The following is a 144,179-nucleotide window of genomic DNA, read 5'->3' as shown; positions in this document are numbered from 1 at the left end:
TTCGAAGTAGAAGTCGCTACCGGAAGAACCATTGCTGTCAATTCTGTGCTCCGTGATTGTACTCTCAAGCTCAACAATCATATATTTCCGATTAATCTCATTCCAATGCAGCTCGGAAGTTTCGATGTCATAGTAGGCATGGACTTTCTTCGTGAAAACCATGCTGAAGTTGTGTGTTCCGATAAGATGATTCGTTTTGTGCTAGCTAGTGGTGATATTCTATGTGTTTATGGTGAAACTACTGCAAAAGATCTCAAGCTCATGTCCTGTCTTCAAGCTCGCAAATATCTCCGCAAGGAATATCGAGCCTTCTTGGCCAACATTGTTGTAGCAGAGACGGACAAGAAAAGGAAAGTTGAAGTCAAGGATGTTCCTGTTGTCCGAGAATTTCCTCAGGTGTTCCCTGATGATCTTCCTGGATTACCTCCAAGTCGTGATATCGACTTTCGAATCGACCTTATTCCAGGAGCCAACCCAGTGGCCAAAGCTCCGTATCGACTCGCTCCATCTGAGATGCGAGAACTCTCAAACCAACTCCAAGAATTGCTTGAAAAAGGCTTCATTCGCCCGAGCACTTCTCCATGGGGCGCACCAGTCCTTTTCGTCAAAAAGAAGGACGGGTCGTTCCGAATGTGCATCGATTACCGGGAATTGAACAAGCTGACCATCAAGAACCGATACCCCTTACCAAGAATCGATGATCTGTTTGACCAACTACAAGGTGCTCAGTGTTTCTCCAAGATTGATCTACGTTCAGGCTACCATCAGTTGCGGATTCAAGAGGAAGACATACCCAAAACCGCTTTTCGAACCCGATACGGCCACTACGAATTTGTTGTCATGCCTTTTGGTTTGACCAACGCACCCGCGGTCTTCATGGATCTGATGAATCGCGTGTGTAAACCGTTCTTAGACCGTTTCGTCATTGTATTCATCGACGATGTCCTGATCTATTCCAGATCGAGGGCCGAACATGCGCAGCATTTGCGATTGGTTCTCGAGTTGCTTCAGGGAAACCAACTCTACGCCAAGTTCTCCAAGTGTGAGTTCTGGTTGGAGGAAGTTCAATTTCTGGGTCATATTGTGAATAGTCGGGGTATACACGTTGATCCTGCAAAGATTGAGGCAGTCAAGGGATGGGTTACGCCAAAGAATCCGTCAGAAGTTCGCTCTTTTCTCGGATTAGCCGGTTACTACCGGCGATTCATCGAAGGGTTCTCAAAGATTGCTGTACCGCTTACCTCCCTTACTCATAAAGACAAGCCTTTTGTGTGGGGAACCGCGCAGGAGACTGCTTTCCAAACCCTCAAACACATGCTGTGCCATGCACCAGTTCTTACACTGCCGGACGGAAGCGATGACTTCGTTGTCTATTGTGATGCTTCAAACCTTGGACTTGGCTGTGTTCTCATGCAACGAGACAAGGTTATAGCTTACGCATCTCGACAGCTCAAAATCCACGAGAAGAACTATACAACCCATGACCTCGAGCTAGGCGCAGTTGTCTTTGCCTTAAAGATTTGGCGACACTACCTGTATGGTACAAAGTGTACGATCTTCACCGATCACAAGAGCCTGCAACATATCTTTAACCAGAGAGAACTCAATATGCGTCAACGCCGATGGGTAGAACTTCTCAACGATTACGACTGTGAGATCCGTTATCACCCAGGCAAGGCGAATGTAGTTGCAGACGCCCTCAGCAGAAAGAATTACGTGATAGGTGTACGAAACATCCAGGCTCAGTATAACCTCGAAGCTCTCATCCGCGAAGCACAACACGCTTGCTTTAACGAACGTACGTTGAAGAAAGAACGAATCTATCACGATGGAACTCAGCTCGTGAGCAAAGCCAACGGGATATTCTATTATCTGGACCGAATCTGGGTTCCGAGGAGGACAGATTTGCGAAAGATCATCATGAACGAAGCCCACAAATCCCGATATTCCATTCATCCCGGTGCGGACAAAATGTACCAAGACCTTCGCTACAAGTACTGGTGGCCTGGGATGAAAAGGGATATTGCTCTATATGTTGGTAGCTGTTTAACTTGTGCAAGAGTCAAGGCTGAACACCAAAGACCTTCAGGCTTACTCGAACAACCGCCGATACCCGTATGGAAGTGGGAAAGCATAGCTATGGATTTCATAACTAAACTTCCGACCACGCCATCAGGTCACGACAGTATTTGGGTTATAGTCGACCGTCTAACCAAATCAGCCCACTTTCTGCCAATACGAGAAGACTATAAGGTGGCCAAGCTAGCCCAAATCTACACCGACGAGATCATTAAGAATCATGGTACGCCTCGAGACATCATTTCTGATCGCGATGCTCGGTTTACATCGAGATTGTGGGAAACTTTTCAAGCAGCTCTTGGTACGACGCTGAATTTGAGTACCGCATTCCACCCGCAAACCGACGGGCAGACTGAAAGAACGATTCGTACTATTGAAGACATGCTCCGTGCGTGTGTTATCGATTTTGGTGGTAGTTGGAGCAAACACCTACCGTTGGTCGAATTTTCGTACAATAATAGCTATCACTCCAGCATCGAAATGGCACCTTTCGAAGCCTTGTATGGTAGGAGATGTCGCTCGCCTATTGTATGGCACGAGGTCGGTCATTCACAATTGACTGGGCCCGAGATTCTGCAAGAAACGACTGACAAGATCCACCAGATAAGGGAAAACTTGGTAAAGGCCCGGGACAGACAAAAGATGTACGCCGATAAACGACGCAGGCCCCGCGAATTTGCAGTTGGCGACTACGTGCTCCTAAAGGTATCGCCTTGGAAGGGAGTAGTCCGATTCGGCAAAAGAGGGAAACTTGCGCCTCGATTTGTTGGACCTTTTAAGATTCTGGAAAGGATCGGTAAGGTTGCCTACAAACTCGAATTACCGGAGGAACTCAGCAATGTCCACCCGACTTTCCATATTTCAAACCTTCGAAAATGTGTAGCCGACCACGACGCAATAATACCACTCGACGATCTTCAGGTCAATGAGACGCTACACTTCGTGGAAAAGCCTGTCGAAATCATGGACCGACAGACCAAGCAACTCAGACGCTCTCGCATTCCTATTGTAAAAGTACGATGGGAAGGCAAACGAGGCGCGGAGTTCACTTGGGAACTCGAAAGTGACATGAAGGCCAAGTACCCGCAGTTATTCAGATAGATCTGAAGCATCAAATTGGTAAAATCACACGGCGATGTACGGTTCTCGGCCTAATTTCGGGACGAAATTCCCTAAAGGAGGGGAGACTGTAACACCCCGTGTTTTCCAAAAGTCAAAGTCAAAGTCAAGTGTTGACTGTTATTGGAATTAAAGATCAATAAAGATTAATTTCATTTTAGTTTCATTTTGATTTTCATATTATTTGGAGTAAGTGTTGTAAATTAAACTAATCGGCCGATAATCGAACTGTGAATCAACGACCGACTGGGAATGATAGGAAGTAACAATGCAATAAAGCTAGTCAATCAATAATCAAGCTAATCAAATCAATCATCGAACTCAAGTGTGGATAATTTTAATGCTTTTATACGTGTGTGTGTGCCTTATGTGTTACTTGTGCATGTTTACTTTTATGTTAAAGTGTGTGGTGAATCAATCAAATCAATCAAGACTCAAAGGTGAATCAAACTCAATGGAAATCGAACCCGAAATGGTTGTAAGGATGCTTGTACGTTAGATATAGTAGTTGAGACTAAAAGTAATTTGATTAGGAATTCTATCATTCTCAAATCATCGTTCAACGAAGTCGAACTATCAAAAATCGTCGCGAAACACTCAAAACCAGGCAAGCCGATCGAACAGGGCAACCTGATCGAACAGGCTAGTCGATCGAACAGGGCAACCTGATCGAACAGGCTAGCCGATCGAACAGGCTGTTCGATCGGACAGCCGCTCGATCAGGGATGCTGTTCGATCAGCTGACCCTTTCCTCTTTTGGAAGCCTATAAATAGGGCTGTCCTTGTCAAACTTTCCACTTTTGGAAAAGCTCTGACCGACCAGCCTCTTCTTCTCACTAAATCTCAGATTTCTCTCAAACCGGTAAGTATTTCGCTCTAATCCTTGTACGTTTTTGTTCATTAATCGATTCTCCATCTTTCTATCTTTCAAAACTTGGATTTCATCCATGAAATCACCAAGATCTAGGTGTTCTTGGGTGATGTCATCATGTGTTTTTCAAGAACACTAAGTTTTGGCATCATTCCACCATGAATAACTTAGATCTAACCGATTTCCACATAAATAACCTAAAATCTACCAAAGATCTTAACATTTCACGGTGGAAAAGGATTGGAAGATGGGTTTCCATCTATCTTTCAACTCTTTTACACTCAAAAAAGGTGAAAACGAGACTTGAACCGATTTACAAATCAATCTAAACGAACACATGGTTCAAGATTCGGGTTCTACCTAGAGATATACCGATTCCGGGTTAAACGTTAAACTTAAGTTCCAAACCGCCTCTGGCCGAGCTTGGGTGATTCCTGCTCGAGTCAGTAGACTAAGTAGGGACTTCAGCTTCGTGGTTCAACTCGTAGTCAAAATATCTCTAAAACATCAACAATTAACGGGAATAACCAAGTGTTAAGTGATAGGTTAACCGAATCGAGAAGCTGGCCGAACGGCTAGGCTGTTCGATCGAACAGCCCAACCGAACGACTATGCCAGCCGATCGACTAGGCTAACCGATCGACTAGCACTTAGTCCCACAAACTCGTGAAGTGTAGTATTGACGAGGTACTGTTCGATCGACTACGCCACTCGATTGTAATCATTACTGCTCGAATCATGAGATACTATACTTCAAAACACTTAGACTTTTCGAAACATTGGAATGTCACCCGATCGAACATGCCAACCGATCGAGTGACATATTTGAAAACAATGAAGTGCTAGCCGATCGGTTGGGCTAACCGATCGAACAGCTGTTCGATCGGCCAACTTGAAAGGTAGTACAAACCATCATACACAAACACATCCTTCTCATCAAAGGAAGAAACAATCCACTTGAAGGAACCAGCCGATCGAGCCAGCCGGCCGATCGAATGGATGTTCGAACGGACTTTCAAACCAATCGAACAGCCCACTCGATCGAACTGCTGTCCGATCGAATGGCCTACTCGATCCAAGTACATTGTTTACTTTTCCCGCGTTACTCATCGTTGTGTTATCGAACTATTCAGGCTAACCTATTCTCAGTGCTCCTCTCAATCCACGATCAACCACTGTGAGTATACTCGATCCCTTTTTGCTTTCAGCACTTTTGGGTGTTACATACGTAATCTATCAAATTCACAAGCAACACAAACTATTTGAATGCTAACCTACTTGCATGTATTACTTGTCTAAATGATTGCTGTTTATTATGTTTACATGTGGAGTGCTATCTACCTGCTTTAGCAACGTAGTACTATAGTTTGGACTCAGCACCCGTTCACACGGGGGTTGCTAAGGACAATTACTTGCATGGATTACGGTGGTAATCATGTATTGCGAACTGTCTCGGACAGTCAACTCGAAGTCATTGGTATCGATGGTCCCATGTTGATAATTTACATGCATCGTTTGCCCTTGTGTACGTGCTTGGTTATGCGTAAACTTTTCGAACTTTATATGCTATATCAAACTTGTGTACTCACCTTTACATTATATGTATTGACTTTTATTTTAACGTATGTGACAGGTGTTTAAGCTACTAGCGTGCTAGGGAAGCGAGGCAATAATAAGCTTCTAGGAGCCTGTGACCTTAGGACAGTGTCCACATACCTGCTCCAGGGCCATAATTATCTGTAGATCTTGTACTGGCACCTGTAGTCAGTAAGATCTACCGTTAGCCGTCTAGAAGTCTTAAAACAATATTTAATTCGGTCTGTAATAATTAAGAATCTGAGTTGTCGAAACAGTTCCCATATTGTTTAGTTGATTTCTATGATAACTTGTTATTGTTTGGGACACGGTATGGGACGTGTTATATAACTGAATTGTATGATAGTTGTTGTGGAAACTTCTGAACAATCTGTTTCGCTCAGTGCCGCGCCCCGATGATTCCGCCATCGGTTGGGGTGTGACACTCTGTTTGACACTTTCATATTTTATATAATTAGTTGTGTTAAAATTATTAACGATGTTTGTTATTTAAATTAATTAAATGAATATTTAGGTTTGAGAGTTTAAATGATGAAAGCTCTGTTGTTGTGAACAGATGTTTGAAAATAAAACAGTAGTTGGTACATCTGTTGACTTTGGTTAACAGATGGATGAAAACAGATGTTTGAAACCATGGTTGGGTTAAATGTATTTGTTGTGGAGAAAACTATGGTTGAAACTGTTGTTGGGTTAAAACGGTGGTTTAAAACCACTGTTGGGTTAAAATAGTGTTTTGTGGAGGTTTAAGGAACATGTTTAAATGCAAATATTATTTCGTTTACAAAAGGTTAATAAATTGTATATTTTTGTACTTTTTATACTCTAAACTTTAATTATTTACCGACTGACTTATTTATTTATTTATAATTCTATAAATATAACCATATTCATCATTTATATTTGTTATGCATGGTTTTCTAAGAAACGACCCGTGTTTGCACACGGGTCTTACCGCTAGTTACTACTACTACCACTACCACTACCACTACCACTACCACTACCACCACTACTACTACTAATGTTGAGCTTATTTTATCAAATAGTATTAAAACGATTTTGTCAAATAGACCCAACAAACAACATGAAAATAGTGTGTAAAATTTAAAGACGATTTCGAATGATATAATCTAAACAATGAAAACTCACAATTCATAATGTTCAATTTATAACATGTGAACTTCACGGGAACTAATTGACGGGTTATGATACATATTTATAACCCGTGAATTTAACGGGAACTTAAATTACATTGATCGAAAAATGGATGGCAATGGCATGCATTAACATCTCTATGGACCTTAAAAACCGGAAAAAAGAAAATGGTAAAGAAGTATATTCCCAACTTAACTCTTGCTAGTTGATTCATAATAAAAGTTATCGTTATCTAAGAGAAACGGATAATTTACTAACGCTATACCCATAATAATGAAAAAAAAATGATTTTCTAGCAAACATTATTAACTATTAATCATGTATTATCTGTAAGAGAAAGAAATAATTAGTGTTAAGGATTTTCCTTGTCACATTCGATTCATAGGTTATTACATTTATAATTTTTATTTTATTCATTCATTATGTTTTGTATAAAGTAATGAAAAAAAATATAGAACCTCCAATTTGTTTGAACTTTGAACACCACATTTCTTTGCTACTTGCTATTATTTTACTCACCTATTAGCCATTGCCAATTTGCCATGACCCCAGTCCAAATTATTTAATATACCTATATAATATCAATCACATTTCCCATAGGCTGCCCCCCTTCACTCCTCTGCCATTCATGTTGAACCCAGCTGTCTTGTTTGAGCTTTCTTGACACCCCTACCATTTATTGCATTCAATCTATCAAAATCCAAACAAAAAATGCCTCATTCTCATACTTCCAACACCTACATTTTGTTATTTTGCCTCTTAACATCCCTGTTTTCTGCCATTAGAGCCACTTTTAACCTCACACTCCCTCACCAACACCCTAATCCTGAAGCTGTGGTTCAAGAAGTGCAAAGGTAAGATCTTTTTGCATATTGCATAACCCCATTATAGTATCTTACATTTCCAGCCAAGATCCTTGTAATTTGGGTCAAATTTGGAGAAACCTCATCTGGGTTTTGCTCATTATAGTGTTCTACTAGCTGGGTACCATTCTTTTTTAACAAAAAAAGTTATATCTAATTGAATAAATATTGTTGCATATTGCATAACCCCACCATGGTATCTACTCATTCTACAAAAAGGATTCTTGTATTTTAGTTTAAAAAAATGGAGAAATTTCATCAGGGTTTTGCTCATTACTCTGTTCTCACTAGCTGGGCATAAGGGCATTACTCTTTTTAACAATAAAGGATTCTTGGATTTGGGGAAATTTGGAGATGTTTCATCTGGGTTTTGCTCATTAATATGTTCTACTAGCTGGGTATCATTCTTTTTAGCAAAAAAAAAAAAAAAAAAAGGAAATATTATTGCATATCGCATAACCCTATCATGGTATCTTCCCAAAAGATTTTGTATTTTATGTTAGATTTAGAGAAATCTCATCTGGGTTTTGCTCCATACTCTATTCCACTAGCTGGGTATCATTCTTTTAAATGAAAAAAAAAAATCAAGAAATATGATTATCAAGAAAATCAAAGAATCTCCGATCTGGGTTTTGCTCATTATCACATTTCACCATCTGGGTGTCTTCAGTTTATCCAAAAAGTTTCTTTCTTTTTATCTTTTTTTATACTTTTTCTGACATTTACTAATATTTTTTTTTTGTTTTTTCAGGAGACTAAATGTATCAATATACAGAAGACAAACCCTAGACAACACCGGCAGCAGCTGCCTCACCGGAAACCCAATCGACGACTGCTGGCGGTGCGACCCAAACTGGGCGAACACCCGCCAACGTCTCGCCGACTGCGCAATCGGGTTCGGAAAATCCGCAGCAGGCGGCAAAGGCGGTCAAATCTACGTAGTGACCGACTCATCAGACCACGACGTAGTTAACCCAGTTCCAGGAACACTCCGTTACGGAGTGTTACAACCGGAACCCCTTTGGATAATATTCTCATCCAACATGGTAATAAAACTAAAACATGAACTAATTGTCAACAGTTACAAAACTATTGATGGCCGTGGTGCCAACGTGGCGATAACGGGTAACGGGTGTATAACATTACAATATGTTAGTAACGTTATTATTCATAACATACGTGTGTACGATTGTAAGCCGTCGGGGAATACTAACATACGGTCGAGTCCAACGCATGTTGGGTATAGAGGCAGATCGGACGGTGATGGGATATCCATTGCTGGATCAAGAAATATATGGATAGATCATTGTTCGCTTTCGCATTGTACTGATGGGTTGATAGATGCTGTACTCGGGTCCACTGCTATTACTATTTCTAATAGTTATTTTACTCGTCACAATGAAGTTATGCTTATGGGTCATGACGATGGGTACATGCCGGATAAAGGGATGCAGGTGAGCTTGTTTAGGATGGTTTGTTGTGCATTTTTGGGTTGTATGTTACTAGTGTGATGTGTTGTGTTGATGATGTGGTTTGGGTGTGTTTTTATTGCAGGTTACGATTGCGTTTAATCATTTTGGGAGAGGGTTGATACAAAGAATGCCGAGGTGTAGACTTGGGTATTTTCATGTGGTGAATAATGATTTTACGGAGTGGAAGATGTATGCGATTGGCGGGAGTGCTGACCCGACGATTAATAGCCAGGGGAACCGGTATATTGCACCGCCGAATTCCGACTCTAAAGAGGTAGGTGTTGTGTTGTGTTTCTTGTACCATTTTTGTTGGCCCAAAGCAGATAATAAAATTTGCGGCTCTTTCGTACAGGAGAAAGGAAAAAAATATCTTTTGATCATGATAGGATTCCTATATCATGTGTGTATACAAAACACGTAGCCAATATTCCCAAAGCCCAAATTACTCGCATATAATTTTTTTTATAGAATTTGAGGCACTTTGGAAGTGGGGCCCAAGACCGCGTTAGCCATGTGTGATTAGTGTTATAACTGGCTATTGGTTTTAAAGATTCAAATGTAACACTCGTTAACAACTTTATTAACCATATGGTGTTTTTGTATGCTCGTAAATAGGTGACTAAGCGAGTGGACACGGATGAGGGGCATTGGGCGGGGTGGAATTGGAGAACGGATGGTGACATAATGGTAAACGGTGCGTTCTTTGTGCCATCGGGCGATGGCTTGAGCGATATCTACGCAAAGGCGTCGAGCTATGAGCCCAAGTCGGCTAACCTTGTGACACAACTGACCATGTATGCCGGAGTCTTTGGTGGCCCAAGGTATGTAACCTATTGGTTCTGTATATAACATACTCATTTCTTTACAACAAGGGTTTTATAGTAATTTCACTTCTATTTTAGGAGGATACACTGTTTCTTTCCCTTGTTTAATCGCCCACCTATCCAAACACCCATTAAATGCTTCATTTTAGGAGGATACAATTTCTTTTCATTCATTTTGTCCATAGTTGTCAATAGCGAGCGTAGCGATCGCTATAGCGCGCTACATAGTGTACAGGTCTAGGCTCGCTATTAGGCTTGTAGCGATGGATAGCGGTAATAGCGACATTTTATTTTATTTTTTCGTTTTCTAATATAAATAGCAATTAAATATAGCTAGATTTTAGGTTTTTGTTAAATATACATGTAAAGTAGCATATATATACCAGGGTATTTTGCTATAATATACATATAAAACAATTTTATTTTTTTTTCTAGTGTATCGCTATTTATACAAATAGCCACCCGCTATTTATCGTTATTCGCCATGTAGCATACATGTACCTTATCGCTATTTGTCGCTATTCGCCATTAACAACTATGATTTTGTCCGACGTCACCGACAATAATTTAGAAGGTCAAGCTAGAACGTTAAATACTTAAATATCACGTCAGAGGGTCCACAGACGCGGACCCTGGCCAGTGACCCCTACCGACCTCTTTGATTCTTCCAATCATTTCTATCGATCGACCGCGACCCCTACCTGACCTCTCTAGTTCTTCCTATCATATCTATAAATATCATATCTATTATTATTATTATTATTATTATTATTATTATTATTTTATCATATAATGTAATGAAGTGGAAGTAGTAAAAGGGAGAGTGGAATGAGTAAGGTGCTGTTTGTTTTTTCTGCTGGAAAACCTCTTCTGCTGCAGGCCACATCTGCAGGCATCTGCAGGAGAGGAGGTGGACAAAATGTCTTCAGTCTGCAAGGAGAAGAGGGTTTGTTTTTTTTTATATATAAAACCTCTTCACACACAAACACACACAAACACACACAGATCTCTCTCTCCTCTCTTCATAACCAGAGGTCTTCAAAAAAAAAAAACCACCACCATCTTCATCTCTTCTGATCCCCCCTGTACACCCTCCTTCTCCGGCGACATGACCGGCGGAGCCAGCAACGACTCCGACAACCCCCCACACCGGTTCCAGATGCTCCGAGACAGAGATATAGAGGAGAGAGAAAGTTTCTGAAAGAGAAAGACGTCGCCGCCGTTTTTCCGTTGATGTTCTTTCTCCGGTCGTTTTTCCGATGATGCGAAGGTGATGTTCTCTCTCTCTCATCTGTCATCAGATATGCTCTCTCTCTCTCTCTCTCTCTCTCTCTCTCTCACATCTTCTCAGAGGTGGATTAGGGTTTGCAGAGGTGGAGGTGGTGGTCGATTTGGGGGTTTTGTTGCAGAGGTCGATTAGGGTTTGCAGAGGTGGAGGTGGTGGTCGATTAGGGTTTGCAGAGGTGGAGGTGGTGGTGGCGGAGCAGGGGTGGTGGTGGCGGAGCAGGGGTGGTGGTGGCGGAGCAGGGGTGGTGGTGGCGGAGCAGGGGTGGTGGTGGCGGAGCAGGGGTGGAGGTGGAGGTGGTGCCAAGAAGAGGTAAACCTCTGCTTGGAGAAGCTAAGGTCTCATCTCTTCCCCAAGAAAAGGTTGGGGAGAGGTAAAAAGCACTTCTCGAAAAAAAAAAACAAACACTCTACAGCACCTAAACCTCTTCCTGCGTCTGCACGGTGCAGACAAAAGAGGCCAGGAAGCTCTTCTTCCAAAAAACAAACACCACCTAAAACTCCAGACACAAGATGTAACACCACTATAATAAGATTACATGGGCGCACGTGATGATGCGCGGGAATCTAAAGTGACAAACAACAACACGGTCATGAGTTGTATTCACGAATTTTCATATTAATGGCAAAATGTACAACTTGTACTGCCAGATGTACAACTCATTTTGGCCCCCAATGTTCAACCTTTTGTAAAAATATTATAAGTTGAACACAAATCCCAATGGTGTTCTAATCAAGGTTATGGCACTAATATTATTTTTAATTTTATAGTTTAGTTTTAGAGTCCCCACTATGTCATCTTGGAAAGTGAGTTACATTACACCTTTATTCAAGTGTGTGAAAGGGGACAAGTAAGTTTCCTTTATTCTAAGGCCCAAAAGTCCTATTGGCATCATATGATATTAGGGTTCCAATTGGATATTAGCAAAAAGGGTTCATCAAATGGAAATGGTTTATTAGATTAGATCTACACCACATTATTAGGAAAGGACAATCTTGTTTTTTCTTCATAATAAATTAAGTAAATATATACATACATATATGATTTTTTGTATATAAGATAATAGGGTGGGGTTCTAGAGTGAATACTAGTGTGTTTGTGAACTGAGTGAACAAATCCTGACCATTAATTTACATCATCAAATCGTAACATACACTAGTGTATTTTCATCATCAAATTATGGCCATTGATTCACACTTGTGTATTTATAATCAATGGCTAGGATTAGTTCACTAGTGTTCACAATCAAGGGGTGGTTCACAAATGAACCTAACCCTAAGATAATATGTATTATTTTTTTTTATAAAGATCATATTGTATAAATCATGAGATTTTATGTGATTATACATTTGTTACATACTTATCATCATCATGGTAAATCCCACTAATATCAACGTTAAGGTAGGGTGTGATGAGGATAAGATGTAGACAACCTTATTTTTACCTCATAGGAATAGAGATATTGCTTTCAGTAAGACCCTCAACTCGAATTTGCCCACCAATACCAAGATTAACTAGACTCACGATCCTAAAGATCCCGTTATATATAAATACAATATTTTATATATATAACGGGATCTTTAGGATCGTAAGTCTAGTCAAGCTTGGTATGCAAACCTCGGGCTCGAAATTATACTGAGCTCCAATTTTTGCTCGAGCTCAGGCTTGAGCCCATTTAAGTTCGAGCTTTTGGTGAGTTGATCTCGCGTAACTCACGAGTTGTTCGGCTCACTTACCCCTAATAATGTCTTCTAATCCTCCCCTTACTAAGGATGGCAAAATGACCCAAGCCTGATGGGTATGAAATTGGTGTCATTTTCATATGGGAAAAGGGTCTCAATAAATTAAACAAAGGGTAGTTTAGCTTTATCAAAACCTGACTAAAATGTAATGGGATCTCGTTTTCAAGGGTCGAAAATGTCAAAAGCATTTCTGTCTGGACTTGAAAAGAAAATGTGTAAGCAAGCTGGAAATTATGACTTGTGGGTGGTACTGCCACTGGATACAGATTTTTTCTTATATAAAAATTGATTTTATCCCATTATGGCCCATTTCTGGCCCACTAATGTCCACCTATCATTCCTTTATTTCCTTCAAATGTTTATTTATGTTACTTATTTTATTTAAAAAGACAACTTTATTAGATTTTAGCCATCTTAGAGAAGTTAACTGTCATCATCATTGTGTAATCGTCATTGATTTCCACAATGGCCTCTAATTGACTTTACAAAAGTAAAAAAAAAAAGTAATGCTCTTTACAAATATCTACTTTTAAACCATGAATAATACTTTCATATCATGATGTACAAATTACAAGTCACTATATATTCTATAAATTATGATTTATAATAGTGGTTAAGCTAATTTACCATTTGTGTAGGGATGATGATGGGAGCGAGTCATTCACCGATGGGACGATCACCGGAGATAGCGCAAGCGGGAACACTGGAAGAGGTGGTGGCGGCAGTGATGGTGATTATTTTGGGATGATGTTTGGTGGTGGCACGGTTGCAATACCGCTACCACCTATTACAATGTTTTCTATTACTTTATTGATATACATAACTACTAGCACCAACAATGGTGCTTTGTTTTCATTATTATTATTATTATTACTATAGTGATTAATTTGGGGATTTTGATTGTTTAAAAGGCAAGAAAAGGAAGATGGATAAGGCATTATTTAATTGGTCCCATTTTTTTATGGCCCATTGATGTGGATAATAACTCTTTGTTAAACTTTTAAAAAAGAAGATACAATAATATTCTTATACTGTTTCAATAAGTGTTACTCTATCCTGTGTTTTTTTAATGGATAACTGCTTTTCACATGTAAACCCATTCTTTCAAAGCTATCTCCAAAGGCCGATTACTCGACCACCGCTAGAAAGTGTAGCACACTCTGATGCGCAGTGACCCCGTAGAATAGGTAAAACTGCGCCTTTATTTCTATCCTGTGTTTATTTAGAGCATTTATAGTGGAATCTAGTCGTCGACGTCTTTATTTCTATGATTTAACTAAATATCACATTTCTTTAAAATTATATCTAAACTTTGTTTTACATATTACATCTTATTCTCAATCACTATCTTTATTTTACTTATAAACGTTTATTTTATTATTTTATTTTTCTTAGATATTCATAAATATTTATAAAGATTATGAATTATGGATCTCTTTTTTAAAGAATCGATATTCATAAAACTCTAAATTCTAGAGGTGGGTATTCTGATGATGGAAAAATAGAAAAAATCTGAAAATTTTGAAGATAAAAAATAAGAGTTCCAAATGTGAATGTTATTAGAAAATCAATGTGGTTCTATTCTTACATCCACCATTTTATATAGGAATGAAGGTGTTTTTGGTTTGACGTCGTTTTATTGTTCTACTGGAACCCTTTTTTTATTGGGTTGTAATGTAAATAGTGTGTGATGAAGCTCGAATAGAAAGTATTTATGAATTTCTCAGGGGCAACGATCTAGGGTTAATGTCAATCAATAAATTGGAAGAATGGGAGAATGGGAGATAGATTTCTTATTGATTGATCTCAACATCATATACAAATGCCATTATATATAGGCCCTTACATTAGTACAATAGTAAACTAAAGAGATAGGAATTATAGAGGTGGATAGTCACTACATAATGGATGCACTAAAGGGATATGAGTTATAGATGTGGATAGTCACCACATAATGGATACATTCATAACACTCCCCCTTGACTATCCACATGATATACTATTCTTTAATACGCTTGGTGATGCTGCCTCGTTAAAAACCTTGCTAGGAAAACCCAGTGGGACAAAACCTCAGCTAACAGAAAAAGAGTGCAGCGCGCATTTTCTCCCCTTGATACTTTTGGATCAGATATGTTGCCTCATTAAAAACCTTTACTAAGAAAACTCAATGGGACAAAACTTAGTCAAGGGAAAAAGAGTGCAACTTGAATAAGTCTCCCCCTCATTTTAACATGTATCTTTTAAGTGACGTGTGTCCATCTTCCTTGAAAGTCGAATAAAGCCTTTGTAGCGAATGATTTGTTGCTTGATCCCTTAATGTGCAATCCTTTATATTGAGCAATGTTGTATAATCTTCTAACGAGACTTTAGGTGCCTCTTTCCAAAAGTTATCATATGTCCATAACTGTGTTTCGTTACATTCCTGCATCTACAAGACTAACCAAACTTGTTTTGATGGGTTAGTAAAATATAATCAAATATTGTTTATACCTGAAATGTTTCTTTAAACTCATTCCAATGTCTCTTCGCTTGACACAAGTTATATCATGACAATAAGCTCAAGTGAAAGATATTATAACCATACATAGCTAGCAAAACATATTAATGCACTTATGCATTTAACGATGGTACTTCTAGAATGAGAATCTCTACTTTGATAGGAGATGATAATAGGCATTTCTTATAACAAATGACTTAACAACCTTTAACATACTTTAAGGTTCAACTATGTCCATACTAAATATCCAAACATCATCTTCTAGATGTACTTGGGGGAATGGTAAAATATAATTACATATATACGCGAAATGCAGTTCGAGTAATAATTAGACCGTGCCAAGGTCATTCAAAAATTCTCCCTCTAAAAGCTCGACAATTTCTCTCGATGATGCCTAGACATCATCACTGTAAACTGCGATTATAGTGAACTTTTAAAAGTAGAACGTCGATAAAACATGGCTAATTTAATCAAACTTATATCCCTCTTTATGTAAATATCTCGAGTTGTATAACACTCGATCTAACTATTTTAGTCCATACATATTCTATGAACTTGATATAGTACGTTCTTGAGGTTTTGACATTATTAATGCTTCTAGCATTATCAACCCATGAAGGAATTCTTTCCATCTTATCCAAATATGCATGTGCTTTCACTCTTAGAAGTTTTGCTATATAAACTTGCCCTTTTAACACATAGATATCTATATCATATGTAAAAATATCAAGAACACTTGCTTTTATCTCCAAAATTCATATTGTACCATGTTTGTACACAGTGTACATTGAGATGCCATAATAACCAGGTACACATTTTCTATGTATGTTTATTGGAGTATTGGTGCACTATAATTACATCCATAAGGTGTTTCAATTAACCTCTTAAGCACTCAAATGCTTTAGGATACTCATGGGGAGTTCCAATTATATTCAATTCAATAACATGTACAACATGTATATGTATTCAGATCTGAATTTATATAATAATCATAATATTCTCGAGAACTTATTTTATATGACTTAGTATCAAGTGATACATAACTTTCATAAAGACGCGTGTCAATTCTCTTTTATATATCACCAGACTAATAAGATATTGGAAAGTCAATGCATCCATCACTGAAGAATACGTTTTCTCATAATCAATCATAGGTATTTATGAAAATTCTTGTGCCACCAATTTTGACTTATATCACTTAATTTGATTTTCACATAATTCGCGTAAAAGACACTTTTGTATCCAGCATATTTTAGAACTTTAGTTGTATGGACTGTTGGTTCAGAAACTTTCCATTTCATTAGAGAACTAAACTCTGCCTTATTTGTGTCTTTCTATTTTGGCCAATCATTTCTTAATATTCATTCATAGGCAGATCTTAAATCTTGATCCTCATCATTTAATCATTTTAAGCGCTACAATATATACAAAAGTATAACGACGTCGATTTTTGTTTCGATTCCATACATATCTTAGACATGATACAACTTAGCGAGATCTCTTTCAATTCAAACATGTCATACTCCCTTCAATTCTTATAGATGAAGATATTAATGAAGACAATATTATACTATGGTGTTTTCCAAAAGTATAATATCTTTGTACTTATTTATTTTTAATTAGAAAATAACATATCCGATTTCCTCCACAATTATCGGTTAACTTTTTTCTTTATCAAATATCAAATATATGGAACACATTTTGCGACAGCTACAAGTAACATTATGATTCATTAGAAGATTTACTTGGCGATCAAATATGACCATGAAAACATAATAATTAAATATAAGAATGGGGGTGGTTAAACAAAGCATGGGTATTATTATATGGATTCATCATAAAACATTCACCGTGGATCAAAAAAGTTTTAGTCGCTCTAACTGTTATGAATGTACCGATTATGTGGTGACTATCCATATCTATAACTCATATCCCTTTAGTGCATCCATTATGTAGTGACTGTCCACCTCTATAACTCTTATCTCTTTAGTTACTATTGTACTACTGTAAGGGCTTATATATAATGGCATTTGTATATGATGTTAAGATCAATCAATAAGAAATCTAGCTTCCATTCTCCCATTCTTCTCTATACATTGCTAGTAGGTCGTTGTTTTACAGCACGTTATCAACACGATGCTCTTGAAGTTAAACTACAAGGTGAGTCCGATTTGTATTATTTAGTTGTTCATTTTATTCTTCACTCACTTCTGTCCGTTTTATATTGTTGTTCCATCCATATCAATGGTTTTTCTACAAAATATTACATAGACACGGTATATAATACTCTCTTAATTTACATTCATTTTAATTAATTTGTTCCGAACTGGATTGAAAAATGACTACACCATTGTACGCCGTCAGCAAAATTGTCACGACTTCTTATGATTCGAAATTTAAGGTAATTCTTATCAATGTTTTTTTAATCTTAATCAGCTTTTGAGAAAAAGTTAGTACTCAATATGGGAGATTTGGATGGAACTTAGAATTTGGTAAAGACTTGGGTTAGTTTTGTGACCTAGGGAATCTAGGGAAGCGGAATGAACATTAAACAATTTTTCGTCTTTTTCTCAGCCCATCAACTATCATATGCTAACCCAAACGTCCTAACTGAGCAATTTTTTTTTTGTTAATAAGTAATATATATGCATGACATAATTCATATTTAATAGGATAATAGTGATAGTTGGTAATTGTTGTTATACATTTATGATATATCTATTTTGGTATAGGATAGTGGTTTATTTAAACAGTGATTATGGTATTAAGAAAAGTTATGTCTTATTTTATTTTGGTAAATTTCAAGTTACGTATATATTTCCATGTTATTTATTAGAAAATAAAAAATAAAAATCATTGAATTATTATTGCTATATCCTTTTGGAAGAAACATACATGATGCAATTAGTTACCTCTTACAAGTAAATTTTACTTTACTGGATAATGAATATGATATAACTATACTATTATGATATAATTACTTGACAATTATGCTTATATTCCTTGTTTTATTTTGAAAATAAATAGTTACAGAATTAATAAACTATGGTCCATAAGTATTTGGTGAATGTTGATTGATAATAAACTTGTATGAACCAATTGGAAACGTTGACATAGTTCATTTATTTTGAAATACTTTACTGAAATTATTAATACAAAAGTTATGTTTCACTAGATAAATATATTGATTTCCCTGTGCATCCTGTGTGATTCAATTCTAATTATTATTGTTATTCAGAATGTCAACAAATTAAATAGATTAAAAAAGTCACTGTTGTATGAAAATTGATTCTAACATGTTACTTTATGAAAACTGGCTAATACATAAAATTTGATTTTATGAACCCAACAATGTTTGGTAACCTGTGTGTTTATTGAATTACGTATATAACAATATCAACATAACCTTAAAGAAGTTGATAATTGAGCATGATATTTAAAATATATGCATATGATTAGTTATGACCCTTGTCGCTTTGGCTCCTATATAACAACCCTCGGTAAAACCGACATCCTCATAATATTTCTGACACCCTAATATATCTTTAAGTATATCAATATGTCTTTATATGCACCCCGTATGTAAAAACCGAGCCCAAATTAGAATATAATATATAAAATAAAATAAAAACCCTAAAAAGTAAGCTGAGGCGGGCCGCGTAGGGCCTCACCTCAACCTAAGGCGGGCCGCATTAATAGGTAAATGGACTCCGCTGAAATCTTAAGTTCATACGGGCCGCGTACGTATTCGTTTAAGTTCATGCGGGCGGCGAGCGATCTGGAATGTGGCGCAGCCCTGGGCCGCCACGTGGCCCAACACACGGCGAAGCTATACGATGATCGGGCCAAGCTACGCAGTTGACCGGAGTCAATGCGGGCCGCGTAAGCCCTGCCCATATCCCACGCGGGCCGCGAGAGGACCAGTTTTCAGCCCTATATAAGGAAGCCTCGGGATTTCATTTCCGATCGCTCACTTCTTTCTTTCTTAAGCAAATTTCTATAGTGGTGTTATTATACCCGGGCATTATACCCCCTAAAATAGAGAGGTTCTGCTACGATGTAAGTATTATAACCCCTGGAGACGTATTAGATACGCTGCCCGATTGATCTAGGGTTCCGTAACGGCTGTCGTGGTTCTGCCCGACGTAGTCGTTGGAATGCCGTCTCGGGGAGGGTATTACTAATGTTAAAATGGGTTATTATACTAACACACGTGCATTTGTGTAAATTATAGATATTCACCAGGAAACCCTAAAGAATAACCTAAGACAGCAAAGTGAGTAATCTCCTTTTTGTTAACAGCTTTTACAAAACCTTAACCTTTTTACAATGCAATTTAGCAGTGATTGAGTCTTTGTAACTCTACAATTACTGCCGGTATGTAGGGGTTTTGTATACAAAATTTGAGTAACGTTACCATTGGACAAAGAGTTAGCCAATGCGTAATATGACCCTCTAGTCAGACTTGACACTACTGAATGAGTAATTGGGTAGATATAAACATTGTAATCGCCCTCAATACTGTTTAAAGTAAATTAATATTTCTTGATTAAACTGGGATTCACTCACCAGTATTTCCCACTGACAAAACCTTTTTAAAACGCGTTTCAGGTAACACAATGTGAAAGCCAAATAGAAGCCAGCTGGACAGCACTGAAGGCTTGGAAAAGTGGCTATAAAAGTTACCTAAATAAAAGAAAGCGTTTATTTCAATAAAGTGGGATTTATCCCTGTAAATCAGTTTGTAATAAAAACTTGGGTTTTACCCATTTGTTTAAGATTATAAAATATGGTGGTTTACTCTGATTTAATATTTCCTAACTACGGTCCTGATGAAAATTTCCGCAGCCAAATAAGTAATTAACGTGATACCACCGAAACTGGCTCACGGCCGCCCGTTCCCGGGAACTAGGGACCGGGGGTTGTGACAGAAGGTGGTATCAGAGCCATGCCACTGATTCAGCCACAGAAGTGTTCTGCTGACATCAAAATTCAAATTGTTAGGAAATAAACTATGGAAATACGTGTATAATTGTATTTCTTGCTCTGTGTTATCTGACTATTTGTTAGTTTACAGTATGAGCGACCAAGGACCTTCTGACGCCTATCGTCAACTGTCTGGTTCGCCTAGGAGCGAAGGCACCTCCTCTTCTCAGCCTGCCCTCTCGGGGTATTCTGCTGACACAGAAGAAGGAATCTTTGTGTTTAAGGCTCAGTCTGAAGAGCCATTTCCTCAGAAAAAGAGGGGATGGTTCAGTAGGGGAGCGCATGAGCGTAGGAAGAGAATGAAAAAGTTGCAGGAACAGCGAGTGTTAGCCGCAGCAAAAAGAGAAACTGATGCTTATAATCAGGACATGCTCAATAGGGGTATCGCTAATATCCATATTTTAGCAACCACTGCTTCTGACCCAAACCTGGAACAAATGCTAGCACCCCAACCACAAAATCCTGACCAACCCATGGAAGTAGAAGACCAGATAGAAATGCCTGATTACAACCCGGAGGAGATACCTAGGGTACCTGCACCAGATCCCCTAGACCCAAACAATTACGACCCCTGGTGGGACGATGTTAGGGACTACGTGCAACAAAACCCAATACAGGAAAATGTGCCAATGCCCAACTTAGGAGCTTACCCAGGGTTAGATCCTCAAGATCCCTACAACATTAGTGATGCATATGTTAGGGAAATTTTAGAGAATCCATACCCATACCAAGCCCCTATGCCTCCGTATCAGGAACCCGTACCTCAGTTTCCAAACCCAGTCCTAGAACCTGCACCCCCAATGAGTGCAGAAAATGTCCAAGAACTTAGGACTTTTGGGGAGGAAATTTTAGAAAGCAGTGATCGTATGCGACAGGTGGGAGAACGCCTCGTATGGAAATACGATGAGCGTAATATGGATTTTTGGAAGAATCCATATCAGTGAAGGTGATGGCAGAAACGGTAGTAGTAATAATAATAATAAAATAAAATATATGTGTGTATGTGTTAGAAAAAAAAAACTATGGAAGCCTACTATTAGTATTGTAGCTTTACATTTCAGTCAGTATTGTAATTTAAATTTCAGCACTAGTGTGTAATGATGCATACTATATAAATAGAGTAAAAGTCGCAATGCTCGACGCTTTTGGTTAAAAGTGCGTGTCATGTGATTGGCTATATTCAAATATTAATTGTGATATTAATATTTGATAAATTGTTTAAAATTCAGATGGCCGACGAGGAAAATCAAGATAATCTGAATAACGATAACCAGAGTAACATTAACGTGGTTAATGAGAATCCGGACAACAATAACAATGGAAACCAAATGGATAATAGTGCCGTTCAACATATAGTGGCACAAGGAATTATAGATGCAATGCCATTTATTATTCAAACAGTTCAAGAAGCGAATAATAAAAGTAAGCATAGCAGTAAGCGACCAAGTGAACCAGAACACAGCGTAAACAATGGACCCGTACTTCAAGCGCCTATTCCCAAAAGAAGAAGAACCATGCCATATGGTTGTTCTTACAAGGAATTTTGGTCCTGTAAACCAATAGAATTCTCGGGCAATGAAGGACCCATTGCAGCCCTACGCTGGATATAGAAAAGCCTCAAGCCGTTTTAAAAATAAGCAAATGTGCTGAAGAAGATAAGATAATGTTTGCTTCAAATCTGTTTAAAAACGCAGCCTTAGAATGGTGGAACACTATCCTCCAGTCAAGAGGAAATGATAGGATTTATAACATGGAATGGGAGAAATTTAAAAATATGGTAGAAAGAAAATTCTGCCCTCCCAATGAAAAGGAACAGATAGCAAATAAGTTTCTAAATCTTAGAATGACCGGGGTGGACAGTAAGGGTTACACTACCACATTCTTTGAATATGCTAGGATAGTACCTACCCTTGCATCACCCGAACCGGTATTAATCTCCCGTTATATATGGGGATTAATTGGAGAGATTAGACATGTAGTCAAGGCAGCTAGACCCCAAACTATAGAAGAAGATGTAGAACTAGCCAATACCTTGACAGATGAGTTAATCCGTACTAGAGAAGAAGACCAGAGGAGAAACCTAACCCAAAGGCTTACCCAAGAATTCCGTTCTGGGAATTCCAACCGTAGGAATGTAGGATCTACATCTGCACCTTATTGCAAGTATTGCAAAAGGAAGCATTCTGGAAAATGCTCCATTTATTGCAATTTTTGCAAAATATCAGGTCACAAAGAAGAAGACTGCAGGAAGAAAGCTAATAGCAGGGTGTGCTTCAACTGTGGGGAACAAGGTCACATCAAGACCAACTGTCCAAAGTTAGCCCCAGCTGCAAACAACAAGAACACTAAAAATGCTAGAGCATTTGTTCTAACTGCAGACGAAGTTAGGATGATTCCGGACGTCATTGCTGGTACGTTTTTAGTTAATGATATTTTTGCTAAAGTATTATTTGACTCTGGTGCCAACCAAAGTTTTATTAATACTTCATTTTGCAAACTCCTAAATCAATCATTAACTAAACTACCACAAGAATGTTTAGTAGAAACCGCAAATGGAGAAACCGTTAGAATTTCTGAAATCTTGCAAGGAGCAAGAATAGAAATTTTTAATCAAAAATTTATTGCAAACCTTTACCCAATGAATCTGGTAGGATTTGATATCGTATTAGGAATGGATTGGTTAATAGCCAATAAAGCCAATATCTTATGTGATCAAAAGTCAATTCAGATAAAATCACCAAGAGGTGAAAAGATCACAATTAAAGGAGATAAGTTATCTAGATCCACTAAATTCATCTCTGTGATGAAAACTGCAAGTTGTATAAGGAAAGGATCTATAGTGTATTTGATTTCTATAATCACTAAAACGAAAGGGAAAGAATTAAAAGACATTCCAGTAGTGTCCCAGTTTTCAGATGTCTTTCCAGAAGAATTGCCAGGACTACCGCCAGACAGGGAAGTTGAATTCAGAATTCACCTGTTACCAGGAACAGCACCGATTGCCAAAGCACCTTACCGTTTGGCACCCGCTGAAATGCAAGAACTAAAGAAACAATTAGACGAATTGTTGGAGAAAGGATTTATACAGCCAAGCTCATCGCCATGGGGAGTGCCGATTTTATTCGTTAAAAAGAAGGATGGATCAATGCGTATGTGCATTGACTACCGTGAATTGAACAAAGTCACGATTAAGAATCGGTACCCATTACCAAGGATCGATGATCTGTTTGATCAACTTCAAGGAGCTCGATTTTTCTCTAAAATCGAGTTAAGATCAGGATATCATCAACTAAAGGTACAGAAAGAGGACATTCCTAAAACCGCATTCAGAACAAGGTATGGTCATTATGAATTTACTGTCATGCCATTTGGTTTAACCAATGCCCCAGCCGCATTTATGGACATGATGAACCGAATATGTAAGCCATATTTGGATAAATTCATAATTGTCTTCATAGATGATATTCTAATTTACTCTAAAAGTAAAGAAGAGCATGCAAAACACTTGCACTTACTTTTAAGTTTATTGAGAAAGGAAAAGCTTTATGCTAAATTTTCAAAGTGTGAGTTTTGGTTAGAACAGGTACAATTTCTCGGACATTTAGTTAACCATGAAGGAATTCATGTAGATCCAACAAAAATCGAGGCAATTACCAAATGGAAAACCCCAGAGTCACCAACTGAAGTTAGAAGTTTCTTAGGATTGGCCGGTTATTATAGAAGATTTATTCGAGATTTTTCTAGAATAGCCATTCCTTTAACTAAGTTAACCTGTAAATCTGTTAAGTTTGAATGGGGACCAAAACAAGAAGAAGCCTTTAGAATTCTTAAGCAAAGATTAACCCATACACCCATACTAGCGTTACCAGAAGGAACTGAAGACTTTGTAGTCTTTTGTGATGCTTCTAAGTTAGGATATGGATGTGTGTTAATGCAACGTCAAAAGGTTATAGCTTACGCATCTAGACAGCTTAAGAGTCATGAAGGAAATTATTCAACCCATGATTTGGAATTAGGAGCCATAATTTTTGCCCTTAAGATTTGGAGACATTATCTTTATGGTAGTAAGTTTATCAAATTCACAGATCATAAGAGTTTAAGATATGTCTTCGGGCAAAAAGAATTGAATATGAGACAGAGACGCTGGATGGAATTACTTAGTGATTATGATTGTGATATCCACTATCATGCAGGAAAAGCCAATGTGGTGGCTGATGCTTTAAGTCGAAAATATCACGAAAAGCCAAAAAGGGTACGTTCTCTTAAATTAAATCTACAAGTAGATTTAAACAATCAGATTAGAAAAGCACAAGAAACAGTAATCAAGGAGGATACTGAAAAATTAAAAGGAATGATTAAGGAATTAGAACAAGGAACAGATGGAATTTGGAGGTTCCATAAAAAGAGAATGTGGATACCTAAATTAGGAAATTTACGTCACCGTATATTAGAAGAAGCCCATAAGTCTAAATATACGATGCATCCAGGAAGTGATAAAATGTACCAGGATTTAAGGAAAAATTTCTGGTGGATAGGAATGAAAAAGGATGTAGCAGCCTATGTTTCTAAATGTTTAACTTGCTCACAAGTTAAAGCTGAACATCAGAAACCCTCAGGATTGTTACAACAATTAGAAATACCAGTTTGGAAATGGAAATTGATAACAATGGATTTTGTTACCAAATTGCCTAAAACAAGGAAAGGAAATGATACAATCTGGGTGATTGTAGATAGGTTAACCAAGTCAGCTCATTTCTTACCAATGAAGGAAACCTTTAGTATGGAACAATTAGCCAAATTATATGTAAATGAAATTGTTTCATTACATGGAATTCCTTTATCAATTGTTTCTGATAGGGATAGCCGTTTTACCTCTCATTTTTGGTCAAGTTTCCAAAAAGCAATGGGAACCAGGATAAATCTAAGCACAGCTTATCATCCTCAAACGGACGGACAAAGCGAAAGGACAATTCAGACAATGGAGGACATGCTTAGAGCTTGTGTAATTGATTTTGGAGGTAATTGGGACGAACACTTACCTTTAATAGAATTTTCTTATAATAACAGTTATCACACAAGTATCAATGTTGCACCATTCGAAGCACTTTATGGACGAAAGTGCAGAACCCCAGTCTGTTGGGCAGAAATTGGGGAAAAACAATTATCTGGACCCGAGATAGTACAGGAAACAACTGATAAAATCATTCAAGTCCAGGAACGACTGAAAACAGCACGTGATCGACAAAAGAGCTATGCCAATAACAGACGCAAACCATTAGAATTTCAAGTAGGAGATAAAGTATTATTGAAAGTCTCTCCCTGGAAAGGAGTGGTAAGATTCATCAAAAGAGGAAAGCTAAGTCCCAGGTATATTGGACCTTTCCAAATTATTGGAAGAATAGGACCGGTAGCCTATCAGCTACAACTGCCAGAGGAAATGGCAGGAATACATGATGTGTTTCATGTATCTAATCTCAAAAAGTGTTTAGCTGATGAATCACTCGTAGTACCTCTTAAGGATATAGAGATTAATGAACAACTCAAATTTGTAGAAAGGCCTCTACAGATTGAAGATAGAAAAATTAAGAATCTCAAGCATAAGAGATTAATTCTAGTCAAAGTGAAATGGGACTCCAAAAGAGGACCTGAATACACATGGGAACTGGAATCAGAAATGCAAAAGAAATATCCACACTTGTTCCAGTAGATCTCGAGGACGAGCTCTAAAACAAGGTGGGGAGGATATAACAACCCTCGGTAAAACCGACATCCTCATAATATTTCTGACACCCTAATATATCTTTAAATATATCAATATGTCTTTATATGCACCCCGTATGTAAAAACCAAGCCCAAATTAGAATATAATATATAAAATAAAATAAAATAAAAACCTTAAAAAGTAAGCTGAGGCGGGCCGTGTAGGGCCTCACCTCAACCTAAGGCGGGCCGCATTAATAGGTAAATGGACTCCGCTGAAATCTTAAGTTCATACGGGCCGCGTACGTATTCGTTTAAGTTCATGCGGGCCGCGAGCGATCTGGAATGTGGCGCAGCCCTGGGCCGCCACGTGGCCCAACACACGGCGAAGCTATACGATGACCGGGCCAAGCTACGCAGTTGACCGGAGTCAATGCGGGCCGCGTAAGCCCTGCCCATATCCCACGCGGGCCGCGAGAGGACCAGTTTTCAGCCCTATATAAGGAAGCCTCGGGATTTCATTTCCGATCGCTCACTTCTTTCTTTCTTAAGCAAATTTCTATAGTGGCGTTATTATACCCGGGCATTATACCCCCTAAAATAGCGAGGTTCTGCTACGATGTAAGTATTATAACCCCTAGAGACGTATTAGATACGCTGCCCGATTGATCTAGGGTTCCGTAACGGCTGTCGTGGTTCTGCCCGACGTAGTCGTTGGAATGCCGTCTCGGGGAGGGTATTACTAATGTTAAAATGGGTATTATACTAACACACGTGCATTTGTGTAAATTATAGATATTCACCAGGAAACCCTAAAGAATAACCTAAGACAGCAAAGTGAGTAATCTCCTTTTTGTTAACAGCTTTTACAAAACCTTAACCTTTTTACAATGCAATTTAGCAGTGATTGAGTCTTTGTAATTCTACAATTACTGCCGGTATGTAGGGGTTTTGTATACAAAATTTGAGTAACGTTACCATTGGACAAAGAGTTAGCCAATGCGTAATATGACCCTCTAGTCAGACTTGACACTACTGAATGAGTAATTGGGTAGATATAAACATTGTAATCGCCCTCAATACTGTTTAAAGTAAATTAATATTTCTTGATTAAACTGGGATTCACTCACCAGTATTTCCCACTGACAAAACCTTTTTAAAACACGTTTCAGGTAACACAATGTGAAAGCCAAATAGAAGCCAGCTGGACAGCACTGAAGGCTTGGAAAAGTGGCTATAAAAGTTACCTAAATAAAAGAAAGCGTTTATTTCAATAAAGTGGGATTTATCCCTGTAAATCAGTTTGTAATAAAAACTTGGGTTTTACCCATTTGTTTAAGATTATAAAATATGGTGGTTTACTCTGATTTAATATTTCCTAACTACGGTCCTGATGAAAATTTCCGCAGCCAAATAAGTAATTAACGTGATACCACCGAAACTGGCTCACGGCCGCCCGTTCCCGGGAACTAGGGACCGGGGGTTGTGACATCCTATCTCCTTCTTTTTGTCATCCCACCAATCCTTGGCTTGACCCCTCAACTGACCCGTTCCGTAAGCCACAAAATCGCTTACGTCACAGTCGGTCCTTTCAAACACCCCTTCGACGTCACTTAACCATCTCTGGCATATTATCGGGTCGACCTCCCCGTTGTAGATTAGTGGTTTACACGCCATAAACTCTTTGTACGACTTTACGTTCTCCCGGTTTCTCTTTCATAAGGTTGACACTATCTTCCAACCTTTTGACTCGTTCTTCGACTAATGATAATACCGTGTTTTGAATTTGTCTATGAACCCGGATAGACTACCCTCAATTGCCTTTCCCACTTCTTCGGCAATTATTTCTTTCATTTGTTCGGTGCTTGTCGGCACCGGATCATCGTCATTCCTTTCCGTCATCTCGAAACTGAAATGTTTACTTCAATTATTAAACATTTCATTCATAACATAGCTTTATTTACTTTGGTTTAACCAAGTTCGTATCTTGCTTTGACCGTTTTTATTTAGTGCACCTTCTGGGTTTGAGTGTGTTAACACACCCTTCCCGTGCACTTAAATTCTCATTTTCTTACATACATAAGATAAGATCTACTAAAATAAACAATTAATACTTACCGGACGACCGATCAAGCTTGAGCCGAACACTTTGTTGACAACCTTGGGCTCTGATACCAACCTATAACACTCCACTTGTTTTTATAAGAATTTATCATAAACTAAACATTTTGAACCAAAAGTTTGGATTTACATGTCAAACATAGGAAAATTTTTTCAAAGAGTTCACATTATATATAACTACTACTAGTTTAACAACCCCAAAACAAGTATTTAAGTGTTAACGACATAAACATTGTCTTAAACATATTTAACTAATCGCGAAAGCTTCAAAAGTTCGTGTTCGGTTCTTGTAATCGTGCTTGATCGTCATCCGGATTAAGTCCATCTTCACCTATAGTCAAAACCACGTAAATGGTTAGTTTTGACATCCCAAGATTTGTTAAATATAAGTTCCATTGTTCAAACGATAAAAGAAATCAAAAATGCTGCAAATGGGGGCTGTCGCGCCCCGCGACAGCTTTGAAATAAACCTACGTGGCCCGCGATGGCTAGAACAATTCGGCGTCGCGTAGCGCGATGACATGATTTCGGCAGAAGGTTTCTTATTTGGTGCTGCAGATTTCCCAGCAACAATATTTTCACTTATAAACTTCAAACTAACATAACTTTTGGCTCGGGCGTCCGTTTTAGCCGATTCTTTTTCCCATGCGTCTGTAATTCGATTACCGACGCATCTATGATATACATTGTATCAAAGATGGAATGCATGATCCGTAAATTTACAGTTCCTTAAGGTAATATTTTGACCCGTATAAGTTTTTGTGCTAACTTACTTATTAACAAGTTTTAAGACTACTAGGCGTATTTACCCCAACACCCGGGGTTCACAATCACTTGCGTTTCATTACCAATTCCTGGTTTCACGCTCTTGTGATCGTCTTACATCAAATGTCATTCAAAGCATTATTTTGCTACTATTAACCAATTATTCGACCCGTTTGACTCATTTACGGAATCCTCCGTTTCTAATGACTACCAAACACTTTCTAGTCTATTTACGACTCATTAAATCAAATAGTGAACAATGTCACTTCAACTAATATCAACCTTTATACTAAAACTCGATTATGAACAATTAACATATCTAATTTACATATTGTAACATAACAAGTTACATACCTTCAAAGCACGCCCCTCAAACGCAAGTCGCCACCGGCTTGTCCACTTGACGCTCCGGTATCTTTTCCTATAGAGTTCAATAACAACTTGTTTAGAACTCTTTTCCTAATATATAACGCATACCTTGTCGAAATTTACAAATACGCGTTTTTAACCCAATCTTCCAGTTTTAAGCCTTCTTTGAGGCATTTTTACAAACACTTTAAAGGCAGAATTTTATACACTTTACTATCATGTTCATGGCTTGTTATTTAGCTGATTTTAACATCAATTATCATGCTCATATCAATTTTTGCATTTACAACATCTGAATTTGCTTACTGAAATTCAAATTACACTAGAACAACTTTCAATTTCTAGTGTTTAACATGTTCATACTAAAACCCACTTATCACCTTCAATGGTGATCATGAATTTACTAGAATTAGACCTAATTTCATCATATAGTTGTCTAGGGTTTACTTCTAGACACTACAATGTTCCTATTTCATCATATAACAAGCATGCAATCATCTAATTCGAATTCTCTAGGTTTGCTCAGAAATTTAACTAGAGATTTCTTATGAAATTTACATACCTCGTGACTCCTTTTTCAGTGGAGATCACTAATCCGTACTCGGATTTCGATTTAAACTTGATTTGGACCTTCAATTTGAGAGATTTGTGAGAAGTTAGGGTTTGAAGGGGAGCTCTATGTCGCCCCTGTGTTTCAATCGAACTCAGCACACACACAAGTGTGTATTTGAGTTTTAATTTTATGTTTTATTATAATTAGTTTCGTTTTAAACGCTTTTGGCCCCTCAATTATCATTTAGTTCTTATTTTTAGTGTGTTAACCCACTTTTAAGTCACTACAAGACTTTTATTTAACTAGGTTATTTTTAACCCTAGTTAGTTCACTCGTTTATTTACCAATATTATATTTAAATAATTGGATTAAATTTTTCGGGGTGTTACATATACTCTAACCAATCATATCTATCAAACCATTGCACATAAACCCCTATCAATTCCTTATAAAACTATAAAGGAATATTGGATTTTAATAATTCCAACTATTCGATGTTGGCCTCCAACAGTCTCAACTTCAAAAATAACCACTTGCAGTCCCAACTATTAACATCTTTGCCTCTAATGGACCCTGACTGACAGAACCCTAACACTATTAGTCTCTGGTTTTCGGGAAAACGTTTTTGGCCAGAAAATGGTTTCTAAAGGTCCGACCTAAGGTTACAAATAGGTTTGGGACGAAAATGTTGAGTTTTCCAGCAAAACAACTGAGTTTTTTTTGGCCAAAAAGAAGTTTTATAGCAAAAAAAGAGTTTTCCGGCGACCTCAATAATTGGGCCTTTTACTATATAAAGGTTCCTAAATGTCCGTAATAAGGTTACCATAAGGTTTGGGATGAAAATGTTGAGTTTTCCGGCCAAAAACGTTTTTCCGACGACTGGAGACTAACGGCATTAAGGTTTTGTAGTCAGAGTCCATTTGAGGCCAATATGTAAATAGTTGGGACTAACAGTGGTTATTTTTTAAGTTGTGATTGTTGGCGGCCAACACCGAATAGTTGGGATTATTAAATCCAACATTAAAATTATAAACCATCAATGATTTAATGTAAATCATAGACAATTGCAATTTGCACATAATCAATTAGAATTTAAAACTAGAATTTGCACATAAGCTCTTTACAATGGAGATTTAAGATTGGAGAATTAGAGGCGTTCTACAATCGGCAATCGGCAATGGGAGTCGGAGGTAGGAGGCGACCTGAGGTGAGGTTTTTAACTTGATGATGTTATGCGTTGTGTGCCGTTGTTTGTTGCGTTCAAAATGAAACCCAAATCATTTGGGCATTTAAGTTAAAACCAACCATGTATGGGTTGAGATTTAATTATAGTGCCATTTTAACTGTTTATTGTTGGGCTTTCAATAATAAATTTGTGGTTGGGCTTTCATAAAAAGCCCAATTTTTATTCTAAGGCGAAGTTTGAGATTTCCGACTATACATACTGCTCCAACAATTAGATTATTGAAAACAGTTTTGTGAGATTCGAAAGTTGTTTTAAGGAAATTGTGTTCAACACAACTTAAATTACTAATTAAGTGAATTTTTTATTAGAGTTTTATGTCTCTAATAAATCACCAATTAAGAGTAACTCTTCATTACCCACATCTCTTGTAAAAATGGTAGGCTACGTGCCTATTTGGAATGATGAGAAAACTACAAGAAAAAAAAAATATGCATGAAGAATTCTTGGAGAAGTGGTGAAAACTTGAAGACCCATGTGTTGGGTACTTAGAGAGATATGTTTTATCTGTTCAATTTCATCACCTTCATATCATTATTTTCCACAAGTTCTAACACTATAATTTTATCCGGTGTAACCTCGGGCACGTGGCCATTTCCGGCAGTACATACAGCTTCGGTTGTTGTACCCTGGGAAACAGACGCGTCATCTTTAGTAGAGGCGCGAAATCTGTTTTAAGGTAAGCGTGTTGAACACATGCCTCAGCCACAACCGTCAACATCAGTTTGTTCATTTTTTCAGCCAAGAAGAATCGCACAAGGAGACTCAGTTCAAGTTCTCGTAGAAGAAATTGTACAAGAAGACGCTTCTCAAGCTCTTGTCAAAGACAACAATTTGAATCGATTTATTTAAATATGTTGTATTTCATATTTAATTTTGTATGGATTTGTACACGGTATGGGTACTACAAAAGTGAGAAGATTTCAGTCATATTATAATTATAAAGTGTTGAAGATAAAAGCACTTTGCTATTTGATGTCTAGATATTGTCTATGCTTCCGTTTAAATTTCAAAAGTGATTGACACTTATGATTTAGTTTCAAATGTATTTAATTGTTTTGTGTTCAATATCTTCGGATAACACATACAATTTTTTACAAAGAAATAAATCACTAATGGTTGTGACGTATAAATTATTTTTGTGGAAAATAATTATAACGTCGGTTATACATTGTTTTAAAAAATATGGTTTTAAACGGATAGTACATGAAAATACTTGGACATAAACAACTTGAGAGTTGTTACATTGACTAGAAGTCAAAGACGAAACATCAAATGTATAACCACATCATGAGTGAGTAATGAAAGAACATAGTGAGTGTATTGAGATGAAATACACTAACGACGTTCATGTCGACATACTTCATTAGAAGTCATTGGAAAATCCACAAGTGTGAATTCTAACATATGAAAGTAAAAGTATTATATGTTATAGTATACCTTTAATAAATCTTGCGAGATTTATAAGTAGATGCGTCTACCACTTGATTATTGTTAGATCTATATGAAGATTTTACCTTCATTTGGGAGAGCATCCTAAATATACATATCTCCTAATGAATAACAATAGATGTGTGCAAATCACTTATGGCAAAATTATAAATGCCATGTTGTTGAGTGTCGATCTAGTTGACTCTATCCCACACATAATAGTGATTGTAGACGAGAAACATTCATCTTGTTGGTGATGAATGTGTTCACCAAGTGACTTGGATTAAGACTTATGTTTAAGTACTTATGAGTCAATGGGAGATTGTTGGAGATCAAAGGTAAACAAGTTATGTTCCTGAAATGAATGATGAAATTTAGCTATGTGCTATATACAATAATTTGTGAGACCTTCCTAAATATTGATGTTTTAGGATTATGAATAAGTCTCATTATTTTGTCTTAACAAGGGATGAATGTTGCAAAGTGATATTATGATATCCTTAGGGCTGTGAAGAATCAGAATGATGCATCTTCTATTCACATGCTAAAGTATTGTAGTCTAAAGCATGCTAGACTAGTACTTGGTTAATTATGGGTCTTGACGGGGACTAATTAACTCTAAACATTCAAATGTGTATGAACACAAAAAGAATTTATGTATAGACAAAATTGAGGGAGAATTTTCACTCATTATAAGGAAAAGGCATGTAACTTTTTAAGAGTTTGTTCGAAAAGCTTATGAGGAGAACTCATTGTCTAAGCTTATTCTAGATGTTAAATTAGAATTATTCTAAGTTGGTGACAAACTTATGACAATGGCATGTGTTTGCTTTGGTCAGCTCGGAAGCTTATGTAAGCTAATGCAATATGAGTTGATTTCACTGATACACTGAGGTTGATCGTGTTCAATCATATGTGTATAAATGTCGCCATAAGTGGTGTTACGGAAATGTTGATCAAATGGCAAGAAATGTGGGGGAGGATCCATTTAAGAAACAACCCTATAAGGGTATGTAGAAATGGTTCTCATTAACCCATCTAGATGTTATTCAATAACACTTAAATGTGGGAGTGTCTTGCATTTGTACCATAAAATTTTGGAAATAAGGATTTTGTAATCCAATCTAACATTGCAAACAGACGACTAAGTGGAGGACACAAATCTCGTACTGCATAATGGAGATGTGTTTGTCTTAAATGATAAATGTATCATTCTAAGACAAATATTATAACCAGATTCAGGTGGCCACTGAGGTTATAGTCTTAGAAGTTAACAATAGGCAATGTTAACTTTCGAGTTACGAACACATCATGACAATTTGTAACACCCCGTGTTGCGAAAGTCAAAGCCAAAGTCAAGATTGAAGTCAAAGGAAGAAAAGATTGCTAATTGCAATCTGTCTCTCCTTGCTCAATTCCTGTTTTGACTTCTTTGACTCGTAGATTAGTCTATTTTATTTTTGCTTTAGTTGTATTATGTGGAGTATCTATAAAGAATCGCAGTAATCGATGTATACTTATCGCTATGAATCGCCTTACGACTGTGAACAATAGGAAGTAACAATGCGATAAAGTCAACTAAACGCTAATCGAACTAAATTAATCAACATCGCACTCGCAACTCGAATTTCGCATTTTGGTTATTGTTATACGTGTGTGTGTGCCTTATGTGTTACTTGTGCATGTTTAACTTATGTTATGTGTGGTAATCAATCGAAACGCAATCGAACTCCATCGCAATCGAATCGCAAACGCTAAACGAATATGAAATAAGGACGCGTGTATGTAGATATAGTATGATAATTGGTGGAGAAGAGATAGCGCAAGATATGAGTAGTTGGGATTAAAAGTAATTTGACCAGGAAGCTCTACCGCATCGCAACGCTCGCAATCGAAATCGAAACTGCAAAACTCGTCGCACCGAACACTCGAATCAGGCGACCGATCGATCAGGAAACCAGCCGACCGACCAGCCGTCCGCTCGGACTGCCGTCCGATCGGACAGGCTGTCCGATCGAGCTGCCTGGCCGATCGACCGGCCCTTTCCCCTTTGGGTAACCCTATAAATACCACTAGTCACTTTCATTCTTTCTACTTTTGGCAAGTGACGTCCGACCAGCGCATACTCCTCACTTTTCTTCAGATTTCTCTCGATTCCGGTAAGATCTCGTCCTAAATCTTGTACTTTCTTGATCTACACGCACTCCTACACCTTTCTATCTTTTGAATCTTAACTTTTAACCGTGAAATCACCGAGATTCAAGGTGTTCTAGGATGACGTCATCATGTGTTCTTGAAGAACTTCATGTTTTGGCCTCAATCCATCAAGAACAACTTAGATCAAACTGATTTCCACATAAACTAACAAAGATCTTTCAAAGATCTAAACATATTCACAATAAAAAGGATTGAAAGATGGTTTTCCAACTTTCTTTCAACTCTTTTACACTCAATGCACTCAAAACCGATAGAAACGGAGCTTGTGCCGACCTACTACTCATTCTTGTGGTTGTGTGGCTCGAGATCCGGATTCTATCCACCAGGTTCACCGATTTCGGGTTAAACATGGAACACCGTCACGAAAAGTTAACTGACCGGATTTGGGTGATTCCTGTCTGATCAGGAGTACCAAGTAGTGATGAGGTTACTGTTGTTTTGCATGTTGTCACAACACCTCGATAAAAACGACAAACAATCAAAACAAACAAGTGTAAGACGAACAGGTCGACCAGGACGGAGTGTCGTCCGATCGAACAGCCAATATGATCGACTGGCCAAACCGAACGGCTTGCACCTTGGGTCCCACACTTAAACTATTCACCAACATTTGAAGTCTGATCGTTGAACGAGTTGTTGTCCGATCGAACTACCATCCGATCGGGCTAACCGCTCGAACATGTGACAGTTAAACTTCAACACTTGACAATTTTCAACATGTTCAATGCACTAGGAATGTCACCCGATCGAACTGTTGTCCGATCGAGTAACAGCCTGCTGTGAACTTGTTCTCACTGAGGTGCCCAACCGAACGGGTTGCCAGCCGATCGAACGACCGTCCGATCGACCGACCTGAAAGGTAGAGACACTTCAATGTTTTCAAATGCTACAACAAAAACTTCAAAAGTCAAACCATCATACACAAACACATCCTTCCTAAAGAAAGAAACAATCCACTCGAACGGCCATCCGACCGGACAGTCGTCCGAACGGATTGTCACCTGCACGATCAGCTGTCCGGTCGGACTACCATCCGATCGACCAACTGTTCGACCCATCAACACTTGTAAAGTTTTACGCGTCACTTATCGTTATGCTATCAAACTATTCAGGCTAACCTTACTCCCAAGCGCTCCCTTCAATCCATCAACCGCTGTGAATATACTCGATCCCTTTTTGCTTTCGCACTTTTGGGTGTTACATACGTTACTTATACGAAATCACATCGAACACACTACGCAATACTTTTAACGCTAACCGTCACTGCATGTTATACGTGACTTAATGAATGCTTGTTTGTTATGTTTACACATGGAATGTTGTCTACCTGCCTTAGCAACGATAGTACTATAGTTTGGACTCAGCACCCGTTCACACGGGGGTTGTTAAGGACAATTATTTGCATGGATTACAGTGGTGATCATGTATTACGAACTGCCTTGGGCAGTCAACCCGCAGTCATTGGTATCGATAGGTTCATGTCGATAACTAACATGCTTCGTTTTACTCAGTGTACGTGCTGGTTATGCGTAAACTATTTCAAACTCTATATGCTATTATCAAACTTGTATGCTCGCCTTTACACTATGTGTATTGACTTTTATTTTAACGTATGTGACAGGTGCTTAAGGTGTCTATTTTCTTGGAAATCAAGGCAAGGAAAGAGTCTTAGAGACCAACAAATAGTTGTCTGTACTAATGAAACCTGAGTTGTCGGAACAGAACAATTTGCCTAGATTTGTACTGTAATAATTATATTATCTTATATGACATGGTATGGGATGTGTTACTTAAAATATTTGGTAAATGTAACTATTATGGAAACTTCTGGACAATCTGTTTTGCTTAGTGCCGCGCCCCGATGTTTCCGCCATCGGTTGGGGTGTGACACAATTGATCTCAATTGCAAAATTATCTTCAGTGACTTGTCAAAGACAAAGATAATATTATGGATCCAACAACATGAGGGTTTATTAGAGATTAAGTTGTGGAATGAGACTAAAGCCTATGGAAAACGGGTGTGTGAAGGAAACCTACCTTAGTTGACTGGAGATCCCAAGATCTAAGTTCAATAGGACAACGAATTCATATGCCTAAGGGTGGTCACTATGGGAGCATAGCTGATATGCATAAGCTAGTATATATGGTCATATATACCTCCTAAACGATAAAAGGGTGTTTAAATACGTCCTAGTTCATTCCTATGAAATTCAGTGACAAATTGTGAGGCTAAGCATATTATGTGGTAAATGATTTGCATAATCATAGTAACCACGATGCTTTTAATGATTTAATAGAATCACCTATGTTAGAGAGAAGTGAGGTCGCTTCGAATGGAATTGGGAGCACAATTCCTAGAGCTCTCGCAGAACCAGGAAAGTGTTACACGACCATTATTGGACACGACTATGAGGGGATGACCCGGCTAAGGAGAGTATTGTGTGATGTGTATTGTCGTCTACACAAATGGGGGTTTGTTCAAGGACATCGCGTCTACACACCGCTAGGATACTAAGTATGCTTCACAAAGGAAGGTTCAAAGCTAACACCTACCTATCCTGCAATACTCAACTGTCGATGTTGCATTCGGATTTTTGTGTGTTTTAATCAATCTCCATTCATGTGGGGGATTGTTGGAAAATCAGAATAATGTGAACGGAAATTAATTTAGTGATAATTAATGGACTCTTCATGGTGACAAACTCTTGAATAGAGTTTTATGTCACTTGATTAGCTTTTATTAGAGTTTTTATGTCTCTAATTAAATCACTAATTAAGTGAAATTTTTATTAGAGTTTTATGTCTCTAATAAATCACCAATTAAGAGTAACTCTTCATTACCCACATCTCTTGTAAAAATGGTAGGCTATGTGCCTCATTGGAATGATGAGAAAACTACAAGAAAAAAAATATGCATGAAGAATTCTTGGAGAAGTGGTGAACACTTGAAAACCCATGTGTTGGGTACTTAGAGAGATATGTTTTCTCTATTCAATTTCATCACCTTCATATCATTATTTTCCACAAGTTCTAACACTACAATTTTATTCGGTGTAACCTCGGGAGCGTGGTCATTTCCGGCGGTACATACTGCTTCGACTGTTGTACCCTGGGAAACAGACGCGTCATCTTTAGTAGAGGCGCGAAATCTGTTTTAAGGGAAGCGTGTTGAACACGTGCCACAGCCACAACCGTCAACATCAGTTTGTTCATTTTTTGCAGCCAAGAAGGATCGCACAAGGAGACTCGGTTCAAGTTCTCGTAGCAGAAATTGTACAAGAAGACGCTTCTCAAGCTCTTGTCAAAGACAACAATTTGAATCGATTTATTTAAATATGTTGTATTTCATATTTAATTTTGTATGGATTTGTACACGGTACGGGTACTACAATTTTCTAAAAATTATGTAAAGAGAATATCTTTACATTTTATATTTATTTATATAATTTTTATTATAATTGTGACCCAGTTCCTCACATATCGGTCCAACAACAAAATGTTTGCAAAACTCGTTTCTACGGTATGAGCATATCATATAGATAACGATTGCCTCGACAAAGACTAATTAATTAGAAAAGCTTTTCGGGTGTAGAAAAATTCAGTCTCCAGAATTTCGTCTTTATCTTTTATATGTACCGGCAAATCAGTGATTTCAACATGCAAATTTTGTTATTATTTTAAAACACGATCATGATCTAATTAGGATCACTGGAATGGAAACCTGAATTATGAGAAACTTATGATGTTTTTCCCTGTGATTGACAGGATGTCTTCCCTATCCTCAAGTCTTTGTTAAAATTTATAACACCTTCTATGAAAGCCATAATCACAATAAACTGATGGTTCAGTTCTGTTTATACATGAAGGAAAACATTAAAACATACCTGTTATAGCAGACAGTGCGTTGGAGAATCCAGTAATGGAATTCGACATGCTTGTCATCGTGATCTGGTTCCTCCTTAGGGTGCTGACTAATGATGGGGACTTAGAAAACCGAAAAGGAATATCGGTTAGGAGAGGAGGTCGAACTAATGATGTTATGGCTAATGGGGTGTGTGTGTTTGTGTAACTGAGTAACCCTTAAACCTCCACATAATTCTCCTTATATAAGCACCCAGGAGGAAACCTAATTAGTTAATAAGGGTAATATGGTCCATCAACAATTACCAACTAATTAAATAATAGGTTCTAATATATTTTGATCTCTATCATGTAAATGATTATGATGGCTATAGATTAAATATCAATACGAAATATATTTAATCTTATATTCTCCCACTTAGCCGAGTAATCATTTACTATGAGTATTAGATAAGCCTGATCAGAAGTTAACACTCATTTTAGCCTTAAACAAGTACTATAGCAGAAAAATACAGCCGTTGAATCATTATGCGACTTAGGACCCCCATTAATCATACTATAGCCTTAATTTAAAACCTAATCGTCATGATCAAAATACGCGTAAGCCCTTTGTTTGACTTGTAACTTTATTTGTCTAATATGCCATTATATCGGTTGAACATATTCTAACAGACATACAAAATCAAACTGAGGAAATTTCATTAATCATAAAACATAAGCTAGTACAATATGCTCAAATAAGGTCTTTACTAAATCCCATATTCCGAACATGTTCTTCGTAAACCTTAGGAGGGAGACCTTTAGTCATCGGATCCGCAAGCATATCCTTAGTACTAATATACTCGATACAAAGATTATTTTCCTCAACTCGTTCACGTACAAATAGATATTTTGCATCGAGATATAAACCAGCTCCAGTCGAACTGTTACTGTTCGAGAAACTAACGGCAGCTGAATTATCACAGTAACGCTTCAATGGTCTAGAAATGGAATTAACAATTTTGAGTCCAGTGATCAGATTTCTAAGCAACATTCCATGACAGGTTGCGTTATAAACAGCAATGTACTGTGCCATCATTGTGGAAGTTGTGGTCAACTGTTGTTTATGACTCTTCCATGAGATAGGGCCGCCTGCTAACATAAAGATATAGCCCGAGTGGATTGCTTGTCATCTTTGCATTTGGCAAAGTCAGAATCAGAATAGCCCACCACTTCTAAATGATCACTTCTTCTATAAGTCAGTTTATAGTCTTTCGTCCCTTGCAGATATCGAAGTACCTTCTTAGCTGCTTTTCAGTGATCTAGGCCAGGATTAGTCTGATAACGGCCTAGCATTCCAGCAATATAAGCGATATCTGGGCGAGTACAGACTTAAGCATACATCAAGCTCCCGACTACTGACGCATAAGGTATCTGGCTCATTTGCTCCTTCTCAACCTCTGTTGTCGGGCACTGGAATGAACCGAAAACATCTCCTTTAACTACTGGAGCAACGGAGGGTTTGCACTGTTGCATGTTGTAACGTGTGAGGACACGATCTATGTAAGCCCTCTGGGACAATCCTAGGATTCCTTTGTGTCTATCTCGGTGAATTTCGATGCCAATGACGTAAGAAGCATCTCCGAGATCCTTCATGTCGAAGTTATGCGAGAGTAACCGCTTCGACTCATGCAACATGTCTAAACTATTACTTGCCAATAGAATATCATCTACGTAAAGGACAAGTATAGTAAAGTTTCTCCCACTCATCTTGAGGTAGGTGCATTGATCCACTTGATTCTTCATAAAACCTTGCCTCTTCATGACTTCGTCAAACTTGAGGTACCACTGACGTGATGCTTGTTTCAACCCGTAAATGGATTTCTTCAACTTACAGACTAGATGCTCCTGACCCTCAGGTTTAAAGCCTTCAGGTTGTTTCATGTAAACATCTTCGTCCAAATCTCCGTTAAGGAAAGCGGTTTTAACATCCATCTGATGCAGCTCTAAATCGAAATGAGCTACTAGGGCCATGCCAATCCTTAATGAATCTTTACGAGAGACAGGTGAAAACGTCTCTTGATAATCAATTCCCTCTTTCTGAGTGTAGCCCTTTGCAACCAATCTCGCTTTGTAGCGTTCAACGTTCCCATTCGGATCCAGTTTTGTTTTGAACACCCATTTGCATCCTACGGGTTTGACTCCGTTGGGTAATTCTACCAAATCCCAAACGTCATTTTTCTTCATGGATTCAAGCTCATCAATCATTGCTTTATTCCATTCAGAAGACTGATCACTACTAATGGCTTCATTGTAAGAGATAGGATCATTTAGCTTTCCGGGATCCATTTCAGTCAGGTAGGTAACATAATCGTCCCAATTAGTAGGCCTTCTTTGCCGAGATGACCTCCTGAGTGGATTATCAGGTAAAGCGTTGTCTTGGTTATGAGCGTTTGATATGCCTTCATCATGAGGTATAATGGGTTCTAATTGTAGAGGTGAATTTGGAGTTAGTGCAGTAGCTTCAGGTGCAGTAGTTGCATTGGGTACAAGAGGAGTAATCGGAGTAATGGTAAGCGACGAGTCTCTCCCCCCGCGTCTTGTACTTCTTGCAATTCTTCGTAAGGGTTGGTACTGCTCCCACTGACCTTGAAATCCTCCAGGAACGCGGCACGCTTGGTTTCAACAATACGGGTAACATGGGAAGGACAATAGAAACGATAACCCTTAGAGTTCTCAGGATACCCGATAAAGAAACAGGTAACTGTTTTAGGGTCAAGTTTCCTTAGGAAAGGATTGTAAAGTTTTGCTTCAGCAATGCAGCCCCATACTTTCATATATTTAAGACTCGGTTTCCTTCCTGTCCAAAGTTCATAAGGAGTTTTAGGGACAGACTTAGAAGGAACTCTATTGAGTATATGAACAACTGCTTTTAACGCTTCAGTCCAGAGGAATAATGGTAAATTAGTGTTGGCTAACATACTGCGCACCATGTTCATAAGGGTACGGTTTCTTCTTTCAGCGACTCTGTTCTGCTGAGGTGTACCAGGCATGGTGTATTGGTTCACAATCCCCTGGCCCTTACAAAACTCATAAAATGGACCAGGAGCTTGACCCACATCAGTATGTCTTCCATAATATTCACCGCCTCTATCTGATCTCACAACTTTAATCTGACGATCTAATTGCTTTTCAACTTCAGCCTTATAATCTTTAAAAGTTGTAAGAGATTCAGATTTCTCCTTAATAAGATACAAGTACATGTAACGAGAATAATCGTCAATGAAAGTGATAAATGAAGTATGTCCTGTTATGCCAGCGATTTGGTAGGGACCACTAATGTCAGTGTGAATGAGTTTTAATAAATTAGAACTCCTAGTGGCACCTTTCTTATTCGCTAATGTCATTTTACCTTTAAGACATTTGACACATGTTCCAAAATCAGAGAAATCGAGAGGAGGTAAGACTTCATCCTTTACGAGACGATTTAACCGTTCTTTTGAAATGTGGCCTAAACGCTGATGCCACAACATGGATGAAGTCTCTAAGTCTCGTTTCTCTTCCATCTTTGTGAGTGATTCATTAATGTTATATGACAACAAAGATTTGGAAAAGTTATCTTCTAGTTCTAATCTATAGAGACCACCATCCAGAATACCAGTACCATAAAGAACAGAATCATAGAGGATAGAGAGTTTGCGATGACCATGGGAAACAATAAAACCGTCCATGTCTAACTTTGGTCCTGATACAAGGTTCCGAGTTACCTCAGGAACATATAAGGTATCATAAAGTTTAATACATAAACCAGTTTTCATAACTAATTGTAATGTTCCAATGGCCTTCACTTCTAATTCTCGATCATCCCCAACCTTAAGCGTTATTTGGTTTCTTTCCAGCTTCCGGATTGAAAGGAATCCCTGAGTAGAATTGGTAACATGAACCATAGAACCAGAATCAAACCACCAAGAATTAGCAGGAACACTTAAATTATAGGACTCAAGTATCATAAAATAATCGTTACCTTTCTTAGCCAGCCACTCCTTAAAGTCAGGGCATTCCTTCTGCATGTGTCCTGTCTTTTTACAGAACTTGCAGCGGATACTGCCTAAGGAGTTCTTAGAGCTGGAAGGTGCACTTGTATTAGAATTAGGATTAGGCCTTTGGACTTTTGAAGCATCCTTCCTCTGATAATTGTTCTTCCTTTTCTTAGAATTGGAGGTAGTGAAGTTTGCAACATCAGTATGGCGATCCATCCTCATACGCTCTTCCTCCTGTACGCACATAGCGACCAGTTCACTCATTGTCCACTTGTCCTTCTGAGTGTTGTAATTGATCTTGAATGCTTCAAAAGACGAAGGAAGCGAAGTAATGATGAAATGAACAAGGAAACCATCACTGATTTCCATTTCCAGCCCTTTCAGCTTATTGGCCATGTCATTCATCATCATGATGTGCTCGCGAATGCCGCTCCTCCCATCATACTTAGTTGTCACCAGCTTGAGAATAAGGGTACTAGCGTGTGCTTTAGACGTCCCCTTGAACTGCGCCTCCACAGAAGCCAAGTAGGTTTTAGCATCTTCAGAATCAGGAATAGCTCCCCTGATAGCATTGCTTATGGACTGCTTCATAAACATGAGACACATACGGTTACACCTAGTCCACTTTTCATGAAGTATCTGCTCAGCAGCAGTACTCTGAGTGGTAAGGTCCGCTGGCTTATTCTCCCTCAGAGTATAATCAAAATCCAGCAGCCCAAGCGTAAGCATAAGAGCATCCTTCCATGCAGCAAAGTTATCACCAGTCAAAAATGGAATCCCCTAATTTGGTGCTGATATTGGAAATAAGATGAGCAAGTTATGATACTAAGGAAGAAGTCCTAATGTGATCTAAGGGCACGTTAAACTAAGGCAGGTATAAATAATGACCATTTTACATTATGAAGTTGTGATATTGTCTATTACTAACATCAAAATGATAGACTTAGTTAAAAATTCTACTTAAACGAAGACAAAACAGCTTTGGCCAGAAGTGTAATCATTTAAGCATATGTGCAAAGTGGTTGTAACAAATCAGCTTTGGCCAGAAATTGAAACAATCACTTTAGTTATGCACTTGTTAAGTGTGCCATCTATGAAAGAATTAAATCAGCTTTGGCCAGATATTAAAACATTCATGCTTATGATGCACACTTAACATAGCTTTCGTAATACTTGAATGATAAGTAGATGTATCAAGTCAGCTTTGGCCAGAAATGATACATCAGAAGCTCATTCAAGTTAAGCTAACTTGGTTTTGCAAAACATTATCTGATTCTGATTAATTAACTAAATAATTACAAAACCAATTATTTAATAGCAAACTACCCATTCTTAGTTCACATTTAAACAGCCTAAAATAATGAGGTTTCGAGTCAGGTCTCGACTGAGTTATGAGATCTCGAGTCAGTTATGAGGTCTCGTGTCGCAACCTTGTTGTCACGAGTCGGAACCATGGTCTCGACTACTATATCTTATGAGATCTCGAGTCACGATGAGATCTCGAGTCGCAACCACGGTCTCGAGTCGCAACCTTATGGTCTCGAGTTATGACGTTATGGTCTCGAGTCGAGACCTTTAAGCCCTTATGATTTCGAGTCGAGACCTTATGGTCTCGAGTCGAGATCTGTTGGTCTCGAGTTGTGAAGGTTTTAAGGACCTGATGATTTCGAGTCGAGACCCTATGGTCTCGAGTCGAGACTGATGGTCTCGAGTCGTAATCTGATGATCTCGAAGCTTCCTGTCAACAGCTGTTAATTGTGATAACATAACTGAAAATTCGAAATCTAAGGGATTATGAGATATTATTTCCTGTTGTAAGATGATCTAATTTTATCAACATATTTTGAAAATTGTAATCTGTTTATCTTTTAACAGTTTTCTAAAATCTTTAGAGGACAAAATCAGATCAAAACAGGAAAAACACTTAATAATCTGAATCATATTCCAAAACATAATAGAATTTTCGAATTTTCCTAAGAACATGATGAACCCTAAAAAAATAAAACATAAAATTCTGGAACCCGAAACCTGAATTTTAATAATTTTTCTAAACAGACTTTGGTTAAAACATAATCCAGTTAATTTCGAATGAACATATGATTAATCTTTTTCCGAAAACAATGATCTCGAGTCGATCTTCATGACTCGAAACCGGCTGTGACGGTTTTGAAGTTATAAAAAATCTGTTTTCCAAGTTTCAATCCCAGAATTATGGATACGAAAACAGAACTGACTAATCAACATATGCTCTGATACCACATGATGGTTCAGTTCTGTTTATACATGAAGGAAAACATTAAAACATACCTGTTATAGCAGACAGTGCGTTGGAGAATCCAGTAATGGAATTCGACATGCTTGTCATCGTGATCTGGTTCCTCCTTAGGGTGCTGACTAATGATGGGGACTTAGAAAACCGAAAAGGGATATCGGTTAGGAGAGGAGGTCGAACTAATGATGTTATTGCTAATGGGGTGTGTGTGTTTGTGTAACTGAGTAACCCTTAAACCTCCACATAATTCTCCTTATATAAGCACCCAGGAGGAAACCTAATTAGTTAATAAGGGTAAATGGTCCATCAACAATTACCAACTAATTAAATAATAGGTTCTAATATATTTTGATCTCTATCATATAAATGATTATGATGGCTATAGATTAAATATCAATACGTAATATATTTAATCTTACATAAACATTGTACATTTATTTCAAAAAGAAAAATTTAGAAACCAAATATTTGATAATGTGGTAAGATATTATGATGCTTGCTTGTCATAGATCTGAACTCATGGCAAACCAAATATTTGATATAAAGACAAATACAAACCATTTACATGAAAACCGTAAATGGGTTAAATGGTTTAAAAGTTAACGAAAAATATTAAAAATATGACCCATTTTTAATACAAACCATTTTAGAGACGGCAATTTTTGACACGTCCTAAAAAAATAAACATGTTTTGGGTCAGCTGATTTGACCCATTTTATAAATAGGTTAATCTAAGCATGACCCAATTAAAATATGAGTCAATCCAAACACAACCCGCTTAATAAGTGGGTGTTAACCCGTTTAAGGTTTGTTTTAAAAGTTCATACTTAAATTTAGAAATGAAAGGCATAAAGTTTTAACTATTACTTCTAAAGTAAACGTAAAACGGATCGACATGAAACATGTCACTATCAACTAGGTCTAGTTATTATGTGTGATATTTTTTTAGCCACTTGAAGATGAATTGATAGTGTAACGGTTTCAAAATCCATGGGTCGAACCTATACAAAGTTTTAGTACTACAATTGTATCATATAATTTTTTGAAGAAAGTTTTAAAAAAAATCCGACCTGCCGGATTCGAACCAGCGACCTAAGGATGGCTATGTTAACACTACAGTCCTCCGCTCTACCAACTGAGCTAAGGTCGGATGATGTTTTATAGCCAGAAATTGTAAATACAAAGTAAATTCTGTATGAAAAAAGATTTCTTTCATGGTACTCGATTTATTATAAAAAAAAAAGAGAGAGCCAAAATGCTGATTAATAAAATCTGACGATGTAGATATATTCTTTAATTTAGGAGTGAAAGCTTAAAATTTGACAACTACAAAAATAAAAATTTTTATAAATTTAGGAGCCTATCTATCTATACCTAATAAATAAATAATTGATTGTATTAGAGCATTCACATCCAGTCCCCTAAAATTATACATACATTTCACTAAAAAACAACTACTATATCAATATATTTCCACTAAAAACAAATACTTTTTCTCTCTCCTTTTCAATTAAATAATATTTTTATACCTTTATCATTACATTTTTCTCTCTCCTTCACTCACAACCACTTTCAATATATATTAAAAAATTATAGTGGGTGAACAGTGTCCCCCAAATATACAGATGAACAGTAACATTTTCTCTTTCCTTCACTCACAACCATTTTTTATACTCTTTATATTTTAAAAACCCCACACTCACAATTTAGTTCTTTGGATGTGAATGCTCTTAGGTGTTATAGTTCTATAAATATATCTTATCTTAAGATATTGTTATATAATTTCTGAATTTTTATTATTAATTATTTAATTATTTATATATATATACGAGTTTCTAGTTTTATAAAATCAAAGTTTCATCTTGTATGAGCTTGAAAGTATTCAAACACCATATTGTTGAAGTTGGAATCCTTGCTTCCCTTTATTACAAAACTAGTACTAAGCCCCTCTGCGTTGCAGCGGTTGTTATATAACTGTGTTAAGTAGTAGTAATACTATACCATTGTCAGCGACCACCAACATCGTAAAAACAAAATAAATAAAAACGGGAAAAAATAACGCTTAGCAAAAAGCAGACGTAAAATCTATGAATCACGCACGCTCATTGCTTAGAAATTAAACCGAAACGTAAAACATAGAAAAAATAACTAAGTCCATCCAGGACCCGCGTGTTGGACGAACTTGTCAAACGCATAAAAATAGATGTGACGCGATGGGCCAGTCAAACGGAAAAAAAAATATACGAAAAAATGTTGAACCCCACATGCACGTTGCGGTGCGTTAACTCACAAAATTTAGAACGAAACGAAAAACTTGGGAAATATGAAAAGTATGGTGGACCAAAATTGAAAATAAAAAAGAGTTGGGATTAAATTGCAAAAGATGAAAAACTTTGGTTAAAAGTAATAAACAAATGGTCTAAATTGCAAAATTGAAGTTATTTATTAATTTTAGATAAAGATAACGGATAAAAATAAGTGATAACTATTTGTTGGTTATTAATAAATATTAATATTAAAAGAAATTTATTAAACAAATATAAATAAAATTTATGAGATTGAAGGAGATAATGACATGTGGCATTATTTGGAGTCTTTTACTATAAGTTAGATTTTTATTTTAAAAGAAAAATTAGGAGAAGTAAACTTTTATTTTTCTTGATTTGAGAAACCGTTTTAAAAAAAATATATATACTAGCTTTGCATTTCTTAACAAATTTAGTAACCATATCAAAATATTGAGGTTTGAAGAGTGCCAGACGACTTATACACCGGTAATCAAAATGTCAAAGTGGATGTCAATTTTTTATTTTTTAACAGCCAACAAATCAATCTCGAACACTTTCGGGACATCTACTGGACAAACGGAGTACTCCGAGAGTAACCCAAGTGGTCCACCAGCAATTCTGGGGAAAACCCGGTAACCCACCCGCCCATAGGCATGACGGTAAATTACCGGTAAAACCCGTTTGGCTCAAGAATCGAACCCAGGTTTCCCTGGGTCTCCTATGACTGCCCACCAGTGTCTCACTCTTTTTTTTTTTTTGGAGTAAACTTCCGTTTTGCTCCCTGTAGTTTGGTCACTTTAACGGTTTTGTCCCAAACCTTTAAAAATAGCCATTTTACTCCCTGATCTTTGAAGCCTTTTATGATTTCACTCCCCGCCTCTAACTCCATCCATATTGCATGTTAACTGAAAGGGTATTTTTTGTAATTTCAAGTATAAAATTAAAATAAGGGGCATTAATCGGTAGTTTTCTTATTCGTTTCTTGTACCTGAACTGCAGAAACATGTACATATAATCATCCAAATCCTTCCGGTTGCAGAAAAACCGATCGACCCACAACAACCCGCCCGGCCGCAAGATCCGGTCCCAATCAAACAAAATGAAATCCATCAACTGCAGATCAATCCACTCATCCATAAACCCTATTGTGTGAATCAAATCCATTGTGTTATCAAAAACTGGTAACCTTTGGTTCAACGTCACATACAAAGGAATCAGACCTCTAAGCGCTATCATTTCGTTAAACGGGGCTCCAAGGTTTAAAGCCATCGTCACAATCGTCACATTATGCTCTCTCATTCTTGCATCAAATGTCCCCGTGCCTATACCAAAATCGAGCCCTATCCTGATCTCCCCAGGCTTGACACTTAACGCGTCTTTGATCACGATATCAGTTGGAAACGAAGTGTTTGTGACCCATTTAAGCTTTTCCTTCTCCGTCTCAAAACCATCTGTGCATTTCGAGTAACCCCGTTTAGGATTCTTGCTCGATAAGCACTCAAAGTTCCTACAAGCATAGTTGCTCCACCGCACGTTTCATTAAATGGAAGCATAAGATGAGGAAGCCGTAGTGATAAATCAAGGACTATAGTGGTAACAATCTTACTGCCGGTGAAGATGGTTGTGGGTTCCAATGAAGATGGTTGATGACGATGATTAGGGGTTAGGGTTTTCATGAAAATTAGGGCTTTCGATAGGGCTAAAGTTTTCCGGTGACGTCGGTGGTGTTAATGATGACGGTGAGAGTGAAGGTGCAGTTTTGATGGTGGTGACGGTGGAGGTTCAGTGGTGGTGGGTGTTGTGGTGGTGACAGTGTAGGTGTAGTGGTGGTGGGTTAGTGGCGGTAAAGGTGTAGGTGTAGTGGCAGTGGTGGTGGTGGTGGTGGTCTTTCTATTGATTTTGTAGAAGGAACTTATTATAGCACCGGTGATTTTGTGGGAGAGATAAGAAAGAGACAGGAAGAGAGAGAGTAATTAGAGAGGAGATCATGTGTATTTTTGTCTTATATATTTATAATAATAATATAATAAAATATCTTTTTAGGTTGGATATGAAAGACTAAAATGTCCCTTATTTTACTTGAAATTACCAAAATACCCTTTCACTTAACATGCAATATGGATGGAGTTAGAGGCGAGGAGTGAAATCATGAAAGGCTTCAAAGATCAGGGAGTAAAATGGCTATTTTTAAAAGTTTGGGGCAAAACCGTTAAAGTGACCAAACCACATGGAGCAAAACGGAAGTTTACTCTTTTTTTTTGCACCAAATGGGAATTGAACTTGAGTCTTAAAGAAGAACTCAAGTCCTCCTACCACTTGAGCTAGAGGTCATTGGCAGTGGATGTCAAATTTGGTTAATAATTTTTATATTTTATTTTATATAAGATTGTATTCAGTGAGAATCAGATTATTATGTTTATAAAACTAATAGTACTTATATGAGAAATTCATTATCTGGGTTTTTTATATACCGAAAACGAAATTTTAAAGCAAGGTTAAAGTTGAAACGTGTTTTTTTAAGAAAGTAATATGCTAAAATGGTTCTTGAGTTTAGATCAATTTTGTCACTTTCATCAAAAAATGAAACTTTTGGTCTCTAGATCCCCGATGGTTTCATTTTTTGTTGTTATTTTCATCAAATTTGCAAACTGGGTATGTTAGAAATTTCTACCATTTTTATCGTTTTTATCATTTAAATGATAGGGTTGATGATGGAGTTCAGGCGTAAAATGTCGATTATCCATCCATTTAAATGAGGAAAACGACAAAAAAAACAAAAATTAACCAAGTTTACCAATTTGATGGAAATGACAACAAAAATGAAACCTTAGAGCATTCACGTCCATTCCATCAAATTATGTGTGTGGAGTTTTTATAATATAAAAAGTATAAAAAGTGGTTGGGAGTGAAGGAGAGAGAAAATGTTACTGTTCATCTGTATATTTGGAGGGACACTGTTCACCCCCTATAACTTTTTAATATATTTTGAAAGTAGTTGTGAGTGGAGAAGAGATAAAAAGTAGTGATAAAAGTATAAAAAATATTATTTAATTGAAAAGGTGAGAGAAAATGTAGTGTTTTTTTAGTGTAATTTAGGGTGAAAATATGGTGGAATGGATATGAATGCTCTTAGAGACTCAGATATAAAAAGTTTCATTTTTAAATTGAAGTGACATAAGTGACCTAAACTCAAGGACCATTTTGACATTTTACTCTTTTTTAAAACTCAAATTTGTTCACAAACGAAATCTATCTTTACTTACTACTAAAGGAGACTATTCGATGACATCAGAAATGCTGATGTGTCGAAATTGTTCAGCCAGAAATGAGAAGAACTAACATAAGGCGGCTTAAATGCAAATTAAAAGATGTTTACTTTCCTATATTCAGGTTTACTGCCTTATAAATAATACATGGGTGTTAAATAATGATGTAGTACCTTGATTAAACTTGCACTATGTAAAACAGAAGGAATCGTCCTGCAGCAGCCAATTCTTTCGTGGAAATGAACAAATCATTATCACAAATATGAGGAGGTATGCAGATATCTCGTAAGTTACTCAGTTTACCATTCCAGTTCTATACTTCTAAATCTAGCTTAGATTTGTTCGTTTCCAACTACCTGTTTTGCGTTTTGAAGTGAAAGTTCATTTCTTGGTATGTTGTAGTTTGTATAATGCTGTATTTGGGGCAAACATCTATGAGGTTTGTTAGGGTTGATTATAATTTAAAAAGATCTCGGTTTCCTTACCAAACTTATTGAACTATAGTGCCTTTTTAGGACAATTTTTTGCAAGTTGTGTGCCTAAACATTGTTCCTTAAACTGCCAATTAGCTTTGTTAAAGTAAGCTATCGTTAGTATAGATTTAGGTGAATTGAACTTGATCTAATTGGGCTTGATGGTACTAATATACAGTTTGCTAATTTGGTAGCCTTACTATAATCCAGATGATGGTAGATCAAGTACAACAGATAGAGTTAATGCTACTCGTGTTTAATAAAATGTGGTATGTAAAAAAAGACTCATCAAGGTTTGATTTTTGTTGATATTAAGAATCAACTAAGAAAATGACCAAGTATTGGTTATATGTTACAATCTTTTAACCAACTTTATTTTGTTCTTAGGGTTATCGCTGAGCCTATTTCTCAGCAACCTCTGCTCATACTTGCACAAGAGATGGGAATGCTTTGGTTGCATGTGTAGTCCTTCTATTGCGGTATATTAAAGTTTCTTTTTTCTTTCATTCTCATATATTGTTGTTGATAATTTGATATAAATATTGTTCTTGGATGTGACTTACTGTTTTAGGATCTTGAGTTTGTATTACAATTTCATTTAACTGGTATATATGGTGTTGGGTGCCTTAGTATTGAAGCTTGGTGTGGTTTTTGTTATCAGTGTCAATAAAAGATTAATTTAACCTATCTTTAAAATTTGTGATTGCATTCTACCTTGAAAATTATATTTCACAGTTTTTATAAAAGTTGTGTATTGATTAATTTATGAAATTGTGTATTGATTAATTTGTTGTCTTAGTTTTAAATTTAACTTAATCGATATCTCCATCATCTTATAAATACACAAACCTAACAAAAGTGGTTTCCAATCATCATTTATATGTGCTAATCAAATTACTTAAGCACAATAGTTCCATATCAAAGTAAGTATGCTATGTTGCTTTTTACATTTTAATAAGTAAGCACAATAGTTCCATATCAATACTAATAGGGTGGTGGTCTATTGGCAAATAAAACCTTTAAACGTTTTGGGATGAGGAGGTATTGGGTTCAAGTCCCACATACGATAGAATAAAAGAAATTTGTCGTTAAAAAACACATGAGTGTCCTTTAATTAATCATTTTATTTGTTGAATGACTTTGACGCGAAAAAAATACCATACAATCAAGGTTAGAAAAATTAGACGCAACCAAATATCAAAGATAGAAGTGAAACATACTCTATTGAGATGATTCTAATGGATGATCAGGCACATTTTAAATTAATTTAATTTGTACGTATTTCCTTTTTTAGACATGTTTATACATATTTGTGTTATTTTTTTTTTCTACTTTCAGGGCACAAATTACAAGCCAATCCTAGCTGAAAATTGTTTCAAATTGAAGTATGTCTATAATATACAAAGAGTCTTTCTATTTCGACACAACCCTTACAAAATGCACGAGCTTTCGAGGCTCTGAATTTACTAGCTTTTGGTCTCTTTTACAAAATTCGATTTCTGAAAACTCTAAACTTGGTTGGTTTTTTAATCTTTTATTAATTATTATATAATACTTTTATTTTAAAATTTTAGTACACTAACAATGTATTTGATATTCGTTTTAGACTTGATTGATTATGTTGTCTGATGTTATAAGTTAGAGATGACAACCATGAAAGCCCGAAAAAAAAAAAAAGGATGAACCTAAAGAAGATTGTAGTTGGAAATTTTTAGATTTTTTGACACAAAATAGTTCTTTATTTTTATATGATATTAGGATCATCTTTTTTTATTTGATAATGTATCATCCATTCACCCCGTGTATCACACGGGGTTATAACCTAGTTTGTTTTATAAAACAAATTATAACCCTCATCTTAAGTAATACGTGTTTATCGCAAACATAAGACATTGTTCATCTGTTATATTTATTTCGTTTGCACTATTTATCCTCACTAACTTTCTTATATATATATTTTTCATATTAAAAAGTATATTTATCATAAGTGTTTTTTTTTTACCATTTTTTGTTTATGCAAAAGTAGACTATAAATCAGAATTTAGTTATACCGATGTCATTTTGGACTCTTCCCGTGAATATGGGCATGGAACGGGTGTTCAAGTGAAGTGTACGCAAATATCATCTAATTTTGGGTCAAAGTGCCGTTTTATGGATAGTTGATCTTCATTCGAGTAACTATAATTACAAGGAAATGTTTATCACTATGTGTAAAAGACATAAATTATTTATTTTACATTTTGAAAATGAAATTAAACCAGCTTTTTGATGTCGATCTAGTATATAGCACTCAAGCCTTCGTATCAATCAATAGTCGTGTAGCGCTGTTATGACCAACTAAAATGTCACATTGTGGTTTTAAGTAATTCTTATTATATATAGGCTAAGAGGCTGTCTGTTTAGTTCTTAATGGGTCTCTTAATAGTTCAAACATGTTACTGGTTCAACACTTAATGGTTCATATTTCTTACTGGTTCAACACTTAACTATTCAGAAGTTGTCAAACAACCCCTAACTATTTCATATTGTTTTTGTAATCAATCTTGCATTATTAGAATTTATATTATGTAATTAAGTATAATACTTAATTATATAAACAATCTTTATGGTTTGATAAAACTGACACTTTAACTTTAAAAACGACATGTTTGAGTTGTGTGATTTTCATTTTGTAATATTTTTGGATTCTAATGCCAAATTTCGTTAAAATGTATGCTAAATCTATGTGAATGACAAAATATAGTAATTATTTGTGTAACTAAAAAATAATAAGAATTTGGTCATATGAATAAGAAAAGTTAACCATCAAATCTTTGGTGAGAGAAATTCCGATCATGTCCCCACGTTTCAATCTGCTCAAATCATTTTCATTCACACATGAACCTTTCATGGTTCTAAGGTAGGGTATGGTTAATCACTTTAGGGCTGTAATCAAGCCGAGTTGAGCCGAGCCAGGCTTAGCTCGAGCTCGGCTCGAATTAAAATCAAGCTAGCTCGGCTCGGGCTCGAATTTAAAATCGAGCTAAGGTTTGAGGCTCAAGCTCGACTCGAATCAATTCAAGCTAGCTCAGCTCGGCTCGATTTAGCTCGATTTAAACAAGAAAAATAAATTTATTTACTAATATAAAAGTTGACGAACATGATTTAATTGCAACATAATTAAGCCGAAGGGCTATAACAGCAACTTTCTTTAGTCAGTGGACCAATTATGCAAGTATAGCTCATTAATATTTGAGTTGACTTCACCTTAGCTTTTATAGAGGAGGTGCTCCCTCACAGATTGTACTTCAAGTCTTCAACGATGTGGGATAAGATGATTTGAGATTGAAGATTGAACTAAACATTTGTTTTAACAACTTCAACAAACAGAAAATATTATACATCAACAAACATCTGTTACTTATATGTCTATCGAATTATGAGAATTTTATAATAAACAATTTGACAAAACACAACAAACGCATACACATAGAAATAGAACATAGTATTATAATCAAAGTGTATACATCTGAATCATACAATAACTCTCAAAATTGCTAATTGTAATAACCAACTAATACTATGATTGGAATATGTAACCTAACAAATTCACAATTTTATGTCTCCAATAAAGTTAGTATGTATAAAATAAATAATTCGAGCCGACTCACGAGCTCATGAGCCGAGCCAGGCCTAGCTCGGGCTCGGCTCGTTTACAAACCGAGCCGAGCTGTTCATCCGAGCTTTTTTTCGAGCGAGTCACGAGCCGCGAGTTTTTAAACACCCCTAAATCACTCTAGGGTGATTGAGTGATTCTCTACCCAATAATATTATGTCATGTCAACTCCTCGTTCCACTCTCCATTTTGCACTCAATCACTAGGTATGGTTAATCACTCTAGGATGTTTGAGTTATATATTTTTTATTTTCTATAAATTATTCATAAATAAATAAAACATATTTTAATGTAAATAAATGTACTTTTAAATAAAAAAACACATTACATAAAATTAAAATAAATAACATGACATTAAAATATAAAAATAAATTAAAAAAAACCTAATTTAACTATTCGTCGTCGGAATCCGCCAAAAGGTGGGGTAAATCTTGTTCTCCAAGATGCTCCACAAGATCATATTTTAGTCTATAATGCGTATCTTCATCAGTGAGCTCGCATCCACGGTGTCTTGAAACCAGGAGTTATTCGCTTGCACGTCACTCAAAATTTTTAAAAACAACCTTTTGGACATACGAAACCTTTGACGAAAAACCTCTTCGTTGAATACGGGCTCCTCGACAAAATAATTTCTCGTAAGGTTTTCGTGACATTTCACTCGATCTCGACGGACAAATTTCCTTTTTCTAGAAGTGCCCATGTCATCCAGTTCAGCGGCTTCGTTAATAAGATTTTGGAGAAAAATTAAACTACTATCGATCGAGGAAGAATCATCGTCTTCACTAATATCAATTGGAAGGAATAGCGGTGGTATATCATCCATTGGAAAAATAGAAGAAGTGATTTTTTTTAAATAGAGTTGGATGGAGAAGAAAATGGTGAAAAATGATGTTGAATGGTATTGTTTTTATAAGGAAAAGTTGTATTTTTTTTATAAAACGGCTAGTTAACGGATAGTTTCTTTTTATAACGGTCAAATTTCTTCAAAGCATGCACTCAATCACATCGGTGACTATACCCCGATTTCCCTCACCGAACACCCACTCACTGATGGTCTTCATCACCACGGTGTGGTCACTGGTCGGTGACTCCCCATCCCCGATGAAGTCCCCGCAAACCACACCGCCTACCCTAATGTACCTCAATCATTTCTTATGTTTACTTGTTTGTTTTTTTTTCTGAAAAACTCTACACAATCTCTTCTGTCTGCGTTACACAGATCAAGCGCAGACATTGCCATGCACAGACTGTTTGTTTTTTCGAAAACGTTTCATTAAAAAACGTTTGTGCGAGCTCTTCTTGGTGCAGACTTGGCCCAACCATTTCTAATATCTTTTAAGGTCTAGGTCTGCAGAGAGTTAAACACCATCACTCACCATCACCGCCCATCACCACCACCACAGTTCACCACCACCGTCCACCACCCATTACCGTCCATCACCACCACCACTGTCCACCGTCCACCACCCACTACCGTTCATCACCACCACCATCGTCCACCACCCACCATCATCGTCCAGCACCACCACCCACCACCACCATCTGTACACCACTACCAGTTTATTTTAGAAGTCTGTATACGTTAAAAAACAGACAAGCTTCTTCTTGCAGACTGCGAAGATTTGGTCCACCTCTTCTTCTATGGATGTCTGCAGATGTGGTCCGCAGACTACATACATTTTACCTCTTAAAAACCAAGCAGCACCTAAATGATAGGACTCACTTTTGAATTCGAGGGATTGTGGGGGTGGTAAGAGCAATTATGTTACAAAAGTTTGTTGATGCAACAAATCCTTCTCATTGTATCACTCAAACTCAAAATTTGTTAATGCTAATGGCCTACACTCGGAGTTTGAGGAACCAATTCAACTCCATCATAATGACATTTGCAAGCTCCAACTTACGAAATGTAACACCCCGAAAACGGGTTTGGTAATCAAACTACGTTAATATTAAAAGACGGGTAAAGTACCGTTGGTGGTAAAAGTTAACCCGTAAACAAAAATAACTAGGAACAAAATTAACCTAGTTAGTAACTTGGAAATAATATTGAAACAATCAGTTATAACCCTTTATAAATAAAATGACAAACTCGAAGGGCCAAAAAGGGAAAACTAGACACTTGAATCTAATTTAAAAAAAACACACAACACACACTAGGTGTGTGTGTGTGTAGCGCCCAAGATGGAGAAAAAGGGATGTAACCCTAGTTCTTCAAGAATCGACAAATTGAAGGGTGAATTAGGGCCAAATCTTCTATATAAACACAAACTCGTGATCACCTAAGCTTGGAGATCATGAGGTATGTCGAAATTTATGTTTTAGTGATAATAAGTTTATGGATGAACTTGAAGGTGATGACCTTAAGTTCAACATTATGCTAGTATAGCGAAATTGGCGATGAAATTATGTGTGTGATCATCATACTTGCAAGTATATGTGAAATACTTGAACAATTTTGTGATTCGAATAGGTGTTCATACATGACTTGAAATGGGTTTTGATGATTTGATAAAATTGATGTTGTATTGGTGTTCATAAACATCATACTAACTCGTATGAATGAACTACTTGAACAAATTAGGGATTTTGTTAAAAGTTCATAAGTGATTAGAAGTGGGTCTTGGCGTAAGAGTTAAACCCATGATTACGATGGTCGAAATGTGTATGTGCTTATAAAACTGAAATTACATGTTGATTTATTATTATTTGAGGTATAAAATGGATGACATGTTAGCTAATATGGTAGCTCAAAAGATGAGGCTCACTAAGTGTTTGATAATGTGCCTAACTGAGTCTTGTGAACTAGTTAGTGCATTCATATGTGTCAATTATATTGGTGATTTGACTTTTAAAAAGTCAAACCGACCTATGATAGAGTTCAAGAAGAAAAGTGGTATAAAAGTGCATAAGGTGTGAATGTCATGATCTAGAATGACTAATCTAACAACCTTGTGGATATTATATAAATGTTTAAAGTCGTTCGCATTTTAAAGTTTTTTTTAAACACTTCATTTTATACCATTTTTTTAAGATCATTTATTTTTTAAATTTTTTAAACAACACACTTTTTAAGTCATTCATTTTTTAAAATTTTACAAAACGACATGTATAAAAAAAAGAAGAGTAAATTACAAGTTCTGTCCTTTATGTTTGTCCCAAATTTCAGGCGCTGTCCTTTACCTTTAAAATTGATGACTTTTTTCCTTAACGTTTCAAAATCTTGCACGTTATGTCCATTTAATTAAAAAATATGTTAATTGAAAAGGCAAAAAATTAAAACATATTTAAAGTTCACCCTCTCTCCTGTCTATCACTTTCAGCCAACATCCATCATCCATTACAAACACCACCACCACCACCACCTCCGGCGACCCTCTCTCTCTTCAGTCTCTCTTTATTTTTCGCTATCTATGTCTTGCGATGAGGATATATAACCGGGCAGTGTGCGATAAATTAAAAGAAAAAAAAGGGTTGGTGCCGTAAATTATCACCGGAGAGTTGCGAAATCGACACTTATTAGGGCTCCTGTGAGTTCCTCTTTCGATTGAACTATTTTGTTCCTTTTTTTTTTGTTTTTTTATCCGATCTAGTATGCTAACTACTTTAATATTATTAGTAGTTAACAGTTTTGCTGATTTGATGAGGTGTTGATTAGGAATTTGGCATCTTGTTTGCGAAATTGATAAAAAAAAAGTTTGGAAGTTTAGGGTTAGGGTTCATAATTTTTTTTTTGTAAGGTTGAATTGATGTTTCCATATTCAATTTTTAGGTTTACGCTATCTATTTGATTTTCCCCTAATTCTAGCAAGTTAACCCTAATTTAGTTTATTGTATTTGAAAGGCCTGTCAATCCTGTTAAGTGTTGGCTGAGAGATTTGAAGATTGAAGATTCAACAATGCAATGGCAGAACCTGATTTAGATGTAAGCAACTTTGGGGTTCAAGTTATGCATATATAATTTTTTTTTTTTGGGTATTTTAGGGGTTTATTTTGTAAGTCTGCTTTGTTGTTTATGGTCACACTAATGTAGGAAAATGAAGATTATGAAGATGATGTTGGTGAATATAAAGAGGAGGGTGGTGAATATGAGAAAAAAGAGGAGGAAGAGGAGCGGTTGCCTACACAGGAAGAGATGGAATATCTTGAATTGTTATTTAGGTTTTGATTTTTGGGAGGTTTTTGATGGAGGTGGAGGTGGAGGTGGTGGTGGTGGTGGTGGTGATGGTGGTGAAGGGTGGTGGTGATGGAGGTTATATATATAGTTAAAATAATAATAATATTTTAAATTATTTTGTTTTATTTTTTAACTACTATTAAATAAATGGGGTAAAAAGACTAAAATGCCTTTGAGTGACCAGATTTAACCAAAAAATTTAACTGGGTTTGGTCTAAAGGACAAAACGTGCAAGATTTTGAAACGTTAAGGACAAAAGTCATCAATTTTAAAGGTAAAGGACAGCGCCTGAAATTTGAAACAAACATAAAGGACAAAACTTGTAATTTACTCAAAAAAAGAAATGTAAGATTTGAAAAAAAGAAACATTCTAATAAAAAGTTTGCAAATGATCGTTCATTTTTCAAAAAAAAAAAAATTAGAATGGTTTATTTCTTTTTTAAATATTCCATTTCTTTGGACCGTTTGTTTATTCAAAATTCGTTATTTTTTTAACATTTAGTTTATCAAATTCATGCGTTTTTTAGTACCTTACACTTGTTAACTTATTTTTTTAGGTTTTGTTTTTTTATAAACGTCCTTTTTTAATCTTCGTTTTTTAAACTACTCGTTCGTTTAAAATCGATCGTTTTAAATTCCTTTTATTTTTTAAATCATTCATTTTCTTAAGTTCTTTTTCCCTAACGATTATAACTAAACTGAATTCAAAGTTTGAAAAATGAACGATTTTAAAACGGTTCTAAAAGGAATGGTTTAGAAAGAAACAATTTTAAAAATTAACGACTTAAAAAACGAATTGTTTAAAAAAGTAAAAAAAAAAGATTTTAAATAGAGCGGTATATTAGGAATCATTTAAAAAAACTTTAAAAGACAAACAATTTTAAAAAGAACGATTTTAATAAACAAACGATTTAAAACTGTATAATTTTAAAAACGATATACGGTTTAAAAAAAGGTTAAAAAAGAAATTATTTTAAAATGACGTTCATTAAAAACAAACGCTTAATGAAAATACATATTTATTTGCATATGTAAGACATATTTTTTTTGAATAATAATCGTGAAAATAACGAAATAATAAAAAAAACTTGAGTAATTGTATTAATAACCCCTTAAATATTAAAAGAACTTTTTAGGAAAAATTACAAGTTTTGTCCTTTATCTTTATACCATTTTACAGACGGTGTCCTTTTTAACGAATGTTGACAGGCGGTGTCCTTTACTAGGTATTTTGTTGCAAGTTTAGTCCTTTACACCCAACCCAGTTAAAAAACCTTGTTAATTGTTGGGTGTAAAGGACTAAACTTGCAACAAAATACCTAGTAAAGGACACCGCCTGTCAACAATTAACAGGGTTTTTTAACTGGGTTGTGTGTAAAGGACTAAAATTGCAACAAAATACCTAGTAAAGGACACCGCCTGTCAACATTAGTTAAAAAGGACACCGCCTGAAAAATGGTATAAAGATAAAGGACAAAACTTGTAATTTTTCCAACTTTTTAAATATAAAAAACAACCCCTAAGGTGTATAATTACCTAATTATCCTTACACTTAACAACAGAAAAGTAACAAAGTTAGTGTCAGGGGCCAAAACCGCTATAATATGCAACCTCGAGGTCGGATATGTTAAAAGATTCTTTTTTGGGCTCAAAGGGTTAAACTGGCTAAACCACACGGGGCAAAACAATAATTTACTCGACCAATTCAGATAAGAGGTCTTAACCATTCAGACTCAGTATAATACTTAACAATTCAGAGCTAAATGTCTGAATTATTCATACATCTGCTCGCGATGCAAAGAGTCTGAACAAGTAGAGGTCTAAACCATTAAGAGTCATTATAATTGTTAACCATTCATAAACAAAACCAATTCAGATAAGAGGTATTAACCATTTAGACTCAGTATAATAGTTAACAATTCAGAGGAAAATATTTGAACCATTCAGACATCTGCTTACGAAACAAAAAGTCTCAATTATTAAGTGTTAAACCAGTAAGAGATCTGAACTATCAAATTTTTTTTTTGAGCCGAAACAAATAGACCCTAATTTACTTAAATTAATTTTGCATCGATGGATATTGGATAAAGATTAAATAATGATAAAAGTTAGTTGGATGACAAAAAGACAAATCTTAAAACTCAAAACAGTAGCACACTCCAAGCAATACCCTTCCCGCCATACAAAGCAAAACCAGTCTCTTACGAAACCACCCAAACGACACCGTTTCATCTCCACTTCTTCTTCACTCTTTTCTTTTCCGTTTTGCTTTCATCCCCTTTCCCCTGTTTCGCATCCTTTATAAATCACCACACATTTCCTCAATCTCCAAACATTCTCTCAACAATGGCGAAATCAATCCTCATTTTCCCTCTAATTCTCTTTCTTCTTGCACCGATTGGTTTAACGGAGACTGTTCGTTTCGAACACCCTAGGTTTCCGTCAACTTTTGCGGAGAAGATGATCAGGGAGTTCAATTTGTTTCCGGAACGATCGGTTAATGTTGTGGATGATGAATCTGATGTGGTGAGTGAGAAGAAGCTGGTTGAGAAGCGGTTTGTGTTTCCGAATTTTGTTGATTCGAGTGGTGCGTCTGTTGAAGAGTTGGGGCATCATGCTGGTTATTATAAGATTGAACACTCTTATGCTGCGAGGTATGATCTGGAAATGTTGAATTATGTAGTTTTGTTTTGTTTGTTGATTTATTATGTGTTTTGTGATTATGCTTGCTTGAAGTGTTTTTGATTTTGAATTATGAGTTTATCTGTTAGTGATTGGGATCTGATATTTATAGGATACAATTGTGAATAGTGGCGAAGTTGTTGGGATTTTTATGAAAAACCAGTATAATGAATGAGTAGGACTCTCGGTTAGAGGTGCACAAATCGGGTTTAAACCCTAAATTGGTTCGGGTTGGTCAATGAAAAGTCAAAGCTCGGTTGAGTTTTAAGCCGGTTTGGGTTTTGTTTGTTTGTTGACCAGTATTGAGCAGTTTTGATTGTTTTTTTACCGGTTTGGGTTGGTCAACGAAAAGTCAAAAGCGGGTTGAGTTTCAAACCTGTTTGGGTTGGTCAACGAAGAGTCAAAAAACATGTTGAGTTTTAAACCGGTTTGGGTCTTGTCAGTTTGTTGACTGGTTTGACAAGTTTTTGACCCTTTTTGAGCACTTTTAATTGTCTTTTACCAGTTCGATTCGGGTTGGTCAACGAAAAGTCAAAACTGGGTTGATTTCTAAGCCAGTTTGGGTTTTGTCTGTCTGATCAGTTTTGATTGGTTTTTTACCGGTTTGGGTTGGTCAATGAAAAGTCAAAAGCGGGTTGAGTTTCAAACCTGTTTGAGTTGGTCAACAAAGAGTCAAAAAACAGGTTCAGTTTTGACAAGTTTTTGACCCTTTTTGAGCAGTTTTGACTGTCTTTTACCAGTTCGTTTCGGGTTGGTCAACAAAGAGTCAAAAAACAGGTTGAGTTTCAAACCGGTTTGGGTCTTGTCAGTTTGTTGACTGGTTTTGACAAGTTTTTGACCCTTTTTGAGCAGTTTTGACTGTCTTTTACCAGTTCGTTTCGGGTTGGTCAACGAAGAGTCAAAAGACAGGTTGAGATTCAAACCAGTTTGGGTCTTGTCAGTTGTTGACTGGTTTTGACAAGTTTTTAACCCTTTTTGAGCAGTTTTGAATTTCTTTTACCAGTTTTTCAAACCGGTTCGGGTTGGTTATGATTGTCTTTTACCAGTTTTTCAAACCGGTTTAGGTTGGTTAATGAAATGTCAAAACCGGGTTGAGTTTCAAAGTTGTTCGGGTTGTGTCAGTTTGTTAACTGTTTTTGACCGGGTTTGAGCAGTTTTTTTACTGGTTTGGTTCGGGTTTAACCGGTTTCAAAGGAGAGGATGAAAATGGGTGATTTAAGCACCAAGCCTCCTTGGGTCCGTCTTAATATGTAGCTTTCTCTTATATGGGTTGGCTTTGTTTCGGTGACTGTAAAATAAAGATGACTGAATTCTCTTGAGCTCACTTGTTACTGTTTAATCAATTCTATTGCTATTTTTTTACAATACCTTTATTTTATCTGTTTGGTGTTTTGAAAGGGTTTATGTTGTCTCTGTTAGCATCTAAGAGCACATATTTGAGTTTTGTAGGATGTTCTATTTCTTCTTTGAATCACGAGGTCGCAAAACAGACCCTGTTGTTATCTGGTTGACCGGAGGGCCAGGATGTAGCAGTGAGCTTGCACTCTTTTACGAAAACGGTCCGTTCAAAATTCAAAAGGACTCGTCTCTTGTCTGGAATGAGTATGGCTGGGACCAGGTAACATATATATTTTGTTTATGTAATGTGTTAAGATAATTGGTTTATGTTATGCCTTAACATATAAGATTATTTATTTGTTGATATTCAGGCATCCAACCTATTGTTTGTTGACCAACCTACTGGAACCGGCTTTAGTTACAGCACTGATAAACGAGACATTCGCCATGATGAGCAGGGTGTCAGTAATGACCTATATGACTTCCTGCAGGTTTGTTCCTTGTATTGCTGTTAATTATATGTAACTATGCAAAACTACACATTCATTAACTGATTATGTCATGATACAGGCCTTCTTCAAAGAGCATCCTGAGTATGCAAAAAACGACTTCTTTATAACTGGAGAATCATATGCCGGTCACTATATTCCCGCTTTTGCTGCTAGAGTTCATGAAGGAAACAAAGCTAAGCAAGGAATCCACATAAACCTTAAGGTATCTTTCTTTTTCTTAATCTTTTCTTTACAAACTTATGCTTTTTTTAATCATTCGAGTTGGTGTATTTACCTCATGCGTTATCATACAGGGATTCGCCATTGGAAATGGACTCACCGATCCACTAATTCAATACAAAGCGTACACTGATTACGCGCTAGACATGGGAATAATTAAGGAAGCTGATCATAAAAGCATCAACCGGAAAATTCCCGCGTGCGAGACAGCTATTAAACTTTGTGGTAATTTTTTCCTAGAGTTAAATGCCATTTTCGTCCCTAAGGTTTGGCCAGTTTTGCGACTTTCGTTCAAAGGTTTGTTTTTTCGCATCTGGATCCAAAAGGTTTGAATTTTGCCATTTTCATCCGGTTCGTTAACTCCATCCATTTTTCTTTGTTAAGTCAGGGACATTTCCGTCTTAACGGCTCAAATTGCCCTTTAAGTTAACAAAAAAGACGGAAACACCCCTGACTTGTCATTAAAAAAATGGACAGAGTTAACGAGTTAGATGAAAATGGCAAGATTTCAAACCTTTTGGATCCATGCGAAAAAAAGAAAGTTGCAACCCCTCCGGGACGAAAATGACATTTTACTCTTTTTTCCAACATCATAAGAAGCACTTGAAGCATATATCTTATATTGTTGTTTTAATGGCTAATTGAATGTTTCTTTTATGATCTTTAATCAGGCACTGATGGCACAACAGCTTGTATGGCTGCATACTTGTCTTGCAACTCCATTTTCAGCTCAATCAAATCTATTGCTGGCAATATCAATGTAAAAAGATTTAATCTCATATTTTATTCTAACCAACATATTATAATAATCTTGTTATATGTTGCAGCACTATGACATTAGAAAGCAGTGTGAGGGCAGCCTATGCTATGATTTCTCCGACATGGAGAATCTCCTTAGCAAGAAATCCGTTAAAGACGCTCTCGGAGTCGGGGATATGGATTTTGTTTCGTGTAGTTCCGTTGTCTATCAAGCCATGATTATGGATTGGATGAGGAATCTTGAAGTCGGTATTCCAAACCTTCTTGAAGACGGGATTAAGTTGCTTGTATATGCCGGAGAATATGATCTTATATGCAACTGGCTCGGTTAGTGCTCGTCGGCCCATATTTAAATCAGTTAGAAAAAGACAGATTGAATTAATTAACTTAATTTGTGTGTGAATTTAGGTAATTCAAGATGGGTTCATGCAATGGAATGGAGCGGTCAGAAAGAGTTTGTTGCATCCGCTGATGTTCCTTTTGAAGTCGATGGTTCTGAAGCGGGCTTACTCAAAACCCATGGCCCACTCAGTTTCCTCAAGGTAGACCAAAGTTTATTTTTATTTTGACTTATGGAAGTCAAGGTTGACATTTGTACATATAACAGGTTCATGATGCGGGACATATGGTTCCTATGGATCAACCAAAGGCGGCTTTAAGCATGTTAAAGAGGTGGACAAGGGGATCGCTTTCTGAAAGTGCAAACGAGCCTGAATCCGCTGTTTCTTCCATGTAATGTGATGTCAGCAGCGAGTTTGATGGTGTGTCTAACCGCTTGTAAATGAATTGTCTATGGTCTTGACCAAGTTGAACAATAAGAGCATCACCTGCTAGAATTTTCAATGGTTTCGTTTTCTGTGAACTGCATTTGGTTTCTAAATCAGTAGACATTGTTGGGATTACACCGAAATGAAATGAATTTTATCTACATGTTATGAAATTCGAAAAGGTTTTTACTTACTTTTGAAATAACAAGAGTAATGTAACAAACTACCCGGGCCATCATCCCGCCGACACATCCTTACAACATTGCACCCATCTCTGACCACCCCTTCTGGCTTCTGTTGATGCGACACAAATGCTAGTACATGTTAAGCACATCATATATCATGACTGGTTTTTGCTCAACACTAACATTCACCATGTCGACCCATGCGGGTTTTGGTTTTCGAAGGATTTCATTTTTATCACAAATTTGGGCTAGGACTTTAACTAATTTAAGTTGCAGGTCAGCATGTGTGTGACAGTGTAGGTCCCAAACCACTCAAATAGTACTTAAGCAGCTAATGGAAGAAAAAGGGGTATGATTTGATACCATTCTCCTGCATCAAGTAATCTTTGTGCAAAAAATAAAATTGAAACAACCAAGTTGGAATAACAATAATAATCACCAATTAAATATAAAGTGTGATTCGTCGTGCGTTGCGGCGGACATTCGGTCGGTATAGTTTTAGTGTTTTACTTTGTTACAACAACGCATGTACAATACCAACACAAGCTATAAAAATCAGAAAATATACGCTAAAGATGATCTCTACACATGTTTTATAACCGCCAAAAACTATAAAAGTGAATAACGTTTCGGATAAAACGGCCAAAAACTATAAAAGTGAATAACGTTGCTGGTTCGGATAATACCAATACCGGTATCGATAACTGATAACTGATTCAGTTTGTGATCAGTGGCGAAGCTTGAGATTTCCGATGGGGGGTCGAAAACGTATATACAAAAAAAAAACTATAGAACCGGGGGGTCGAAAACGTATATACCCAAAAATTTCTATACGAAAACTACATACATAACACTACTGAGCGAAAAGTTCGGGAGGTCGAGCGCCCCCGGCCCCTTCTAACCTTCGCCCCTGTTCGTGATGACACCGAACGTTATTGATTCGGTTCACAGAACATATAACTATATTTTTAAATAACAAAAAGAGTAAATCGCGTCAATTTATATAAAAATCAACTTTTATCAAAACGTAAATAAAAGTAAGTACGTTGCAACGGTATATTGGAAAAATTATAAAGCATTTAACTATATTATTAAAAGAATGAAAAGAGTCAATTGTGTCAATTTATATAAAAAAAGCTAAATCATGAGACAACTTTGATGACTTATATGTTTGTGTTTTGATCACTTGTATAAAGTAATTCACAACTCGGTTTTGAGTAAAATTTATATGGAGACGTAGATAAACATAGGAACATTTTAACGGCATAGTCAAATATACGGAAAATATCCTATCTTAAAAATTATAAAAAATAAAATATGCTGAAAAGTTATAATGATAATAAAATATAGTTAAACTAGGTTAGAACCCCGTGTATTACACGGGTTGAATAAATGTAATTTTATATCTTAAATAATTAAAAGTTATATATTTATGAACCTTGTATATTACACGAGTTAAATAAATGTAATTTTATATATCAAATAATAAAAAAGTTATATCTTTAAAAACCATGTGCATTACACAGATTAAAAAAATGTAATTTTGTATAGTAAATACTAAAAACGTCGTATCTTTAAAAAACTCGTGTATAATCGGGTTGTATAAATCTACCAGATAATAAAAAATTACATCCTTAAAACCCCCATATATTACATGTGTTGAATAGATCTAAAAAAAGAGTTATATCTTTAAAAACCATGTGTATTATACAGATTAAATAAATAATTTTGTATATTAAATACTAAAAATGTCGTATCTTTAAAAAACCTGTGTATAGTCGGCTTGAAAAATCTACCAAATAATAAAAATAATTATATCCTAAATAAATGTAATTTTGTATATTAGATACTAAAAACGTCATATCTTAAAAAAAACCGTGTATAGTCGGGTTGAAAAATCTACCAAATAATAAAAAAAAATTATATCCTTAAAAACCATGCGTTTTACACGAGTTGAATAAATATAATTTTGTATACCAAATAATAAAAAAATTATATTTTTAATAAATTAGGATAACATTTAATATTAATTTATTATTTATATATTTAATATAAGATAAGTAGATAAGAGAGGTATTTGTTTTAAAAATATATTAAATTAACAATTAAGATTTGAGGATAATATTTTATTAAAGTATGATAAGATTTAATATTAATTTATTATTTATTAAGTTAATATAAGATAAATATAGATTTGAGGATACATTCAATGAATGACACGTGTCCAAAAATTGGTTTATTTTATTATAGTAGTTAGATATTGATATCGTTGAACTTTCTAATCTATATCTATATCTATATCTATATCTATATATATATATATAAATAAATGAGATGGATTTGGGCTAGGTGGCATTTGTATTTGGCCATCTTGGCTGATGTGGCAATTTAGTTTAGGAGGGAAATCACATTTTGGTTCTCAATACACAAATAAAATCACTTTGGACACGGGATCCGACTACATTCGGTTCGGATATATGGGTTTTCAAAGAAACTGAGTAACAAATATGGATCCTATAAATCCTTTCTCTCAATTCACGCTTTACTTTTTCTCCAAACCCTAAACGAGATCATGCATCCTTCTCTGTCGGCGACTAACATCTGATTCCATCGATCTTGCCTAAATCACATTAACGATTTCTGATTCAAGCTATCTTTTCTAAACAATTTTGAAAATCGAAGGTATGTCGTTTTGATTTCTTCATCATCTATTTTAGATTTGTTTTGTGATTCGTTCATCTAGGATATTCGATCTGGTCCCATTTGATTGATCTTCCAGTGTTTCTTGGCAAGTTTGTTTCATATACAGATTATTCACAACTATTTGGAGATGACTTTCACATAAACTTTATAGCAGATTATGAACTGGTATTCTGGTAATTATCATATTTGAGGCATGTTCTTCATTAGGGTTTGGATTATTCAAGATACGTTATTTGATTTTGGAATGTTATAAAGTTGATTCCTCTTCGATTTTTGTTGTGTCGGGGAATTAGGGTTTGGATTTATGTGTAAATAAGCCAAATCTTTTACTTTTTGGTGGTAATTTGTTGGGCCAGTTTAGATTGCTCTTGAACATAACTACATAAGCTACTTTGATGTATATTTCACTTTGGAAGCCAATTTCTCACTATGCAGCTTTAATTTTGGACAAAAAAAAAAAAGCAAAAAGAAAAATGGCTCTAAAACCCTTATGCATCAGATGATATAATATTAAAAGAAACTAACCAGTAAACCATTTGTTATGTACGGCCCAAAATTGATGTCTCTTTGTTGAAGATCGTTCTTTTTTTTTCTGAGGATTATCAAGAATGACGACGTCGGTGTTCTGATTGGGTTTTTGTTGATGACTTTGATGATTAATCTTGGTTTTTGTTGATGACTTTGATGATTCTGTTAGGTTTTTATTATAACTCTATAACCTAATTTCGGTTCAAATTTGGGGATTTTGGAGTCCAATTAGGTTTAGTGAATAGGATTAGAATCTGGATGCGTGGATGGCGTTAAATACTTATGGTTCTATGGAAAATGATATTGTGTAAAGTGTACTTGATTAACTTTTAGGTATTTATTAGGGGATTTGACCTTTTTAAAGTAGTAGTCTATATTTTGGGGCTCAAAGTTTGATTCTGTTGTTAGAGATTATTCTGTTAAGCTACTTATGGTAAAGTGAATTACGGCATTTATTATCTTAGTTTTTCTCAGTTGGACAAACTAATAATATTATGATTAGGATGTATTGTGTCGTTGTTCGTTCATATGGGTCTTGATTTGTCGGTCTTGATGTTGTACCGTTTTTGCTTCAAGATGTTTTTGGGATTTTGTAAAATGTTTTCAGTGTGTAGGACTTATTTTTCTTACACTGGATATTGTGTTTATTGGTACTGATCTGAATTTTATGCAATGTTATGGTCTTCAGCTGTCATATTTCCAGTGGTTCAGAAACAGCATCAGCTTCTTGTAACATTGCTTCTGTGCAATGCAGCTGCCATGGAGGTAATATATTGGAACTTAACAGTTATTATTACTTCTAAATTATAACCACGGAGCTGCAGTCACACAGATCTTGAACTTGCAACGAAGATCCTTTTGATTGTATTTTTTTAATCTTGAGAGGTTTTACATAAGCTCATTGTTACATCGCACTTATAAAAATAATTTGACAGAACTCCACAGCCCACACACAGTAGCTTTATAGCTTTGCAAACTGTTAGGGAGAAGTTGAACATGGTTGCTGAGGTAATTTCAAAGTAAAATTGATAATTGCTTTAATTATTAGTATTAAAATGCAAATAACAATTATTTTAATATAAACTTTCAACGCAAAATCACTAATTATTAGAAGTAGCAATCCATCATTATAAAAAGGAAGATTTGGAATGTTTTTACCTATAGCATGTTATATGGGTATAATAAAAAGAATAGTTAGAAAAGAGAGTAAAGTACACCAATGGTCCCTGCGGTTTATTAAAATTTTAGATTTGGTCCCTGTGGTTTGCACTTTGTGACGCATTTAGTCCTAACCAACAAATTTTAAGATTTTAGCCGGTCCAAGTTGTAGGGACTAAAGGCGTTACAAAGTACAAACCACAGGAACCATCCATCATCCATGTACTTTTGAAAAAAGTTAGGAACTAAATGTGTTACATAGTACAAATCATCACAGGGGCCGCCCGTGTACTTTTGAAAAGTTAGAGACTAGATCTAAATGGCATATATAATAGTTTTTTAAATTTTATATGTGGAATCTTATTTATTTTCAAAGCATAACATATTTTTTTATATTTTTCTCTATGTGCGCTTTTCTTAAAAAAGCCCACGCTTTTTTTGCGCCTTGCGCCTAGGCTCCGGGCGAGGCCAATGCGCCTCGCCTGCGCCTTGCATCTTTGAAAACATAGTTAAAAACACTGTGTTTCGGGGTCAACTTTTTATAACCCACTCAATTTGCTACCTCTATTAACCATGCATAGAAGTTGCAAGTTGAGTAATAAAAGTCTAAAATCACACGAATTTATCCAATTGGATCACTTTGTTATTTCTAGAAAAAGTAAAAATGTTGTTGTAACATATGCAGGTGGAAAAAATGCACTCAATTTAAAATTAAGAATAACAATGAAACAACATTTACAAATTGACGCCTATTTCTTAAGCGTTGTTTGTTATAGGCTGCATTATCATGAACTGTATTCTGTTTATAAATTCAAGAACTCCATTGAATAAAATTCGTAACAAAATTTTGCTGAGCAACGTAAATATCATGTTCAAATTTTTGTTCTTAAGTGTGACTGTGTGATATTTTCGAGCATAAGGGTGTCGGGGGGCCTTCAAAATGAACCCACCAATGAGGGAGTGCCACCTCATTTTTACCCAAAGTGAACCTAAAGTACCCAAATTGCAACGATTTATCCAAATGGTTTAAAGTGACCAGATTCACAAACCAGTTTTTTTACCAATATGCCGAACCCAAAGGGTTTGCGGCGGTGTTCCAGTTTTACCCGATTAACCCAATGGTCTATCCCCCCTTCTGTGACAACCCTCACTAAACCAGGTATCCGTACGATTTAATTAATAATTAATTGCTGCTTAATTACTGTGCTTAACTGAAATTGCTGATGAACTGCTACTTGATTTCTAGTACTTGTATATTCCTGCATCATACTTTACATACCGTCACTACATTATTTTACATGTTAAACCTTAGTGACAAACATGATGCACAAAAGCACAGTAGCATTAGAACGGATAACCTATTGAACATGCTGATAAAGCCAGCATCAGGCAGACACTGCCTCTAAGGGCCTGTATGAGCCAGAAATATTTTACTACACCCATAGTGAGTGTAGGGATACAAGGGTTGTAGAACTGCGTCTCTAGGAATAAGATATAATGACTGGATGTGCCTAAAACGTACTCTAAGCACCAAACACAACACTTTTATTAACATATCAGCTTCTGGCTAACTAATAAAGTGCCAAAACATGAGGAAAATATTCCTGACACATTGGGAAATAAGTTGTGTCACTAAAAATGTTACTTACGACACTTAAAAGCTTACTTAAGCACTTTAACGGATTACTATCCAACCGAACAACCGGACTATACCCGGAACATAAAAATATTGACATTAACAATATTGGTCTTTTTCTGAGCCAGTTAGGGTCCCTGAATACCCTAACACCCGCATTAGAACGCACCACACCACTAACCGAGTTAACCCTAAATCTAACTTGGTTTAACTTAACTAATCATCAACTAACTTGTTAGAATCAAACTAGAACCCCCCCCCCTTTTAGGCCGATCGGCCACCATGTAACTAGAGGGGACACCTCTAGTACAAACTTGGATTATTTTAATTGTTTGTGCTTAATATCTAGAGTGCACAATATCCCTTGGATCATAAACTTCCTAATTGCCTATAAGTAACTTGTATGTGTACATGAGATTAAACATTCACAATTCATCTCAACCAACTCTCTCTCTCTTGCCTCCATCCTCTCGGCCGAGCACCCACACTTCCATCCATCCATCATCCAACTTCAAACATTACATTCCAAGGTTATACAAGTCTTACGGGTCACGCATAAGGAGTCTTGGAGCTAACGGAAGGCGAAGGACCTTTCTACTTTGCTTTTATCCACCTCTTCTTCGCATAGATTCTTCCCTAGCCCCGAGCTAGAGGTATAACACTTAAAACTCATACTCGAACTAATCTAAGGTGGTTAATAAGATTTGTAACGGTTAAAAGTCGGAAACTTGCGTTTTGAAACATTAAAGTCTACTAAAAACATGAATCTTGATGGTTAAAAGCATAATAGTTGTGTAAAAGTTGTAGTACTTGAAAGTTGTGATTATTTAGGCCCGATCTACGTTGTGGTAGCTCGGATCACCATTTAACCCGGTTTGGTTAAGATCATGGATCTTGACATAAGCTTGTTTCGGACGGTACAAGGGTTAAAAGGTTTCACTCTACCACACGAGAAACATGAACTTGTGTAAAAGTATTTTTACTTGTAAAATAGTGTTTAAAACTAGCGGATCTACGTATCTGCAAGTGGTATTTTCAAAGGACCAAGTGTCGAGAAAATCATGTTTTCTAAAAGTCGGATGACACACTAACAAGTATGATTTTTACAAACCACAAGTGTATAAACACTTGTGAAACGAAAGGTTTCGACAAAATAACAATCTTTGTAAAAGATGACGGAAAGATGTAAAGATGGATTTATTCTAAAAACGAGGTTTTTACGTGATTAAACTATTTTATACAAAGATCCACAAACTATAACGGGATCTACACTATAGTTTTCGGAAAAACTACAAGTTCATGTGATCATGCGATTTACATACTTGTCGACTAGCTTGATGTGTCGGAAATTGTTTGATTGAATAAAGAAGTGGTTGAAATGATTTTGTAAAAGAAAATGATACGCTTGAAAGCGTGGCCACCTCCAGTTACAGGGGAAACTCTGGCGAAATTTTTTCTAAAAACATAACACTTAGAATTATTTACAAGTGTTAGAATTATTTTTGATATGTTTTCAAAATATATTTCGCCATGACTTTATTTACAAATATTCGGAGGTGGGATTTTCACAAAATTAAACGTGATAAATATATATTTGGTAAATATAATTTTTCACAACACTGTTTATGATTATTTTGTGAAAATACACAAATATTATTTTTAGAGTAAAAATAATATTTACAAACGTTGACGAATCCAAAATAATACGAACGCTTTCGCGATAAACATATAAGTTACAACGGTAATTATTATTACCACACGATTACTAAAACGTAACTTACGCATTATACGGAAATGATTATGAACGAATATTTTATCAACGTATTATTTTTGGGGAAAAATTATGTGAAATGGAAATATAATATTTTTGAGAAAAATATTTATATTTGGAATTAGAAATGAAAATATATTAAGTGAGACTTAATATTATAAATTGAACGCACATGTATTAAATCCCCCATCCTTGGGAAGGAGATTAACTACCAAGTACATGCAAAATATAAACACGAAATAGTTGTCTAACTATTTCCCAAAAACCTAAACTATAAAGCTAAGGCACGGCCATCCGTCTAATAGAATTAGTGCATGTAGGTCATCGCACAGCTGACATTCGGAGTACTTGGTAGAGACGCACTGACTGTGAGTTCATGTCCCCCTTTTCTCTTAACTGTTTTCAGTTTTATAAACTGCGGGGGTGAAATACATGTTATTATGATTACTAGTACTTTATACATGGTATGGTTAGCGTAAGGAGGTTTACTACTTAGATCATGTGAGTGGGTAGGCGCAACTTGAGGCCATTAATCCTCATTGTAGGACCGAGGGACAGTAGCGGTAGATCTATCTGGGTGTAGCGAGCCCAGCCCAGGCCCAGCATAACGGACCTCGGGGTGACTTTGTGCCCAACGCATAAATCCGCTAGGTTTGAGTCTTCCTACTTGCACTTCACACATATCAATGGCCTTGCAAACCATTGGTGATCTCTTTTTCCTTATTTGCTACATACCAGAGTTTTTGATAAATACAAAGGTTTATTTACTCACTTACACATGAACTCGCTCAACATTATTGTTGATTTTTCAACTTACATGTATTTCAGGGAATTAAAAGATCTGGCACGGTATGGCGCGTTTTCCCGCTGCACTAGTTTCCAAGGTCATCCGGGGTTTAGGGAATGTGACTCTTTCCTGGACAAGTCACAGTCCTTAAACTGTGTTTATGATATGTTTGAGTTTGTATTGTCTGTTGAACAAGATTATGGTTGTTAGGGTGTTTCCCGTTAAAACAATGTTATGGTATTTTCGGTTTTAAACTTAATGGATGATCTTGCATATTTTTAAATTCATATAGCTTTGTTATGATTAAGCTATGGTATTAAGAAGTCACACCAAATTAACCACGCTTCCGCAAAGCCAGGGTGTGACAGCTTGGTATCAGAGCCAGGTTCATAGCGAACTAGGATTCCTTCTCGAGTCTAGACTATGATCACTAGGGCTCTCACGAAAACATTTTTACTGCATACCACTTAAGTCCAGATCCAAAACGTTTTTTTATAAACAAATGTTGAGCGCATTTTATTTATTATTTTTAGGCTCAGTCTGGGAGGCTGAGGCTCGGTCTGGGAGGCCGAGGCTCGATCTAATAGATCGAGGTAGTTGTCTAGTGGGACTAGGGAGTCAGTCTGGGAGGCTGGGAGAATTGGCTAGTGGGACTAGGGAGTCAGTCTGGGAGGCTGGGAGAATTGGCTAGTGGGACTAGAGAATCAGTCTAGGAGGCTGGGAGAATTGGCTAGTGGGACTAGGAAGAGCAGTCTGGGAGGCTGGGAGGCTAGTGGGACTAGGAGGATTATGTGATATCTTACTTGGTAACTTATGTGATTATGATTGATTATTTGTACATACTTGTGTCTATGTTACAGACTCATGGACTCAGCCGGTACTGGTGATTCGGACACCACTGGACCCAGACCTATCGTATCTGACGACCTCGTATCCTCAGAGCACGAGGTGCACACCTCTGACTACACCAGCACGGACGATGACGATTTCCAGCCCTTCGCACTACCTGAGGGTGCTGATGAGCCTGCAGATGGCCCTCCTGCTGAGTACCTACCCCTAGTAGTGATTCCGGCTCCTATACCTTTAGCCGTTTATCCAGCATATGACTTACTTCTTGACGCCGAGGCTGACGGCGATATCGATCTGTTTGAGGATGAGCCTATCGAGGATGAGATCCCGGACGCAGCCCTACTTCCTGCTGGCGATCTTCTGATGATCGCTGATGCTCCTGCCGAGGACTCACCTGCACATTCACCGGTCCCAGACTCTTTTGAGTCTGTGGCATCCGCACCTTCTCACGAGGTGAGCGCACAGCACTTTGCACATGACTCGGATCCTGACCAGGCATCCTCTGCTGCACCTATTCCGAGCTTTGCGTTTGACCATGATGACATAGAGGATTCTGATCCCATCTTTCCTCCGGGATTCGACCCAGATCATGATATTGAGTTTATCCCGATGGACCAGCCCATGGAGGATCCCGCTGATCCAGTTGATCCTATTGATCCCGAGTTCGATTTCGAGATGGCTTTTGATGACCATGAGCCTGCCTTGGCTCCTGAGCAGGCAGCTGCTCTAGATCCTATGCCCGAGCATGACCCCGTACATGCTGGCATCCCAGTTGAGCCTGTTCTAGCTGACCCGCCTGTCGATGATCATCTGGAGGATGATCATGTTATTGCTGTCGATCCTGTTGTTCCTCCACCTTTTGTTGCTGATATACCAGTTGACCATCCTGTTGATCACGTTGCACCAGTTGATCCTGTTGTTGCTCCCCCATTTGATCCCGTTCCACTTGAGCCTGAGCACGCACTGTTTGCAGACCACATGGATCCACCGGATGAGCATGCACAGCACGGTTGGATACCTGCTGATGAGGATGTTCCATCTTTGCCCCCTCAGATCCCTGTTACACGACATGTTGATTTCACTTTTCAGGTTCCTCAGTTTGTACCTCCAGCGAGGCCTGGAGAGGGTTCTTCAGCCCATCCTTTTGGGCACGTACCGATGTCTATCCCCTTCATGCCCCAGATGTCATCTGTTCCACCCTCTACTTCACCATTTCATGTGGCACCGTTTGACCCCACCAGTGAGCCTTTGCTTTGGTCGACACCACCAGTCATGCCACCTACTGATCCTTACCATCCATTTCATGTGGGACACACTATAGAGGATGTTTTGATGTCCTTCGTTTATCAGCACGAGTCACACACGCAGCGTCTACAGGAGCTTGAGAGAGCTCAGCTGCCACCATGTTCATGCCATGGTCAGACACACTCTCCTCTTCAGCCATGTCGATCATTACCCCCAGATTATGCTGCTCGCCTCTTTACACTAGAGCAGCAGGTTGCTTCTGTTATTCGTACTCAGCGAGCTATGGAGGAGGACTGGCTCCAGTTACGTCGCTTGCTTTACACTTACCTTCCCCCTCCTCCACCGCCATCTGTATAGAGCTCATCAGTACTGCTTGTGTAGACGTTGGTGAGAGGACCGCGATTGCTTCTGGTTGCACAACATTTTTGGAGACTACATGATGATACTGACTTTTGACACATACTTGATGTATTTGATGTATTTGACACTGATTTGATATAGCTTTTGGACAGGGGTGATGTAGCCCCTAGTTGATTGATGATTGTATGACACAATGATGTACTGATACACTTATTCTGTGGTCTCGATATATATGGCAATCGCAGTGTTCTCATCATATTTGATTCGCTTGATCGCTTATTTACATTATTATGACATGGGATGTTGTGTGTATATTTTTATGACATGGGATGTTGTGTGATCCATATTTGTGATATATTGATAACATGAGATGTTATGTGTTATTACTATTATTATACGTACGTTATATTATGGCCTGACCGACGTAAACACATCTTTTAGAAGATGCCACCAAGACGCGAAATGCGCATGCCCACCTCGGAGGCAGAACTTCAAGAGATAATTGCTGCAGCTATAGCACAACACGAGGCCCTATGCTCTGAACCTAGCAGAGGTACCTCAGAAAATAACGGTTGTCCCTACTGGCACTTCCTCAACTACAAGCCTCCGAAGTTCGACGGCACTGGAGGTGCCATAGCTTTTGTGAAATGGATTGAAAGTATGGATTCCATCTTTCGAATGAGTGGTTGTACGCCAGAACAACAAGTCCTATACGTTTCTGAGTTGTTTCAAGATGGAACTCGACTATGGTGGAACCTTCAGGTTCAAATAAAGGGAGAAACCGCAGCATATGCATTATCATGGGATGAACTGAAGGGAATGATGCATAAGAAGTATTGCTCCCAAGCGGAAACCCAGAAGTTGGAAGGGGAATTCCAGAGCCTGATGATGGAAGGTCCAAAAATGTTGGGATACATGCAAAGACTTCATGACTTGGCACGAGTTGTTCCCCACTTAGCGGAACCAGAAATGAGGAAATTGGGACAGTTCATTTAGGAACTGGCACCACAAGTCTTGAGCTTGATGACAGCATCTACGCCACCAACAACTATTGCTGCAAGCAAGATGGGTTTGGCACTGGTTACAGAAGCAATTAGACTAGAAAAACTTGCAAACCCCGACAAGAAGAAGGAAACTCCAGGGGAGACATCCGAGAAGAACAAAAGAAAGCTCAATGAATTTCAAGGAGGTAATCGGGCAAATAACAAGAACAAGGCCAAAAAGGAAAGGGGGTACAGGGGTAAACTACCTAAGTGCGAAGAATGCCTGCGCCATCATATCGGGGCATGCAAAAATGGAAAGTGTGATAACTGTGGCAGGGTGGGACACTACAAGGAGGAATGTTACCGCCGGAAGAAACGTGGAAATCAAGGTCAAGATGGTAGTGGAAAACACGAAGTAAACAACGACCACAGTAACTATCAGGACGGAAGTGGAGATATGGGGCACCTTGGGAAGGATTGCCCAAGAGAGGTTAACCAAGACCATGAAGGAGCTTCCCACATCGGAGCTTGTGAAGCATGCCAGGATCCAGGCGTGATTACTAGTACGTTCTCTATTAACCAAAAACTTTTGCATCTATTTTGTTTGACACTAGTGCCGACTATAGCTTCGTGTCATTAGAATTTAAGAACATGCTTGGTTTAGCCGCTAGTAAGTTGATACTCCGTACTCGATCGAGTTGGCGAATGGGAAGTTAGTAGAAGCTAATGAGGTGATTCGAGGTTGCGTAATCGAATTGGGAGAGCGTGAGTTCGCTCTAGATCTACTACCAGTCCAGTTGGGAAGCTTCGACGTGGTAGTAGGAATGGATTGGTTATCGAGTAACAAGGCCGAGATAGTTTGTCATGAGAAGGTCGTTCGTATCCCGACCGAAGATGGTGAGACCATTGTTGTTCACGGAGAGAAGCGTGAGACGCCGTTGAGGATTATTAGCTGCCTGAAAGCAAGAAAGTGTTTGCAGAAAGGATGTGTTGCTTTCCTGGCACACATTGTAGATAAGAAGGCTGCTGAGCCAAAGATCGAAGACATCCCTGTCGTAAGGGAATATCCAGAAGTCTTCCCAGAAGATTTGCCTGGCTTGCCGCCTCAAAGGCAAGTGGAATTCCGCATTGACTTAGTTCCAGGCGCCGCTGTGGCTAAGGCACCCTACAGACTTGCTCCGTCTGAGATGCAAGAACTGTCGACGCAACTTCAAGAGTTGTTAGACAAGGGATTTATCCGACCGAGCTTCTCGCCTTGGGGAGCTCCAGTTTTGTTTGTCAAGAAGAAGGACGGTAGTTTCCGTATGTGCATTGACTACAGAGAGTTGAGCAAGCTGACGATCAAGAATAGGTATCCCCTGCCAAGAATCGATGATCTGTTTGACCAACTACAAGGTTCAAGCTTCTATTCGAAGATCGATCTCCGATCTGGATACCATCAGTTAAGGATACAGGAGGAGAGTATCCCAAAGACAGCCTTCAGAACTCGATATGGACACTACGAGTTTCTCGTTATGCCGTTTGGTTTGACAAACGCACTTGCAGTGTTCATGGATTTGATGAATCGAGTTTGTAAGCCGTACTTGGATAAGTTCGTGATTGTATTCATCGATGATATTTTGATTTATTCAAAGACAAAGGCTGAGCACGAGCAGCACTTAAGAGCCATTCTGGAGCTGCTAAAGAAGGAACAGTTGTACGCCAAGTTCTCTAAGTGCGAGTTTTGGCTACGAGAAGTGCAATTCCTTGGGCACGTGGTAAACGGAGATGGAATCCACGTGGATCCAACCAAGATCGAGGCGATCAAGGATTGGGAAACGCCAAAGACGCCAACCGAGATTCGGCAATTCCTGGGTTTGGCTGGCTACTACCGCAGATTCATTGAGGATTTTTCAAAGATCGCTCAACCATTGACGCTCCTCACTCAGAAGGACAAGAAGTTTGATTGGGGAATCAAACAGGAAGAAGCGTTCCAGATATTGAAAGATTAGCTTTGCAACGCGCCAATCTTAGCCCTACCGGAAGGTACAGATGATTTTGTGGTATACTGCGACGCTTCGCGTCAAGGATTGGGTTGTGTGTTGATGCAACGCCAAAAGGTTATTGCCTACGCGTCACGCCAGCTGAAGGTACATGAGAAGAACTATACCACACATGATTTGGAACTAGGCGCAGTGGTTTTTACATTAAAGATCTGGAGACACTACCTTTATGGTACGAAGTGCACAATCTTCACAGATCACAAGAGCCTCCAACACATATTCAACCAGAAGGAGTTGAATATGAGGCAAAGACGATGGGTAGAACTGTTGAATGACTACGACTGCGAGATTAAGTATCATCCAGGGAAGGCGAATGTGGTCGCCGATGCCCTACGTCGAAAGGAGAGAATCAAGCCCATAAGGGTTAGGGCTTTGGAGATGGTTATTCGAACCGATTTTCCTCTGCGCATTCGTGCCGCGCAGAGAGAAGCTTTCAAGGAAAGAAACCTTGAAGAAGAGTATCTCCGTGGGATGGAGAAGTTATTGGTACCAAACAAGGAAGGAAAGTTGTGTTTTGAGAAAAGAATTTGGGTTCCTCTGTTTGGTGGTTTAAGGAAGGTTATTTTCGATGAAGCTCACAAGTCGCGGTACTCTATCCATCCTGGAGCGGATAAGATGTACCAGGATCTTAAAGATTATTATTGGTGGCCTAGGATGAAAGGCGATGTGGTTGTTTATGTGAGCAGATGTTTAACATGCGCCAAGGTTAAGGCGGAATACCAGAAGCCTTCGGGACTTCTGCAGCAACCAGAGATTCCCAAGTGGAAATGGGAACAAATCTCTATGGATTTTATTACGAAGTTGCCAAGAACGCCAAGAGGCCATGACACTATTTGGGTAATAGTGGACCGCTTAACGAAGTCAGCACACTTCCTACCTATCCGAGAGAAGGATAATACGAGCAAACTGGCCGAAATTTACATGAGAGAGATTGTTACACGCCATGGAGTACCTCTCTCAATCATCTCCGATAGAGACGGAAGGTTCGTATCGAGGATATGGCAATCCTTCCAGGAAGCTTTTGGCTCAAAATTGAATCTGAGCACTGGTTTTCACCCGCAGACCGACGGCCAAAGTGAGCGGACGATTCAGACGTTGGAGGACATGCTGAGAGCATGTGTGATGGATTTAGGCGGTAGCTGGGATAAACATTTGCCTCTGGTTGAGTTTTCATACAACAACAGCTACCACACCAGTATTGGTGTCGCGCCATTCGAAGCTTTATATGGGCGCAAGTGCAGATCACCGCTCTGTTGGTCTGACACAGGTGATAGACAGTTGGTTGGTCCTGACATGGTACAGGAAACCATAGATAAGATCGCACAGATACGAGATCGCATCAGTGCGACTCGTGACCGGCAGAAAGCCTACGCGGATCGAAGCAGGAAACCTCTAGAGTTTGAGGTTGGTGATATGGTTTTGTTGAAGGTATCACCCTAGAAGGGTGTGGCACGCTTTGGGAAGCGTGGGAAGTTGAATCCGCGATATATTGGACCGTTTAGGATTCTGGAAAGAATCGGGTACGTAGCATACAAGCTGGACTTACCTGCTGAACTGAATGGTGTTCACGATACATTTCATGTATCCAATCTGAAGAGAAGTCCAACACAAGATACCGTTGCCATTCCCACCGACGAAATTCATGTTGGCGACACGCTCCATTTCGTTGAAGAACCTGTTGAGGTCACGGATTGGAAAGTAAACAAGACCCGCCGGAGCAGTGTCAAGCTCGTCAAAGTTCGTTGGAATGCTATACATGGTCCTGAATTCACCTGGGAGCGTGAGGACCGAATGAAAGAGAAATACCCCCACTTATTTCCTAAGAACCCTGCTTCTATAAGCAGAACTTAAAATTTCGGGACGAAATTTCTTTAACGGGGGGAGAATGTGACAACCCTCACTAAACCAGGTATCCGTACGATTTAATTAATAATTAATTGCTGCTTAATTACTGTGCTTAACTGAAATTGCTGATAAACTGCTACTTTATTTCTAGTACTTGTATATTCCTGCGTCGTACTTTACATACCGTCACTACATTATTTTACATGTTAAACCTTAGTGACAAACATGATGCACAAAAGCACAGTAGCATTAGAACGGATAACCTATTGAACATGCTGATAAAGCCAGCATCAGGCAGACACTGCCTCTAAGGGCCTGTATGAGCCAGAAATATTTTACTACACCCATAGTGAGTGTAGGGATACAAGGGTTATAGAACTGCGTCTCTAGGAATAAGATATAATGACTGGATGTGCCTAAAACGTACTCTAAGCACCAAACACAGCACTTTTATTAACATATCAGCTTCTGGCTAACTAATAAAGTGCCAAAACATGAGGAAAGTATTCCTGACACATTGGGAAATAAGTTGTGTCACTAAAAATGTTACTTACGACACTTAAAAGCTTACTTAAGCACTTTAACGGATTACTATCCAACCGAACAACCGGACTATACCCGGAACATAAAAATATTGACATTAACAATATTGGTCTTTTTCTGAGCCAGTTAGGGTCCCTGAATACCCTAACACCCGCATTAGAACGCACCACACCACTAACCGAGTTAACCCTAAATCTAACTTGGTTTAACTTAACTAATCATCAACTAACTTGTTGGAATCAAACTAGAACCCCCCCCCTTTTAGGCCGATCGGCCACCATGTAACTAGAGGGGACACCTCTAGTACAAACTTGGATTATTTTAATTGTTTGTGCTTAATATCTAGAGTGCACAATATCCCTTGGATCATAAACTTCCTAATTGCCTATAAGTAACTTGTATGTGTACATGAGATTAAACATTCACAATTCATCTCAACCAACTCTCTCTCTCTCTTGCCTCCATCCTCTCGGCCGAGCACCCACACTTCCATCCATCCATCATCCAACTTCAAACATTACATTCCAAGGTTATACAAGTCTTACGGGTCACGCATAAGGAGTCTTGGAGCTAACGGAAGGCGAAGGACCTTTCTACTTTGCTTTTATCCACCTCTTCTTCGCATAGATTCTTCCCTAGCCCCGAGCTAGAGGTATAATACTTAAAACTCATACTCGAACTAATCTAAGGTGGTTAATAAGATTTGTAACGGTTAAAAGTCGGAAACTTGCGTTTTGAAACATTAAAGTCTACTAAAAACATGAATCTTGATGGTTAAAAGCATAATAGTTGTGTAAAAGTTGTAGTACTTGAAAGTTGTGATTATTTAGGCCCGATCTACGTTGTGGTAGCTCGGATCACCATTTAACCCGGTTTGGTTAAGATCATGGATCTTGACATAAGCTTGTTTCGGACGGTACAAGGGTTAAAAGGTTTCACTCTACCACACGAGAAACATGAACTTGTGTAAAAGTATTTTTACTTGTAAAATAGTGTTTAAAACTAGCGGATCTACGTATCTGCAAGTGGTATTTTCAAAGGACCAAGTGTCGAGAAAATCATGTTTTCTAAAAGTCGGATGACACACTAACAAGTATGATTTTTACAAACCACAAGTGTATAAACACTTGTGAAACGAAAGGTTTCGACAAAATAACAATCTTTGTAAAAGATGACGGAAAGATGTAAAGATGGATTTATTCTAAAAACGAGGTTTTTACGTGATTAAACTATTTTATACAAAGATCCACAAACTATAACGGGATCTACACTATAGTTTTCGGAAAAACTACAAGTTCATGTGATCATGCGATTTACATACTTGTCGACTAGCTTGATGTGTCGGAAATTGTTTGATTGAATAAAGAAGTGGTTGAAATGATTATGTAAAAGAAAATGATACGCTTGAAAGCGTGGCCACCTCCAGTTACAGGGGAAACTCTGGCGAAATTTTTTCTAAAAACATAACACTTAGAATTATTTACAAGTGTTAGAATTATTTTTGATATGTTTTCAAAATATATTTCGCCATGACTTTATTTACAAATATTCGGAGGTGGGATTTTCACAAAATTAAACGTGATAAATATATATTTGGTAAATATAATTTTTCACAACACTGTTTATGATTATTTTGTGAAAATACACAAATATTATTTTTAGAGTAAAAATAATATTTACAAACGTTGACGAATCCAAAATAATACGAACGCTTTCACGATAAACATATAAGTTACAACGGTAATTATTATTACCACACGATTACTAAAACGTAACTTACGCATTATACGGAAATGATTATGAACGAATATTTTATCAACGTATTATTTTTGGGGAAAAATTATGTGAAATGGAAATATAATATTTTTGAGAAAAATATTTATATTTGGAATTAGAAATGAAAATATATTAAGTGAGACTTAATATTATAAATTGAACGCACATGTATTAAATCCCCCATCCTTGGGAAGGAGATTAACTACCAAGTACATGCAAAATATAAACACGAAATAGTTGTCTAACTATTTCCCAAAAACCTAAACTATAAAGCTAAGGCACGGCCATCCGTCTAATAGAATTAGTGCATGTAGGTCGTCGCACAGCTGACATTCGGAGTACTTGGTAGAGACGCACTGACTGTGAGTTCATGTCCCCCTTTTCTCTTAACTGTTTTCAGTTTTATAAACTGCGGGGGTGAAATACATGTTATTATGATTACTAGTACTTTATACATGGTATGGTTAGCGTAAGGAGGTTTACTACTTAGATCATGTGAGTGGGTAGGCGCAACTTGAGGCCATTAATCCTCATTGTAGGACCGAGGGACAGTAGCGGTAGATCTATCTGGGTGTAGCGAGCCCAGCCCCAGGCCCAGCATAACGGACCTCGGGGTGACTTTGTGCCCAACGCATAAATCCGCTAGGTTTGAGTCTTCCTACTTGCACTTCACACATATCAATGGCCTTGCAAACCATTGGTGATCTCTTTTTCCTTATTTGCTACATACCAGGGTTTTTGATAAATACAAAGGTTTATTTACTCACTTACACATGAACTCGCTCAACATTATTGTTGATTTTTCAACTTACATGTATTTCAGGGAATTAAAAGATCTGGCACGGTATGACGCATTTTCCCGCTGCACTAGTTTCCAAGGTCATCCGGGGTTTAGGGAATGTGACTCTTTCCTGGACAAGTCACAGTCCTTAAACTGTGTTTATGATATGTTTGAGTTTGTATTGTCTGTTGAACAAGATTATGGTTGTTAGGGTGTTTCCCGTTAAAACGATGTTATGGTATATTCGGTTTTAAACTTAATGGATGATCTTGCATATTTTTAAATTCATATAGCTTTGTTATGATTAAGCTATGGTATTAAGAAGTCACACCAAATTAACCACGCTTCCGCAAAGCCAGGGTGTGACACCTTCACCCTAACAACAATACTTCAAGTTGTTTTTTCAGTTACCATTAGACTTGCGGGACCCACCAATACCCTGTTAATTGTCAATCTTTGGGGTTGTATTTATTTGTATAGATGAATAAAGTCATAATCCCAACAACTACTTGATAATATCCGTTTGTTTCTGTATATTGTTTTTTTTAACTTACAAGTTGACAGGGGAGACTTCTTGCTCGGGCAGGTGATTATGATCGAGCTGCAGATATATTTCAGAAAGTTTTTAAAAATTTTGGTATACTTTCATCTTCTATTCACGCATGTGTATAATTTAGCTTATGTCTTTTTACTGTATGTTATTTTTATGAAGTTTTTGTGCTTCCCAACTTTTCATTGTTGTTTCGGTGAAGCTTGGAACTGATGGTGCTTCTCAGCTGTCTATGGCTTAAAGGCATTGAACCTTATTAGGTAGCCGTTCATCTGCTAGAGGTCATTATGGTGGTCAATATACTTCAGTGTACGGTTCAACTGCACACGACAGTGTTCTGTAGGTCAGTGAACTATTTGATCAGTAAAATGAGTTTAAGGGCTGTTTGGCAACATATATATACTCTTGGAAACATATATATACTTTTACTTTACTGCATAATACTCTCACATCGATTTGTATTAGTTTCCTTCACAAGTTCACAACTTAATCGTGGTGATCCATGGAGTGTGCACAGAATATGAACCGCACTAAAGACGACCGCAGATGTGGATATGTGTAGTGTTTTGTGTCCACAACTTATGATGGTTTTGGTGGCGTTGATTGTTGGTGATTGCGGCGGCAGAGATGGTTGGTGTGGTTGTGGCGGAGATGGTTGATGGTGGCTACGGTGGTGGCGGATTAGCAATGGTTTGATGGTGGTGGCGATGGCTGTGGTGGTGGCAATGTGGTTGACGGTGGTTGCGGTGGTGGCATTGGTTGACGGTGTCTATGGTGGTGGCGTTGGTTGACGGTAGCTAAGGTGGTGGCTTCGGGTGATGGTGGTTGTCGCAGAGGCAATGGTTGGTGTTGGGTACGTTGTTGGGGATGGTTCCGGTGGTGACAAGGCTCGCCCTTCGAGAAGGGCTACTTAGAAAAATAACAACACTTTTTCCCTTTGCCGTTATTGTTGAGGTTTTCTATATGCAGGTGTGTTATGGTGTTTCCATTTTTTGTAGGTTACATGCTTTATAACTGTGAATAAATTTATAGCTCATTGTTAGTTGATTATTTGTGTTTCATCACCAGAGAACTAAGGTTGTTCACTTCATGTGTTTTTTTTTCTTTGCTGATTATATGAACTTATGATTTTTTTTTTAATCACAGTTGTGGTTGTGCTAAGTCCATTCATACCTTATATCCTCCTATGGTGCTTAACTATTTCTTATTTGATTAGCATCTAAACTCATAAGGCTCGCCACAATTGAACTTATATCTTGCACGCAACAGGGCGCATCATGCGTTTCTCCGCATCAATATTGCATTAGAGAATCTTAGCGCATCGCCACACTTGATATGTTTTTAGCATCACATCATGCATCATGCGCACGTTTAAGACCAATCTCATAAAGGTAAAAAGGGTGGGTGGTTACGTGTGATTTGGAGGTAATTTTATACCTCATTTATTTATTAAGCATAGATTTTCTTCTGTTAGACTTAAAGACACGATGTTGCAGATTCTGATGAAGATTTCATCTATAGTTATGTTTAGTGTTATCTTTAGATAAAGCTATTCGTGTTCGGATGCTTGATGAAATATATTTTGTTATTTTACTCATTAATGGCAACATTATCATGTCTAATTCAGATCTTCTTTGTTTTCACACTCAGTATATTGACCGAGCTGTGCGAGAAAAGAGAGACTGAATTAATGCAAACATTGCCGTATTGTTGCAAGGTTCACACTGTTGCTTAACAAAGGCAAACTTCAGGTAGAATATGCTATTATGGTTGATTTTAGATACATTTGTAGCGTTAATTGGTTTAAATTTGAATTGGAATTTTAAGTTTTACTAGGGGTTTAGATTTGATTATAAAGACTCAGAGTTGAAGGTGATTAAAGCATATACCATTACTGTGAGGTAGTTTTTTGTTTACAAGTAGTTTATTATGTACGTATTTTAGTCTCATGCTAACAATTAAAATAGATTCGCCGGGTAGCAATGGAAGTTCGTTACCTGGTGTCGACATGACAGACAACTGCTTTGAATGGAGATTCAACTGGTATATTATCTCTGTTGAGTTGGATAACTTATGGCAATGCTGAAACTTTCTTATCTATCTGTAATATTGAATTTGTTTTGCAGGTTAATAGGTTGTGGGAGTTGAGTAAAGAACAGTGGGATGCCATTTGGTTGTGGTTCTGGTGCAGAGTACACATATAGTGAAAAAGAGGTGTTGCATGAATAATTTTAATGTAAATGTAACGTGTTTTCTTAGATTTTTTAATTGCAGTTATTGTTATATGATGACTTAATAACATAGGTTTTTATTGTGCGGACTAACCCGACCCGAACCGAAACCCAAGTCAGTGAAATTTCCAGAACCGAGCATCAAACATTGGCTTTTATTTTGGGTCAAGTTTCCATGGTCTTTGCTTTTCGGGCATCGGCTTGAAGACCAAGATCGACATCATTCACAACCCAGCGAATTGTCCATTGCTTTTCTTACTCATCATCATCCTTCCATCTAAGCAAAATTGCTTTAAAATATCCTTTAGCAGTTTGTAAATATAAAATACCCTTCTACAACTATAAAATAGACTTATATTATGGAATAAGATTCAATATTGTCAATCAAATTACGTAACTTAGATTTGGAATACCATCAACGAAAATTGGTGTGGTTTTACATCAGAAAGAATTATGAGGTGTTTTACTTATGCGTTACGTATTTAACAATGTTTTAAAAAGCAGTTTTTAAATCAAATCGGATTAGGCTAAAAAATGTTTCAACCGGTTGAATCAAGTTGTACCGAGCGGTTCAACCGGGTTGACTACCTAACTCTATAATTTCACAAATTACAACATCAACTCAAAAAATCATCCAAAAATGCATGATTACATATTAAAGATTAAAAAATGTTTCAAAAGTAAATCCATAATAAAAAATTATCTAAAAGATAATCGAAAATCATTCAATTTTCCAACAAGCATTTTTAAATGAAAGTGTACGATATGTTTAAGTCATTTGGATGTTGAATACATCAAGTTAACGATCGCATAAAAGATGAAATCACTATTGTTGCCATCCTCATCAACTAGAGGATAATTATTTTCGTTTCATACAATATTAAATAAGAACTTTTAGTTACGAATAATCATAATATATAAAAATTACGTAAGATAAGTAATATATGTAATAAAAATAGGTAACAACCCAAACTAAAATAACCTTGGCTGGTACTGGTATTACGTTTCAAACCGGTATACCAGATTTTACCGCCGGTACAAACCTTATGCCGTTTCACTTATTTACCGGGGTGTTTCGTACCGGATTTACATCTAGAAATGGTAATACCGGTATAATCGGCAGGTTTTTAAAACATTGGTATTTAATAAACATTTACTTTTAACAAATGTGTTAAGAGTTATGTATTCTCTAACGGGTTAAAAAAGGAAATATATCTCAATTATCTTCTTTTAATGTGTTTAAAAGTTTTGTTGTGGAAAGTTTGATGTGGAAAGTTTTTGTTATGTTTTTTACTTAGGTCATGTGTGGCTTCATGTACAATTGTGTTAAATACTCGGTTTAGGTAGCATTGGGTCAGGTTTGGTAATCGGATTTTGGTTAAAAAACGTAAAAACATAAGTACCTTTATTTCTTTGGGATTATGGTAAAAAAAGTGGTTTGGCTCAACTCATTTCTTCATAAGTGCTTTGGCTTAACCGGTACCGTATCGCATAGCATAGGGGTGCACATGTAAAGAAAACGAAGGAGGCGCCCCATGGAAAAAAAGTGTTATTTTACGCCAAATAACGTTTGAAAACATGTTTTTAATTTCAACATTGGTACCGCATAGTATTGACACCAAATTTTAACTTATTTATTTAAACACTTAATAACGTTTGAAAACGTGTCTTTTAATTTATTTAATGACATAATTAGATTATAAATTAATTTTTTCTGCCCGGGATGTTCCCGGGTTATAAAGATTCACAACTACATGGTATATTTTTATTAATTAATATATATAGATGTATATTTATTTTTTAGATATAAAGATTCACAACCCGGGAGTATTCCCGGGTGATAACCTAGTCTATACTATATAATAAAAGAAACCTGATTTGGGACACATGTCATTCAATGAGGGCATTAATACTTTATTGATAAATTTTAAATTTTAAATTAAAAAGATTTAAATATTATATTTGAATTTTATTTTGATTGTAATTAACATATTTATTTTAAACAAATGGATTCGTAATTATTATATATTTTAAGCACGTTATTTAATCTTTTCAAATTTTCTGTTATTTGTTTAATGATGATAATGATAATGGTTTATCTGTTTCTTATTTTTTTAAATATTTTATTTGTTTATATGGGTTTGGGCATATACTATGATGATACGGTTATCAAGTTCTCATTTAAATTTTTATATGCACATTAGGTTATTGTCCCGTGTAATACACGAGGTGAATCATAATTATAATATGAAATAAAAAAAATATGTTCATAATATGATCTAAGTATATATAATATAGAGTAATATGCAGACTAAATACGAAATAAATATTGAAGTTTGTATACCCATTCATAATAATATGATCTGTTATTTGTTTTAGGATTTGTCATAGGAACTTAAATAAAAGAAACCTGATTTGGGACATATGTCATTCAATGAGGGCATCAATACTTTATTGATAAATTTTAAATTAAAAAGATTTAAATATTATATTAGAATTTTATTTTGATTGTAATTAACATATTTATTTTAAACAAATGGATTCATAATTATTATATATTTTAAGCACGTTATTTAATCTTTTCAAATTTCTGTTAGTTGTGATCCGTGGACGTTGATTAAGATATTGCCTTGTACCCATTATTTCAATTCCAGTTGTTAAAAACCAGGCCATTTTTTATTGGGCCTTGTCACGTGATTCAAAACGTTTTCGCTATCAAAATAGAAGAACACATCATGTTTTTTTTAGATAAGTTTATCATGTCAAATAAGTAATATGCATATTATCTATGTCACATAGAAAACATCATGTATTTTTATATAAGTTAGATATGTGTTTTAAAACAAGGTAAGCTCTTAACATACATATTTTTTCCTATTGTAACTAAGATGTAGAGGTCTGTGAAAGGTATCTTCACATTCGGAATGTCATAACTTTTTTTTTTTTAAAATTTAGATTTACTTAGTTGTCGTATGGTGTCTAATGTCTTTATTTTTATTTTTTTTCACGTATATATATGTTTCATTGGTTCAATTGTACATGTAAAGTATTACACTATATATAGTATTTTCTCAACTACAGTTAATTGGTTTTATTGATTCAATTTTTTTTCTATTCATTTACATTACTTTAATCTGTCTAGAAGTCCATTTTAGACCTTTCAAATGGTATGAGACATATTACATCATCAAGAATTTTTATTGGTTTCATTACTAATTGTGATAAAAGTAATTATTTCGTACAATTCATATTGGTTTATAGCTTTGAATACGAGCATACCTTATATTAATGTTAATGATAGCGAAAGTGAGGAAACTATATTTGGATGGTAGAAAATATAATATTATGCCAACATTAACCCGTCAGAATAATCTATTATCAAATAAAATCAGACACGTTACCTTTGAACAAGAAAATGTCACAATAAATATTAGTAGTGGTACAAAATTTTAAGTTCCTATGACAAATCATAAAACAAATAACAGATCATATTATTACGAATGGCTATACAAACTTTAATATTTATTCGTATTTGGTCTGCATATTACTCTATATTATATATACTTAGATCATATTATGAACATATTTTTTTATTTCACATTATAATTATGATTAACCCCGTGTATTACACGGGACAATAACCTAGTTATAGTTATATATATATTAAGTTTTAATCTTTTAAATTGAAAAAACATAGAAACTAAAAGAGAGACAATTATCAAAATAAAAAACCCACAAAATGTTATGGTCAAAAACAGAAATATCAAAAGTATTAAATATTAAGTTTTCATTTTAAATTAAAAAGATATAGAAACTAAAAGTGAGATTATTGTCAAAACTAAAAACCCACAAAAAAAAATTGTGGTAAAAAACAAAAATATTAAAACTTCTTTGTAGCTAAGAAGATGTTATTTAATATATATAATATTAATGTTGAGTTTATGAGATTAGTCAAAGTCTCGAGATTACAAAGAACGGTAGATTACTACGATATTCTTAGCTCGCTCACTCACTCACTAGCCAAAAGAGTATGGGATGGACGATTATGCATCGAGGTTTGAAACTTTACCATGTGTAGCTCACATGCTTCTAATGCAAGTGTACTATAGTTAGTGGTGAGTGCACAATATGAAATATGTCAGTGTATTCTTCACTAATTGTGTTGACATAACATCTACTTGTCCAGTCTTGATCTTTAGAAAGCATAGAAGCTGTGCTTGTAAAGATTTTGTTGACTTTATTTTGAGACTCTAGACCTTGAGTTGGCTTCTTTGACTTCGTGTAAAACCATGCTTGTACATATTTTCAATACTATTACAATACAAAATAAAATAGGGACCTAACAAATTGTGATTTGATTTAGGGTTACAACATGTGTGATCTGGTGGATACAAGTGGTTTTTCATGTGCGTTGTTGTGTTTGTGTCACCGGAGATAACATTATCGATTTATCGTCACAAAACATGGTGTAACCGGAGGAGACGTCGATGAGGAGATCACGTCAACAAAGAGACATCAAAGAGCGGGGGTTGTCGGCAAGAGTGTTGAATGGGGTCATGTTTACGGGTTGACATGTCGAATCAATCTTGAACCCGAATACTTTTGCATATTTGAGGGTTGCCATATACATTATGACTCGTTTCACCTGATTTTCTTTACAAAACTGTTGAGCTTAAACTACTAAACCCAACTCCATATAAAATATTCCATCCATTTAAATTTAAGATAGATTACTACTTAAAATTTTACCAAAAGTAAATGGGTCAGTCTTTTAACCCGTCAGGTTGATTGAGATATCAAAACATGATGTTTTTAGTTTTGGCCATGATATTTTACCAGACGGGGAAAGTTGCATATGCTGGATCCTGGGCATTTTCATTTTTCTTTCTTTCTATTTAGACGTCTTTACCTTTCCCCTAACACACATGACGCTTTATAATTAATTTCTGTCGTTCTCATGATTTTTCCTTTGATACATTTTAGACGGGGAAAGTTGCATATGCTGGATCCTTTACATGCGAGTCGCATGTGTAGTTTCGTTCTTTTTCTCTATAGACGTCTTTACCTATCCCCTTACACACATGACGCGTTATAGTTATTTCCTACCCTTCTCATGATTTTTCCTTTAGTACATATTAGAAGAAACTTTAAAAAAAATCACTATTCATATTCAATGAAGAGTGAGTTTTCCCTCAAAACTAGAGCTGTAAACGAACCAAACGTTCAGCGAATCGTTCGCAAACCGTTCGGCAGAAAGTTTGTTTATGTTTGTTCGATTAGCTTAACAAACGAATACGAACAAAGGTCCCGTTCGTTCGACTGTGTTCGTGAACGTTTGGTAATATGTTTAGCTACGTTCGTTCATGTTCGTTTAATTATATAAAAAATAATAAATAATAAATAATAATTTTGATTCATCGTTTGGTGGTTGCAGTAGACTTTTTGTGTTTTGATTTGTCTTGTATCTAACTACTTATGTCCAATATTTAAGGTTAACAATGTTTTTATTTTCAAGTTAAATGTTCTTCTACGTTCGTTTGTGTTTGATGCCAGTGTTCATGAACTATTCGCGAATAAATAAATTTCCTTAACGAACGAAAACAAACATAAACTTGTGTTCGGTATGTGTTCGTAAACAGTTCGCAAACATATTAATTTTCTTAACGAACGAACATGAACACAGCCTTATTCGTATTCATTCAATTCGATTACGATCTTACTCAAAACTCAAAAATGTTCCTTTTCTATCATACTATATGCATCATACAATATAGAATGACCATATTACCCCTAACAATAGACGCGCTTACGGTAGAAAGTTACAACGTCCTGATGTCCGTCCGGTGGGTCATACGACTCATCTCATCTATTCAAAAACTCAACCATGGTTAAACTTAAACACATCTAGTTCCAAATCATCAGGCCAGTGCCTCTATCTTCTCCGTTCAGATCTTCCGATCACAGCTACCTCCGAACAATTTTCCGGTAAACAATCGTCAATACATCTTCTTCTCCGTTCGTCAACGGTTTTTTTCCCTCAAACGCGATTGCAATTCGTGTATAATTGATCTGTTGTTTACTTGCAGAAATTTTGAATTGTTGCCGTGACCTGTTTTGATTTCGATTTGTGTGTCTAGTTGTTTGAGCTATGGGGCTCTTTGATGGATTACCTGTTCCGAAAGATAAAGAGGTGAGTGAGTTCTATTTAAGCATTGTATAAATTATTATCTGTTATTGTTATTCCGGTAGTTTAACGAGATTTAGGTTTTTAGAATTGTAGGAGTTTCATTGTGAATCGATTGATTTGAGTGTGATACTAACACATTTGGGATCATATGATGTGTGTTAACTAGTTTTACTTAAATATTTAATTTGATAATCTCGTGTGTCCTGTAATTTAAAGGATTTCAGGAATTTCATTGCCAATTTGTTAATTTAAGTATGAGACTGACTAACACATTTGGATCACATGATTTGTGTTAACTAGTTTTACTTATAATTATATTGATGATAACCTAATTTGTCTGGTATTTTAAAGGATTTTAGGAATTTCATTAACTAGTTTTACTTATAATTATATCGATAACCTCATTTGTCTGGTATTTCAAAAGAATTTTAGGAATTTCATTGTAAATTTGCTGATTTAAGTATGATACTAACACATTTGGGATCATATGATGTGTGTTAACTAAGTTCACCTGTGTTAACTAGGTTCACTTGTAATAATATTTGATAATCTCATGTGTCAGGTAGCTTAAAGGATTTTAGGTTTTTAGAATTATAGGAATTTCATTTTGAATCAGTCGATTTGAGTATGATACCGACTCATTTGGGACCATATGATGCGTGTTAACTAATTCCACTTATAATAATATTGATAATCTCTTGTGTCCGGTAGTTCAAAGGGTTTTAGGATTATAGGAATTTCATTAAAATCTGTCGATTTAGTACGATGCTAACACTTTTTGAATCATATGCTGTGTGTTGACTCATTCAACTTATAATAATATTTGATAATCTCACGTGTCCGGTAGTTCAAAGGATTTTAGGTTTGTAGGATTATAGGAACTACATTGCAAATCTGTCGATTCTAGTATGATACTAACACATTTTGGATCATATGATGTGTTTTAACTAATTTCACTTATAATAATACTGATAATCTCTTGTGTCTGGTAGTTCAAAGGATTTTAGGTTTTCAGAATTATAGAAATGCATTGCAAACCTGTTGATTTAAGTATGTGACAAACACATTTGGGATCATATGATGTGTGATAAGTTGTTAACTAATTTCACTTATAATAAGTATTGATAAGGGCTAATTGTATGTGTTTATAGCAAGAGTTGGTTATAAGAGACAAGAGATGGATTGTGGTGCTGTAACTCCTGTTTGATTTTATATTAATTGTATGGTTTGTTTTCATTGCAGTATTTAAGAGAGGATCTTGAGAACGTAGACGAGAGTTGGACTGTAGCACGGTTCGATTCATTACCTCACGTTGTCCATATCTTAACTTCGAAAGACCGCGATGGTGAAATCCAAGCATTGAAAGACCAGAGCGATATTGTCGAGGAAGTCGTGGATGAAGTTGTTCAAACTTATCATAGTGGATTCAACAGAGCAATTCAGAATTATTCACAGATATTGCGATTGTTTAGTGAGTCTACTCAAAGTGTAGGAAAACTTAAAGTTGATTTGGGTAATGCGAAAAAAGTGATTAGCGCTCGTAACAAGCAGTTGCATCAGCTTTGGTATCGGTCCATGACATTGAGGCACATAATCTCGTTGTTAGATCAAATTGAGAACATAGCTCAGGTTGTTCACCTTCCAACTATTATGTATTGTTTAATTCTGAATTTCATTTGCTTTAAGAAAGATACGACCATGAGTAATGCTGGACAAGATATTAAAGAGAAAGTCAACTATTCATATGTTTCAGGTTCCAACTCGTATAAACAAGCTTATTGATGAAAATCAGCTATATGCAGCAGTTCAAGTACATGTTCAATCAGCTAGAATGCTTGAAAGAGAGGGACTTCAGTCGGTGAGTCAACTTAAAAAAAATCAGATAGTGTCTAGGCTATGCAGTTAATGTCGGTGATATATCGGTCTCCATGTAAGATATCGGTGTTCAATGTTGGTCAGAATATCGGTACCGATATTATCGGCAATTTTGACCAATATTTGACCGATATATCACCGATTCTCCCGATATCAGTACCTTTCTTCTTAGTTCTACCATTCGTCTTTCTTCTTATTGCTGCTATTAGTGTTTTAAGTCTTAATTGTCAATTGTTAGTGTTTAAAGTCTTAATGAGTTCCTACTTGCTACAATTGTTAGTGTTTTGCAAGTTGCAAAAGGTTAATTTGTTAATGGTAGGAGAGTATGCTGAATTGTTACTGTTAAATTGCTATATATATATAAACTCTGCATCATCCTACCGCAATAACCTATATCTCAAATATTGGTCCTTAACCGATATCTTATATTTTACCGCATTAACTACATAGTGTCTAGGTTACCCTTCTTTGTGGAGAGATCCCAAATATGATGTCCTGCTGTAGTTCAAGTTGGAAACCTAGCACGGCTGATATACTTACATGCTGTAAATCAAGTCTATACTATAAAGATATTAAAGAAATTATCCTTTTGATCTATTTGGTGAGTTACACATCATAACTTTAGTGCACATGACAATGAGATTAGGCTATACTTGGTTCTAAAATGGTTAACGAGAGTATGAGACGTCCTTTAAGTACCTAATACCTAGTTCCCTTTTGAGACATGTTTAAGTTTAAATTAAGAGTATTTACATCCTAGTTGGTTTGGCCAGGTTGGCGCCCTTCAAGATGTCCGATCTGAGCTGGCAAAACTGCGAGGAGTTCTCTTTTACAAAGTGTTGGAAGCTTTGCATGCCCATCTTTATAATACTGGTGAATATAGGTAAATTTTCTTTTCTGCTTATCACTTGTAGCAATTATTACTTGCTTCATGGATGTAAGGATTTTCCCGCAAGTATACATAAAAAAGAATATAATGATCTTTTTCAGAACTGATATTTTTTTTAGTGCAGCTCAGCTACCCCTAGCATGAATGAAAAGGATGATGCTATTCCAACCACAACCGTTGCTGCATTTTCAATGAACAATTCCCAGTCTCTCTCACGGAGAACCAGATTGCAAAAAGGCGACAGTCATGTCGGTGCATCTGGATTCGCAAGTTCTGTTGATGGAGGGTACGATGAAATCTCCGTTCTTACTGGAAATTTTATACAATATTTTTTAAGTAAAATGCCATTTTCGTCCTTGAGGATTGGCCAATTTTGCGACGTTCGTGCAAAGGTTTGTTTTTCCGTATCTGGATCCAAAGGTTTAAAATCTTGCCATTTTCATCCGGCTCGTTAACTCCTTCCATTTTTCTTTGTTAAATTAGGGGTAATTTTGTCTTGTTGCTAAATTAAAGGGCAATCTGGTCTTTTTTATTTTATGTAAAAAGACCGAATACCCCTGAAAACGACCTAATTGCCCTTTAAGTTAACAAAAAAGACGGAAATACCCCTGACTTAACGAAGAAAAATAGATGTAGTTAACGAGCCGGATGAAAATGGCAAGATTTCAAACCTTTTGGATCCACATGCGGAAAAACAAACCTTTGGACGAAAGTCGCAAAACTGGCCAAACCTCAGTGACGAAAATGGCATTTTACTCGAAACTTTTTATTATGATATTTTATGGTGGATCCTTTTTCAACCACTAATCTTTTGTTTTTGTTTCAATGTATTTCAGTTCCTCATATGATGGCCATGACGATGATGACATTGACGGTGCTGACAATGCTAAGAATGTTCCTCGTCTTCCAGCATGGCTTTCGGAATCCACCCCTGATGAATTTGTTGTATGTACTGTGCATGACCTCACCGTATACATTTTGAAAAAGGGTTTATCTTCTCTAATAATATAATTATGGGTTACTGATTAACTGTAGGAAACAATGAGAAAAAGTGAATCTCCGCTTCATGTGAAGTATTTGCAAACGATGGTTGAGTGCCTTTGCATGCTTGACAAAGTTGCAGCTGCTGGTGCTATAATCTGGTATACGTTTCATCTACGTATTCTTTTTTTAGAAAAATGCCTGGATAGTCCCTGTGGTTTGCCCAAATTTTATCTTTAGTCCCCAACTTTCTAAAATTACATTCATGCTCCCTATGGTTTGACTAATTGTTACTCGGATAGTCCCTGAAGTAGATGGAGGTTAGTTTTATAAGTGGGTGTGAAATGACAAATTTGCCCTTACTAATAAAAGTGATAATAAAAACATTAAAAGAAACGAAAAAAGGTTGTAGGCTCCATTAATTATTTAATCTTAGACAAATAGGTGGGTAATTTCGTTTAATGGACCCCACTACTTTTTTTTTAATTCTTTTAATATTTTAATTACCAATTTTTTAGTAAGGGTAATTTCATTATTTCACACCCACTTAACTGATAAAACTAATCTCCATCCACTTTAGGGCCTATACGAGTAAACTAGTCAAACAATAGGGAACATGGATGTAATTTTAGAAAGTTGGGGACTAAAGGTGAAATTTGGGCAAAACACAGGGACTATCCGGGCATTTTTCTCTTCTTTTTTCAAATCTTTTTGGTGTTAAAAATATTACACCGATATTGAAATATGTTACACATTTCATCTACAGCCAAAGATTGAGACCAACGATTCATGAAATCATTACATCGAAGATTAAATCTCAGGCCGAATACGTAAATTCTTCTAGGCCTGGTGTGGGCCATGCTGCTCGAACTGCTACAATAGGTCTTGAGTATGTAAAAGGACACTTACATAAAGAACAACATAAAAACGGGACATCGTTAGTTGGATCGCTAATGGCAGTCAGCCCTGTGACACCTGTCATGGCTCCTATGGGTGCAGCACAATGTGCAGCAAAGGAACTTCTTGATCTGATTCTAGATACCGTCGTTCGAATATTTGGTTCGTATAAGTAACCTTGATGCTCATTGCTCTGTGTGTGTCTGTGTGCACTCACTATAAGTTTTTATTTGGAGTAAAATGCCATTTTCGTCTCTGAGGTTTGGCCAGTTTTGCGACTTCCGTTGAAAGGTTTGTTTTTCCGCATCTGATTCCAAAAGGTTTGAAATCTTGCCATTTTCATCTGGCTCATTAACTCCATCCATTTTTCTCTGTTACGTCAGGGTATTTCCGTCTTTTTTTGTTAACTTAAAGGGCAATTCGGTCTTTTTCAGGGGTATTCGGTTTTTTTACATAAAGTGAAAAAGGCCGAATTGCTCTTTTAAGTTAGCAAAAAAGACGGAAATTCCTCTGACTTAATGGAGAAAAATAGATGGAGTTAATGAGCCTGATGAAAATGGCAAGATTTCCAACCTTTTGGATCCATATGCGGAAAAACAAACCTTTGGACGAAAGTCGCAAAACTGGCCAAACCTCAGGGACAAATTTTTTCCTTTCAATAATATTATGTGAGCGTTATATTTTTCAGATAACCACATTGTTGTTGGGGAGCTGCTTGAATCAAAATCTTCTCAACAAGCACCAAAGGCTACGGTGCGTGAGATATCTGGGAACCTTGATTCTGAAGCATCTCAGGCGACAGGTGGCTACACTATCGGCTTTTCCATGACGGTTTTACAGGTAGTTAATTTTGTTTACCATTTTTGAATATTAATGTTTAGCCCCTTATGCTGCGCTGTAAATATCCCAGAGTGAATGCCAACAACTCATCTGTGAGATTCTGAGAGCAACCCCTGAAGCTGCGTCTGCTGATGCAGCTGTTCAAACAGCTAGACTTGCAAGCAAGACTCCTTCAAAAGAAAAGAGGCAAACAACTATAGTTTAATATATATTTTTTTCTTAATATACTGAGAAAAGATTGAATAAAGAGTATTGTAAATTTTGGTTTCAGGGATAAGTCAGAAGATGGCCTTACATTTGCCTTCCGCTTTACTGATGCTGCAGTTTCCAGCCAGGGTATGTGATATATATATAGTGAAAGTTTTAAATACAAATGGGTTTTAGCGTGCGAAGGTACCAAGTGAGCGAATAACGTGCATAAATATGTTTTATAACATACATAATAATTTGAGTTAACCAACCCATGCATAATATGAGTTTAACCCATGAGTAATTTTGATGTTTGATGGCATGTGGGATTTGATTTTTGTAACATGCGTATTTTAAAACTGCAAATGCGTAATTTCGAATGTTCATTTCGTACCTTCGCACGTTAAGGGGCTATTGTACAATAACCTTCCCCTCTATATATATATATATAGGGTTGGGTTCAATGGGGAACACTAAGAAAGTGGGGAACCGAGGAAAAGTGCATTTAACATGTTAAATATATCATAAAAATTCAATTTAACATGTTTAAAATTAATTTTTTCAATTTTTTTGCATATAAATACATGTAGAAGCTGCATAATAAAAAAAATTCAAAACTAAAAAAAATTTAAAAATCCTTAAAAAAGGTAAAAAAAAATTACCTCCACATTTTTATATGCAAAAGCTCCAAAAAAATGGTGAAAGAATAATTTTTAGCATTTTAAATTGAATTTTATGATATATTTAAATGTTAAATGCACTTTTTCCCGATTCCCCACTTTTTTAGTGTTCCCCATTGAAACTCACTCTATATATATAGTGTTTAAAGTACAAAAGTCCTTAACGTGCGAAGCGTACGCGAGCAGTAGTATAACGTGCGTGATCATGTTAGTATGTTGCAACATGCGTAATTAGGGTTTCTGACCATGCGTGATTTTGTTTCTTTAACCATGCGTGATTTTTGTGTTCATGCGTAACTAGGGTTTGTAAATTATAACATGCGTAATTTTACAATGAACATGCGTAATTTACACGCGTACGCTTCGCACGTTAAGGAGCTATTGTACGTTAACCTTCCCCTATATATATAGGAAAGGGATCATTAGAAAACATAAAAGATACTAGAAAAATTTAAGAAAATCATTTATAAACAAGATTTTTTCTATCATTCTTTTTATATGTTACCATTATTCATGGAAATTAAAAAGAAAATAAAAAAGTATATGTAGATCGACGAGCTACATATATATGTTGCTCGTGAACTACATATACATACTTCATATGTGTACCTTCGCAAGCTACATATATGTAGCACGTCAATCTACATATATTTTTTAATTTTTATTTTAAGTTCTATGATACTAACCTTATAATTAAAGGAAATGAAAAATAAAAATAAAAAAAGTTGATTGGTTGGTACTAGTTTTCTCGGTTTTCAAGTTTTGAAGTGTGTGTGTGTGTGTGTATAGGGGAAGGTTAACGTACAATAGCTGCTTAACGTGTGACGCTATGCGCCTTAATTACGCTTGTTCTTTTGTAAATTACGCACGTTATAAATTTCAAACCCTAATTACGCATGAAGAAGAAATCACGCATGGTCAAAATATAAATCACGCATAGGTTTGTTTTCACCCTAATTACGCATGTTATATCATAATTACGCACGTTATTTTGTTGGTCGCGTACCGTCGCACGTTAAGAGACTTTTGTATTTTAAACTCTCTCTCTCTCTCTCTATATATATATATATGTGTGTGTGTGTGCAATTTTGCCGAGTTTCCCTGGAAGTTAACTCTGGTTTGGTTAATTTAACTAATGTCAGGTGCGGATTTGATGCGCCAAGGACGAAATAGGAAAGGTCAAAATGTCCAAGAAGGTTACGGTTCAGCTTCCATCCTACCAGAGCAGGGAATATACCTAGCAGCATCTGTATACCGACCTGTTCTGCAGGTTTGACCACTTGACCCACTTACATCCGTTCTAATTCCTGTTAGGTGTGCAAGCATACTGTATTTTTGACCTTTTTTGTCCTATTTGCACCTGCAGTTCACAGATAAAATCGCTACAATGCTGCCTGAAAAATATTCTCAACTAGGGTAAGTTTGTTGCTGATTCCGTGTTTCAGTGTATCATACTATCATGCACGATTTATGTTTACTTTCATGTTTTTATGCACCGTTATTCGCATGCGGCAGAAATGATGGATTGCTGGCTTTTCTTGAGAACTTTGTAAAAGATCATTTCCTGCCAACTATGTTTGTTGATTACCGGAAAGGCGTTCAACAAGCAATATCAAGTACGTCGTATATAATTCGTTTCTCTAAGCTGTCCGGATGGCATGAACAAATGGTTTGATGTAGGGGTGAGCAGAAAACCGGAAAAACCGAATCGAAACCGATAAATACCGAACCACACAAAAATCCGAACTGAACCGAATAACCTAAATTATCATTTTTTAAAGTTTGTTATATATTGATTTAGAAATTGTTAGTTTTATTCTTGAATGTTGAGTATTATAATAAAAACATTAGCATGTTTATTTATTTTTGAAATGATTTATCCATTGCCTACAAGAAATAACATAATACAACATAAAATTTAAATGATTTTCAACGTATTATTAAAAAATGATGTTTAAATAAAAGCTTTGGAGAAACATAAAAATAGATAAGAAAGTTAGGTTTATGTAAACAATATTAATTAAAAAGGTTAAACATAATAACTTAAATGTAAACATCAGAAAAAGATTCTTAAATCTTGGATTATACTTTTTATTTTTGAATCTTAGGTAATTTTGTTCTAAGAACGGAAAAAACCGAAAAACCGAACCGTTGCTAAAACCGAAAAAACTGAAACCTAACGGTTTTCAATAACCGAACCGTGCACACCCCTGGTCGATGTTCAACATTTTGTTCATCATGGACATGGATATTATATTATTCTGTACTTATTTCTTCTGTTTTGGGGTTTAGATTAGAATATCTTCCTGGTATTTGGTTGTAAAATAGCCTGTATGGTCAAATAGTATACAGTAAATTAAATGTTGACACTAGAAATTGTCGCTTTTTTAAGGTCCAGCTGCATTTCGCCCACGAGCAAATCCTACTGCTGCTTACACACCGTCAGTTTCTAAGGGACGGCCTATCTTACAAGGACTTCTGACCATAGATTTTCTGGCCAAAGAGGCATGCTTCTTTTTCTTTAGAAGTTTATTCTCGAGTAAAATGCCATTTTCGTCCCTGAGGCTTGTTCAGTTTTGCGACTTTCGTCCAAAGGTTTTTTTTCCGCATGTGGATCCAAAAGATTTGAAATCTTGCCATTTTCATCTAGCTCGTTAACTCCTTACATTTTTCTCCGTTAAAGTCACGGGTATTTTCGTCTTTTTTGTTAAATTGGGCAATTCTGTCTTTTGAATACTTGTACATTATGTTAAATGCTTGTACATAAAGTGAAAAAGACCGAATTGCCCTTTAAGTTAACAAAAAAGACGGAAATATCCCTGATTTAACGGAGAAAAATGGATGGAGTTAACAAGTCGGATGAAAATGGCAAGATTTCAAACCTTTTGGATCCAGATGCGAAAAATCAAACCTTTGGACGAAAGTCGCAAAACTGGCCAAACCTCATGGACGAAAATGGCATTTTACTCTTTATTCTCCTTATTTATTGTCATATCATTGATTTTCAATTTTGTTTTAATTTGCATAATCTTATTGTAGGTTCTTGGGTGGGCCCAAGCAATGCCAAAGTTTTCTGGCGACCTTGTGAAGTACGTGCAAACATTCCTCGAACGGACATATGAAAGGTGCCGCGCGTCGTACACTGAGGCATGGCTTATTCTTTTTTCTTTGGCTCTTCATTTGCCTATGTTACATGTATGAGTTATGAGATAATTTCGTGTATTTTTTTTGGTTATATATCAGGCAGTTCTTGAGAAGCAAAGTTATATGCTTATTGGAAGACATGATGTTGAGAATCTGATGAGGCGTGATCCCGCAAGTACTTTTTTGCCAACCTCACTTGCCCATGCAAATGCAGATAACCATATCGCTGATGCAGAAAATGACGGTGTTGAGCTGCAAATAAGTGAATTACTGATGAAACTTAGGCCGATAAAACAGGTTCTTTTTTATTTTTCTTTGAATGGTTCACACTGTTCTATAAAGAAGGGAAAGGCTATTAGATACTGTATTATATTCATGAACCATCTTTATCATTTTCATGCATATTCCAAAAATGAAATTTGAATACATAAAAAAGATTAAACGGCCAGTTCGGTGCCGGTCCTAAGTATCAGACCATCTCCTGGATTGTTAAACTGCCAAACCTTAACCTTAAAAATCTCAAACCGGTCGGCGGTCGATAGGGGTGCAAACGAGCCGAGCCGAGCAGGAGCTCGATTAACTTATGAGAGCTCAAGCTCGGCTCGGTTCGAGCTTTGTTTTCAAAGCTCGAGCTTGGCTTGTTGGTAGTTTTCAAGCTCGAGCTTGGCTCGTTTATTATCTATTAATTAATATTTTATATAAAAATAATATAAATAATAGACTCGTTTAGGCTCGTGAGCTCGATAAGTGAAGCTCGGGCTCGTTTACTAAACAAGCATATTTTTAGGTTCGGGCTCAGCTCGTAAATAAGTTTAAATAAGCTCAGCTCGTTTACACGAAATATTAGTAAAGTGTAAATGTTACTAAATATTAATAAAACTAGTATTACACTAAGGCTCGACGAGCCTGACGAGCTTCACATGCCAGGCTCGAGCTCGATAAATAAACGAGCTGTATTTTAGGCTCAAGCTCGGCTCGTTTCGAGCTTTTTTTCCGAGCCTATCCCGAGTAGCTTGTGAGCAACTTGGCTCGTTTGCATCCGTCGACTTGGTTTGGTACGGGTAGCTTAAACAGTTTATTAACAAACACCCCTACTTGACAATAATGTTCCTAGCTTTAACCCTTCTAGTCTAGAACTCTAATTGACAATAATGTTCCTAGCTTTAACTTACAAGGATCTGTTTTTGCAGGAGTCTTTAATTCGTGATAATAACAAGCTCGTATTGTTGGCATCGCTTAGTGATTCATTGGAGTACATTGCTGACTCTATAGAAAGGCAAGTTCTTATTAAACGAAACTTATCTTTAAAAAAGTACACACATTTGAAGATACTTGTGAGATTGATTGTGGTCCATACAGGTTCGGGAATGTTGCTGGAAAAGCATCTGAAACAGAAATTGATTTGAAGCCTACACCTGTCCACCATAAACGAAATAGCAGTTTACCTCCTAAGGATCTAGCAGCATTTGCTGAGGATTATAGAAAGCTGGCAATCGATTGCCTAAAGGTTTTACGCGTAGAAATGCAATTGGAAACAGTTTTCAATTTGCAGGTTTGTCACACTTAAAATAAATAAAAATATAAATACCATTAAATGATGAATTATCTTTTAACCTTTCAACGTTGCTTTTAACAGGTAATGGCAACACGGGAATACTTGGAGGACCAAGATGCTGAGGAACCTGATGATTATATCATATCATTAATCACCCAGGTGAGCTTTTCTTGTTTCTAGTATTTGTCTTTCATTATTATAATTTTATTTTTACCGGGTACAAGTGTGATTTTATCTATGATATGTTTGTTTTTTGTTTGTTATAATTTGTTAACTAGTTTGTTTTTTGTTTGTTATAATTTTATTTTTAAACTAGTATTTTGACTTGCCGCGCGTTGTGGCGGCGTCGAAACTTAAAGTAACTCGAACTTATACCGTCAAATATTTGACCCAACTCGGTTTCGAACACAATTTACGTCAAAACGTAGACCAACTGAAAACGCACATGAAAATAAGCCAAAAAATGTATTATATTTGATCTGACTCATTACCGAGAAAATTTACGTCGAAACGTAAACCAACTTGGATTTGTAATGAAATGTACTTGAAAATAAGCACGTAAGAGAATAGTGTTCTTTTACGTTAGAGAATGGTACCATGCATTGCGGCGGAGTCGAAACGTAAAGTAACTTGACTTTATACCGCGTAGTGAAAAGGTATTATATTTGACCCAACTCGTTTCCCGAACAAAACGTAGACCAACAAAACGTACGTAAAAATAAGCACGAAAACGTTTTATATTTGACGCACGTACATAAAAATAAACACGTAAAACTCGAGGGGGGTCATAAGGACATTTTACAAAGTTTTTAGAGAGCTGAGAGGGTGTAAGTGGCAATGCGAAAATTTGAGAGGTTGAATACACAAAAAGAAAAAAAAACCATGGATGGCGTTGTAAATATGGCAAAAAAAAAACATAGAGGTTGTGTCTTACGTGCTATCCCTAAGACACCCTCTTTTGTTATATTATTATTAATAATGATAATAATAATTAATAATAATAATATATTACTTATATGTTATATACTTTACTGCCATAGATAACTCGTAGAGACGAAGTGATTGCTCCTTTCATTGCTCCAACCAAACGGAACTATATATTTGGCGGAATATGTGCTGTTGCCTCACATGCATCCATCAAGGTTTCTAATATCGTGCCACAGTATTTGATAATTATATTTCTTTTTTTTTTCCTGGTTGTAATATACAAACTTTTCATATATTCTTCAGGCTTTGGCAGAGATGAAACACATCAACCTTTTTGGTGTTCAGCAGATTAGTAGGAACACAATTGCGTTAGAACAGGTTTATCATTACTTTCCGAATTTCATTAGTTAGTATACGATATTGTGTTAACATTATCAAAAGATTCAAAACTGCATCTAAGAATTCAAATAATTAATGATGTAACAGGCACTGTCCGCGATACCCTCGATCGATAGTGAATCTGTGCAAACGAGATTCGATCATGTTCGAACTTACTACGAGCTGCTAAACATGCCAGTTGAGGTAATATCTATGCACACACACATTTTCTCAACTAATCTATTTTCTTTATATGGATTAATTTCATATATACCCTTACAAACTTGAAAATTTTCATATATACCCAACCAAAACTAAAAATATCAAATATACCCAATTTATTAAAAACAATCTAGTAAATAATCATTTTACCCTTATTTTTTTAACTCCAAGTTTTCATATATGCTCATCTTTTAACTTCATATTTTTATATAACACATTTTAAGCTTAAATCTGTTTTTACCCATTTTTTTCCCATAAACATTAGTATTCTGCATATATAATATTTAAGCTAAATAAATTAAGCTAGAAATGAGTAAATATAATATTTGAAGTTGTCATATATGAGATTTCAAAGTTTTTAAAAAATAAGGGTAAAATTGTCATTTGTGAAATTGTTTTTGATGAATTGGGTATACATGATATTTATAATTGTTCATGAGTATATTTGATATTTTGCAAGTTTGTTGAGGTATATATAATTGCCCCATTAGATTAATTACACGCATATTTTAATATTTTGATTTGCAGGCCTTGCTTGCCTTTATCACCGAGCATGACCGTTTATTCAATCCCATAGAGTATGTCTAGCATGTTCCTTTACTCGTATCTCAATTTCATTTCATTACAACTATCGGTTTATCATGGTTGACTTTTGTTTGACCTGTTTTAGGTATTACAACCTTCTAAAGGTCCAAGTTCCTGGACGCGAAGTTCCAGACGATGCGAAAGCTAGAATGGCAGATATATTACCAATTTAAGTGCTGCGATGGCGTATTTGTTTGTTTAGATGTTCAGAGGTTGTTGTCGTTTGTCTGTTTTGTTTTTTATATATTTTTTCTGAAGGTATCAATTTTGTATTCTTTTGTGTACTTTTGGTATAAGGCCTCTTTTGGTCCGGCTGTCAAGAAATCATCGTAAGTAGCATGTATTTTCGTGTAAATTGATCGACACAAGTTTTATAATGTCCGCTATTATCGGGATGAATTTTTATTTAAAAGGTATTGAATTCTCAATTCTGATGTTTTTATATATGCACATTTGCATGGAGCCCAAAGTATTTTGGGTTTTGTTTTTGAATATTCAATCGAGATGCAAAGAGAGTTAAGTCGCGCAAAGAATCGATATTCCTTTCAATGAGTGAAGTTTTTCACTAAAAATGAAATCACCCTCTCACCATCACCACTAGCCGCTGCATCCTCACCATCGTCGCTACCTCTAATTTCGTCATCAGCATCACATTCCAACTTGCTCAACAAATTTATGAACCAAATACGGTTATATGGTTAAATCAAATTTATCATTGCTTAAAAAATCAAAGTGAAAGCTTTAGGAGAACTTATTTTATATCGGATATTTGCTAATGCATTCAAGTAGCCGTTCTAGCTCAGTTGGTAGAGCGCGTGGCTTTTAACCACGTGGTCGTGGGTTCGAGTCCCACGGATGGCGATTTTTTTTTTATTTTTTGCCAAACAGCAAAAAAAATGTCTTAAACGTGCATTGGTTAATTACAAAAAATACATGATTAATTACAAACAATTATTGTTATCAACAAAAACCAACATTAAAAAGTCTTGAAAGAGTGATATGTGAGCTACAAAACAAACATAAAAACGTGGTTTTTCAAACACTGCACAAAAAACAGTACATTAATCTTTCAAACCATGTGACGATATCTTTCAAACCATGTGATATCTAATTCAAAATATGGTAGAATTTGACATATCCTCAATGGACTAAAAATTCAACTTCAAAATTATTAAGAATTCAAAATCAAGAATAGAAAAGTAAAGCACCTGGGTAGTCCCAATTGGTGTTCTGAGTCAAAAATGGATACAAATTTCATGAATTATTTAGGTAATGTAAATGAACCGAACGTTCATGAACTGTTTGTGAACTTGTTTGGCAGGAATTTCGTTTATCTTTGTTTATTTAATAAATGAACGGATATGAACACAATTTTTTGTTAATTTAATTAAACGAACGGACATGAACACACTGTTTGTTTGTTCATTTATATTCGTGAACGTCCGTTTATATTCGTTCATTTACATTTGTTTATGTTGATTTCAATTTTATTACATAAGTAATTAAATTTATATAAATATGAAACAAAAAAGGAATTTTTTAACTATTTATATAAATATAACTAATTGTTAATTGGCTTTCTAGTAATAAAAATGAGGTTTCGATGGAATTTATCATAATTTATCACTAATTTATATAGAAAATTACTTATGTTCGTTTATGTTTAGTCAATTATGTTCATGTGTGTTCATTTATGTTTTTTTTTCAAGGTGTTGTTTATTGTTTGTTAAATTATGTTCGTTTAAGTTTGTTTGCTTATGTTTGTTTACGCTCGTGAACTGTTCGTTTAGGTTTTAAATGAATGAACATAAACGAAAATGAATGTGTACATTTTCTTAATAAACGAATATGAACACAAAAATGTGTTCGATTATATGTTCGTGTCCGTTTAAAGTTAAACGAACGAACACGAACATGCTTCTGTTCATGTTCGTTCGGTTCATTTACAGGCCTAATGAATATTGAGTCATGGAACTGGCTTCTAGTTTTCCAAAAACAAATAGAAGCATGTTTTCGTTGTTGCAAATAGCAGCAATCCGCAGAAAGTAATAGAAAAGACCCAAGTTAATCGTTGCAATGTGTAAGTCAAGTGATGTGACAATGCCACGTACCAAATCATCACAGGAGCCGATAAAAATAACATCATCCAAAGTTGGGTTCAAACTTACAATCGCAACTATTTTAGAAGTTAAGTTTGAGACCTGCCTCTCTATTATAATTGGAACCTTTAAATTAAATTGTCATATAGTTTGTGAGTTTGAGTGAGACCTGTTGAGTAATGATACTAATTGTTGGAAGGCACCTCTTCTTCAACTTAATCAAAGAATAAATTTAATATGAACAAACTTTTTGATTAAAATTGAAGTCACATAAACCCTAAATATATAACCCCTATTTATACTAAACAATTACATCGTTCCATGTCTCTAATTTCAGGAAGTGTTTAGCAGATGAGGAACTTCAGGTTCCCATCGAAGACTTGCAAATAAACGAGACTCTTCATTTTTTAGAGAAACCAGTCGAAATCATGGACCGAGGTACCAAGCGGCTAAGGCGCAACAAAATTTCCATAGTTAAGGTTCGATGGGAAGGAAAGCGTGGAATTCACTTGGGAACTCGAGAGTGAAATGAAATCCAAGTATCCACAGCTCTTTGTTCAGTCTTCCTCTTAGATTTCGGGGATGAAATCTCCTTAAGCAGGGGAGACTGTAACGCCCTGCGTTTCGATGCTCTTATTAACTTAGCAAGTCTTATCGTACTTCCTATCCAGTTATGCTTGTACTCTCGAGACTACCGATCATAATGAAAATAAGGTTGTTTGAACCATGATTGTGTTAAACTATGTGCAAACTATTACTATATGTGATGCTTCTTATATGTGAACGATGTGTTTAAACAGATTCTTGACCCTTGTGGTGCTTTTTGTGAACGATGTATTTATCCTAGATTCTTGACACTTGCTATGCTTTGATACTTGATGAACGAGAAACTAGATTTAACAGGAATTCGAAACACGAAATTACTCTTATTATTTATGCTTTTTGAACGCCAAAATGTAATGATTACTCACAATAATACGCAACACAACACTTAACCTCGCTCGCAAAACGAACCAAAGTTGGAAACTAAAAAATGTGAACTGGCCGTCCGAATGGGCATCCGCTCGGATGACCATCCGCCCGGATGACCATCCGACCAGATGGCCATTCGACCGAACGTAGCCATCCGACACGTGCCACTCGCCACCGCCTTAACCCATCCGAACGTAACCAGTCGAATGAGCCTGTCACTGTCACCTATAAATAGTAGACTTGCACTTTCATTTTCACCTTTCACTCTGCCCTTTCGCTCTCAAGCTTCCAGACGTAATCCAAGGCTATTTTGTAAGCTTTTTCACCTAAATCTTCTTCAATCTTCATCTTTAATCACTTCTACTCCATCTTCTTCATCAAAATCACACACATTTTAACTTTTTCTCAAAAACACCGATTTTAGACCTTCCGAAGGTGGATTTCACTCGTTTTGCTTAGGCAAACTGTTGTGAAGCACTAATAAGTTGGAGTTGGTCTAAGATCTAGAGGATTTTTCAAATTTTTATACCAGATCTAGAGGATTTTCACATGTTTTCGGCTCAAATCTGATAAACTTGCATGTTTTACAACTTATTTCTAAACTTCTCCTCTGTTTTACGCAAATATGGATGGAATCGGGACTCAAACAGACTCTTGACTCGTTTCTTAATCGAGATCCAGCTTGAAAACGGAATTCCACCGGAGAGATAGACCGATTAACGGGTCAAACATGAAATTTCACCAAGAACAGCTCGTCTGTCCGAAGGGGTGGTACCCATCCGACCGAATGAACTAGATTTGGTATGTTTCCGTTGTTTGACACATCGTCACGCCGTCTCCGTTAACTCAAAACTTTTACTTAGAAAAATTTTATGAAATTTCAAACACCGACCATCCGTCCGAATGGCCATCCGATAGGATGACCATCCGTCCAGATGATCTGCCCATGATAACAATTATTGTTTACTGTTTACTGTTGTAGGACACTTTGGTTGAAACATCGAAAACTTTAACAGTTCACAAACAACCACGGACTACCGAATGACCATCCGTTCGAATGGTCATCCGACCGAATGGCCATCCTTTCGAATGGTCATTCGACCGAATGACCATCTGTCCGGATGATCATCCGCTCGGATGGAACTCATCCACTCGGATAGTCTGTCAAACTCTTAAACTTGATTTTGCACCATTTAACACTCTATTCTCTACCGGGTCAGCACTTAGAGGACTTATGATCTATTCCCCGCACACAGCGCTCCCTTCGATCCAACCGAACTGTGTCTAGGTTCTAAGCACCCATTGTGAGTATACTCGATCCCCTTTTGTTTTAAACACTTTGGGATGCAACATTTATTCTATATAAACACACGACACTTGAAACTTGTTTGTAACCATGCTCTATCCACTATTATACATGAAAACATGATACTTGTGATACTTGTGAGTCTTATATGCTATGTGAACGTTGAATCTTATGTTAACGCACCGCCCTTGAGACTTGGGGTATTGTTAAGTTTGATTCTTTTACCTCCTCTTCGTGGCAACGATGTAGGAAAGGAACAGTTAACGCGTTGGAAACTTAGGTTAACATATTGATTACGTGAGCTTAGCATGTTGAAACTTGTAACATGTTCTTCATGTTGGATATGAGGAAATTCACATTTAAACTATTTATGTTATGTATTAAACTTGTATACTCGCCAACATTTTTGTTAATTTTATTTTAATACATGTTGCAGGTTGATAGTCGCAGTCAATCAAGAATCAAGCTAGGGTGACTTTAGATACACACCTTAGAAAAACACTGTTTTGAACAATGTTTGAAATTTTGGGATGTTTTGATACAATTTTGACTGTGTTTAGTTAGTATGACAATTTAGCTATCATTATGAAATTTTGATTAATCTATATTGAATAAAGTAGCGTTATGATGCTTTGAGCGATTTGTTCGTCCCGCCCCGATGTTTCTGTCACACCCCGACCACGTAAAACAACAAAACGTGGCGGAATCGTCGGGGAGTGTTGTAACAGAATCATTGTTTCATAACACATAGGAAATTGAAATGCTGTTTTATTGATTTAAGAGTTACAATGTCTTAACAAACAGAGAAGTAATACAAAATTTAACTAGTCTTGCATCTTTTAATGTCACTAAGGCCTCGTCCAATCCTATGTGAGCATGCGTCAAAATTATCATCAAATATAGTACCTGAAACACATGTGAAAATACATCAGCATAAAAATGCCGGCGAGTACATAGGTTTTATTGATTTAGGATTCATGACTTATAAGTTTAGAAAAAGTTGTTTAACAAAAGTCAGTCATGATCCTTGTAAAATGTTTTGTTTTATAAATCATTTGAAAAGCGATGATAGATATGTATATTTAAAAGAATAATGTAAGGTTAAATGAATAACCCAGTAAAAATGAATTTGTATAAATCAAACTGTTTTGTAAAACGATGTCTTGTGAAAAATATGTTATTTGTATAAAATGTATAAGTCCAAATTGAATGATTTAAATAACGCTACGACATGTAATATAATACAAGCACTTATATATAGGAAGTACCAGCGGCGTATCCACCATGCTTGTATCACATTACACACGTCTCGTTACCCAAACAAACCATCAATGTAAATTGCCCATGTCTAAACCATTTGTCAAATGTCATAGTAAAAACCATGTCAAAAATGTCTATGTCAAATGTAACCATGAAATGTGTAAACAAAAAGTCATGTATGGCAAGTGAAATATGTATCAACTAAACCATAGGTGAAAATGCACAAAACAAAGTATTGAAGTAAAACTCAGTTTAAATCAATGTTATGTTTTGTGGATGTGCATGCTATACTGATATAAACACTTATGCGGTATGTTAAACGTGATGTGCGTGAAGTGTAATATTATTTTGATGAGTATTTAAGCCCTTTTTACACTTTTAGCCAAGTTTTAAATTTATAAAACACGATATTCACTAACACTAAACACACATATGGGCAAGTGCACCCATCGTGGACGTAGTATAGTGTTGGTAAGATACCGAGGTCGTCCAAGGACACAAGAGCTTTTAATACCGGTTTATCCTCAACGTCTAACCAAATCAAAAAGTTAGAAAAATGTTTTAAACTAAGAAAAATAAAAACTAACTAAATGCTGAAAAATAAAAATAAAATGAAAACAGATAGACAAGATGAATCACTTGGATCCGACATGTGTGTTAGTATAACCTTTGATTATTTTCGCACTTTTGCACTTGTTTAAGAGATTATCTTAGTTATTGTAGTAGGCCTCTCTTTTGAAGGCGACGTTACCCTCAACCCAGTAGTTTGAGTCAGCAAGGATACAATTCTAAAGGGTCGGATTATTGAAAGATAATTAATTAAGTTATTAATGCAAATTGTGGTAGGCCCCGCTTTTGGCGGTGACGTTACCCTCGGCTAAGTAGTCTGAGTCAGCAGGGATACAGTCCTAAATAGCCGGGTTATAGTATTAATAGTAGTTAACTTATGAGGGGGTCAAAGAGTTTGGATCCCCGCCATCCAATACCTATGGGTATTGAAGGAGATCCTACTAAATTTGACCCAGGTCCCAAGCAGGACCTCTAAACACTGAACAAGGGCAAGACCCTTACCAAACCGTTCCCTTAACCCCCGACCAGGTAGCCAACATACCTCCATATAGACCGTGGAGATATGAATGGTGAAAATCTTTTATTTTATATAGACAGTAAAATAATGCCAAGACACCACGGACAAACGATAAGGAAAGATCACCTTCAACATAAGTAACTAGTTATTAAAGTCATTAATACAAAACCAAATAAAAAGTGCAAAAGATTAAAAATAAAAAGTATTATACTAAACACTTGTCTTCACCAAGTGATGTAAGAGACTTAGGCAAACATGGCCTTGATTGTCAAGAACTCTTACGATCAATCTTGGATCCCGAGACGACTCACACACTCTACGATGGACAATGGATGATGGTGGTGGATGATGGTGTTATGGTGGTGGTGGGTGGTGGATGAGGTGTGAGAGAGGTGGTGTGCCAAGGGATGAGAGAGAATGAAGCCAAGCTCCTCTATTTATAGGCTGAACAGAAGGCTGGACACGGCCCCGTGTCCGCTGGACACGGCCCCGTGCCCGTCTGACACTCTCTCTCCTCATTAATTGTAATTGCGAATTACAATTAATGCGCCTGCTGTACTTTCACCACGCCCCCGTGCCCGCTGGACACGGCCCCGTGGTGGGCAATGGAAGCTTCTACTGGTTTGTCTTTTCTGCTGCTTCCTGGGCACGCCCCCGTGTTCGCTGGACACGGGGCGTGTTCAGACTCTGTTTCTTCTCCTTTGCTTTGGGAGGTGCCGTTGAGGGTCCGGGCAGTCTACTTTTGTTCCTTTTCTTGTATTTATGGTAGAATTAGTTGTCTTTTTGCTTCTTTTGTGATTTTGAGCTCATTTAATCCTGAAAATACAAAAGGAAGACAAAAACACTCTTTTTACAACATTAGTACTTAAAAAGGGTTAGTTTTATGCCTTAATTGATGTGATTTATATGTTGCATTTTACACACATCAAATACCCCCACACTTGAACTTTTGCTTGTCCTCAAGCAAAACTCTTTAAATGTGGCTTACACTCCCAAATGGAATAGGTAGAAGAGAAGTTTTTTTAGCTTGTCCTAGAGTGTCGGGAATCCAAGGTTTTTATAGGTTTTATTTTTATTTATTTACAATCCTATTCGTTATGATTTATTTTGAACGTTTCATAAGATGAATTACTTATTTGGGCATAGCATGCCTTATTAAAATTCCATTTATATACAAGTTCACATACCTCACGGGGGATCACTCAACACTCGGCCGAAGGTGTATATTTTTAGTGAATCACTCGAGAGCGGCATGGAACTTACGCCTTCCATAGGCTTGCCAAGCAATCAATCCTCCTCCTTTTTAACTTTTTACCTTTGTAAATATCAAGAGGACTTTTGGGGTGAAGGGTTAGGCTTGGGTTAAAGGTGGGTGGTTGGTTAGTGGTTAGTAAAAAGGGCGAAAATCGTAACAAGCGTCGGTTTTCGTGAAGTACCTTGTTTTTAGTGACTTTTTTATTTTGAACTATTTCTCCAAACAAGCTTTTATAGCTTTTGTTTGTTTTTGACTTCATCATCATTTTTTTTTTGATCGTCACATAAAAAGGTGAGTTTACGAAAAAGCGAGCTTGTTACTAAAATAAAGGGTGAAAAAAAATAAAAAGGTTTTTGGTGGGTAAAAAGGGTTTTGGGGTAATGAAATGAAAGGTTTAGGCTCAAAGGGGCTATCTAGGGGGATTTTGGGTAGGTAAAAAAAATGAAAAATAATGGTTTTGAAAGAAAAATGGTTAGTCCTAATGCCTCCATCATTTACTTACTTGGGTTTAAGTTGGTAAGGACCGGGAATGTATCGTCGTGGCAAGTTCTAGATTTGTAAGAACCGAGCGGCTATTCACACAAGAAACGAAAAATGAGCATTTAATCTAAATATGTGTATTTTTATGCTCAATAAAGGCTCAAAACTCACTTTTGTGGGAATGGGTTTTTAATGTGATCAAGTATATATAATCGAATTTTTAACTAGACTTGTTATACCGTTTCATAATTTTCTTATGTTGGTTCCTTTTATCATGACGCTATCGGTTGTAAACTTGTAAAAATATAACTTTTTAGAACTTGTTATTCCCAACTTAAACTAAGACAAGTAAATAAAAAAAATGAAAAAGTTTTTTGAAAAAATTTGGGGTGTTTAGCGGTTCCAATAGAGTTTTGTGTAAGGCTTGTGTTTAGGATTTTGCAAAATTTCAAGGTTTTAGCATCCCCCCACACTTAAATTACACATTGTCCTCAATGTGTCCAAAAATAAAGTTTTTGGTTGATTAGAATGTGTAAAAGTGGGTTAAAAAGCAAAGATTTATGTTACTGGCATCCTGGACACGGCCCCGTGTTGACCGGGCACGGCCCCGTGGTCAAGTGCCAGTAACAAAAATTACAGAATTGAAACAGAAGCCTGGACACGGGGGCGTGTCCGCTGAACACGGCCCGTGTCCAGTTACCTGAACTGGGTGATTTTCTGCAGGGGGCTCAGCACGGGGCCGTGTTGGTTGGGCACGGCCCGTGTTGAGCCTTCTGTGATGGAGATTTTTGTCGGGTTGCCCTGTTCTTCGTGCATGGTTCCATTTTTCTCGTTCCCTTTTTCATCCATTACCACCATGAGTGTGTTTTATTTGTTAAAACAACCATCAATCTTAAAAACCATCATAACATTACTAATTAAATAGAGACATTACATAAAGATAAAGATAAAAATTACATAACTATTAAACTTATGGAGTTCTAGCCCTATGTTTTATTTTAATTTAGCAAAATTTCCAAGAAGCTACTAATCTTGGTTAGATAAGGCTTTTTTAGAACTCCTACTTCCGGGTGTGGTTCTCCTCATATGTCGGCAAGCCACTCCTCTACCTCCCTTGGAAGGAGAAAAGAGGGCTCGTTCGCATTAGTTTGAGGAGTTTCAACTTCCGCTGGAACTTCTTGTGGATTTTCCATGGGAGGTTCTGCGGGAAAGTCTCCCCACCCGGTAGGGTTGTTAACACCGAGTGCCAAGTTCCAGTCTTGTTGTGGAAGGACTGGTTCCATAGGAGGTGCTACCAAAATGTTTAACCTTTGGTGCAAAAGGTTAATCTCTTGGAAGCTGCTTTCAAGTCCCATTGTAAGATCGTTAATACGGTCAATGAGGACCTCCTCTACTGACGTCATTTCGTCGAGAGCTTCCCTTAGTGCTATCACGTAGTGCACAAGTGTAGCTTCAACGGAGGGCCTCCTTCCCCTTCGGCTGTTTGAGGAATGAACGGATGATGTTTCGCTGTTTTCACTCGCCATTCTACGAAAAATAAACCAAAAGCAATTTATATGACGAAACAGTTTCGGGACACGGCCCCGTGCTCATTGAGCACGGCCCCGTGTTCATCTTTCTGCAGAATTTTGGAGCAAGGAATCTTGGGTTTTTAAGTTATTTCCTGAGTTTATGCAAGCTTTTTGACAGTAAATAACTCTAAACAATGTTACATAACATGTTTTTACCAAGATTCCATGATCAAAACTCATTGTTCCCTACCACAAAGATTGAAAATTCAAACTTTTCATGGTAGTTCTTGAAGAAAGATGAAGAAGAAGGAAATGTCTAGAAGAGGAAAGGACAAGATGGGTTGTTGGAAACTTCTTTTAGACTTACCTAGGATTGTTTGAGAGAAGATTCCTTCAAATCTCTGTCCCCAAGTTGGTCCAAATGTGCAGGATTTTTGGCTGCATTTATAGAAAACGACAGCCTGCTGGACACGGCCCCGTGTCCGCTGGACACGGCCCCGTGTGCAGATAAAATTCTGACACAGTTTGTCCGTATTCTGACGTTCTGATCAGAAGGGAATCTTTTGGTGGACACGGGGGCGTGTTGGCCGGGCACGGCCCCGTGTCGGAAAGCTGTTTTATGAAGTTTTGTCTTTACTAAGGAGCTAATCTATATCGGGTGGCTCTTGACTTGTTCGAACAACCCCAAAGTGCCTAAGATACCTTAATTGTCCTATACTAAGGCGAGAACGCAAGAGGTTGTCGGTGAGGGTAATTCCTATTTTCATTCTAGGTGGACAAGTCCAACCCTTTCCCGGGCTCTCGTTAAAGAAGGTGTATGCCGAATCGCTCAGGTCTATGTATGCATCGAACGAAGTCGATGGGGAGTCCTTCACGGCACAATCGGCACAGGGACGACTATCGTCCGCGTCTTTTCTAGGTAAGAAGGTATTTTCGGGAGCAACGAGGTTGTCGGAATGCGGTTCCAACATTTCCTCATGGTCATCATCTTGGGATGGATCTAAAAAATCCTTCCTAAGTTCTTTTGACCAATTGAGAAGTAGTTCTTCTAGTTGAAATAACTCGTCAAGGAGCATTTCTCCTAGAATATCTGGCTGGGCGCATTCGAGGGAGAAATAGTGCTTATTTGTACTTTCGCCCCTCTTAAGGTTACAAGGAATCGGTGGGTCTATATAGTGGGGCCTATAAGTGAGGAAAAAACATTTTAATTCCTCATGTTCGCCTCCACATATTCGACACCACAAACCATAAGAGTGCCGAAAGTAAAAAGAATTACTATCACTCATGTTTGTGTCAGAAATTACCAACCGCCGGGATCTAACGGTTCTGTTTTCAGCAACTGAATCTTGGGCACGGGGGCGTGTTGAGTGGACACGGCCCCGTGTTCAGCCTACTGTCTGACTTAAAACAGGATTGCCAGTTCCAATGATTGAGCACGGGGCGTGTTCAGCGGGCACGGCCCCGTGTTGAGCTCTGCAGAAGCTAAAAATCTAAGAAAAAATCCTAAAAAATTAAAGAAAAATAAAAATATGATTAGGCCGTTGATTCCTAACTTTCTTAAAATCCTTGTGTCCCCGGCAGCGGCGCCAAAAACTTGATGTGCGTGAAGTGTAATATTATTTTGATGAGTATTTAAGCCCTTTTTACACTTTTAGCCAAGTTTTAAATTTATAAAACACGATATTCACTAACACTAAACACACATATGGGAAAGTGCACCCATCGTGGACGTAGTATAGTGTTGGTAAGATACCGAGGTCGTCCAAGGACACAAGAGCTTTTAATACCGGTTTATCCTCAACGTCTAACCAAATCAAAAAGTTAGAAAAATGTTTTAAACTAAGAAAAATAAAAACTAACTAAATGCTGAAAAATAAAAATAAAATAAAAACAGATAGACAAGATGAATCACTTGGATCCGACACGTGTGTTAGTATAACCTTTGATTATTTTCGCACTTTTGCACTTGTTTAAGAGATTATCTTAGTTATTGTAGTAGGCCCCTCTTTTGAAGGCGACGTTACCCTCAACCCAGTAGTTTGAGTCAGCAAGGATACAATCCTAAAGGGTCGGATTATTGAAAGATAATGAATTAAGTTATTAATGCAAATTGTGGTAGGCCCCGCTTTTGGCGGTGACGTTACCCTCGGCTAAGTAGTCTGAGTCAGCAGGGATACAGTCCTAAATAGCCGGGTTATAGTATTAATAGTAGTTAACTTATGAGGGGGTCAAAGAGTTTGGATCCCCGCCATCCAATACCTATGGGTATTGAAGGAGATCCTACTAAATTTGACCCAGGTCCCAAGCAGGACCTCTAAACGCTGAACAAGGGCAAGACCCTTACCAAACCGTTCCCTTAACCCCCGACCAGGTAGCCAACATACCTCCATATAGACCGTGGAGATATGAATGGTGAAAATCTTTTATTTTATATAGACAGTAAAATAATGCCAAGACACCACGGACAAACGATAAGGAAAGATCACCTTCAACATAAGTAACTAGTTATTAAAGTCATTAATACAAAACCAAATAAAAAGTGCAAAAGATTAAAAATAAAAAGTATTATACTAAACACTTGTCTTCACCAATTGATGTAAGAGACTTAGGCAAACATGGCCTTGATTGTCAAGAACTCTTACGATCAATCTTGGATCCCGAGACGACTCACACACTCTACGATGGACAATGGATGATGGTGGTGGATGATGGTGTTATGGTGGTGGTGGGTGGTGGATGAGGTGTGAGAGAGGTGGTGTGCCAAGGGATGAGAGAGAATGAAGCCAAGCTCCTCTATTTATAGGCTGAACAGAAGGCTGGACACGGCCCCGTGTCCGCTGGACACGGCCCCGTGCCCGTCTGACACTCTCTCTCCTCATTAATTGTAATTGCGAATTACAATTAATGCGCCTGCTGTACTTTCACCACGCCCCCGTGCCCGCTCGACACGGCCCCGTGGTGGGCAATGGAAGCTTCTACTGGTTTGTCTTTTCTGCTGCTTCCTGGGCACGCCCCCGTGTTCGCTGGACACGGGGCGTGTTCAGACTCTGTTTCTTCTCCTTTGCTTTGGGAGGTGCCGTTGAGGGTCCGGGCAGTCTACTTTTGTTCCTTTTCTTGTATTTATGGTAGAATTAGTTGTCTTTTTGCTTCTTTTGTGATTTTGAGCTCATTTAATCCTGAAAATACAAAAGGAAGACAAAAACACTCTTTTTCCAACATTAGTACTTAAAAAGGGTTAGTTTTATGCCTTAATTGATGTGATTTATATGTTGCATTTTACACACATCAAAACGCAATACATTCAAGCCTTGAGACAGCAGGATAACCTTAGAGTAAAGGTTATCAAAGTGAAAATGTTCACGGATTCAATCATTCCTTACACCCAAACAAACCTAGGATGTCAGGAACGGGATTTGTCAAGTCCTATGGTACCATTACTTACTACCGAGCGGCGTAGCTAATGTTAATGAATGTAGTAAAAGAACCGTTTAAACAAACCAAATGTTTTACCAATGTAAGCATGTGATGTGATGTGAATGTACTAAGTATGGACTAAATGAACATACATAGCATGAAAAAGGTAAATGTAAATCAAATGTACTAAGTATGCTAAGTAAACATACAAAGTAGAAAAGTCATGTAAATCAATGTGCTAGCATGCTCAGTAAACATACATAGCAGAAAAAGTAGTGAAAACAATGTGCTAGCATGTTAAGTAAACATACATAGCAAAAGAAATGTGATGTAAAACAATGTGCTAGCATGTTAAGTAAACATACATAGCAAAAGAAATGTGATGTAAAACAATGTGCTAGCATGTTAAGTAAACATACATAGCAAAACATAATGAAATCGTGTACTAATAGTGTACTAATGAAAATAGCAAGTAAATGATATGAAAACATGAAAAGCATGAAAGTAACAAGTAGGCACATGTGTTTCACCCCAAAATGTTTGAAAAACAGTAAAAGAGGGGTCTATGTACTCACCTGAGGGTGCTTAGAAGTCTTGAACAACAACCAAGCAAAGCTAGAGGGATCACGGAAATCAAACGGCACCCTATATAGATAACTACATAAATAACCGGACCTAAATCGGGGGATTGGATAGTATGAGGTTTCGTAAACCAAATGAGTATTGGAACTCATATGATATGGTTAATCAAATCCCACATACTAGAATGAAACCTAACCTAAGTGCTTACGACCCATTACGACCCGTTTAGGGAGCTTACGCTACTTTAACGCGTCGTTCGCGTAAAACGCGTTCGGATCGCCTAACTAGTCCTATGACAAGTAATGTATGCCTTAACATGTCTAAATTATTGTCTAATCAGTTTAGATGTCAAAACTTAGGTTACATATGCTTAAAATGAATTTATGCATAAAAAGGGCATTTTGGTAATTTTCCTAAGGCATAAGAATTACTTATCATACAACTACTTAAACGACGTGACCATAAGGTATAACCTTAAAAGGTTATTTTATAAACAACTATGGTCACCTAAAGTGTTTGGTCGGATCCTAATGATCGACCAAATGGGTCGGGTTCGAAAGTATAAGCGATTGATTAAATCGCTTACCTTTACGACCCTAAACAAGCACAAATCTAAAAGCGACGAGCTAAACATGCTAGAACATGTTTAGTAAAGTTAGAAAACAGGTTTGGTATCAAAACAAACGGTTTTGATACCCTAGAGTAGTTTGGTTACAAAATACGCGAGGAAACGCATTTTGGCCGAAACTACGACTCGTCACTGAGCCTAGATAACGTGGAAATCAGTAGGTATAGTCACTAGGGACTATAACCATTGTGATTACGCTCATGTTATGAAGTTCAAACGAACTTCGCATTGACCATAAACTGGTCAATGCAGAAAGTCAAACACAGTTTGACTTTAACGCTAAAACGAACGAAAAACGCGAAAGAATACTTACAGAAGGTCCCCGCAAGATTGATTTCCGAGTATTTCTCAGGTATGAAGTGTTTATAACTCCAACTTAGAGAAAATCTCAGAATCAAGTGGGTTAGAATGAAGTTGGGGTTGGGTATTTATAGGAAAGGCACAACCGTTAGGATCATTTCTCGATAATCGAGCTTCAATCTTGGCCATACAAGTGGGCACATGGTTTTGCCATACAAGGGGTACCCAAATACCAGCCCATAGAATCAAAATCAGGGGTTAAAAACCATGGGAGGATGATATAGAGGCCAGGTTCAATGTTTCTGCAAGTCTGCTGGTCTGGGACTCCTTTACGGACCGTAAGAGGTCCCATACGGTCCGTAAGGACCCTAGGTGCTGGCAGAAAGTTTGCAAAATTGGCAGAACAGGCCCCTGCACCTCCAAACTTGGTTTTTGATGCGTTTTGACACGTTTAAGCCCTGTTAACCCCATTTTAAGGCTCTAAAATGAAGTTAAAGTATAGGGAACTTGAAACATGCTCAAAAATATGTCGGATGTCGGTTCGTTTGGCCGTACAGTTGCGTTGTTCGGTTAATTACGACGGAAGTTGTAACGGACGCAAAAACGATCCAAATTGCGCGACGAATGGATTTTTGACAAGCCAATGACTAAAACATAATATTTTAATGATTACATAAATTTTTGAATGTCCGGATGTATTCAGAATGTAAGATATGCGCGAAAATGCAAACTTATGCACTTTTTGACGCTTTTAGTCCCTGGATGACCCAAAAGTTTATTTTAGCACACCGAACCCCTCAAAGCCTATTTCTAAGCTATGTAAAGGATATTTAGGGTGTGTTTAACTTATGGGCATGTTCCGGAATGTTCGTTACAGTTCAAATCGGCATACTTTCGTAGTTTGTCAATTTTAGTCCCTGTAAGCGAATTAACTTGATTTCGGCATACCAAACCTTCCAAAACTTATTTCTAAGTTATGTAATGGTTATTTAAGGTATGTTATGCCTATGTCACTATTCCGGAGTGTTTGTTGCATTAACCTGGTTATATTTACGCATCAGTGTGCTTATAACCCTCTAGAAAGCGATCTAAAGCCCGAAATCGAACAAGAGTTGATATGTGCAAATGATACACATGTTTATACAAATACCAAGTATGAAATACAATATTTCATTGGTTTGGTATTTGTTTGATGGTTGAAGTGACACAGGTGTCACAGTTTTCGCCATCGGTTGGGGTGTGACAGATTGGTATCAGAGCCATAACTATAGGGAATTAGGAAAAGTAGGAATGCTTTTACCTAGTCTATAGTTTAGGAACATTCTCACTATGTGTTCTTTAAAACTACTTGCATTCTCCCTTAATTGCTTCTATCTATTCTCTTTGGTCTTTTAATGTATATGCCTTTCCTAAGGCTAACACAATACACACTTGGATGCTTTGAAGACACTCTTGTAACACAATCGAAACGACTCATCAAAGTAGGGTGATTCCTGCCTTTGGTGATGACTTTCACTTCGCTATACTTTGTATTTTGCACGAAATTTACCCTTAAGTTAGGAGTGATATCCAAACCTTGAAGGAAATTTCCATCTCATATTCTAGTGGTCTTATCTTTTGATAAGTACCAACCATACTAGGGTACGATGTTACCAAGTTAGAGGTGAAACTCGTATCTTGATAACTAGTCCCACTCTTTGATTTCAATCTCGCCAAAGTTTCGAAATCTTCAAATGGTTAAGGACGTGTAGTAACTGGAAAGACAAATACTCTCATCAATATTTGTCTATTAGGCCCAGGGCACGTCTCCTTAATTCAAGAAAGAGCTTCGATTCACTTTGGAATAGTCGACGTTTCTCTACCCGAAACAATCCTATGTTTTATGAGTCTCTCTTTTTATGTTATCTCGATTATTATGTGGTTTTATACTTACTTTCGCTCGTTTCAAAATCGTTACACACTTCGCACGTATCTCCGCAATCTAAAAAAATAATAATCTCCCGCGAACGAATTAAATTTATGATGTTTTCATTGTTCTATGTGATACAATGTGAAACTTGTTATGCTATGTGAAACATATGCACAATGTGATACTATTTGAAACACTTATGAACTATGTGATGTACTCTGTGATACGAATCAATTTAACAAAAAAATTATGATCGAGTCTCACTCGGTCCTTGTTCTAAATCTTTAGATGTCGTCAAGCCGACTTTCCAAGCCACATAAGAGGTCTAAGGCTAACACCCAGAAGAAGATGATGTCTTTTATGGCTGATCAGATCGCACGTATTGTTCCTAATATTGTCACTGAAATTCAGGGTTCAAACACTCCTCCTTCCTCTGTTGACTCGAAAGCGGCCCAACCTAAGTCTGTGAGCTTCTACTACAAACACTTTGTCTCTTACAACCCTAAGCCTTGCACATGCAGTGATGGGGTGACTGCAATTCTGGAATGGTTCGACAGCATTGAAGTTACTTTCATCAACAGTGAATGCCCTGAACATCTCAAGACTAGGAGTGCTACTGGTGTTTTCCAAGGCAGAGCTTTGGAATGGTGGACCAATGAGAGAAACATCCGCTCAAATGATGAAGCATATGCTTTACCATGGGCCGAAGTTAGGGAACTGATGATGCTCGAATTCTGCCCTCCTCATGAGCAGCAGAAGCTTGAGGACGAGTTTTGGCATCTGAAACAAGTTGGTGATGACAATCTGGCCTATACTACCCGTTTCAAGCAACTCAGCATAATCGTGCCTCATTTGGTGTCTACTCCCAAACGCATGATCATGAAGTACATTCATGGGTTACACTCTGCCATGCGTGACTCCATTGAAGCAGCTCAGCAAGACTCCATCGAAGAAGTTTACCGACTAGCAGCTAGTCTGAACAACAACCGTGTTCGTGATAAACAGTTTAGCACACCTGCCCCCTCGAAACCAGCTAACCAGATCACCCAGCAATCAAGCAGCAGCAAGAACAAGAAACGAAAGTCTCAAAACTCTGGCTGCAACGCGATTGTACCTGCTACAAACCCAAACCCTGCTTCTCCTGAAAACACAAAGAAGTCATACACTGGGGTTCATCCTAAGTGTGACACTTGTCACTATCATCATCCTGCCAACTCAGCATGTACCTCTTGCAACCGCTATGGTCACACTGCTCCTTACTGCCGCCAGACCAACCAAATTCAGCAAGCTCCCCAGAACCCCAAACCAGCAAACAATGCACGAGCCTGCTACAAGTGTGGTGATACCACTCATCTCCGCCTCAGTTGAATCAAGGGCAGCCGCAACAGCAAGCCCCGCGAGGACGCACTTTCAACATCAACGCCAAGTAAGCTCAGAACGACAATGACGTCGTTAATGGTACGTTTCTCGTTAATAATTTTTGCGCTTCGATCCTATTTGATACTGAAGCTTTGTGTTCGTTGAATTTGAATCTTTGTTAAACTTTGCACGCTCTAAACTACCTAAGTCGTTCTCAGTCGATATTGCCGATGGTAAGTCTATTCTAGTCGACTCTATTCTCTGTGATTGTCTCCTGACTCTTAACGATCACGTTTTCACTATTGACCTCATACCCATGCAATTGGGTAGTTTCGATATCATAGTAGGCATGGATTGGTTGCGTTAGAACCATGCTGAAATCGCTTGTCACGAGAAGTACGTTCGTTTACCTCTTCCGTCTGGTGATACTTTGCACGTCTATGGAGACCGACCTTCTAGAGGACTGAAATTGATGTCATGCACTCAAGCGAATAGATGCTTACGTAAACAGTACTTTGCCTTTTTTAGCCCACGTAGTGGAAGAAAATGGCAAGGGAAAGAGCGTAAGTGATGTTCCAGTAGTGTGTGATTTCCCTGATGTCTTTCCTTGAAGATCTTCCTGGTCTTCCGCCACCTCGATCTGTTGATTTTCGTATTGATCTCATACCTGGTTTGACTCCTGTTGCCAAGGCTCCTTACCGACTTGCACCCTCTGAGATGCAAGAGTTATCTAGTCAACTACAAGAACTACTCGACAAGGGTTTTATACGTCCAAGTACCTCACCTTGGGGTGTTCCTGTGCTATTCGTCAAAAAGAAAAATGGTTCATTTCGCATGTGCATCGACTACCGTGAACTTAACAAACTCACTGTCAAGAACCGTTATCCTCTCCCCCGCATCGATGATCTCTTTGACCAACTACAAGGTGCAAGTTGTTTCTCAAAAATCGACCTTCAATCTGGTTACCATCAACTTTGTGTTCTCGAAGAAGATATCTCCAAAACCGCATTTCGCACCCGTTATGGACACTACGAGTTCATGGTTATGCCCTTTGGCTTAACCAACGCACCTGCCGTGTTCATGGATCTTATGAATCGTGTTTGTAAACGTTATTTGGATTGTTTTGTAATAGTCTTTATTGATGATATTCTCATTTACTCGAAAACCCAAGCTGATCATGAACGACACTTACGCCTCATGTTAGAACTATTACGTGGTGAACGCTTATACGCATAGTTTTCTAAGTGCGAATTCTGGATTAAAGAAGTACAATTTCTCGGGCACATTGTTAGCAAGCAAGGAATTCATGTTGACCCTTCCAAAATCGAAGAAGTGAAGAATTGGATCACGCCTAAATCTACATCTGGATTCGTTCCTTCTTGGGATTAGCGTGTTATTACCGCCGATTCATCTCGAACTTTTCGAAAATCGCTATTCCTCTCACTTCGTTAACTCAGAAAGAGAAACCTTTTGCTTGGGGTCCTGAGCAAGAGGAATCTTTTCAAACTCTTAAGAATCTGCTTTGTAACGCTTCTGTACTTGCTCTCCTTGATGGGAATGATGATTTCGTGGTATATTGCGATTCCTCGAACCGTGGTCTTGGTTGTGTTCTCATGCAGCGAGAAAAGGTCATCGCTTATGCCTCTCGACAGCTCAAAATACGTGAGAAAAACTATACTACCCATGATCTTGAGCTGCGCGCAGTTGTTTCTGCGTTAAAGATTTGGCGACACTACCTATATGGTAATAAGTGTGTGGTTTTCACTGACCATAAGAGCATGCAGCACATCTTTAACCAAAAGGAACTGAATATGCGTCAGCGACGACGGGTGGAGTTGCTTAACTACTACGACTGCGAGATTCGCTACCATCCTGGCAAGGCAAATGTCGTGGCCGATGCTCTTAGTCGTAAGACTCATGTTAGTAGCATCTGCTGTTTCCAGATCACTAGTGATCTTCATGCTTGTATTCGTGAAGCTCAATACTTGTCAGCCAACGATGGTAGTCTAATCGTTGAAATACGAGGTGCTTCGATAGACCAACTTATGACGAAGTCTGATGGACTTCAATACTATCTCGATCGCATCTGGGTGCCGGATCACGATAATCTTCGTTAGCTCATTATGAATGAGGCCCACAAATCCCGATACTCTATTCATCCAAGTGCTGATAAAATGTACCATGACTTGCGTACATCCTATTGGTTGCCTGGTATGAAAAAGGAAATTGCCACTTACGTCTCGAAATGTCTCACTTGCTCAAAGGTCAGGCCGAGCATCAGCGTCCTTCAGGTCTTCTCGAACAACCCGAAATTCCTGTTTGGAAATGGTATAGCATTGCCATGGACTTCATAACTAAACTCCCTCAAACACCTTCATGTCATGATAGTATATGGGTAATCATCGACCGTTTGACTAAATCAACTCACTTTCTTCCTATTCGCAAAGATTTCAAAGTGGAGAAACTTGCTCGAGTTTACACTAATGAAATCATATGTCATCATGGTATACCCATTGACATAATCTCTGACCACGATGGTCGCTTCACTTCACGTCTTTGGCAAACTTTTCAGTCCGCTATGGGTTCTCACTTGAATCTTAGTACAGCCTTTCACCCTCAAACAGATGGACAAACAGAACGTACTATCGAAACCCTAGAGGATATGCTTCGTTCTTGTGTCATCGACTTTTGATGGTAATTGGGATGTACATTTACCATTGATCGAGTTCTCATACAACAGCAGCTACCATTCCAGTACTCAGATGGCTCCTTTCGAAGATTTATACGGTCGCAAGTGCTGATCTCCCATCAGTTGGCATGAGATTGGTGACAAGCAACTTACCGGCCCTGAGCTCATTCAAGAGACGACGGATAAGATTCTTCAAAGCCGCGACAACTTGCTCAAGGCTAGAAGCAGACAAAAGAGCTATGCTGACAAAAGGCGTAAGCCTCTGGAATTCAATGTTGGAGACCACGTACTACTCAAGGTATCTCCCTGGAAAGGAGTGATATGTTTTGGTAAAAAGGGAAAGCTTGCCCCTTGCTATGTGCGTCCTTTCAAGATACTCGAAAGGATTGGCAATGTGGCTTACCGACTCGATTTACCTCAAGAGCTTAGCAACGTACATCCGACGTTCCATGTCTCTAATCTCAGGAAATGCTTAGCAGATGAGGAACTTCAGGTTCCCATCGAAGGCTTGCAAATAAACGAGACTCTTCATTTTGTGGAGAAACCGGTCGAAATCATGGACCGAGGTACCAAGCGGCTAAGGTGCAGCAAAATTTCCATAGTTAAGGTTCGATAGGAAGGAAAGCGTGGCGCCGAATTCACTTGGGAACTCAAGAGTGAAATGAAAACCAAGTATCCACAGCTCTTTGTTCGGTCTTCCTTTTAGATTTCGGGGACGAAATCTCCTTAAGAAGGGGAGACTGTAACGCCCTGCGTTTCGATACTCTTATTAACTTAGCAAGTCTTATCGTACTTCCTATCCAGTTATGCTTGTACTCTCGAGACTACCGATCATAATGAAAATAAGGCTGTTTGAATCATGATTGTGTTAAACTATGTGCAAACTATTACTATATGTGATGCTTCTTATATGTGAACGATGTGTTTAAACAGATTCTTGACCCTTGTGGTGCTTTTTGTGAACAATGTATTTATCCTAGATTCTTGACACTTGCAATGCTTTGATACTTGATGAACAAGAAACTAGATTTAACACGTATTCGAAACACGAAATTTCTCTTATTATTTATGCTTTTTGAACGCTAAAATGTAATGATTACTCACAATAATACGCAACGCAACACTTAACCTCGCTCGCAAAACGAACCAAAGTTGGAAAACTAACAAATGTGAACTGGACGTCCGGATGACCATCCGCCCGGATGACCATCCGACCGGATGGCCATTCGACCGGACGTAGCCATCTGACACGTGCCACTCGCCACTGCCTTAACACATCGGAACGTAACCAGTCGAATGAGCCTGTCACTGTCACCTATAAATTGTAGACTTGCACTTTCATTTTCACCTTTCACTCTGCCCTTTCGCTCTCAAGCTTCTAGACGCAATCCAAGGCTATTTTGTAAGCTTTTTCACCTAAATCTTCTTCAATCTTCATCTTTAATCACTTCTACTCCATCTTCTTCATCAAAATCACACACACACTTTAACTTTTTCTCAAAAACATCGATTTTAGACCTTCCGAAGGTGGATTTCACTCATTTTGCTTAGGCAAACTGTTGTGAAGCACCAATAAGTTGGAGTTGGTCTAAGATCTAAAGGATTTTTCACATTTTTATACCAGATCTAGAGGATTTTTACATGTTTTCAGCTCAGATATGATAAACTTGCACGTTTTACAACTTATTTCTAAACTTCTCCTCTGTTTTACGCAAATATGGATGGAATCGGGACCCAAACAGACTCTCGACTCGTTTCTTAGTTGAGAGCCGGCTTGAAAACGAAATTCAACCGGAGAGATGGACCGATTAACGGGTCAAACATGAAATTTCACCAGGAACAGCTCGCCTGTCTGAAGGGGTGGTACCCATCCGACCGAATGAACTAGATTTGGTATGTTTCCGTTGTTTGGCACGTCGTCACGCCGTCTCCGTTAACTCAAAACTTTTACTTAGAAAAATTTTATGAAATTTCAAACACCGACCATCTGTCCGAATGGCCATCCGATCGGATGACCATCCGTCCAGATGATCTGTCCATGATAACAATTATTGTTTATTGTTTACTGTTGTTGGACACTTTGGTCGAAACATCGAAAACTTTAACAGTTCACAAAAAACCACGGACTACCGAATGACCATCCGTCCGGATGACCATCCGCTCGGATAGTCTGTCGAACTCTTAAACTTGATTTTGCACCATTCGACACTCTGTTCTCTACCGGGTCAGCACTTAGAGGACTTATGATCTGTTCCCCACACGCATGCTGATCCAGCGCTCCCTTCGATCCAACCAGACTGTGTCTAGGTTCTAAACACCCACTGTGAGTATACTCGATCCCCTTTTGTTTTAAACACTTTGGGATGCAACATGTATTCTATATAAACACACGACACTTGAAACTTGTTTGTAATCAAGCTCTATCCACTATTATACATGAAAACATGATACTTGTGAATTTTATATGCTCTGTGAACGTTGAATCTTATGTTTAGCCAACCTTGACACTTATAGTGCTATAGGGTTAATGCACCGCCCTTGAGACTTGGGGTATTGTTAAGTTTGATTCTTTTACCTCCTCTTCGTGGAAACGATGTAGGAAAGGAACAGTTAACGTGTTGGAAACTTAGGTTAACATATTGATTACGTGAGCTTAGCATGTTGAAACTTGTAATATGTTATTCATGTTGGATATGAGGAAATTCACATTTAAACTATTTATGTTATGTATTAAACTTGTATACTCGCAACATTTTTGTTGATTTTATTTTAATACATGTTGCAGGTTGATAGTCGCAGTGACTCAAGAATCAAGCTAGGGTGACTTTAGATACACACCTTAGAAAAACAATGTTTTGAACAATGTTTGAAATTTTGGGATGTTTTTGATACAATTTTGACTGTGTTTGGTTTGTATGACAATTTAGCTATCATTATGAAATTTTGATTAATCTATATTGAAACAAGTAGCGTTATGATGCTTTGAGCGATTTGTTCGTCCCGCCCCGATGTTTCCGCCATCGGTTGGGGTGTGACATATAAACCCTAAACATATAACCCCTATTTATACTAAACAGTCACTTGGAAAACAAGTAACCTACTCCTATAAAATAACAAATAAAATAAAACTAGTATTTCATAAATCTTCCTACTAAAATAAAATATAAATAAAATAAAGAATTTAAATCCTCTAACTTTTTTAAGTATTGATAAGATTAGTTCCAACAAGACCGGGTCATTCCATTTGACAACTTGAATATTTGATGTGTAGGAAAAGATAATTTTGTTTTTCAAATTGGCTACAAGTTAAAATTAAATTAAATTGGCTACAAGTTTAAGTTAAATTGCAATGGATCATAATTCCTCTCGCAATCTCTTTAATGCCAACCTTGTGTATCAACTTGTTTTGGTGTCCATAAAAGTTTTATATAAACCAAAATGTATGTAAAATTAATCTAGTAACAGACATAAGAGAAAAAATGTAAAAGCATGACTTAGCGGTTTATAATTACGGGAAAGATTGATGTACAACAGCCCTTTAACATGCACGGTACATGATTGTGCGAAGTGAATTACGCATGTTCATTTTTGAAATACACATGTTATTTTGATGGTTGCATACCGTCGCACGTTAAAAGCCTTTTGTATTTTAAACTTTCACTAGAAATTACATGTTGCTACATTGTCTCCAACTAGATAGTATATACTAAATGAAAGCAAACTAATATAATAGCATCTACGTAATCAAGTAAAAGTTACAAACATACAATTACGAATTACAAAGTTACGTTGTGTTACAGTACAATATCTCTTTGTACTGGTAGTGAAAAACTATCGAAAAAATATGGAAACTAAATCGTATAAAAACCAAAACCATAATCGATGCCAATACTGATGTTGTTCGGGCGGTATTGGTTTGGTTTGGTAAAATTTATGTGTATCCAAAAATGTTTTCTTATATAACCCAAAAATTAAAGTCGTGAAATGCCCATAAGGATAATTTGCATCGATCAGAAATTAAGTAAAACAAACACTGATGTTGTTTGGTTTGATATCGGTACTTAGTATTGTTTATGATACAAAAAAAATATTTACAATAATTTCATTACACAAAAGTTTTCTGATGTAACCCAAAAATAAAGTTATATCTTACATCGATCAAAATTATAAAAACGAATATCGGTACCGGTTCCGAGAATTTTGATACCAACACTAAAGTTGTTCGACCGGTATAAGTTCGGTTCGTCACGATACCAGTACCATAACAACGCTCGCTATAGCTTACGATACCAACGCAGACTTATTTCGAATACAACTCCGCTTTTAATATAATTTATACCGGAATGTCAAGAGAAAAAAAAAAAAAACTAAACACACCTAGGTAGTCGATTTTTTTTAAAAGTTAGGAATACATAAAGAATGAGTAATTAGTGTTTATCATTTCTCATTTATAGTACTGATTATACTCAATATGTTAAAATGGAGAAATGATCCGCTAAAAAATGAGGTTTTGCCTAAGTAGCGTAAGAAGGATTATGGAAATAACATGCGACACTCCTTAGAAGTAGGATGGAAAGGTATTTTGGTCCTACAACACAAACTTTCACCCTTTTGTTTTCCCAAATTAAATACAATACAAAAATTCTTTTGCAAAAAAATTAGCACAAAAATTTTAGTACAAAAAATGCAGCAAAAAAAAAAAAAAAAAAAAAAAAAATCCAACACAAAAAATATAGAACAAAAAAAATATAGTACAAAAATGTAGCACATAAATCTAGTAAAAAAACCAACACAAAAATATTATAAACATAGAAATCTAAGACAATTTTTTGGGTTTTTTAGATCTCATATTTTATATAGCAATATCGTACTCAAATTAAAGATAAAAAATGATCGACTTTATGGTACAATTTAAAAAAAGTTTATGTCGTATGAAAAAGTTACGAATATGATAAAAATGATCGATTTTATGGTGCAATTAAAAAAAATTAATAATGTCGTATGAAAAAGTTATAAACGTTTAAAAATATGATAAAATATGTACGTGTCTTGCATGTGGAGAAAAAAAGTTAACTAACAGGCTATTGCAAAAATACCATTAAAAATTCAAGATTCCTTATTATCCTTACTTAGGCAAAATCTGTAAAAATTATCATCTTGATCGTGGCTTAATGGTATCACATTACTATGATAAAAATAGAGTATTTATAGTTGGATTGCTTGTCGTTAAGCAAAAAGTTGTTTAGATATAAAAATGGATAAATTATGAAAAGAGGACAAAAAGTCCCCAATCTTAATCCGTTTTGGCGGCCATTAACCTTTACCGGGAACGAAAATAATGCAAGTCTCAATCCAGTTGACTAACTTAGACTAAACCCCATCACTTGCAAGCATGAGTTTTTTAATGATGGGTAGACCTAACAGCAAAAGGTCGTTTACGTCTGTGAATGCAGACGGTGCTAGTGATTCGTTCTATTACTATTTTACAATAAAAACTCACTCATTAAAGCCTACTATGTTAAACCTCAGACTCAATCTAAAGCAATATTGCTACAGGCAGAGGTGGACCCACATTGGTGCCATCGGGGTCCCCGTACCCCCAATCTTTTTAAAAAAAATAGTAGATTCGGTATATTAAACTGTATATGGACCCCATAAATACAATTAAGTGGACACCATAGAAATAAAAAGAAAGCTGGTGTAGTGGTAAATCTCCCTCTTTTCCACCAAGAGGTCGTGGGTTCAATCCTTGATAAGCCCATTTTTCTTATTTTTTTAAAAATCTAGTTCAAACCTCACTTTGACTCGACCCGAACGAGGACCAACCCGAAAATGGACCCCATTGAAATAAAATCCTAGGTCCGCCACTGGCCATATGCGAGATGGAACCTATGACCTTCACATTGGAAGGTCTTAGGGCTGCCAATGCACCATAAGGTCAACGACGCCCATATCATGAATTGATATGATATACCTTGCACTCTCCCGTATTGTCTAATAGTTGGTAAATATTAGGGGTGAGCAGAAAACCGAAACAACCAAACCGTAACCGAAATAACCGACAAAACCGAACCGAAACAAAAATCGACGGTTCGGTTTTCGGATTTTAAATAACCGAAAATTTCGGTTTGGTTTTCGGATAACCATTTTCAATAACCGAAAGAAACAGAACCGAAACGAAAAAAACATATATTTTTATGTTTAAGTTTAAGTGTTTAACCCATACTATTAGGAATTATTAATTTTAGTCTTGAATATTAAGTACTTATAATAAAAACATTAAGATGTTTATTTATAATTGAGATGATTTATTTATTGACTATAACAAATAATAAATTTTAATATAAAAATTAAACTATCTTCAAAGTATTATAAAAGAAAAAATCCTAATAAATACTTTGAAGAAACATAAAAATAGATTAGTAGGTTAGGTTTATGTAAACATTTTTAGTTAAAAAGATTAAGTATAATAACTTAAATGTAACTATGGGACTGTTTGGCTAAGCTTATTGGAATGACTTATTTACTTATTTGCTTATTTGAAAAGCAAATAAGTCATAATGGAATAAGCTTTATTCCTCTCACATAATAAGCTAACCCAAACACCTTTTAACTTTTCAAAAAGTAAATAAGTAAATAAGTCACTAAAATAAGCTTAGCCAAACAGCCCCTATATAAGAAAGATTCTTAAATTTTGAATTACACTTTTTTATTTTTGAATCTTACTTACTTTTGTTTCAAAAACTGAAAAACCGAACCGAATCGGTGTAAAAACCGAAAAAACCAAAACTGAAAAAAACCGAACCCGAACGGTTTTGAAAAACCGAAAACCGACATTTCGGTTTCGGTTTTGATTTTGCCCAAAAACCGAACTGAACCGAATCGTGCACACCCCTAGTAAATATGGTTACTCTTACAGAGTAGAGCTAGTCTACAAATCGTGTTTTTTCTATGAAGTCTAAGAAGCCTTATGAACCATCATATTGTAATTTTGGATGGATGAGATTGATAAGTGATATTTTTGTAAATTGTGTTTAACTTTTAATAACTAATTTAATAGCATAGGGGTATAAATGTAATTTAAGCGTGTCTTAAATTCAGAAACCTATATGCAACTTCCTCCGTCTTTTTTAAACGTCAAAACATTTGTATACGTAATTGGTTTTCTAAAATAATTACACCACGATAACGAGCGTTTTTATCTTTAATACGAGTATCGTATTGATATATAAAAAAATTACATTTCAACTAGATATTTTTAGTCCATGGTGTTTTTGGTTCTGTTTATCCGACGGTGTTTTGATTCTAGCGGCTACATTGTGTTTTATTTTGTAGGTAACAAACGAATCACAAGGTAGTGTTTTATTAATAATGGTTGTATGGTCTTTTATTTTTTGATAACAAAGGGTATATAGTGTTATATTTTGCATAGAACAAATGGTATATGATGTTTCATTTTGAAGGATTATGGTGTTTTTATCATAATTGAATAGCTGTCTAATTTACTCTTATACCATTCGCCCTTAATTTTAATGGATGTCACATGTCTAATTCTTATGACTTCTTAGCCTTTTTACGAATTTTACCCTTTCTTAAGGAATTCTTACCTACTCTCACATATTGTTACTATTCAAGATTTACTTCATTTATATGCCTGGTGTACAAGTTATAAGTGGATTAATTTTTTGTTTTTCTTTATATTTCTGGGTACAACTCTATATGCAACACAAACAGACAGATAGTGGTGAAGGGTTGAAATGTGAAGAAAATATGCGTATGAATAGAAATATAAGTTTCAAACCAATAGAATTGCTTCATTTAATATGTATATTTAATGTAACTGTAAGTGTATATAGGTAAATTTATAGTTTTAATTAATTTATTGTATTCCTTAAATTAGCTAACTAATTAAACTTTTAACTTATTTTTAAAATATACTCTTTAAAGAAAATCTAATTTATGGTGAATAACAATTTTCGATCTGTATATGATAAAATTTGAAATGTGAAGGATAAAATGTTTTTACCTGATTAATGGGATTGAAAATAAATAACGGGTGATGTTATAACCTATTTGTTGTTTTTTCATTATGTCATTTCTTCATTTCTTCTCATATTAAGTTTCTTCTCAAATTATCATTCCCTTCTCTTGAGTTGTGAAAACTCAAAAAAACCTTATGTAACAATTGTAACAATTTTTTTTCCTAAAAAATAGGGATAGTAAGCTAAATGTTTTCAAACGTGTTGAGCCAAAAAAAAAAAAAAAAAAAAAAACTAAAAAGTGCCGAATGGTTTCTTTATAAAAAATGAAAATTTGGTTTTTTAAGCGTATATATATAAAAACACCGAATTTTAAAAAAAATTACAAAAAACACTCGGCACTTTTTGTCTTTTTTTTTTGGCTCAAAATGTTCAAAAACATGTAGCTTACATTCCTTAATATTTCTAGAAAAAAGTTTGTTACATAATTGAGTTTTCATAACTCAAGTGGGTATTCTCTCTATAATTTCTCTCTCTCTACATATATATATATATATATAAAGTATATCGTACATTACGGCTTAACGTATTTCACGTACAACAACGTGCGTGATTTGTTCTATTACATGCGTGATTAATGTTTTCAATATGCGTGATTATTGTGTTTCAACATGCGTGATTTTGGATTTTTGAGTTATAACGTGCGTGATTTTAAAATGAACGTGCGTAATTACCTGTCGTACGTGATGTACGTTAAGCCGTAATGTACGTTAACCTACTTCTATATATATATATATAGGGAAAAAATAAATCGAATACCCATGTGAGTTGAGAAAACCCAAATAAACCCTATGTAACATTTTTATTTTTTTCTAAAAAAAACAGGGAATGTAATATAAATGTACACAGACCTATTTATGAAAAAAAAAAATGAAAAAACGCTTACTAGTTTTTTTTTTTTTTAAATGTTGAAAATTTGTATGTTACATTTTTTTGGACATATATATTATGTAACCTGAAATTTGTAACATTTAAAAAAAAACTACTAGAGGTTTTTTTGTGTTTCTTTTTTTTTAAATGTTCAAATATATGTATATTACATTTCCTATTTTTTAAAAAGGTTTCTTGAGTTTACACAACTTAAGTGAGTTTTCTCTATAGCCTTCCCTTATATATATATATATATATATATATATATATATATATATATATATATATATATATATATATATATATATATATATATATATATATATATAGTGGAGGGTTCAAATGAGAAGATTTTTTTTGTAAGAAGAAAAAAGAAGAAGTTTCAACCAATAAGAATGCTTCATTTTACTTCATTTAATATGTGTAGTTAATTTTAATATAAGGGTATATTGGTAAACTTACATAAATCATTAATTTATATTCTTCCCCTTTAATAACTTGCTAAATTAATTTTGTAACTCCTTTTCAAAATAAATACTTTTTTCCAAATTAAAAAAACCAACTTAATTTAAAGTGTAGAATAAATTACTATTTGTGTAGGATAAATTACGAGTTGTGTAGGATATATATCGAGGTATGTAGGATAAATTTCGACTGTGTAGGATAAAATTCTATAATATGTAGGAAAATTTTGATATGTGTAGGTTTTCAAGATTTTATGTAGGATAATTAATGATTAGTTGACTAATTAATTAAAGAGAGAAAAATTAATGACATGGGTTATAAATGAAATAACATTTTACTAATATGCCATTTCTTCTTTTTCTTCTCACATTAAATTTGTTCTCAAATGAACCTTCCCCTATATATATATATAGGGGACCGCTAGAATGAGAACCACCTCGAGTTGTAAGAACCGCGAGAACCACACCGTACGGGGCGAGGTGGACCATTTTTTTTTTCAAAAACGTAGATGCATGTATTATAAACACATTCGTAAAAAAACATTTTTAAAAAAATGCCGTGCGTGTAGTTTTTTACACCACAAGTTTGTGGTTTACGAGTCCCGTAAATTTACGGGACTCGTAAACCACAAACTTGTGGTGTAAAAAACTACACGCACGGCATTTTTTTTTTAAATTTTTTTTACGAATGTGTTTATAATAGATGCATCTACGTTTTTGAAAAAAAAATTTGGTCCATCTCGCCCCGGATCAAGTAGTTCTCGCGGTTCTTACAACTCGAGGTGGTTCTCATTCTAGCGGCCCCCTATATATATATATATATATATATATATATATAGGGCAAGGATAAATCGAAAACCCACTCTAGTTGACTAAACCCAAGAAACTCAACATCTACCATTGATTAGAAGAGATGGATGGTTGTGATATGTTTGAGTATTATCTCTCCTACTTTTTATTATATTAATCAATAAATGGTACATCTAAGGGTAAAATGGGGATAGAATCATCTGTGCATCTGACTTCCTTTGATGTGTCCCCTTTTCCAAAGTGTCCCAATTTTCGTGCATCCTTTTTAACATATAATTCAAAAATACATATTAAAAAAAAAGAAAAGAAAAAGGCTCTGACAAATTCTTTTTCCAATGTGTTCTCTTTCTCTTGCATCTTTTTCTTATTAAAAAACACTAAAATCTTATTCATGAAATGATGGTTTTTTTTAATTCATATATATTAACGAAAAAAAAGTGTCAACTTCTTCATACAGTTGTTTTGGGCCACTGGTGTAGTATATAACAAAATAAATGCAAAAGCATTAAGTGAAAAACTGGATATACACGTTAAACAAGGTTACATTATATGTACCATCTTATTAATGTTACATTCTACAAATAACGTTACATTTTCTGTATAATTTCAAAAAATGTACAAAAACGTTACCATTTAAAGGATATCGCCCTACATAAAAGTGTAACGCGTTTTCTTTTCTTTCTCGTCCGACACAAAGTGTTATATTACATCACATGTTTACAAAAGTCGTCTTCCTACTAAAAGATGTTACTTGTTGGTACGTACACTACAATTTTTACATGATCAATTTTACGTCACATATGTAACACTTTTTTTGTTACATGTAAATGACATTATTTCTGTAACACAAAAAAAATGTAACAACCATTTTTTTACAGTAATTTAAAAAAGTGTATATGACAATCTATTTTTGTAACATATATTTTTTTTTGGTTTTGTTACATGTGTTACATAGAAACGTAACATATAACCTGGAAAAAAATGTAACAACAGATTTTATTTTTACAGTAATTTAAAAAAGTGTAACAATACACTTTATTTTTTTTAACGTGCATTATTTCTGTAACACAAAAAATTTAACAGACATTTTTTCTTTGATTGTTACATTTTTTATGTAACAAAAAAATGTAACAGACATTTTTTATTTGATTGTTACAAAAAATGTAACGGACATTATTTATGTAACACAAAAAAACGTAACTGACATTATTTAGGTAACACAAAAAAACGTAACTGACATTACTTATGTAACATGCTTTTTTTCTTTGATTGTTACATTTCTAACACCCGGTTACATAGTGTTACATAAAAAATGTCTAGATCTTGGAGTTTCACAATTAAGACGCAAAGAATTGTTATGAGAATTATTACATCAAAAATATAACATGTATATAAAAAATATAACTTTATTAACAAGAATCCAACAACAACAAGTTTTTTTAGATTCAATCATCATAACAATAAACAAGAAAGTAACTTAGATTTTAATTCATTCAATACATAAGAACTTAAATCAAATTGTTTCCATTTGTTTAGTTCTAAAAACAAATTTTACACAAAAAAATGAAAAAAATAAGTAATAAAAAACAATATATCCAGACAACAAGAACTAAAAAACATTCATCTTCTTGAACAAAAAAATAAAAAAAGTTGCAGATCTACAAAACACAAGAAATGAAGATCTACAAAACACAAAAAAATGCAAATCTGAAAAAAAAAACTTGAAAACAAACATACTTATGGATCTGGAGGATCTTTTAGATCTGGAACATCATGTTCAACATAAAACATCTTTTAGATCATCTTCAATAATGAATCATCATCTGAAACATCATCTTCAACATCAGATTTGTTGACCACCGCCGAATCTTGAAACCACCATCAGATCTTGAAACCCTTGTCGATGAACTACCCGAGCCCACCTTACAAATCTATTGAATCACTGAAAGCACTAAATCCGCCAAGTAAACCAATGGTTTTGGTGATGATTTGTGGTGGATCGATGGATATTTCGTTCGCCAAGAAACCGGATCTTGTACTACACCGTCACCGGGGTGTTACGCTTGTAGATCAAGAGTTTTGGTGGTTGATTATGAATGATTTTGATAAGAAGAAGAATTTTGATGGTTGATTATGAATGATCTTAGATTTGGAAAAATGGTTATCTAGAGAGAGAGAGAGAAAGAAAGAGATAAGTGTGTGTGATTTTGTGGTTATGACGAGAGAAGAATCAAGATGAGGTAGAGATAAAGGTCTGTACAAAAAAGCTTTTCATGTCTAGTACAAAAAGTATGTCAGGTAGGGAAATTATATATATGCCCTCAACACCCTTTTCAAGACTTGATACGTGGCACACTGGTGTCCATCTAATGGGTTTTCAGGGTTTAGTCAACTGGAGTAGGTTTTCTCCTTATAATTAGCCTATATATATATATATATAGGGTGGGGATCAAGAGTGAACAATGTTGATTTTGTGAACAAAAACGAACAGATCTTGGCCGTTGGATGAGGAGATCATGAATTTAGGAATTAAATGACTTTAATAAATTATTAAAACAAAAAAAAACTTATCTAAATAACTGCATAAGGGTAAAATGGTAATCCCATTCTTTCAGTTATTAGGAAATAAAATCACAATTCAAATTAAACCCCATCTTCTTCTCTCTCTAGAAGTTAAAAGCGACAACCATTTTTTTTTCTTTTGGTGAATTGTTCTACACCTCCATCTTTCCCAGTGATTACATATTCAGGTGATATATCAAGGTACCAATTTCAAGTGTATTTTGGTTTTTGTAATTCTCTGTTTCATCCGATAGTGTATAGTTCAACATTTGTTCCTATTAAAGCTAGGGGTTTAGATGATTATGCATATAAGAAGCTTTTTTATTCAACTAGGTTTGGTTCAAGCTGCTTGATTTACATTTGATTTTTGATAGTTTTGTTCTGATTTTATCAATTTTGTGTTTTATTATAGGGTTCATCCGATTTCTTCTTTGATTTGTGGTTTGTGTTTGATAGGGCTCATAAACAAATTAATACTCTGTTATACACATACGTATACTTGTGTTGAAGATATTGTTCATTAGCTGCTACTTGGTTGTACTGGAACATAACTGATAAGATATCACTATACACAGGTGTATAAATTACGTTATAAAAATCACGGATACACATGCGTATAAACTGTTATACAATAGTTTGGGTGTTTTGTTTCGTATTGGAGTAATATTTGGTTCTACAAATATGTATATCTCATCTGATGTTGCTGATATGTTTGGATTTTGTTGTTAGAATGTTGCTGATTCGACTATACACATGAATACTCTGTTTTTTTGGGTTTATTCAATTATACACATATGTATATTGTTTTGTTGTTCTTATGTGTATAAACACCTTGTGTGTAGAAATTAATTGTTTGTACAATAGTTGATTTGTTCGGATTTTATGAAGGGTACACGTATGTATATTCAGTTGTGTGATGTTTGTACATATACATACATACACACACACACACACATATATATATATATATATATATATATTAGTCATTGTGTGTAAATTGGTCTAATTAATTCTTGTGTGTTTATTTCTTACAGTTGAATAATGGTTGCCTGAACAGCCGAAAGAAAGGAGACCAACCATGTCATCCACTGCAGTGCAGTACACTAGCGGTGACATAAAAAATCCGGCGAACTCAGAAAAATGTTTGATGTGGATAACGTTAGTTCCCGACAAAGAAAGTCTGGACCTATAGCTAATGCCCCTTTAAGAACCGGTTCGTTTGGTAATTCGTCCCATTCCAACCAAACGTCATCAAACTCCGGTAATCGAATGGGTTCATCAGGGGCGGGTCCTGGTTCGTCTTCGATGAAGAAAGCTAGTTCTGGTCCTTTGAATAAACACGGTGAGCCTATTAGGAAGTCACCTGGACTGCAAAGTGGAGGGATGCCCAATTCTCGACACAACTCTGGACCGCAAAGTGGAGTGACTCCAGTTCTCCGAACCACAGGGCTCATCACGTCTAGACCCCTTAACTCAAGCGGTCAACCCCGGAGAGGGTCAGGGTCAACAGACGCTACAGGGCTTGGTAAATCGCAAACTGCCAGGGTTAAAAATCAAGCGGTTACTCACTTACGCCAGGAGGATGGGCGTTCTTTCTCCAGGTTATTATATAAACCATTATTATGGGGATTTGTTGCTACATTTTTTTTATTTTTGTTGTTACTGTAACTGTTTTGTTGCTACATTTTTTTTATTTTTGCTGTTACTATAACTGTTTCACAGGCGCAGTTGATGAGCTCCGCCCGTATGGCAGGGGTCGGTACGACATCAACATGTTACCAGAAGTCAACATTAGTCAACTGAGAAATGGGTCTCAATGGTTCGAAACCAACCGAAAGCTTGCAGTCGATATCATTAAAGATACCACATTTTACCCCAAGTTTAACCAGTTTTGTAGTCCCGCATGTTATGTTGACGAACACTATTTCCCCACTATGCAAACGATTAAATCTCCAAGTTTATTGTACTTATTAAGAAACTAATAGCTTTGAATGACTGATTAAAAAACCTGGTTTTGGTCGTACTCTGTTTTGGGTATTGTGTACAAATGTGTATAGCGTTGAATGTAATGTAGTAAAAACGCACACGTTCTGGTTCTGTTGGTGTATTTGCGTTAACACACAAGTGTATGGTTGCAATACACAATTGTATTTGCTTGTTTTAATAAAAGTATTTATGAGTTACACATTTTTATGGCTGATTATACACAAGTGTATTGTTGTCGATTCCTGAATGTCTAAACTTTTAAACAGGGGTCTATAGAGGGAAAAAACAATATCTGTATTGATGCGGTTAATCTAATCATTGTTCACAGGTTATACACAAGTGTATCATTAAAAAGAAACCAGCACACTAGTGTACAGTTATCTATCATATAGACATACAAGTGTCTCATGTACACCTAGTTAACGTTTCTGACACGTTTGAGTTTGCAACTTCATCTTGTTCGTTTTAATCCCGCTGTTTCAAAAGACAAGACTTCCTTTCCTCGCTGTTAACACCCTACCAAGATAATTACGTGTTATACTAAAAATAATAGAACCAACTTTAACAACATAAAAGTTATCCAATACATACCTGCCATCGTTTGTAATATCGTTCTTACCCTTCCTTTTCCTCGGTACAACATTTCTGTACACAAACAAGAATTTATTCAATCATTTAAAGCAAATACCCAACAATAACAATTTACGTCAGATAATACCTTCTTTATCAACTTTTTCGCGTATAGTTTTGGGTTAAGCAACACTCGAACTTTGGCTCTTCCACACACGTCTCATTTTACATACTGGTTCTCATTTAGAGATTTCAAACAACAAAGCCTTGTATGCGCAAATGTCTTTCTGCAGAAAAATAAAAAATATAAAGTATATTACATTGTATGGTGCTTGTGTTAGCCTGTGTACAGTACACAATACACATGTGTACAACTTGAACATACACATATGTACACTGGTAATTCTAATGTACACATGTGTGTACCGAACCAGTTCACATAAAAACAAAACAAGAACAACTAATTTGTAAAATCAACCATATTGTCACACCCCCAAAATCCACCCGCGGATAACACCCGCTTCGAGGGCGTGACTGACCAGGATCCAGCCACCAATTATACCGAATACTTAAGTTGATAACAAAAGTAATACTTACTAATCATAAGCTTAGCAAATATTAAGTTCAGAGTTTAAAGTTTTAAGTTCAAAACAGTAATAAGTAGCGGAAGCTTAAGTGAAGAAGTTTAAACAAAGTTCATGATTCAAAATGAGGTAACACCCAACACAAGGGTGAACAGACACTACACGTTCCCAAGCTGCAAGCTCCTTCGTCATTGGTTACCTGCAAAGCATGCAGTAAGGGGTCAACAATAATGCTGAGTGAGTTCACTAGTTGTCCAGTTTTAATTACCAAAAAAACTTTGTTTCACCGGTTAAATTATCCGTTTATACATGCCCTGGGGAGCTACCCCAAAAGTTAGCGACTAAACTGTTTTTCCAATACCGAACACTAGGTAACCGTTGCGTATCTGCAGGATGCCCCGATGTCAATGTTCTATCATCATTGACGGATTTCTGAGTACATTAGTTCACGACCGTCCCAAACCAGGGCACGGTGTGAGGCTGGTAAACACCTAAATAGCGCTATCAACTAATAACCCGCTCGCCTAACCCGGCGACTAATCGGTATTTGTAGTAGGGACTTGAGTGATAGAGTTTCGTTTAGTGCCGTTAGTTGCAATCCGTATAAACAGTAATTAACCAAAAGGTTTCCCAATACCCGGGAAGGAAAAGTAAGTTTTGTTCCCGAAAACTAGGGAAGGTATGTAAGTGGTATCCCCTTTTACCAGGGGATAGGGTTGTTAGTCTCGTGTCCCAAACCACCGGGACGCATGCTTTTAAGTTGTGAACTCACCTTGGGTTGCTCGGTAGGTTTAGGTTACTTGTCAATCACGTTGGTCACCACGTCCTAACATGGTTACCGGTATAGGTCAGGTTCGGTATACAAGCATTCACGTAAAAACACATACGGGCACGTAACATACATACAGGTAAACAGTCATGGGGTTATTGGGCCGGCCTAAACAATTA

At 36.5% G+C, this 144,179-nt stretch overlaps 3 protein-coding genes and 2 non-coding genes across 5 annotated transcripts; 4 read left to right on the top strand and 1 right to left on the bottom strand.

Annotated features, from left to right (window-relative positions):
• Nucleotides 1-7,382: 7,382 nt before the first annotated feature.
• Nucleotides 7,383-14,039, top strand: LOC110942228 (probable pectate lyase 5). The gene is made up of 5 exons (XM_022183978.2): nucleotides 7,383-7,671; nucleotides 8,432-9,134; nucleotides 9,235-9,426; nucleotides 9,768-9,973; nucleotides 13,642-14,039. The coding sequence occupies exons 1-5, from the start codon at nucleotides 7,529-7,531 to the stop codon at nucleotides 13,880-13,882; spliced, it is 1,485 nt and encodes a 494-aa protein (XP_022039670.1). The 5' UTR covers nucleotides 7,383-7,528; the 3' UTR covers nucleotides 13,883-14,039.
• A 32,062-nt stretch (nucleotides 14,040-46,101) lies between these two features.
• On the bottom strand, nucleotides 46,102-46,187 carry TRNAY-GUA. The gene is given in 2 exon segments: nucleotides 46,102-46,137; nucleotides 46,151-46,187. It is a non-coding gene; the product is annotated as a tRNA-Tyr (tRNA).
• A 14,905-nt stretch (nucleotides 46,188-61,092) lies between these two features.
• On the top strand, nucleotides 61,093-65,366 carry LOC110942227 (serine carboxypeptidase-like). Its single transcript, XM_022183977.2, has 9 exons — nucleotides 61,093-61,550; nucleotides 63,028-63,196; nucleotides 63,288-63,407; nucleotides 63,487-63,630; nucleotides 63,722-63,872; nucleotides 64,319-64,407; nucleotides 64,475-64,733; nucleotides 64,815-64,948; nucleotides 65,014-65,366. The coding sequence occupies exons 1-9, from the start codon at nucleotides 61,243-61,245 to the stop codon at nucleotides 65,140-65,142; spliced, it is 1,503 nt and encodes a 500-aa protein (XP_022039669.1). The 5' UTR covers nucleotides 61,093-61,242; the 3' UTR covers nucleotides 65,143-65,366.
• A 27,608-nt stretch (nucleotides 65,367-92,974) lies between these two features.
• On the top strand, nucleotides 92,975-106,923 carry LOC110942226 (exocyst complex component SEC8). Its single transcript, XM_022183976.1, has 26 exons — nucleotides 92,975-93,131; nucleotides 93,233-93,336; nucleotides 94,576-94,962; nucleotides 95,087-95,191; nucleotides 95,982-96,091; nucleotides 96,222-96,383; nucleotides 96,934-97,042; nucleotides 97,133-97,239; nucleotides 97,845-98,137; nucleotides 98,664-98,815; nucleotides 98,886-99,001; nucleotides 99,087-99,151; nucleotides 100,827-100,954; nucleotides 101,051-101,100; nucleotides 101,200-101,300; nucleotides 102,077-102,189; nucleotides 102,724-102,831; nucleotides 102,928-103,125; nucleotides 104,019-104,104; nucleotides 104,188-104,380; nucleotides 104,465-104,542; nucleotides 105,424-105,525; nucleotides 105,614-105,688; nucleotides 105,797-105,892; nucleotides 106,439-106,488; nucleotides 106,581-106,923. Exons 2-26 carry the CDS (start codon nucleotides 93,295-93,297, stop codon nucleotides 106,666-106,668), a joined length of 3,114 nt encoding a protein of 1,037 aa, XP_022039668.1. The 5' UTR covers nucleotides 92,975-93,131; nucleotides 93,233-93,294; the 3' UTR covers nucleotides 106,669-106,923.
• Nucleotides 106,924-107,283: 360 nt separating this feature from the next.
• TRNAK-UUU lies at nucleotides 107,284-107,356 on the top strand. Its single transcript has one exon. It is a non-coding gene; the product is annotated as a tRNA-Lys (tRNA).
• Nucleotides 107,357-144,179: the final 36,823 nt, after the last annotated feature.

This window comes from Helianthus annuus, chromosome 7, assembly GCF_002127325.2.
Source record: "Helianthus annuus cultivar XRQ/B chromosome 7, HanXRQr2.0-SUNRISE, whole genome shotgun sequence".
In the NCBI taxonomy this organism is placed as follows: Eukaryota; Viridiplantae; Streptophyta; class Magnoliopsida; order Asterales; family Asteraceae; genus Helianthus; species Helianthus annuus.
The sequence above is the reverse complement of the archived record's forward strand: the minus strand, read 5'-3'. Positions and strand labels throughout refer to the sequence as shown.

What these genes read in the sequence shown, in the direction of transcription:
- LOC110942227 (XM_022183977.2), top strand. Translation starts at nt 61,243, where the DNA reads ATGGCGAAATCAATCCTCATTTTCCCTCTAATTCTCTTTCTTCTTGCA. An exon ending in GAACACTCTTATGCTGCGAG is followed by an intron (nt 61,551 to 63,027) that starts GTATGATCTGGA and finishes TGAGTTTTGTAG; the next exon opens with GATGTTCTATTTCTTCTTTG. An exon ending in GAATCCACATAAACCTTAAG is followed by an intron (nt 63,631 to 63,721) that starts GTATCTTTCTTT and finishes GTTATCATACAG; the next exon opens with GGATTCGCCATTGGAAATGG.
- LOC110942226 (XM_022183976.1), top strand. Translation starts at nt 93,295, where the DNA reads ATGGGGCTCTTTGATGGATTACCTGTTCCGAAAGATAAAGAG. An exon ending in AACTTAGGCCGATAAAACAG is followed by an intron (nt 103,126 to 104,018) that starts GTTCTTTTTTAT and finishes CTGTTTTTGCAG; the next exon opens with GAGTCTTTAATTCGTGATAA. An exon ending in TCATATCATTAATCACCCAG is followed by an intron (nt 104,543 to 105,423) that starts GTGAGCTTTTCT and finishes TTACTGCCATAG; the next exon opens with ATAACTCGTAGAGACGAAGT.
- LOC110942228 (XM_022183978.2), top strand. Translation starts at nt 7,529, where the DNA reads ATGCCTCATTCTCATACTTCCAACACCTACATTTTGTTATTTTGCCTC. An exon ending in GTGGTTCAAGAAGTGCAAAG is followed by an intron (nt 7,672 to 8,431) that starts GTAAGATCTTTT and finishes TTGTTTTTTCAG; the next exon opens with GAGACTAAATGTATCAATAT. An exon ending in CGAATTCCGACTCTAAAGAG is followed by an intron (nt 9,427 to 9,767) that starts GTAGGTGTTGTG and finishes GCTCGTAAATAG; the next exon opens with GTGACTAAGCGAGTGGACAC.